This window comes from Lagopus leucura, unplaced genomic scaffold (genome assembly GCF_019238085.1).
Source record: "Lagopus leucura isolate 7727_CA_CO unplaced genomic scaffold, USGS_WTPT01 Super-Scaffold_100002, whole genome shotgun sequence".
Lineage (NCBI taxonomy): Eukaryota > Metazoa > Chordata > Aves > Galliformes > Phasianidae > Lagopus > Lagopus leucura.
Window position 1 is genome coordinate 79,704,499 of NW_024962263.1, and position 132,980 is coordinate 79,837,478.

Sequence of the window (132,980 nt, forward strand, 5' to 3'; positions counted from 1 at the left end):
GTGGGTCCTCTGGATCAAAGAACCTTCCTTACTGGCTCTAAAAAGGGAATATTTTCCTTGTAACGCGTAGGTAGATACTATATAGCTCAAGCTGTCAGCCAGGACCTGGTCATGGCAGCAATACCTATGCTCAGCACTTCCAGTGCTGTATCAGCACTGTCAAGATGAGAATGACGCTGGAAGAAATGTCTTCTTCAGTTACATGAACTCAGTGGCCACAGCTGATAATATACAATTATGAAAAAAATATTTGCTGTGCATTTTGATGCCCACACTTCCACCTCACCTGGAGGTACCCATTTTGTAACAGATCACTGCACTGTTAGGAACTCTAAAAACTTAGTGTGGGAACATCTTAAGCAACAGGCATTTTTGTACAACAACAAAAATCAGCACCAAAACACTGCAGCACTTACGTTTGGAGGTATTTGTATATAAGTGCTTTGAAAAAGGCAAGGGCAGGTTGATGCTCAGGCCTGAAAGGCCACTTTGTTATCAGCAGTAATGCAGCTTATCTACAGAGAAAGTTTGGAGGAGCCAGCAGATCTCAAGTCTGTAGCTGTTTACTTTCCCTCCTTCTCTGTGGACATCTTTACACTCTTCCCAAGCCTCCATCTCAACTCTCCTGCTTGGAAAGCATTTATTTGATGTGTATTTATGTGTATTTATTTGACTGTGACAATGATCAGACACCCTGAGCAATGGGTGGAGCTAAAGAGAACAAGGAGAGGGAGGGAAGGGAAAAAAGTTTGCCTGCCAATACTCAAGGCATTTTCCACGTGACAGATTGCTCATCTGTGTACTCTCAGAGGCCTGCAATTTGCAAAAGGACCCACATCTAGGCAGAGCTTTTCATGAGCAGATTGGGCACAAAAGGCATTTTATAAGCTACTGTCCACTACAGACTTGGCCAATGCAATCCCTCACTTGAGAAGTCAGTTTTACATTTGACCAATGGTACCAGCTTCAGTTTTTTTTTTTTTTTTTTTTTTTAATCAGCCAAACTACAAGTCAACATCAATTAGAAAGCTTCATACTTCTCAGTAGAGGTGCATCCTTAAAACCACTTAGTTTTAAAAGCTCGGAGAGGTAATTTGTAGAAACAAGAATAAATACTGACTTCCATATAGAACACTACTAGATTGGACACACAGCAGGTCTGGTATGCTTTTATGAAGGCATCCTCAAAGCAAAAATAAAGGTCAGCCTGAGTGTCCCATCAGACTGCAACTTCAGTGAAATTTGAGTTTAAAATATTTAATGGGCCTCCTGCCCAATGGTTGCAGGCTTGTGTGAAATCATTGTCATATTGGGCTACACAGTAGAACCCCAACCCAAAGCTGGACTTGGAAATATCAAAAGTTGAAAGGGATTCATAAGAATCACTGACTCCAATTCCTTAGTAGTGATTTCTGTGGAGTTTTTCATAGTCATGAGGTACAAAATCTGCCAAAGTGATCTTTGGAGTACCAAATACTTGCTAAAGAAAGGAACAATAAAACTTGTGGGTTATTGCCTTGGCACAAATTGTTTCTTCCAAATAACTGCCCTGAAGTTGACATGGTGGCATATTTATCCAATAGCAGAAAACAGAGGGCATCTGTTCTGGCAGGCACCTTCTCTGTGCAATCAGGAAAACAAGTTGTCCCAGGACAGCAGAACTAAGAAAGCCCAAATTTCTATGAACTTGTCTCCTGCTTTGCCTCTTCTATGATCCCCACCACCACCTCTATGACACTTTGCCCGAGCAATCACCCTTATCCTGCATGGTGGGGTGAGTAATTACTTCCCAATGCCAATGCTCCTCCCAGGGTGACCGGGCTTTTCAAGGGCTCCCAGTCACCTACACAACAGGTGAACCTGCTTCCTTACTGACTTCTTATGAGACTTGACTCAAAAGGAAAGCAATACCACTGATGCTTGCTTCATAACCTAAAACCTAGACAGCTGGTGTCTCACCAGTGATTAACGGCTGATGAAATGTGAAAAGGAGCTGTTTATAAACAGCCTCAGGCTAATAACAGCTTTTTTTTTTTTTTTAAGCTTATTGAATTCCAAGCCTTGACAAGCATTCAGAAATTTGAGATCAATTTGCAGATCACATGTGCATAAACAGTCTGCAGACCTTGGGATAGCAGATACCCCAGAACATCACCGCTTCTTGGTCACCTGAGGGAAATGAGAAGCCCTGATCCATTACACAAAGCCAGCACATAGGGAACCTGGGACCAATGACTTCTACCGACTGAAAACATAGGGGCAAATGAAATGCTTCACCCACTGAAACTGCCGCCAGTCACACAAGATTAAGGGCATCCACAATCCTTGGCAGACAAGTTCAGATCAAGGGCTCAAAGAGGTTCATCCCATTTTCTCATTCCCAAAACACTCAGCTCCCTAAAGTCTCTCCCTTATCACTTCACAGGAGGCAAACCCTCCAGCACTGATGCTTGCAGCTATTTTAGCCCCTTGCATAAAAAGATGCCCCCACTTCTTCATGGCTCATGCTGAGCCCATGTTCCTTCTGGGGTTATAGGAACATTTAGAAGTAGAGCTTAAAACTCAGGAATTAGAAGCAATTTTTCTGGCTGTCCAACATGATTTCCACACAACTGAAATTACGTATTAACCGAAATTCTCAACTCTTCATCACAACCTAACTAAAAATATAGTAGGAGTGCTAGGATAAGGACAGCCCATCAACACTATCATCACTATCCTTCTCCATCTTAAAAGATCTTACAGTAGGTTTTGGGGTTTATCCACACAGCGTCTTCTCAATCACTTCACACAGCAAAGCCCAACATCCCCTACTCACCCACCACCGAACTGGCACTCAGTTCAGAAGCCCCACCACCAACACGGAGATAAGCCCTGGCCTCGCACTCACCCTTACAACATAATTGAATCGCCGGGAGTCCAGGATAGCACTGGAGAAGTCAAGTCTGTTGAAGGCTTCTCCCAAGGTGCAGTAACCATGGCGCTAAGGGAAAAAAAAAAACAGTCTGGGTCATGTTTTGACAGACAAGAATCCAGACAGCACCAGGAAGACGTGACCCAGAGCAACTTGATTTAGCAAGATCATGGGTACAAACCATGGGACTTGCTCACAAGCAGAGGAGGCAGGCCCATCTCCTGTGGAGCTGCACTTACTGACGTCAAGAGTGGGCATGGTTCAACATAGGTTGTGGCATTTTCCCAAAACTGACTCAAGCTCTATTTGTGACCTTAGATAACTCAGTTCCATTTCTCCAGAATTGACAAGGGAGAACAATTCTGACATTCCTAGGGCTCAACATATAGCACAAGTTTACAGAGGGTGGTTGCATACAGCCACTTCCCTCCATGAGCCCAAAGCAAGCCATTGTGATGAATTCCAATGATTTTCCATATTAGGACTGAACTGGGTGAAAGCCAAGAACAGTATTATGGCTGGGTCTGCAAATGGCTTTTCTTTCAAACCAAGGGAAGCAAACAAGTCATATTTTAAACACCCGTACAGAGTCTTGCACAGCAAGCCCTGGCTCCCTGATTGGGGTTTAAAATCATTACTGAAATTCCAACCACAAGCCAGATCGTTCACTTATCTCTTAATAGTTTCTGCTGATTTATATCAGCACACTATCTTCCACTGTGTGGAAAAAACAGTATGAAAAGGGAACAAATATGAACTATAGAGGCACTCACCTCTTTTGTGCTCCCCTTGTGAACATAGATCCACTTTTCTTGATGAAAATCTGTTTAGACAAAGATATTTTGCTCAGTTAATCTTCCACTCTACAGCAGGCTGGATCTCTGTTCTGCTAACAACACTTGCTGCCCTTTTATCACAAATCAAGTTATTTTGTATTTATACCACTGAACTTGAAACCAAAACTTGCTGAGATGCTTTGTTTCCAAAGCCCTTCATTTGAGACAACATCCCTGATCCTTAAAAAGGGGTTATGTTTCAGTGACGCAGCTGAAGACTGTAAATGTTTAATCTGCCAGTCACAGATATACCATGGCACCTCCTCTTCTTTGGTACCAAACAGTAATCATGGCTGACAGCCAGGTTTTGTTATTGATTTTATTAACTATTTATTACCTTGGATACAGGCTTGGGATTGGATGTCAAATTTGAAGTTGAGCAAAAATGTCATGAGACACCAGGCATGTGGGAGAGAGCTTTTAGCAGTGAGGTCAGACTGAGAGGAACATACTTTGCTTGTGGCTAACTTGCTAAAAGAGAAAAACCTCTTTGGGTCCAAAATTTTCCTACTTCTAATTGTCCCTCCCTTCCTTCAAAAGGAGGAATTGCCCCCAAAATAACTTTCCTATATCCACCACAAGCTGTTACTTGTTTGCAGAGAAATTCTTACTGTGACAGCAGTTGCACCACTCAGTCCTTTCCCCACCCCATTCTTAAACAGGCTCTTAACCCTTTTTTTTTTTTTTTTTTTAAACCACACACTAGCAATTCATCAGCTGCATAAATCAGAAATCCTCTCCATCCTGCAAAACTTTCCCTTCAAGGATTCCAGGAGAACAACGTCTCATTCCCCACCTAAGGGCACAGGGATGTAAGTCTGTAGTACTAAGATTCCAGGTACAAAGCCAGCCTCAGCAACAGGCATGCAGATCCTGAATCAGGCCCTTCTTAAATGAGTAGGTCACAACAGAATTCAGCCAATGGTTACATTTGTTTATTCACAGAAAACTGAATGCACAGAGGGGCCAGATTTTGGCATGTTTCTGAAATCCTGGGGGATGCATAGTGAGCTAATACTAGTGTGGGAATGGTAACTCATTTCCTCTGTGTATGTTTACATTTGCAGCCTTTGCTAACTCTAGTACCTATCTTGCAATCAGACGAATGCAGACCTTGCTGTCCCCACAGCATCCCCACATCCTCCCTAAGGATGACATCTGAGACCTCTACTGCTCAATGCATGCACAAAAAGATTTCAAGCCTCTCATTGTTTTGAGCAAGCTGAAGTCTTATTTCATTTTTTTCATGCACTCCATGCAAAGAGATATATCAAAGCACACATTCAGGCTTATAGCCTCCAGTAACATAGATTAGTACTCAACATGCATATGGAAAGGAGAATAAATTCAGTCTGCTGTGCACAAGAAAGTCTGCAGGGGGAAAAAAGCTGGAACTGGTTCATTTGAATGTACCATAGGAAAAAATTACCCTCCTTCTGACAAATACAAGTGACAAAAACTTGAACACAACAAGCATAACTCCTCCAAGCAGGGATTACTAACAGAAGCATAAATCTTCACATTAAACTGAATCCAAGTTCTCTTCTTAGGTCAAACATGGGCGCAAAGCCCTTTAAGATAGTTTGGAAGACTTAAGCACTGCACAGAAAAAAATGGATCTGAAGCATTTTCCATTCTCTTCCTGAAAAAAAGTTTTATTAAAAAAATGCCCAGACATCTTACACTGAATCTTGGCTTTGTTATTCAGTAGGTCTTTTTTCCTCTTCTTGGCAGCAACATCATAGTTAAGGCTGTTGAAGAGATTCTCTTTGTTGTGATCTTCCTTCTTACAAAAGCTGTGAATGACACAAAGCAAGGATTCTGTTTATTTCTGCAGTGTGCTGAATGTTAGCTTTCCTTTAAGGCAAGAATACACAGGTTTTCATTACAAGCTCTAATGCTACTGCTTTATATGCTGTTCTACACATAGGTTTTTGCATTCAACAGTATTGTTGTTGACAATCTTCAGTGCCCCATCTAGTACTGGAGAAGATGAATCTAACAGACAGGAGTAGGGAGTGCACAGTAGTATTGGGATGCTGTTGGGCAGTATCCTTTTCACCCTTCAAGCTGTTTTATGCTTAATGGAGTCTTCTACTGTAGGTGGTAGATCCCTACAAGACAGACTTCTATACAAGCACATTTATTCATCTGGAATATACACATGAAATATTTACTAACAAAGTCTCATTTTCTTTTCAAGCTTGCACAACAGTTCAGCCAAAACCCAGACCTGACTGGTGGTTTCCCACGTAGCAGTGTCTGTACAAATGAACAGCTAGGATCTCACACCCAATACTGTCCATCTTCGGTATTTGCTGAAGCTCTGCTTTAACTATATGATTAATAAAGTAAGCTATAACCCCTTATTTTCTTCAGGCAATGAAAGACCAGAGACTGTCTGCATCGAGGTCATCGCATTCTGCAGACCTGCAAATCAGTAGATCCATGCAGCAGTGTGAAACTGAGAAGCCCTTGGGCAGCTGCAGTACTGAGCCAGAACTGAAAGAGCTGCCAACGCTGCTCTAGCAGCATGCAAAGGATGGGAGATGGCTGCCTGCAGGCCTAAACCCAAAAGAGAAGGGTCCCTGAGGCAGCACCAGCCTGAGACTTCCCTGGAGGTCTGGGGGATGCTGCAACCTGTGCTTCTGTGCTGCTCACAGCACAGTGTGAGCTTCCTGTGCAGCAGCTGCAGGGACCCAGTGCTGCTTCCTCTGCAGATGTCATTTACATTTTCAGCTCTGAAATTGTTGTGAGCACCACAGACTTGCTCACACCTGATAGCTACTCAGCACAGGCTCCTGCAAAGCAACAAAACCTGAAGACCAAAGCTCCTTGCTTCCCTTCACTGCTTGGTCTGATTGCCAAGCCAAGCCCACAGCCGCACCACCAGCACACACAGCAGAGAAGTGACCAAGGCTAATTGTTGGTTCCCAGAGTCAGAACAATCTAGATGTGAGAAGACCTGACTGCTCATTTCCCCAACATGTGCTGCTTCACATTTGGGGACCAAAAGCAGACAACACAACAGACAAAGAAGCTTTGAGATGTTCAAACTCCTATTTTACCTAAGTTGCACAAAATAAGCAGTGGGCCAGATGGACATCCCCAATGCAGCTGTAGAACTTTGCAGCCTAAAAGCACAAGAGGTGCTTTAAATTCTGCACATCAACAGCACACCCTTGACTGTTGACTTCCTACCGAATGACTGTAATCTGAAACCTTTGTAACAGCAGTGGATGAATTCCAGCACAGGAGAAAAATTATTCCCCTGTTTATGTATTGCCAGATTTTCAAATGCTTTTCTAAGACATCTTGACATGCTGAACAGTTGGGAATCAGGACCTGACGTTGCCAGGCCTGGTATGTCATCTCTGCGCTTCTTAATGCAAGAAAAAAAAAAAAAAGTATGAACCCACACCAAACCTCAATATTCCCAATTCAATAGCCACTGCCAGGCAGGCGTACTTCTACCACTTACAAAATAGAAGCTTTGAATACTAAGCTTGATTTAGAGTTTGTATAGAGGGGAGAAAGAGATAAAGAATCACCACATAAACTCCTTGCACAACAGGATGTCATCTGTCTCACAGCAATCCCTGTTTGCTCCAAGCCACACCACCATGCACATTCCTCTTCCACCTCCCAGACCTGTGCCAACAAACACAGATCTCACCAGGCTCTGCTGGCAGCAAGATGGAACTCTGCATGAGGAGTTTGGTTTTGACAGGACCAATCTGGCCAGACTGCTCCACAACCATAGTGCAAAGACTTCCCGCTGCAGCTTTACAGCGCTTCACCACCTCTGGATTTTCGGTTGTTTTGCAGTCAGATTAATTGTGGTTCTCATGAACCGGGGAAGATTTATGGCTTCAGACACATCGCACTTCCCCAGCTCGAGAACCAGGAAGCCTAGGGACATGTCTGCTTCTGGAGAAGGACAGAGGGATATCTCCAGAGCTTCTCAGCAAAGGTGGCAGCGAGCCCGGAGATTTTCAGGGACACTCCTTAAGGGCACATTCCCGAGGCCACAAGGCAGTGATTGTTTTGACATTTTCTTCACTACAAGCAGCATCAGGAATAAAAGGCTGCCACTGCCCAGCCTATTTCTAAATTACAGCATACCACTGAACAGCCACCCCCATCCTCACAGTGGCATTACAGAGAGCTTCACAGCTCTACTTCTGTAGGAGGCAAGCTCTGGGTGAAGGCACAGCACAGCTCATGCAGGTATAGCATCAGGGAACTGAGCCACTCTCCTACACAACAGGCCCTGCTAATCCCCTCGCCCCCAGCATCAGCGCAGGCCAAACTGTGCTTTATGGATTTATTTACCACAATATAGATGCTGGCTGATGACTCATAGGTGATTTGCAGCACAGCATCATGTGATGAGCTCAAAAGCTTTGTGCTTCCAGCAGGGTTTTAAGATATGTACACAAGGGGGAGGAAGCACTGGAAGCTTCAGGTGGGACTCAGCTGAGCCTCCACCCCAGGCTCAGCCCAACTCTATGGGATTAAATTCGGCCGCAGGTCATCAGCCTTAACCCTGACCACTGGAATCAGGGAAGGATCTGGGACTGTAACACCCTGACCTAACCTTCCCAGGCAAGGTTAGGAGCAGCACTGCCCACCACCCATCGGGAAAAAAAGATACCAAAAGAGAGGCAGGCAACCCCTCCAGCACTGTTTCACCATCCCACATCACTGCTGCTTTGCATGGGGCCATACCACCTCTAAGACAGGTCACGGCAGGCTGCGGGGGAGCCCGGAGAATTTTTAGAGGGGGTGAAGGAGTGCGGACAGGGGTCTTGTCAAGCAGAGGAGACGTTCCATATCACAAAGCTGGGTGCGCACTGCTTTATTTCATAGCCCGCACACCACGGGGTGCCGCTCCGAGTTCCGCGTGGGGTTCAGCGGGCTCCTTTCAGCCCGCCTGCGTTCAGAACGACCACAGCCCAACAGTGAGACAAAACCGCCCCCCCACGCCTCCTGTCCCTGATCCCAGACGGCTGCCTGTAGCCGCCTCAGAGCGCGGGGAGACTAAGAGGACATTTTTTCTCTCCCTAAACGCGACGCTTTAAGGACTCGCTCCCGTATATCTCCTGCTTTTTTGTCGCAGACACCGCTCCCCAGTAACCCCCCCATCCCAAAGCCGCCGTCCATCTTAGCGCCGTCGCCCCCCGCCCCGTCCCCCCAAGGGCCGTAACGGCAGCGCGGCACCCCGCACTACGGCGCCCCCTTGCGGCGCACAGCGCTCCACGAGCCGAGACACGGAGAAACCGCACCGGGACCGGGCCCTGCACCGGCACCGCGCCGCCGCCGCTACCTGCTGAGGTCGCCGACGAAACCGCCGCTCTTCTCATCGAGGAAGCGCGTCCAACCGTCGGCTGTCTTCACCCAGCTCTGCCCAGGGGAGCGCCAGTCCTGCCCGAGGAACGGCATGGCGGCGGCGGGCTGCGAGCGGTACTAAAACGGCAGAGCGGACCGGTGCGACGCGCGCCTCGGCGGCAGGGCTGTGGGCGCCGCGCCGCTCCGCGTTATTTATGGGCGGCGCGCGGAGTGTTGCCGGAAGCGCGATGCTGGCCCGGCCCCGCCGCCGCCGCACGTGGCGGTGTTTATCGGCACCGCCCCCGGAGCGCGGGGACGGCCCTCGGGGGGCGGGGCGGCAGCCGGGGCCCTGCAGGGTAAACAGCGACGGTGGGGGATGTGCGTGTGCGTGTGCGGCTGGGAGCTTTGCGGCTTACACGCTGTGCGGAGCAACAGATCTGTAAAATAGAGAATGGAAATGTGTTTAAAAGCAATGCTATGCGCGTGTGTTCCATAGCCAGCTCATCTCCTTGCTTTGTTACCAAAGAATATAAATGTTTACACGTGTATGCATGCTTATGTATTTCAACTACAAACGTTTTCACTGTTCATACATCAGCAAGGTATATTCTTACAGAAACTCAGGTAAGCAGGCAGGTTGTATACATAGAATATTATGTATAGTTCTACACAGATGGAGTTGTACCAAGAGATGTAGAAAATGTTTTGAAATGTTTCTGATATATTTTGCATTTGCGTACAATGTCTTATGTATGTTTATGCGTGTATGCTCTGTATGTGCTTTATGTTCCATATATAAAGCGGTGTCTATAATGCTATATAGGTGAATACACATAAAACACAAATATTGTGTATGAAAGTACATACAGATCTATACATGTTGCTCACTGGGTGCACGCTTGAGTGCTTGATAACCAATGTATTCTGTACTGGGCTTTAAAAGATGCAGCCTCGCATGCAGGCCCAGGTTGGTAGTGCATTCTTAGACAGCACAGCTCATTCTGTACATGTGGGATGTTCTGCTCACATATTACAGTGCACGTGCCCTGTGCGGTGGCATACCCATCTGCACACACAGATTTCCTTATGGTGTGACAATGGAAATGGCTTTGCAACCACGGGGTGAACTGAGAGTGGGCAAAAACTGAAATTAAAACGAGAGGACTGAGCACCCTCCCTGCTTCCCACCCTGCCTGTGCCCTCCCTTGTGGGAGATAAAACTGCTACCTTAGAGTGCTGGCTATTTTTTTTTATGTAGGGGGGGATATCATTAAGCAGCTGAGAGCTGCAAAATTATTTTGGGTGAGTGTCCTGTGATTGAGCAACCTCTGCCTCCAAGAAGCAAGGCGGTTGCGTTAGTGCACTACAGGTGATGCTGCCATCCGTCTGCAGGGGCTGATCCAGTGGGAGGTAATCCATGCAGGGTGAGCAGCTCGGTGTCAGTGCCCTCATCCTGTCCACTGCACCCGGATGGGTGAGTTCAGGCAGGCAGATCCATGCTACTGACAGCACCATCCTTTTCAGGGAGCACTGAAGGTTGGGTTCACTCTGCAGGAAGGGATGTGGAGAGCAACGGACGCTAGGGAAGACAGACACATGGACTGCTTTGTCCCATCTCATTTAAAAACCATTGTGGTGTGAGGGCAATAACGTGTAACAGGTGACTCAGGCGCTGCAACTCTGCCTTTGGTCCTCTGCAGGATGTTGGTGTGCATCCTCCCCGTGGCTGCAGTGCAGCATCTCTTGCAGGGGCCTCTTCGGTGTGTTCATAGCTGCTGGGGTTATTGGCTCTGCAGAAACACATCTGAATGCAGACAGTACAGTGACCACACGTGTCCATGTGCACCTTGCACAGACATCACAGAATCATGCAGAATCACAACATGGCTGAGGTTGGCAGGGAACTCAGGGCCCATCTGACCCGCCATCTGCTCAAGCAGTGCCATCCAGAGCAAGGGGCCGTGGTCACATCCAGGCAGCTTTTGGAGCTCTCCAGGGAGGAAAGCCCACAGCCTCTGGGTAACCTGTGCCAGTACTCCATCACCTGCTCCATCTTTGGAAGAACCTCCTGTGTTCCAGTTTGTGCCCAGTACTTCCTGTCTGGGCACAGAGCACCACTGCTAAGGGCCTGGCTCTGTACTGTGAGCACTCTCCCTTCAGGTATTCATGCACATTTATGAGATCTCTCTGAGTTTTCTTTTCTCCAGGCCAAACAGCCCTTGGTCCCTCAGCCTGTCCTCATAGGAGAGGCTCTCCAAAAGCAGCTTCTCCAAAAGCACCAAAGTGGTCTCTTATACCTCCTTCTAGAGATCATGTCCCCCCAGCCTTGAAGTCCCTCCCAGTTGTTGCTTATTATACTTTATATCAACAACATATGGCTGCACAGCCTGGGGGCACCTGGTGTGGGGCTCCCTGGGGTGGCACCTTGACTCGGCCCTGTGCATACACTGTATGTCAATGCCTGTAAACACCACAGGGCCAAGCCAACAGCAAGACATCAGCTCTGAGGGTGAAGGATGTTGCGTCAGGGCAGCGCGTGACAGAACCCAGCAGCAGTGTTTCACGGAAGTGCAGCAGGTGTCTCCCTGTTGGTTGTGACTCACTCGGGTTCATACAGGTGAGGGGGCTCAGGGTGAATCGTTGGTGTGGTTACCGTGTGGTGAAGGAAAGCCAGGAATTCTCCTTCAGAGCAAACACTGGGCAGCGATGTGAAGTGCTGGGTTAGGAAGAATGAGAATCTCATGGCTTACAGGTGAGAGCATGTGGTATCGATCCTGCCCATGTCACAGGCTGAGGCTTCTTCCACCAGTCGATGGGAAAGGTGAGGAATCCTGCCTAGATGGGCAGCATGCAGGCGCAGCAGTAACACCCATGTTGCCTGTCAGCACATGCACTTCTCATCTTTAAAGCATTACTCGGTGGGAAGTAATCCTCGTACCAGGCAGGCGAGTCTTACCACACCTCACTCCACAAAGAAAAAAGAGTAAACCACGTGATGAAGGCCCATCAAAGGGCGAGCGAGGTCACAGCTGCAATGAAGTCTCTGCAGTTCCTGCCTGCCTGTCCCGTGAGCATTGCACTGTGTGTACTCATCAGGTAGGCAGCTGGCAGCCCCGGCAGTGCCGGATCAGAGCTGGTTTTCCCTGGGCAGTCACTGGGTGCATCCTCTGAGGCTCACAAAGCCTAGTGATAGGAGACTGCCTAGCTGAAGGTGCTGAAAGGCTGAGGGAATAGGCTCCCAGCAGGATATACGTGCAAAATGTTTCCTTTGTCACTTTTGGGTTGAAGATTTCCTCTCTCTGAATGGAGGCTTGGTGGTGGTTTTTGGGGTGATAGGGCTGTTTGTGTGGATCCCTAGCAAGGACTAGGTTGGACATTAGGAAATATTTCTTCAAGGACAGAGTGGTGAGGCAGTGGCACAGGCTTACCAAGGAAGTGGAGTCACCGTCCCTGGAGGTGTTCAAGAACCATGTGGATGTGGCACTGAAGCACGTGGTTCAGTGGGCATGGTGGTGATGGGCTGATGGTTGGACTAGGTGATCGTAGTAGTCTTTTCTAACCATAATGATTCTATGATTCTAAAACTCAGGCTAAGGAACTGGCCCCAAGGACAGCTTTGTTCTGACCAGCTGTGGCCTAAACTGGGGCACTGTTCACCATCTCACACTTCTGTGCTTGATGGGAGCACAGAGAGTGGTGAACAGCACGGCGTCCTGGGCAAACACCTGCAAGCAGCTGTGAAAACTCCAAAGTAAGCAATATTCTGGAACAAAAAAATACAAAGCCCTTGACTTACATCTGTTGAAAGAAGCATACTCTGAAACACAGGGTGATGTGGCTAGGACAGATAACACAGAGCAGAAGGCCATGGCAGAACTGGCAGTTCCCTGTGCAGCAGGACAAGGAGCAGTGTGCTGCCTGCAGCCAGCCAGCAGCAGAACAGTGTCAGCACACTGGCTGCAGTGAGGTACAGCCCCAAGGGCACGTGCCTTGCAGGAGGAATTAGAAGGATATCCAGGAATTCTTTTTTGCTCGTAGTAAGTCAGGCACTGTTTAGTTGATGGCAATCATGGACATTTGATTACATAGAAAATATATGTTCTCCATGTCAAAGGGTGTCTCCACCTCCTGCCCACTGTGTCCAGCCCAGGAGTTTGTAGCCAGGAACTGTTAGCTCTCTGACATTTAGTTCCACAAGGGAGAAGAGCAGAAGCAGAGCACTGAGGTGGCAAATGGCCAGCAGTGCTTGCACAGTGCCTGGGTGATGGTCCTGCATGAAGCAGATTTCTCTGTGGGACAGCAACACACCAAAGCCTGTGATGTTTGGCTGCTGGGGCTGCACCACAGCCACTGCGGCAGCAAAGAGCACCCGAAGGCACTGAGCTCCTAGGGTGATGCACTCTGTGCACCTGCAAAAAGCAAGTCATCAGTGAGGTTGGTTTGGGCTAGCTTTGTAGTGTGGATCATGGCTGACTTCCTAGAATAACTAGTGATCTCCTATAATTACCCAGAGGACATCACACATGCCCTTCATCTCTTCTGTCCTTCTTATGGCACATCACAGCTGTGGCTCTGAAATGGGTGTGAGCATTGTTATTGGCACCGTGGTGTCTTCTGTGGCTTCTGGGGTTGATGTTTGGTGGCCCTCTGTGCATTGCTGCCTGATTGCCTGCAGACTCAGGGGATCTAGCTTTGTGCCCCTCCTTGATGCTCCTTCTTTTGCCCCCTGCTCTGATTCTTGGGATGCCTGTGAAGGGAGGTGGTTAACACTGGGTACTCAGTTCTGCAGCCTGCGAGCGTTTAATTTTCCTACCTCCTAAAACCTTCAGAAACAGCAGGATAGTACTGTTCAAGGATAAAGCCTGCTGCTGAGGATGGACAGACAGCCTCTTACAGTTTTACAGGGAAGGTGAGGACACAGATGAGCGAACAGAGTGTTAAATTTCAACTCTTGTTTCCTCGGCAGCCTGAAGAAAGCAGCTGTTTCCACTGCGTGAAGGCAGGGCAGTTTCCAAAGGTGGCCCCAGACAAGGTCTGGGAAGGTGCCAAGGGACTGCAGCCCTGCCCACCGGGGGAAGCAGCCTGGGAAGTTGCTCCTTGCATGATTTAAACATGCCCCTTTGCTGTTCCTCTTTCCTCTTACATGTTTCTAACATAAAGGTTAACACAGAACTACCTGCTTTAGAAGACAGCTCATTTTTGTCTATAGAAGACAGCTCTGTGCTGCATTAGCTGTTACTTTCCACAAAAGCCAAAGCCTGACCACTTGGTCCCCATGAAGAACCCACAAGAGTATCTCGGGATGTTCACCTCCAGGTCTGTGGTAGGCTCCAGTCTGGATTGCTCTGTATTTTGCTTACCTAAACATGATCTCAGCAGCATCAGCAAGATGCAGTAAGCATCACTGCCTGATGGGAAAGCTGTACCAAGCTTCACGGGGAAGACTGGCTCTGGTGGGTGGCCAGCAATCTGTGCAGCCACAGGAGCAAACTGCAATGGGCAGTGGGACAATTTGCCCTGTGAAAGCTCCCATGAGCAGAGGAGCATTGTTATTAGAGATTTCCGATTCTGGCTGTTGGTAGGTTACACAATTTTTCCTAAACACAGCCTGTCCAGCTGCATTCCTGAAGCACACATTCTTTGCCTGCATAGCTCACCCAGAGCATGGCCAGGAATAGCGCTGCAGCTCTGCATGGGACCTCTCCCAAATACATCTCTAATTGAATAGGGCTACTTGGCCCACGTGCTTGAACTCAGACCAGGAGAGGAAGAATTGTAATTACTGATATTTTTTTGCTGCTTTTTATCCATTGCCATCTATTCTTTATCCTTCTTCATCATCCTTTTAAGACTTATATTCTTCCACTGTTTCAGCCTCGTTTTCTGTTTCTTGAGCATCTGACAGATGCTGTGTAAGTACCACTGCCCTCTATTGGGCCGTGAGCAGGGACAGCAGAGCAGCCTTCTTGGGTTCATGCAGTTAAGGCCTGTTGTTGTGCAGCTGGAGGTACTGATTTCTTTCTCTAAAGCGGCACAGTTGAGATTCAGCTGGCGACTTGTAGCCGCAGAGAATTCTTGGCTGGAAAGGCCATTGCCAGCTTTCTGACTTTTATCGTAAATCTGGTGGTAGCTGGCTTACTTGTGGCAGCCCTACTTTCTGGAGCATAGTTTTGGGGTGAGACACTCAGCTTTCAGTTTAAACCCAGGATGCACGTTTGCAGCCCTGACAATTACAGGGAGATGCTGTGAGGTGTGTCCTGCACGTGCACCCATGGTTCAAAAGGCAAACATGTAATCTTTGGTTAAGAAGATGTTCAAATATATAAATATTAAGTTGTAAATATTAAGTAAATATTAAGTTGTAGTATTTGAGTAACTGGCACTGGCAATTCTATGGAAAGATGCTGTTGTGCCAGGCCTTTTTGTTATGGAGAAGCTGCCCATCATGTTGAGATCCAGGTCTGCAGAGATCTAAGAGTCCTGGGCCAGGTGGCAAGTTCTTCCCTTCGCTCCCAGGAGATGCTGAGATGTACCAACCACCTTTCCCTTGCCTTGCATATCACTGCTCACAGGCAACCTTAATGCCAGGGCTTTAAATCTAAATCCATACAAGTAAGACATTTTTATAACATTTTTCTGTTTCGATGATGAGTTGCATGAAAAAGAGATGTTGTTTTCTGATCAGCCCTACTGCTGGAAACCACTGTGCCTCTGAGCTTTTCCCTTCCAGTAGATAACATGAAGACATGTCTTAGAGGCTTTGGCTTCACCCCATCAGGCTTGGTGTAGCTCCAGCAGAGGCAAAGATTTTATGGCCCAGAAATCACAGTTTTTAATTCTGTTTTTGTGCTTCTCTGTGCTGTATGCAGACATAATCACAGTGGTCAGTTCTCCCTTTCAACTTCCCCCTTGCTGCCTTGTGATGTTTACATGGCGTGCAGCGTTCTGCAAGCTTCAGATAAACAAATAAAAGCCAGTGTTGGTTTGCTTTAGAAGAGTAACCTGTGGAGACAGCAGCCATCCACTGGTTTTAACCTTTAACTCTCTCACCAAGAAGTGACTTTATAGAGGAAACAAATAGAGTATCAACTTAAGGTTTCCATGTGTCACACTGTTTTCACATGAAAGCATTAACAAACTAAAGGCATCACAGGATGAAGCAATAAAGCATCTGGGCTTTCTTGGAGAGCAGTGGAGTAGAGCTTGCCTGATTTTTCCAGGAAGCAAGTGGATTTGCAGAGAAAGTGCCAAGGAGTCACAGCAGCATCCCTTGTTATTACAAGGAGAGGAATTTCAGCACACACTGTGCCGAAATGATGATGTGCAGCTACTACATCTGTAGGCTCTTTTGTCTGTTTCCAGGCAGTGGGAGCCCAGCCCTTGGAAGATTCTGTACAAAATGAAGAAGCCCAGAGGCAGCCCAAGAGTGATACTCTCTAAGGTGTTTTCCGTCAGTCCACAGGTGGTGGCTACATGGACAGGGGATAAAGCTGGAACCTGCAATGAATGCTGGAACCAGGATGAATGAAGTCAGAGGGAGTATAAGTACATTTTCATTTGATTGTAGTTTCCTCTTTTTTTCAACCTTAGTTGGCAAAGAGGCAGTCTTCTTGTAAAGCGGAAGGAGGATCTCAGCAATACAAGACCTATCTTTAAAAACGTATACCAAGTGTCTTGATGCTTGTTTTAAAGTATATTTAAACTTTGCAAGAAAAAAACCCCAAGTTTCTGCTTTGAGGGTCTTCCCATTCAAAAGACATGCCATCTATGAAGTCCTAACTGAAGCTAATACTGTAATTACACAACCACAGCTTTGTGCTGAGCTCATCTTAAATCTTGGCTAATGGGCAGAAGTATTTCTTGGACACTATCACTTTCCCAGAGGTGTACAACCAATTCCTCAAAGTCACAGAATCATAGAATCATAAAATTGTTTGAGTTGGGAAAGACAGTTAAAGTCCAGCTCCCCAGCAATGAACAGGGACACCTACAGCTAGATCAGCTGCTCAGAGTCCTGTCCAGCTTGACCTTGAATGTCTCCAGGGATGAAGCATCCACCACATGTCAGCAATCTGTGCCAGTGCTTCACTACCCTGATCATTAATTTTTTTTTCCTTTTATCCAATCTAAAATCTCCCTTCTTTTAGTATGAAACCATTTCTCCTTGTCCTGTCACAACAGACACTGCTATGGATTCTGTTCCCTTCTTTCTTAAACCAGACCTTTAGATATTGAAAGGCCGCTATCAGGTCTCCCTGGAGCTTTCTCCAGGCTGAACAGCCACAGCTCTCTCAGCTTGTCATCATAGAAGAAGGGTTCCATTCCTTGGATCATTTTTGTGGCCCTCCTCTGGGCATGCTCCAACAGGTCCATGTCTCTTCTGTACCGAGGACTCCAATCTGGACACTGTACTCCAGGTGAGGTCACTGGCACTACTCATCACTGATCTCCATCCAGACACTGGGTAACTGAGTCACAAAAAGGCCCCTTCATACTTTGGAAGGGATTCAGATGTTCAGAGTTGATGGAGAAATAATTTGTCCCTGCCATAGTATGATCAAGATATGGAGCTGCAGGACTCCACAACTCAGCAAACTCAGTGGGATCATAATTCAGAAAGAGCTCAGGCAGGCCACCTGAGTGGTTGGAACATGTTTTGGGTTTTTATTTTTTGGCAACGGCTTGCAAGATTAGTCTCTGAGCTCTGTAGAAGCAGTTAGGTGCTCTACTCAGCCACTGCAAATCAATCCTACAGGGGAAAAAAATGTATCTGTCATCCCACCTTGGCGCACAGTAAGATATGCGAGCTGCTGCACTAGGAGTACAGGCCTTCCAGGAGACAGTTCTGTCCCCTGATCCGAAACGGTTCAGCTGGCTCAAGACAGACTCATTCTTTGTTTTTGTTTTTCTGCCAGCTGATCTGAGTTTAACCAGTCTTTGTGCACAAGAAGAGCTGCAGTAATGCAGCCCTGCTCTTCATGCGCACCAGCTGTGGAGTGATGCAGTCTGCCTTCCTGCTCCTCAAACTAGGTCGGATTACCTTGCCTCTTATTGGAGTCAGAAGCGTGCTCAGGGAGGGTTACCCTGGATCAGCTTGCAGGCAGGCAGGAAATTGTTAAACTTCAGCCATTAACTGCAGGGAGTCTGTCAGTGAGTTGTCCCAGCCTGGTCTTTAGATTGCAAATCCTCAGTAGCAGAAGTTGTCTTTCTTTTCAGAGCTAAATTCTCCACTGTGGTTTCCTACTCATAACACACCAAGAAAGCGAGTCCTCCGAAGTCTACATTTAATTTTAAGGTTCTTCTATTCTAACTCATGGAGGTTTTCCCAGCCTAGGTGGGATACAGTAGCTGCATCCATCTGAATGAGCAAAATAGACTCCTCTGCTGCTACAAAAACAGCTAATTTGGCCTCTGCAGCTGCCGTTGGCAACTTTCCCACTGATATAGTAGAGCAGGTTTTGCTTTTAAATTTGCGTTCTGTGTCTCTAGGTAATACTCTACCTTGAAACACTGTGGTGCTTTGAAATAGACTTCTTGTGCAACACTCCCATTCCTGCAACCCTCTTGTTAAAGAGGCAGATCTGGTGGCCAAGCAAAAAGCGCTTCCAGTAGATAGCAGGCTATTTGTTGGAGGGTGTTAAGCATTGCAGAACATGCTGTCTTTTGAAGTGTGGCCACTGTCAGTGCACTAGCTGGAGCACCAGGGAGGAAAATGCTTCAAGATCCAAGCTGAGCCATCAGCTATTCCATTGAGCATGAAACTGGTATTCATAGCATTCATATTTCTGTTGAATGTCCAGCAAGTACTGCAGCAAAATTAGTTCCAGATAACACAATTGATGTTAGCTTAATGGAGAAAATCTTTTTTTGGAAGGAGATGTGTGTGTATGCCCATGTAGCTGTACCCACTGTGGGAAGGATGTTGGCTGTGGTGGGGGAGGATAATGACACATGGAGCCTAAGTGAGGTCTCATGGTGTCCATGGAAAATAATTATTGTCTAAGGCAGTGTGCAGAGCAAAGGAAAATGAGGAAACCTTGAACAGGTGACAGCTGACTGAACAGATGAATTTTTAGATCTCTAAGCTGTTAGAAACGCAAAGATACACAATAAGACAAGTACCTAGCTTAAACTACCTGAGCCTAGCCTTTTCCTCCTGATTCCAGTGCTGCAGCTTACCTTGTACAAAGCTGCTATTGCTCAGCCTCTTCAGATACTTTGTCATCATGCCTGAGTCTAACTTCTGGCAAATTGGGTCACTGTAATAGTGTACATGATATACAACCCTGGAAACCAGAAAGTAAATGCATTACTTTTTCCATAAAACTAATTTCACAATATTTTTGGAATAAGTTTTCCGATTGTCTTTTGAAGAAAGCACTTAAATTGGAGGGAGAAAGAGGAAAAAACATAAAATCATCAGCTCCAAAGCCTTTCTATCACTGAAGTTGGAAGCCTCCTTATCTCCTGGTGTGGTTTCACTGTAGCTGCGAGCTTGTGGGAGTGGATGATGCCACAAGAACAGTTGATCCCATTTATCCAATTTCCACCCTTCCTGACGCTGGAGTTTGTGTGGGATTACATTCAAACGTGTTTCTCAAGAAAAGTCAACTAGGGATACCGCTCAATTCCCTTATCTCTACTGATCTTCAAAGCCATCCCCATCCCTTATCTAGATGTGGACAGAGATGCTCAGTGCATGTCAGGGCCATCTTCCCTGTTTGATCAGGCTAAGTGATGATCAGCTGTTCCAGCAGCAGAAGTTGGTGTAAAAATGGAATTGCTGAAAGATTTGTAGGCTGTGTGGAGGAGACAAAATGGAAAGCACAGATGGAAGTGATTCCCAGAGAGGAGGGGTGGGGTGGGGGCTCAGCAGTGCTTCCTATCAATCTTCCTTTACTGGGGTGCATGGGGTCTGCGAGGGTGTGCTTTTTCTTAGGGACTTTGGGTAGAGGCTTCAGGCTTTAGGTGATGCCAGTTATAGCATGAATTTATGGACAATTGCATGCTGTCAGAAAGACCGCAGTTCTGTATAGATAGGGGAACCCATTTTCTCTCCCTCAGAGGCTGAAGTACTGAGAACAAAGCATTACTGATCTGATCTGACTAAGCTGACATAATAGGTTTCAAGTAAATAAGTCACAGCCAGGCAGTAATTGCAGTAACGTGGGCTTAATGGTGAAGCCAGGGATTGCTGCAGGTATGTTGCAGGTGCAGAGGGTGTTGTCCCTTCGTTTGCTCCTCACCATGTAGAAGTCCATTTCGTAGTTGACAGTTACAGCTTGACTGGCATTGCAGACCTGAACCAACAGATGAAATGAAACCTGATAGCTCCTCCCTGCTATTTAAAATAATATTCCAAAAATATTCCCCTGTTCCCCAGGCATGGATAGCACAAAGGGCAGAGGAGGACATGATCTCCCAAATGCAGTCACTTCATCCCTTTTTCCCCCAGCTGTAGCCTGGTCATCCTCTGACTGTCCATACAATGTAGAAATGTTTCTATCTTTAACTGAGGAAAGGAAAAAGGGACATTCTCTCATGGCTTGCAAAAGGGCTGGCTGCAATGTTTCCGGCAGGAAAAAGTTAAAATTAGCTTTATGGTGCATTTTATGGAGTGTCTGCTTTCTAGTGAAATTCTGGGGTTAGAAGTGTTAGTTTGCTGCTATGTTGATACCACCTCGGGGTGCCCAAAAAAGCAGTGTTTTTGTTGCTCTGCTTTTCTGGTGGGTCCTTTTTGGTGGGTTTTCTGAGGTGCACCAGCATTAGCTGCTCTCATAGCACAAAGTTCTCCTTTGTCAGGGAGGTTTAGTCTTTATCAGTGAAATGGCTCAACCAGTTGGCAACAAAATGGATTAACTACAGGTTCTATAAAGCTTAACGCATGCAAAAGTCAGCTTCTCCACATGTAAACCTAATTTTCTAACTAACTGTATGCATGGTTTAATTTACTTTATCCTCTACAGTCTAGCAGCAGTCAGTCTGGTAGCAAGCTGGTTTCTTAACCCTTAGAAAATGCAACACAGAGCTGATGCACAAGGTCACAGCTGAGAGAAACTAACCTGATGTAAAGGACGTTCAGAACAGCACAAAAATGAGCCCTCACATAAAAGCTTTAAGTGGTGCAGTGTTATTCCTGCAGTCAAACTGACGCAGTGTAATTCAGACCATTCATCTCGTTTGTAGACTGACAAAGAAGGATGAAAATGAAAACTGGCAGATACCAGAGTTTCAGCCCAGAATTTAGTTCTTGGAATAAATTCCAAAACGAAAGCCTGGTTCTGAATGTAGGAGCCCATCCAGTAAGTGGTTTATTCCCTCTGCTGGGAAATCATAAAAGAATCATTTTTACCAGCGATAAAAGCTGATATCTCTTCTCAGAAAAGTTTATTGTGAACTTCAGAGGCATCATGTTATGTACAGTGTTCATCTCCCTGGCATGTTGGACCAAAAAAGCCTCAATCCATAATATTCTGGTAATTCGCTGTAATTTGTGTGTTAAGCCATCTGGCCCCAAAAGTTGTTATACAATGCACAGGAGGACTTATTCCCTAGCATATGTAGTCACAGCATGTGTTAGTGCTGCATGTGGGACCAGAACTGCTCCCAGCTCGAGCAAACTACAGTGTTATCCCCAGCACACAAGTGTGTATCCACAGGGACAGCATTTGGAGCACAGAGGAATCCTGCTGTCTCCCATTAAATGCTTCAGTCAGCTTTCTTTTTCCCCCATCTAAAATGCCCTGCAGATCTAAGGGTAGAATTTGGATCTCAAAGCTAGAAAGCTTCCACTGTAGCACAAGCAATATCCTAAAATAGAAAAATGAAAAAACAGAAATGTTGTTTTCCTCTTGCAGAAGTTTTGCAGTGAGAGACCGCTGAAATGGCTCACTCCCAATTGCCTCTTGATCTCCATCGCTCAAAAGAGCTCTCGTCCTAAGGTCCAGAGGGACCTTGATATTGTGCCTATGGCTCTGGTATTACCAGAAACCACCTTAAGGTAATTGAGCTCAGGGTTTGGTCTTTGTGAATCAGTTTTAGGGAAGCTGACAGCTACAAATCCCCATGTTTTTGTTCTGCTGAAAACAGCCTGAAGGTCTAAATTTAACAGTTGATTTCACAATACTCATTTTTCACTCTAAATAAAATCACTCTTGAAAAATAGCACATAAGAGGAATATATTCTCCGGATGCCCAAAAAGCAAACCAAAAAAAGCAAACAGGACAAATGTATCCTCTTTCACAGTTTAGGTTGCTTCTGATGGAATAGATTTGTACTTGAGATCCTGGGGTGAATTCTGTGAATAAAGATGTCAGTTACAGAGCGCAATTCCTGACCCCATTTAGGAGGGAGATACAGCACGTATCTCCAGTGTTCTGGTCAAGGAAAACAATGCCTGCAGATCAAATCTGAGACGTGAATGTTTTCTTCGCATTAGTGAGACAGAAGATTTCTCCAGTATAAGAGAGACTTCTTCATGCACGCAGTTATTCTGATAAATTTCCCCATGTAGACAAGTTATCACTATCACTTACCCCACGCTCACATAACCACAGTGTAATGAGGCCATAAAGTGAATGTAAATATAATTTGTACTTCAGGAATGGCATAAATCACCCTCACATTATGAGGCAATTTACTGCAAATGAGAGTGAGGCCTCCCCAGGGAAAATCTGTTCCAAAGGGTGACAAATGGCATCTTCTACACATTGCTTCCAGATATTTGAAACAAGGTCTGCTTTCACACAAATCAGTGTGGATACAGAGGATGCCTCTTGCTCCTCCTCATGCCTTCTCAGCAGCCCACCAGGCACCACAGACACAGCCAAGCAAATATATTGGAGAGCATAAGATGTGCATGTGTCCTTGGAAGCACAATTTTTATTTGGGAACATCTAGGAAAGCACTGGAATTTAGCCTGGCCCTTGAATGCCAGCGGATTTTGTCAGTCTGGTATTTAGGAAAAAAGTCATTGCACTTAGAAACTGAACATAGCAGAGAAGAGACACCAAGAGGAATTGCACAGAGGCTTCAATAATACAGCGTGCCATGTCACAGCCTCCTAGAACAGGAGATGTGCACCCATTGTGGCTTAGGACTTGCCTTTTGCCATGTCCTGATGGTCCAGGGGATGACAGAGATGTCCCCTCTCTCTGTGCAGATGTATGACTCCATGGACACCTCTGAGGAGCAGGTTCAAAAATGGCTATTGGGGGCATAGGCACATCCCAGATCACCCTCCTGGGTCTGGTCTCAATCTCCCCCACCTGAGTCCTCCGGGTGCCATCCAGGCTGTAAAAGACCTTTCCCAAAATGGTAGGATGCTTGAACCTGCAGGGCACATCCGTGGAGGTGACACCTGTGGCCCACCACCTCTCTTGAGTATTCTCTCCTAGGGAAGCTTCTCATGTATTCACCAGAAGAGCTGCTGGCAGGAGGGCTGGCTCTGCAGTGGGCAGTGTGGATGTGGCAAGCAGCTGGGTGCAGCTGAACGAGCTGCAGTAATAGCAGAAGAATGCAACATGCCTCCTGGGCTGCAAGGCAGCCTGTGAGCAGGCTTGCCCTTGCATGGCTCCCCTGTCACGTGATGGATGAGCAGGTGGTGTGGCATGTTGCTGCTTTCAACTCGTTGCCAGGGCTTGTTTTGAGAAGTGGTGTGCTGCTGTTCAGCATGGTGTGTTTTCAGGTGTCCAGCTGGAAAATCAGTAGATCTCTGCCTGGGCTGTCAGCTCTTGTTCCCTGATCATAGCCATCTCCTTGGGAGAGGCAGGGATTGATAAACTTCACTGGGAAGAGCTGAAGCAGGGCTGAGCATTTGCTCTGTGGTCAGGTTTGTGCAACAGTCCCACCAGCAGTCCCACCCCATGTAGTTTTGCTCCATCTCATTTCCTCTCCTGCCTCAGGTAGGAGCCTTGTCTTCAGGATGTAAATAGTAATAAAAGCAACTCTTTTCATTTCAGTCCTGAGCCTCAGACTCACCAATCACCTGGACCTTTGGTTCAGAGCAGACTGCAGCTTCTCTAGTCTGCCTCGTGTCTGCCTTGATTCATGCCAACCTCCTAGTCCTTCCTAGGACTAGGACTTCCCACTCCTGGAAAACGTTGGGCTTGACTCTGCCTTGCCATATTCACATTTACTTAACATGGGAAGACCTTTCTGCCTTGGGTCGCAGCACTTTCCGGGTGACAAATATTCCCCATTACAACAGACTTTATGTCTGCCTTGGAAAACCTGTGGGCTCAGAGCTAAGCTCCAGCCACTTAGAGCCACAAGCTGTTTGTGTAGGACCTGTGAGTCTGGAGAAATTTGACGGTGAAGCTGTTATTTTGGGTGTTCTTCAGCTGGTGTTGCCTACTTGTTGCGCCCAAACTAGAGTTTAATTCATCTGTATGGTTTGAGGTGAGGCTGTTGATGAAAATTAAGAAAACACAGCATCTTGTGAGAGACCGTCATGGTACTGAAAGTGGTTTTGTTTACAAAGGCCTACTTGTCGGATGGAATTTGTTAGTTTAACATCAGTGAGGCTTTGTTGGCTTGCACACTCAGAGGATTTGGTTCCAGCCCCCAGTCTGTATGGTTTCATAGCAGATAATGAATGCAACATGTTGTGCTTGCTTTTCCTCCCCTTCTCTGAATCTGCAATGCTACTGACCTGAAAATGTTTTCCCACTATGAAACTTTCAATTAGGACACAAATCCTTTTTAAGATGCTGAATGCCACACACTGCCTTCTCTCTGTGTGGGAACAGCTCCACTGTACCAAGAGGAGGTGTCATCTTGACAGGATAGTGATTCCTTGTGGCACTGACTCATACATGGTACGTATGCGCTCATTTTCACATCTTCCTCCTGATCCTGTTTTAGGCTGCATCCTCCACGCTGGGGGAGGTATCCTCAGCCAGCACAGATCTAACCCGGAAACCACAAAGACTGAAAGGATCTTTCATAGCAGTAATGATACCGTGTTCCTCTCCTCTGCAGCTGCATTTTGAAAACAAAAGACCAAGAGGCAAAGTTGCCATCCACAAGCAGAACTTGCAGCTCTGCAGTCATCAGGGACTCGTGCAAATAGACTTAGCGCAGATGCCAGGGAATATGCTTCCTACTGACACCAGGGAACAACAACAAACAAAGCTATAACCTAATCTAGGGTGAGAACAATGTCTATTTTTGCATATTTAGCAAGGATAGGCTTAGACATGAGCTGAGAATTTAGCTTTGACCAAATTTTATTTGCAGTATTTGTAATACTCAGATTGGGTCAATCTATTAATAACTATATATATAGATATATAGTGTAGTAGACTATATATAGTATATGTCGTACTAATAGATAGTAATCTATCTATCACTTCTCTGAAAGAGTGGTCAGGCACTGGAATGGGCTGCCCAGGGAGGTGGTGGAGTCACCAACCCTGAGGTGTTCAAGGAATGTTTGGACGTTGTGTTGAGGTTTAGTGAGAGCTACTGGTGATCGGTGGATGGTTGGACTGGGTGATTCTGTGGGTTTTTTCCAACCTTGGTGATTCTATGATTCTATGATTCTGTTGTAGAAAAAAAAAAAACAACAACAGGAAATATCTGCAAAATAAGGTGGCTCTTGCATTTCCACTTGGTTGCAACTCTGTAGATACTCACATCTGTGCACATATTCCAGCTGCATGAAAGATTTCTTATCAAAAAGATCAGAAGACATGTTGAAGCACAACCATTAGTTAGATGAGTCCATTATTTCAAATGAAATGTAGATGAGTTGAAGTCTATGCACGGATGAATTCTTTTTACTACAATGTTTTGCTAGGCCAGGTTTATTTGTGTACTTCTGGGCTAAGTGCTAGTACAGATAGTACTTCTGAACTGGCAAACAGTAGGTGAGTGACATAAGACAGAAGGCCTGATTTCATCAAGGCTTTGGTATGCCACTTGCTGGAAAATCTATTCTGATAAGTGCCATCCAGTGTTATTAAATGTGGCACTGGAAGATAAACTAAGTCCCTGCCAAGGAACTGCCATTGTGAACTTGTTTGCTCTCGTTCATACAGACAGGCCTGATGTTAGTCGTTAATGGGAAAAGGTCAGTGGGACTAGGAAGGGCTTGGCTACATCTGGCTTTAGCTTCTGAAATCCCCAGCCACATAGCAGCAGTGTAATTCTGTAAGCTTAGTATGTAGAAGTTCAGCTCTTCCTTCTCTTGGACAAATTCAAGAGCATGAACTGGAAGTAAAAAACTGGACCTAAAACTGTGTGGTATTTCGTGTGCACTTGATGTCTCAGTACCCCGTGTGAGAAGAGGACGGTAGAGAATCAAGTTGATGAAGCATGATCTGCTTCTGAGCACCTGACACCCTTCCCCTCTACCCAAGGCTGTCTGAAATGCCTATGGAAAGCTCTTCCAAGAATTCCTCAATACTGTATTTCAGATGTCGTGCTATTTGTTTTCTTCTTCACCTGCTAGGAGTTCACCGCCTTAGCTGCCCAGGGCTTGATAATCTTCTCTGGATCAGTATGCACTGCTTGGATTTCTGACGCCGCCTCTGTGTGACCTGTCCTCTGCTTGCCAGATACTTGCAGGCTCACATGGGGCACCCACGCTCAGATGGAGATACTGGAATGGCTTATTTCTTCTGAGTTGGTCAGGATCACACCTGTACCACCCTAAAATAAGAGCATCATATCAAATAGCACTTGGTGCTCCTGAATGCATTTGTCTTCTCCAACCTATGAGGCAGGGAAGAGCTATTTTCTCTCTGCTGTGGAAAGGAAACAGAAGAACTGAGACGCCAGTGCCCACATCTACAAAGGTATTTAAGCTCTCTCTGGGATCTGAGCATCGTGGCCAAGTGATCTGTTGATAGTCACACACAGTCTGGGACAGCAGGTGCCTAAAGCCATGCTTCCAAAGCCCTAAGCTACAGCCCTTATTGCAAGGATTGGATTTCTCCAAAACTCCTTTCAGGATCAATTCTAAGAAAGGGCTGACATGCTGGTGCCAGTTCCTCTGGTTACTTTCCATGGTGCCCCATGTCCCCAGACGTGCTGTGCAGGGTCCTTTACAGGGGTTGCTCTCAGCACCTCGTGGCAACCAGCTCTGCTTGTTCCTGGTGGGTGCTGTGGAGGAAACCACCTGTTGCTGTAAATCTGTTGGCGTTTCCTCATCTCTTCTGCATCCCCTTTCAATTGCTGTAACTACATCTGTGTGACCTGTTCTCTCCTGCTATGTAGAAACTTGGGCAGTCACACGGGGACATGTAGGGTAACTTGTACTCCCCTGACCCTGTAATTATAGAAGGGTCAGTTTATTTCCAGAAAGTATAGCTTACATATGGTTTTCCTTTCATTATTTTGGATGGAGTGACTTGTCAGCTAGAAGGGCTCTGCTTGTTCCCTGCAGCAACAGCAAGTAAATACCTGACCTATTTAGAAAAACATAAAGGAAACAATAGAGACCTGGAGAAGTCTTTGGATGCAAGATGCTTGCTGAACTGTGTGTGACCCTCTGAAGAGCAACATTAGCTTAAAATATTAGTGCATGTTATTTAGTGAAGATAAAAGAATATTAGAGAAAATATACAAGTCTTGAGGTCAAAGGTTCCTGTGCAGTCCATTTCCCATTGAAATCAAATCACCAAAATGAGGAGGTCAGCAGAAGTTTGCTTGAATTTGGATTGAGAGAAAACAAGGAAAGCTTCTTGCTCGCTCCGGGGAGTGCTGTTATCAAGAAGATCTCATCATAACAGAACAATGTCAGGATTTTCAAAATTAATTAATTGGTTTGCTTGCCTCTCTCGAAATGGGCAGAGCAGAGCAACTTTTGGGAAGGTGTGAGAAGCCACTGAGCACCATGGAGACCCATGCTTATCCTAGAAGTGTTAGCCAATACCTTGAGTGTGCTTTGAAGTATTTTACCCATCTAATGTCAGGTCAGACTCCAGGGGATAAATTAGGGAATTTAGACATGGCTGAAGTCTTTCCTTCTGCCATCTTGGACATCTGTGCTCTGCATCACTTTTTGTGCTGAGGCAAGCACATAATGTCCAAAGAATGGAGATGCCTGATGTAAGTTTTAAGATTTCAGGATACACTGAACTCACCAATGCAGGTGGTGAATGCAGAGTCCTCAGGAGTGGTGTTTGGAAGACAAGGTTGAAGAACTCCTGTGGTTCACAAATTCTACTTTGGAACTGGATAGTTGAGTACTGCCAGTTCCTAGAATCAGCTTAAAGTTAACTGAGTGATGGCAGTTGCCCAAACATCCTCACAATCCTCTATTTGCAGGCAGTTTTCATCACAGTACAGACAAAATATGTTTTTTAAAAGCAACACAGCCTGCAGGTCTCTGTCCTCACCACCAACTCTATGAAATTTAAGCTACCAAAAAAGAAAGAGGGAGAGAGTGAATTCTTACAAATAATGTAACTGGATAACCTTGAAAGTGTCAAAAAAATGTGTGAGACTTTGATACATTTTTATCCTCTTAAAATAAAACAGATGCTGAGGGAAGGCTATCGTAAGGCATCTCAGGAAGGCTGGTGCAAAATACTGAAATAGCTAAAATATTTGTTTTTTTTCCAAGAGAAAAGCTAAGAATGGGCTCCCCAGGGCAGTGGGCATGGCCATGAACTGCTGGAGTTCGTGGAGTGTCTGGACAGTGCTCAGACAGTGGTTTGAATTTTGGGTGGTGCTAGGGTGGAGGCAGGTGTTGGACTCGATGATCCTTGTGAGCCCATTCCAATTCATGGTATTTTATGATTTTCAATTAATCTGAATTTTGAAATAAGGTTTCATGAACACTTTTCACATCCAGGAACATGACGAGAGACTTCTAGCTTATGTGAGAGACTGCCTCCAGGCAGAAGAGCCATTACTTAAGCAACAGCATTTCTGCTCCCCAGGTGTGACGCTGCTTGTATTCGGGTTCTTTTAATAAGGCCATTCTTCTCCTGAAGGGTCTGTAACTCCATATTTAATCCATTCTTGATTTCAATGGAAGGCAGCGTACAGAAACAAATTGTAACGACAGAAGGTGGGGGCTAACTTCAGCTCTATTATTTAGAAAAGGCTTTCCTAACATCGCTAGTCTTTAAAAGAGCATTTATTATTTTTTGGCAGCCTCGCTCAGAATCAGACCTCCATTCATTTTATGCCTCTCAGTATTTATCCAGCACATCATCTGTTCATGTAAGTTCATCGTTATGTTCATTTAAGAGCGCAGTGTTCTGTTACTGTAGGTGTGGTTGCTTTGTAAATAGCAGATAGCTGCAGTGGGACTGTACAGAAGCTGCCTTTGGCAGTTCATGAGAGACAGCATTTTTTCAGGCTTTAGAGGATTTGTTTGCAATACCTCTGTGGGGTGGGTAGCATCCTTATTGTAATGGTGTGGCAATGGAGACACAAAAGGAATGACATATTTTGCTTGCGATCACTCAGGAGCTCCCTTCTCATTTGACTGCCACCTAACTGCTGCTGGTGTACACCGAGAAACCAACTCTCACGTCCACTAGTAGTGATAATAGGAGTAAAGTATGAAATATGGGAAGAAATGGCTGCCAGGAGAGTCCCATCTGTTCACCAGGCACTGGGATCACAGTCCGTCTCCCTAGGGATGCTTTGCACTCTCCTGAAAACATAACCTAATCCCATGAGCGGATAAAAGGTCAGACAGAGAGGATAATGTGCTCCTGAGCTTCTGGCTCCTTTGACATTTTCCCTGTCTTGGACAAACCTCCTCTCTTTCTCAGCAGTTAACTGAGTACAAATCTCAGTATTCTCCTCCTTATGGTTTATTATGAATTTATTAGGAAAAAAACCCAATCCCTTCAGCTATGAAAATCACCCTCTTATGTCTATAAATAGGTTTAACCTCTTAAACTGTGTCAGATGCTGCTGATTCACCAATCTGATCCAGATCTTCAGATATTCTCTGCTCCTGCAGCTCCAGGGCAAGTGACTCATGCTGTCTACAAGTGCAGCATCCCGCTGAGCCTGGCAGAACCACGATTCTGCTGACAGTGCCTGCAGATTTCTACTGAAACCTGGGCAAGGGATTTTCTCCAGATCAAGGTGAGCTCACCAACATCCTGCAGCCCTGCAAGCTGTATTGTATTTACGTGAAAATCCATGCACTAGTCCAACCACAGATCAGCAGAGGAAAAATGTCTTATAGAATCAAAGAAATATGATAAAGGCAATACCCAACTGATACATGTAATCACCTCCCCAGCTGCATTTCCCTAGCAAGCCTAGCAAGGTTTGTCTGTCCTGCCTATCACCTTATTTTTGAAATTGCCTTGGAAATCTGAAAGAGAAATGCTGAAGTATTTTCAGTCAATCTAAGTGGTTTTTATAGTTTGTATCTGATAATCAGAGAGCCTTATCTGGCTGTGTGTTCCTTCCTTGCTCTGTAAAGCAGGAAAAAATCACATTCTCAGGCATTTTGTTTTGTTTTGTTTTGTTTTTGCCAGTTACCTTTACTGTGGAAGGGGAATATCTGGATGTTGAAAAGCAGCAGAAAAAGCTCTTTTCCTATATATGTTCTAGGGCGATAGTGTCCTTCCAGCTGTGGGGCACCTGGAGACAGAAGAGGATGGCATTAGCTGATGCCTTGCCACCACTTATTCCATGCTTCCTTGAGCCTTAGTACTTGTCTGGTCTAATTTGTGTGCTGATCAGTGTGATTGTGTGCTGGTCAGTGTGCCAGGAAGCCACTAGGAAGAGCTAAATTTTATCTCAGGTGTACTTCATTTATCCAGGTTAAGGTGTAAGGTGTTGCTCTTGCTTAATGAATGAGCTGAATGCTCTGAAACTCTGCTGATAACACTTTGAGGATCATCTGCATCCTCTGCTCTGCATCCCTCGTAAAATCTTTAGGGTAAAGACTACTGTGTTTTACATTGCAATCACAAGTAATGGACTCTTGGTTTGAAAGCTATGATTAATTGTGCATGTCATTTTTAAAAACAGAAGATTAAGCTTGGAAGGGCAAACACAGTTTTGACTTCTCTGTCATTTACATTTCAGTCTGCAGACCACTCTTCTTTCACTGAGTGTTATTCCGGTGAGGGTCCAGAACCTTCTCTGACTGGAGAAGAAACTGACTACTTGTACTGACATTTGTTTGAAGTTATCATGAGCAAAAAGACAACTCTAACAGAGTTAGACAGGCTCTATTTAGAGCCTAAATCTCTTATCTTGAAGACTTTGGAACTTCAGTCAGCACCTCTCAAGCCCAAGTACTGCTTTCATATAAAAAGGACTGAATTTTTCCTTTAATACCACAGTTTCTTGAAAGACATTCATAGGACTTCTCAGTTTTCACAGAATCATAGAATCATTTAGGCTGGAAAAGACCTTTAAGATCATCAGCTCCAACCATCAGCCTGAACTACTGAGTCCTACCACTAAACCATGTCCTTGTTCAAGGCTTGAGCTGGTGCCTGGTTAAGCTGCTGGGAGCCTTCTCCTTCGGATGCCCTGTCTATCTGTGTCTGTACTGCTTGCATGAGCATGAGTTTGTTCATGCTGTAGCTGGGGAAATTTGGGATCCTATTAATAGTTAATCCATGTGCAAACTCTCTTGAAAGGGGATCCAGGGCAGAAGCGTGGCCTAAAGCTCACAGCTGTGGGCAACATAGACACAACCTGGGTGACAAGACGTCCTTCCAGACCTTTGCACAGGACAAACCCTGGGAAAACACCTGGCAATGGCAGCAGGAAGATTTGTGCTCTGCCACTGGGAGCCTATCTGTGAACCGCAGTGCAGAGCAGTAGAGTCTCCTCCAGGACTCGGCCCTTTGCTTGCCCCCAAGGGATGCCATCCTGCCAGGTGGCAGCAGGCTATGGCCACTCATGCCCTGATGCCCTGCACTGGTTTCCTGTGTCACACTTGATAATGCTGTTTATGCCAAAGGCAGAATTTTCGTGACAGGGGCCATGCTCTGTAGTGCTCAGGCTGTCTGTAAGAGTAAGAGCCCTGCCCAGGGAACAGATAAACAGAACAATGTTTGAGCCTCTGGTACTCTTTAAAGTCATTTTCTGGGAAACGTATGTGTCATAACAACATAAAGCAGGCATATTTCCCTTGCTTTCGATCTGCCTGGTGCCAGGGTCTACGTCATTTCAGCACTGAAGCAGATCCAGCAAGTTCATGGTAACTTTGCTCTCCCCAGAGCTGCCTCTTTTGCCCCCTTGGTTTGTACTTGCATCTTGCCTTGCAGCAGCTTCCCTCACCCTTGTCAGGGTGAACATCACATCTGTTATGGTTAATATCTCATTTTCATGGGAAGCCCTTGGGAACTGGGCCCTTATCTCCACATACCATACACATCAAAACTGTTTAATCAACATTATTAATTCCAGGACTGGCTGCTGATCTGGATAAAACACTGTGCTTTCCCAGCACCAAAGGTTCATAGCCAAGCTGCACATTTCAGCAGCTCTCATACAGATTTCTCTCTGCTCCTCAGGGCTGGACACATTCACCCACTGTCCCCCTGCTCTTGTAGAAAGGTGTCTGGAATCTGCACTAAGGGTCTGGTCGATTTTGGTTGTTTTGCCAGACCAGGAGCATCCCACTACCTTGAAAACTGGGGTTTTAAAAGGAGTTAAGAGTCCCTGGTGTCATTTTCTACAGTCTTGGGGTGTCATTGCCACTTCAGGGCACCCACAGAGCACATGTGCTCAGAACTTTGGCCTAAGAATGTGCAAGAGGAAAGAGAAACTTCAACAAGGAGCCAAGTCCAGGGGAAATTTGTTCTTAAGGCCGTGGCATCAGTGTACCTGAGGATGGGGATGTGCCTCTGCTCTGATCCAGTGAGTCTGTCTTGTTTAGGGAGGTGTAATGGAACATGGCTCCTTCAACAAGACCCAGAAACAATTTTTGGGAAGACTGCATATGGGAGGACTGGATAAAAGAGGATGGGTTATAAATAGATATCTCCTGACCAGATGAAGAGGTGGACCGTTTTCTGCCACATTTCCCCACCTCCAGCAGTATTTCACCCTGAACCTAAAGCATCTCCAACGGTGGTGGGGATGGCTTGTGATTACAACACTTCAAGGTATGCAGCTAAAGGCTCGGGACTTCTCAAGACACGCTGCTCCTTGCTTTTCTCGGAAAGAGTTCTCACAGCAAGAAAGCAACGCAGGCAAACAAAGCCACACAGCAAAATGACAAGCAGCAGCTGGAACACGTGGGCAGCCCACAGAGTGACAGGGCAGTTGGGCTCCTTGCTTCTCTGCTGCTGTTTTGGAAACCTCAGTAAACAGAAGAGCCCAGATCAATCTCAGTGCTCCGGCACAAACTCGGTACAGCCCCATTGACTTTAGTGACAAAACCTGAGATACATGTTCCTTCCTATGCATCATGCACAAGCTAGTCTAAAAAAGCTGCTGAAAACACCATTAGCTGCCCACTAGTTAGCAGGTCTCAGCTTGTTGCAGGGAGGAATTTGTGCTCATTTGTGTCACGAAGAATACGAGCGTTTAATGTCTGTGGGGGAGCTTTAGCAGCTGGAAAAAAGAAAGTATGTATGTTTATATTTTGAAAAAAGGGATTGTTTTTGCCGCTCTCAATTATTAATGTCTCTCAGGTCAGGCTAAGGAACAACGCCAGGGATAAGTTACCCCGTGTACTATTCAGATATGCTCTCCCCAACTGTTTCCTTCTCAGCTAGAGGATTCACCTCGCAATGAACTCCTTAACGGTTGGAAAAAAGACCGACGGAGGCTGAACTCGCTGTGCCCGTTTATTTATGCAGAAACAGCTTTTCAACTTCGTCAGGTGTGTTTAATCAAAAAGAAGCAGGAAATGCGTTATGATTATAAACACATATTAGTGCACAAGCAAAAGGCCGCCCTTGGAAAGGATCGCACTGTTTGAGAAATGGTTACAGTGAAAAAGCACAGGCTTAACCTATGGAGCTCTTTGCTAAGATCAAAGCGGTGCTGCCTACTGCCATGAGCTGTCTGGGTGGTGGGGTTCAGCTGTGGGCTTCCAGTGAGGGAAATGGAAGAAGGTTAAAAAGAAAGTGTTATCATCTTTCTTTTTTCTTTTGCCTAAAACATTTTCCCTAGTCTAAAAAAATGACTCAAACGTTAAATATTTGCTGTTAAAATTAATAGAATTAGTGAAGATTCCAGCTGAGAACACAGTAATTAGGGCCTGGTCCAAAGCCCATGGAGAAACTCATTGTTTTCAACAGGGTCTGGCTCAGGGCCCTGGTGAGACAAAGCGAAGATGGAGTTAAGGCACAGCCCTGGGACAGCTTGGATTCCCCACAGACTTTCCATGTGACTGTGCCCAAACTTGCACACGTTCCTTAGTCCTGAGCACAACCAACCTCAAGCTGCTGCAAAAAGCAAATATCCTGCTGGGCTGCGTGGCTGGGTGTACTGTGGGTAAGATGCAGGAGGGATTCAATGCACTTCTTTGGCACCATAATGCTGTGCTTAAAATAAAAAATAAAAAAAAAATAATACAGACAAATTGGAAATTGCCCAAGGGAGAGGAACAGAAATGATAGGAGGTCCAGAAACATTACTTATGAGGCAAGATTGAAGGGGCTGGGTTTGTTTAGTCTACAGAATTCAAAGTGCTAAAAAACTTCAAAAATGTAAAGAATGATGTGACACCACAGAGGGTAATCAATTGCCCCTTAACTATGTGGGGATAGCTGAATGTACAGCAAAAAAGTTTTAGGTTGTTGAACGCTGAGAGGTTACTAAAGCACTCTAGTGTGTACGCTGGGGAGGGAGCAAAGTGTCTCTCATGGGAGATTTTCAATGTGCTGGACATGTACGTGTGATGAGGGATTGGGTAACTTGCGAGCAGCCTGCTTTCAGACTCAGTCCTACAGTTTCCGTGATTTAGTGACTGTTATGGGACACTCAGATATGAGACTTTGGAAGTGATGAGTCTTCACAGCCCTCCTTGATTCGGGAAAATCCAGCAGCTGCTCTGCCCTCAAAATCAAGTATCCTTTCTGCAAACCCTCATTTCTTTGGTCTCCACAGTTATGAAATAAAGAGCAATACCCACATCTGCATGGAGCCACAAACATATTTGTGAAGTATCTTGCTTCCCTCCAATAAGGGATTCCCATTGAATCGAACACTTGAATGCTCACACATCAGGATGATGAGGCCTCTGGAAAAGCACATGATGATTCAGAAAGTGTAGGGGGTAGTGGTGGCCCTGCAGACCAGGTTCAGAGAAGTCTCCTCCTGACATTGGAGGAGGGGTTGCCTTGCTAACTCCTGCTAGAAGAGCTTTCACACGTATCACCACTAAGCACAGCTGCAAAGCACTTGGGAGGGTAAATAGATATTGCTCTGAGTGGATCAGGTGGTGGCCAGAGTCTGAGCAGACAAGCAGCATCCCTTCTCCTTTTAGCTCCGGCCCTGAGGCAATAGAGCCCTGCCCTGAAAGAACGGAGGGTGATGTGAGCCTCCTTAAAGGCCAGGGGAAGAATGCTGTGCTCAGCACTGCTGTGACTGTTCCTTTTCTTTGCACTCCGTTTCCTGCCCAGTGTCAGTTATGAGAGGTACTATTTGGTCCTTGTGTGAATACTGAGAAAATTGTTAGTTATATGATATGGGAATTAAGAAAATCTGTCTGCTTCCAAGCATAAACCAATGACTGTGACAACGATTTGCAAATACAGGGTTATGACCCCAAGTTGGCTTTTTTTCCCCCTCAGTTCTGGGTACAGTCACGAGCCTGGCAGGAATCCGTGTGAGCTACAATGTGTGGCAATGACTGGCGTCTCCCAGAGTCTTTGAGCTGAGTGGGATCACAACAGGAAAAAGTTTGGGAAAGTGCCACTGAGAGTTTAGGAATAAACAACTCCCATGGGCAGGCTGTCCATAATTGGCCATGACAAGGCTTCTTTCTCCAGAGAGCCAGAGCTGGCCTGTGAGGAAACAGAATGAATCACTGCTCTGGTCCAATTTGGCAAGTGCTGTGATTTAGCCCTGCTTTGCACGGGAGGAGATGATGATATAGACTGAAAGGCAGGAGAACTGTAGCCAGCGGCTTCCGAGCGGGGGGATGAGTTTGGGTTTCCACTTATTTCTTGTTGGTTTACTCAGCTCCTTAGAAGGAAACCCAGGCAAAAACCACTGATACAAAAACAGTTCCCTTTATCAACAATGTAGAGGAGACAATGGGGACTCCTCAACACAAAGCTCATACAAACAAAAATAAACATTTTATTTTGCATTGTTAAAATAGCATTCAATATGCAAGTCCTCCTTCCAACCTCCAGCTTTGTTAACTATTTCTGTTGACTTTCTGCTTCTGGTTACAGATTTACAAGAGGATATCATAGAGGTTGGAACTAGTGTCCTGCAACATGGTGATGACCACGTGGCTGTGCAGCCTTCTGTGAAGAGGATGGTTGAGTGTGGTTTCCTCAAGCCACCCTGTGCCCTTGGAAAAGTCCCACTTTCTTCTGAATATGAGGAAAATGGTGTGTATTTTATGCTATTCTTTTTCTAGATGGTGGTCACCAGAGCAATCTTAAATGCTCCTTGTTATCTCAACAATCTTACCAAGCCTAATAATCAGTTCACAGCCTGCTCAGTATCTGATGATTAATCCCCTCCCATAAAAATACTGGCAGAACCCCATAAAAATATTGGTGGAGCCAGAGCTGCTCTGCCAAGTGGCAGACTTAGATTTGCTCTTCTTGGAAAGCTGGTTTCCTGTCACTGGCATTGTCTCATCACTGCTTTCCAGTGGTTTGGAAAGAGGAGAAAGGGAAAAAGATGTTTCACCCAAATACATCATCTCTTTTACATCTCCTTTCCTCCATCTGCTCTTTTGTTATTTCTAATTTCAGGAATACCATCAGCTGAAGATCTTCCTAACCAACCCTACTTCTATCCTCAGTGCAAAGGAAAAAGGAAGCTTCCTTCAAAGCAAAATCCTTCCAAAAAGAAGCCACAGATAATCTTTATTTCCATTACCCTTCTGCTCCTTCGAAGAGCAGGCAATTGAAACAAAAATCTTCACTGCAACATGAAAGAGAGGTATCTCAAGAAAATCAAATCTGCATCTTGTAATGTAAGCATTTAGATCAAAGCATCAGCCTTTTAATATTTTTTATATCAGTTTTCTATTGATATTAGAAACATTAAAAGTGTCAGTCTCATAAGATGTTTACTGCTCATGCAGACAGATGCTTCCAGGCTGGCTACACATTCAGAGCTTGGGGCTTCCTATTCCAAATGTTGCTGCAACTGGAAATAGAAAACTTGGTCGACTTGAAGCAGTATGGGCCATGACATGCAGCTGAATAGTTCTGCTTCTTTGCATGCTAACATAAATGAGGTTACCCAGATTTTACTTCCTCTGGAAGTACCAGCACTCCTGTCTGCCTTTCACTTCAAAGTCTTCACAAGGCTAAATCCTGCACCAGGTTCCTACCCAGTAATTTTTCCTGCTTTCTCTTGAGATTATGGATAATGCCTGAAGGCAGGACTTCAGCAGTGCCACATGCAGTATTGGTCAGATGAATATGGCATGAGCATGAAGATCATGATCTTTCTGGCAGAGTAATTGGGGAATGACCAACCCCACTAGGACCTTCAAGAACAAGAGTTGTTGGGACTACAGGATGATTCTCTGTGCTCTATGCAGAGCAAGGAGGAGGAAAACAACAAACACCTGGGAAGTACCAAATGTAATTCAGAGAAGGTTAGAACAGGGTACACACTGGAGTGTAAGGCATCCATGGTCAAAGAGTTTGTGTGGCAGTTTTCCCTTTGGTGTCCATGTGTCAGTCTCTGGGTCATAGCAGTCCAAAGAATCTGAATCTTCAATGACATTGTCCACAGTGAGACATCGTCCTCCTGTAACATACAGCTTGTTCTTGATGACAGTGGCCCCATGATGCATTCGCCTGTCCCTCATGTCTGCACATTTGACAAACTTGTTGCCTTTTGTATCATAAGCAATTATTCTCCGAGTGTATCCTAATGCAAAGATGGAGATAGAAGAGACAGATGCGAATTAGGGTTAGTGGCTCAGTTCATACTGGTACATAATTTGGCAGAACTAAGATATCTAAGATGGGAAATAATGATCTGTCACAGAACTGCTTGCCTGTATACCTTCCTGTTTGTCTTCATCCTGTCTCCTATCACCTTGACAGCTAAGGCTCAATGAGCACTGGTGGCAGTCAACCTACTGAACACACTTGGAGCTTGCAGTTTTCCATATGCACTTTCAGACGTCCTTAAGTATTTCCCTTTACCCAAAAGGCTTCTAGAGCTTCACTCAGAAATATGGAAACCAATGGTATGTAGGAAGCCAGAAGGGACAGGGGGAGCAACAATGCCTTTCTGGGTTGGAGTTGCAGCTGTAAACCAAACGGTGCTGTGTACATGATAGTGTGCTCCCTCTGCTGCTTATTCCATTCCTGTACCCTCCGTGTCACTTCTGTGTTGTCCACCGTGCTGGCAGCCCAGCGGTTGGCTCTACCACCGAGGGGTAGTTCAACCTCACAGCACTGAGAGGCAGGGGCTGGTATGGGTCATGAGCAATGGAGGTAAGAAGTTTGTTCCCCAGCAGTAGCTTGTCTGTGTATCTCTTGTCTATGTAGATAATCAAGAAAGCTCATGGCAAGCAAACTGCTTTGGGCCTTGTTGTGCAGGCCTTGAATCCACTTTCCCTAACCTGATACCATCAGCATCTGGGGTCAACACAGGCTCTTCAGATAAAAGGTGCATTGCAAAAGGTAGCAGTGGCCTCTTGTAGGGAAACACAGTGCTTTTGAGTCCTATGTTATACAGGTTCACTCCTCTGTTAATGCTTCTCTATGTCTCATTCTTTCTTAAATAATCTAACGTGCTTTCTCTTGCCAGATTCTAGTCAGGGAAGCTGCATTAAGGACTGTGGAGTGCTGAGCTTGGTCACTACCAATGTGATCTGTCAAAGTGCCATGGACAGAGACGGATTCTTGTGTTGAACAGGTTGGAGAAGTTTCTCCTCTCCAGATGGCTCATGCCCCTCTCAGAGCATTTCTCCATTGCCTCCAGGAGGCAGCTGCAGGAACAGTGGACCTCTCAACTCCAGCAATGAGCCCCTTAACCCACCCATCCCAACAAACTGCCCATGGCCATGTGGAAACCGTGCTCTTTACCTTTCCAAGGAAAGCCTTCAGAGAGGAACAAGCTATGAGTAAGAGGAGGGGCAGAGCCCCATGCCTTTTTTCTTCCTTGCTTCCTCTACAGAGAAGTAACTCACAGGCTTTACCCCATTTTTCCCCACTTAAGTCCTGTTAACAGAGTGAGAAGATGCCTGTAAATAATTTGTCCCCACCACCTTCATGGCCCTGAAACCCCATGCGAGATGTGTATGGAGACTGGGCATAATCCACTTCTCCCTCACAAGTGCCACATGCTGTTGCAGCTCGTACGTGACTTTTGCTCCTGCAGCATGATAGCCATGCTCAGCATCAATGATTCTCATTGCTGACATAGCTGGCTGCCACTCTGATGATCCCTGGCCAGAGCAGTGTCATCCTGAGCAGGAAGCATGCAAAATCTTGCAGGATCTGTATATGTGCAGGCAGGAGGGTGGGTGAAAAAGAGTCCTTACCTCCCACGATAACAATCTGGTCTCCAATCACAACAGCTGGAGCACAGACGTTCTTCACCACTCTAGTCTCCATCCGAAACCACATATTCCTGGAGACATGGTAAACCTGACAAATAAATAAAGATGCACACACAGCTGTTTATGCTGCTTTTTGACTGGCAGTTGTAATTACAGAGAAATTTAAGGTTTTTATTTTGTCTTAATGAATACAATCCACGGGCTTGAACTGCTGGGAATTTTTTACCCACTCCTTTTTTCCTAGTAAGTCCCCTTGGAAAGCATTTGTGTTCCCCTGGATGGGCTGCTCAGCACGTACAATAAGGCAGAGAGTTTCTGTCCTGTGCAAGCTTCTTCACTGTAAATTATCCTATGGCCACTAAGTTGCTGTAACTCCTGGCTAACATTCTCCCAAAACCCAGGTCACATCCCTTCATTTTCCAATTTTCTGTGTAGTTCTGCCTTCCTTCCCCATTTCCTGGGCAAGCCAACTGCAATTTCACCTAGCTCTGCTGGCAGTCTGTGTTTGCCCTGCTGCTATATTTGTGCTGGTGGCTGGTATGCACTCAGGTTGGCAAAGAGACTTGTTGATGGGACCTAGAGTGATATCTAAGTCATCAATTTATGTGAGAAAAAGAACTGCTGCCAGATGACGATCACTCAGTCATCTGTGTGTGGGTGACATAAACTTTTATGTCACGTCATCCACTTCTCAGTATAGCAAATATCTTCAGGACATCTCCCCACGTTGATAATCATGTTTCCTTTGCCTTGATAATTAAGTAACATTATCATTATAAGTAAGTATTGCTCAAGTGCTGGCTGCTGTTTTGGCTTTTAGTGGTGCTTTTTAATTAAACTACCTAAACCAGTGAAAAACACTCAAGTGGAAAGTAACATTGCATCACTAAAGCATCAAATCAGATAAGGAAGGATTTAATATCTTTCACCTTCCTAATATAGCTTAACTACCAAAAGCAGGCAGAGAGCCAGCAACATGTGGCAGACTTTTAACACAACTGTTTATGTGAAATAACTGTCAGTTTAAGCTCTGGTCTTTTGATGAGTGTGAGTCTAATTGCTCTAATGATCTCAAACTGGCATCTTTGCTGTCACTGCAAAGGAGCAGATGTGCAGCTGAGGCTCCAGCTTAGCTGCAGGCTGGCCAAGCAACAAGCACTGATTTGGGTGAATGGTTACAAACGTGGAGGTGGCCATGGGGTCAGTTATTGCCTGCCATAGCAGCATCCCCCAGGAGCTCCCAAGACTTCCGTAGGAAATTCTCCTGTGACAGAGTCAGAACCAGAGGAAGGGCCTCAGGCCTTATGTCTGAAAAATATTCCATGGGGAAAATGAAAGAACAACAATGCTCCTTAGACTCAAGACTTCCTTGAAGCAATGGTCAACTCGTCCTGCCTGCTGTTGCAACTCACAAGAAAGTTTTGTTTTGGAATTGACTTCTTCATCAACGTGATGATGAACCACAGACAAATTGAGGCAAAACTGCCTATGTCAAGGAGGACTGACTGTTACCTGGATAAGCCGGACAGGGTTTTGCATAATGTCTTCTCCCCCAAAAAGGTACACCCTCTGGTCTTTGGCAGCAACAGCAGGATGAAGGACAGCAACAGGCATGTTTGCCATGCTCTCACAGGTGTTGTAGATGCTGTCATATCTTTCCACAGAATTCAGGATTTCTTGGTTTTCACCAATTCCACCGAATGATAAAATATAATTTTTATATGCCAAGCTTCTGTGGGAATAACGTGGAACTAGCATAGGCTCAACCAACCTCCACTGATTGAGTTTGAGGGAGTAAATGTAAATATTATCGCTGACTGGACTTTTCTTGTTGCTAACAGGCATCCCTCCAAGCACATAAATATTACTGTGTAAGCTCACTGCAGATGCTTTGTACAGGCGCACAGGAAGTTTGGCCAGGCTTAGCCATTGATTAGTCTTGTCATCATAGAGCAGGACATCCCTTGTGGTCTGCTGGTTGTCCTTCCTGCCACCAATGATGATGAGGAACTCTTGGTTGGAGTATCTGCGAGGAACGTGTACCATTGGCTTGATGTCAGGTGCGTTGGTGCTGTACAAGGAGAACATCTGTCTCCGAGCTGACTCGAGAATGCTCCTGCAAGTGGGTGAAGACTGAACAAGGGAGTCATTGGCAATGAAATGGAAGAGGAAAGTTGGATGGACGTACTGAAGCCGGACCTTCTTGAACAAGTCTTGGATGTAGCGCTGTCTTGCCTGCAGGTCATGCCGGATCCAGACCATGAGTGTCTCGAAGACCTGCTCCTCCTCCCCACAGAGCTCATCATCCCCAAGGTAATCGAGGAGCTCCAAAGGACAGAGATCCTTGAGGTCCTCAGAAGAGGCCACTTCAGGAAAACATTTCAAAGCCATAGTCTTGGCCTTCTTATTCAGGCTTTGGCAGTTCAAGATTTTTGCCAGTCTGATCATGCTTAGACAGTTGTCAGGAGTCAGCTTATCTTGGAGGTAGGCAGAGCAGGCCTCAAACAGCTTAGCGTACTGCAGCATGGATGCTGTCTCCAAGAGGTACAAGACATTCTCAGCAGATATGAGAATCTCCCCTGTGTAAATGTAAAGGATAATCTGGTCCAAAATTTCAGCATCAATACCCTTCAGGGTGACTTTAGCTTGGTGACTCTCTTTGAAGTTGTTACAGAACATCGCCTTGAAGTATGGGCTGCTGGCAGCCAGAACGTTTCTGTGGCAGGGGACTTCAAAGCCCCCAGAGCAGAGGGTAACATCAGTCAGCATCCTGCTCTGCCGCAGCGCATTCAGCTGCCTCAGCAGTTCGGAGGAGAAGTCTTGGTCTTTGAAGAGAAACTCCTCAGCAGATCTCTCCTCCATAGCAAAGAGAGAGATGAAGTCTGGGCTTGGCAGAAAAAAACAAATTCTTAGCAGCTTTTATAGAAATATCCAGCTCCAAGGGAACAAATCAGGACTTTGATGTTGCTCTAAATATTCATTCGCTGTTAAGCATAAAAATGGAACATGGGTTAAGCACAGTGGGAAAGTAATAAAGAAGCTAAAAGGTCACAAAAACCCTTTAAAATTTTTATAAATTTATCAGATAGATTGCAGCTCCGGGGTCAGCATTGCCTGTGTCTCTGGCAAGAAGCAAAAGCACTGAAGTTATCTCACTGATTTGGGATGAAAGCTGAACGGCCGAAGCAGTGGGGAGGTTCGTTTTAATCATGTCGAATAAATGCGCTTGGACATTTATTCACTATTTTAAAGTATTAGCAGTTTAGTAACTTGCGTCTCTTTCCCCTAGAGTTAGTCATTCCCAAAGAATGTAAATCTGGCAGAGCTGAACTCTGCAGCAGGGCTAACTAAACCCTAGAGACTGGGAATCTGCATTAAAACAGTTATTTATTCACTCTGCTTAGCTGTGGTTTTTTTATGTTAATCAGACACACAATGACTAAATTAAGTGCCAGGCAGAACAATCTGATGAGTATTTATTTCATGCCTAACCGCTTAATCTGCAGTGAAATCGTACGGTAGAAATGTTTACCTTCTGATGTCCTTCCCTGCATGCACTTACTCTCTGTCGCTTATTCTCTGCTGAGATTTTCCATAGCTAGAGCCTGGATAAAAACTATAAACCCACAGGACGTTTCTTTCAGTAGGTAAGTGATTCATAGAAGGTGATTTCTGGACGTGTTTATTCTGAAGTCACTTTTGCCGCTTTCAGGAGCTTTGTGCAGGAGCGCGAGGCGGTGGGGCATTGTATACATTCCAGCACTAAGAATAGGCGCATATGGACTTCTCACAGTTATCACATGTGATACCGCCGTTGCCTTTTGCAATGACCTGGCTGGTACTGAGCATGCCCAAGTGGTGTTTTTCTGGCAAATGTTTACATATAATAAATAGACACAGAGAGGAAAGTTCACTTATAAAAGTCCTGGCTGTCCGTTTGGAAACAGCAACAGGACCCTGTCCTAAATTGCCTGGGAACTTGAGAAGCCTGTAAACAGTCTGCAGCCCCTTGCGCTAGGCGATGCACTGTCACGTATTTTTGTGGAGCAAGGAAAAAGCAGAGCCTGCAGGGAGCCCAGAGGGATGGACCATGTCTCCACCTGATGGAGAGGTTTTGGGAGCACCTGCTGTTGTGGTCTGCAGTGGTGGGTAGGAGATCCTGATGTGCTGGGACTCCCATGACCATGGCACCTAGAGTGGATAAGGAGAAATACAGGAATGTATTTTAGAATCTTAGAATCATTGAATCACCAAAGTTGGAAAAGACCTCCAAGATCATCCAGTCCAACCGTGCACCTACCACCAATATTTCCCCACTAAACCAGGTCCCTCGGTACAATATCTAAATGTTTCTTGAACACCTCCAGGGATGGAGACTCCACCACCTCCGTTGGCAGCCTGTTCCAGCACCTGACCACTCTTTTGGAGAAATTTCTTTTAATATCCAATCTGAACTTTGCCTGCTGTAACTTGAGGCCATTCTCTCTAGTCCTATCACTATTACCTGTGAGAAGAGTCTGACTCCCACCACAACATCCTTTCAGGGAGTTACAACTCCTCCAGACTGAACAATCCCAGTTATCTCAGCCACTCCTCATATGACTTGCGCTTCAGACTCTTCACCCCTTGATGTATCAAGGGGCATCATAAGGATTAAGTTCAACAAGACCAAGTGCCAAGTCCTGCATTTTGGTCACAACAAGCCAGTCAAAAATACCGGCTTGGGGCAGAGTGGCTGGAAGACTGTGTGGAGGAAATGGACCTGGTGCTGTTGATCAAAGTTCAGCTTAACATGAGCCAGCAATGTGCCCAGGGTGTCAAGAAGGCCAGTGGCATCCTGGCTTGTAGCAGGAATAAGTGCAGCCAGCAGGAGTAGGAAGGTGATCATCCCCCTGAACTCAGATCTGGCAAGGCCACATCTTGAGTACTGTGTTCAGTTTTGGGCACCTCACTGTAAGAAAAACATTGAGGCATCATCTCAGCCAGCGGTGAGGTACTGACTGGAACAGTCTGCCCAGGGAGGTGGTGGAGTCTCAGTGCCTAGAGGTTTTCAATAAATGTGTAAATGTGGCACTGAGGGAGATGGTTCAGTGGGCATGGTAGTGATATGAGGTGATGGTTGGACCAGATGATCTTAGTTGTCTTTCCAGCCTTAATGATTCTATGATTCATACAAGTAAATGCAGGTTATGGCTTTTTCTGCAAGAATTCAATCTCTCTGAAATCCCTAACAAAGAAACACAACAAGTGCTTTGAGTAAGGTGAGTGGAAACTGGAACAGCTTGCTGAAGTGAGGGTGGCAGGCTGGTGGCAGGTGAACAGGGTGTCCGAGGTCCCCTAGCAGCTGGTGAACTCTGGTCAGTACAACCATAGAGTTATCCTGGTCACCAGGATATCTGTTTTGGGGTAGGTGAATGGTCCTCCAGGCACATCTGACTCAATCTTCATGGGCTGTGGTTGTTCACGTGTCCTGGTGATGTGTAGGTGTCTCGTTGTACACTCTTCTGTACTCACTGTATCACTCCCAGATATTTGAGATGCTCATCCTAAATTCATCCCCTGGGCTTGGATTAGTTGAGCATCACGTGCCCCAGAGGATCCTCTACAACCCCAGATGCCTACACAGAAGGGCTGGGACTCCAGCAGGTGTGATGTGTCCCAGACCTGTGCCAATATCATGGACATTTCAGGAAATACAGCTCCGGCTGCCCCAGGGTGATTGACCTGGGGTCCCTGGTCTGTGCTGAAGTTCTTGCCTTTGTTCTGATACGGGACTAAATCCAAAATGTTATTTCTAAGTGCTGCTACTACAGGGAATAACAAGGTTAAAGCAGAACTCCTTCTTCATGTTCTCGAAGTCAAGGCTTGCTAGTGGGTCATGGCTGTGTCTGAACACAGTGGATCAGATAGGTGAAAATGCTGGGAGCTGCAGTGCCCTTGTATCAACCACCATGCACAGTTTGCCTCCTCAGACCTCCATGCACTGCTGTCCCAGCAAGCTGCAGGGACAGAGGGGCTGGTCCTCTAAAAACAGCGGCTTTCATCTCAGGCTGTGCTATACACATCCTTTCCCAGAGGGTTCATCAAGGAGCCTACTGATGGCCCAGTGAGGCCAAAGGCCTGTTGAGCCCCAAAGGCTGTTGAGCCCAGAAGACTCTGTGTCCGCATCAGGTTGGAGTAGAGGCTGCGGCATCTCTCTCAGTGTGATCCATCTGGTGAGGTGAGGGAGGAGAAGAGAAGGAGCATGGGGTTGCCTTGATGGGTCACTGTCAGGCACCGTGCATCCTCTTCCTTCTCCTTGAGCAGAGGCTGAGCTGGAGACAGTGCTGGGCAGAACACGCCCTCCCATCCTTGCTTGCTGTCATTGCTGCCTCCCCAGCTGGCCAGGATCACGCTGTAAATATTTAGAGTGGCATTAAGAAAGAAAAAGGAGAATTTCTCCTTCCTCATCCAGAGAACATTAGCTACCCAAACAAAACACCCTCTCTCTTTCTTTCTCTCTCTGTATGCATACACTCTCGATGCAGCCCGTTTCGACGATGGATGCAGCTTTTGCTTCTGGCTCAGGCTCTTTGCTGCCTGCTTAGTTCTGCCTTTTCTTGGCAGAGACTGTGGATTATTTTTTTTAACCCTTAAAGAAACAAACAATGCTCTCTGACTTCACTGCTGACACTGCTTTATGGGGTTGAGGAAGGGTAGGTGGCATGTTCATGTATTTTAGACACAGATAAATGTGGCATTTATTTAGAAGATCCCAGGCTTGAGAGTTTTGCTGGGTTATGCAAACTCCTGCTAGCGTGAAGTACATCATGTGCTGTTTAACAAGCTTACTGCTCTCGGGGGGGTGCTGCTCCCTGCTCAGTCCCCATGCAGGTCCCTGCCAACTTGGGGCCGAGGCTCCCCAGCTGCCTGCTGCACAGCTCTCCTCTTTCCTTCCCAGAACTTATGGTTTCCTTCAATCAAATGGAGATACTTAGCTAAGATTTCCTTTATAAATAAACTAAATGTTATTTTTCATGGCATATCCTATAATGGCTGGCCCTGTATGGATCCTGCTGCTGCAGCATACCTCAGAATTTAGTGTATTTTTCCTCATTACCTCTGGCAAGAGAGAGAAGAGCCTTTTCTTCTGTGAGTCTGTGTAACTTGTCTAAGAACGCCTGCTTCTGAGTGAATCTTTGAGGCGGGTTCCTTGAGTGAGCATGCCGGTCACTGAGCCAGGTCCACAAAGCTTCAGTGGTCCTTGTTTTGGGTGATGGGATATTGCGTTAACCACAGAGCAAGATATTGCATGGATAATGGATAGCAGGCTGAACACCATGTGCAAATGGAGAAGTGGGCTTGTTTGCAGGTTGTTTCACTTATTGGCATTGTGAAGCGCAGTGCTGCATGTCCCCCATGCCCCTGATGGAGGTTGGAGCCACTGGGAGATGATAAAAACACGAAACCTCAGCAGCCTCTGGCTTATGAGTGGGCAATTTCCAGAACATGGAAATGTCTAGCAAGGAATGAGCACTCTACTGCTTTTGAGCATTCACCCTGTTTCTTCTGCTCTCTCTCAAGTGTTTAGAATTGCTCTATTTTGGGATTAGGACGGCTGAATCTTTGATCTGACCCAGAGCACATCTTCTTATGTTTTAGTGTAATGGGATGATGAAATGCCTATTATCATGCACTAAGCAGCAGAGTGGAAAAAAGCTGTAATCTAATCAGCCAGCAGGCAGGTGCACAGAGAGGACTGGTGATGTCAGACAACTTCTAAAACCCATATGCTGATCCTATTACCATTCAGGTGAAAATGAACAAATCTGGATACAGAGAAAGGACAGCTCAAAACAGAGAGTCCACTGAGCTTATACAGCACTACATGCTGCCCTGATGACTACCAGCCCCGGGTACCACTCCTCGCCCAAAATTTATAGTTTAAATAGGCAGAAGGACAAGAAAAATAATATTTCTTATTATGGTCTTATTAAAACTGGGAGACATAACTAAACCAATGCTTATCATTTCTCATTATAAAAAGAGATAATAAGAGGGATCACAATTAATCAGATGCTGTAGTTGGAGAGCACAAGGAGATGCCCCAGGCAGCAATGCCAGCCAGCTGTATTTTCAGCATCCAGTCCCGTTTGGGAAAGCAGCTGGCACTGCCCAGATACTGCCTGCACTGGCAGTGTGGAGTTTGGTTGGTGGGCACCTGACGTCATTTTGCTTCTTACAAGCTGGAGGGGAGAAAAATATGTGAACAGAAAGGAAGACTAGTTATATGGGGAATTATTATATTTATGTGTTGCATGGAAATAAATATAATTTATATGCATAGTGAAATAAAGAACAAAGACGTATCTACAGAAGCAAATTAGAATCAAGAGGTAGCAAGGACCCTTCTGCTCAACACGTATGTCTGAAACTAATCAGCTGATAGCACAAGGATACCTAATTCCACGTGTGATGTCTGGGCCAGACCCGTCAAGGAAAAGTTTCCTTATATCCAAAGCATCCTCCCCATGTCTTGTCCATGTTCAGCCTGAGCCGAGTATAGATTCACTATTTGGCTCGCTAAATCGAGAAAATAGGCCTTTGATCCTGTCCTCCTCTAGCTTGCTGGTTTACAGCTTAGGTTCACTGAAAGCAGCAAAATACACCAAGCCAGCAAATAGCAGAGAAGATATTGAAAAGAAAACAGAATCCAGTGTGAATATAGGGAATTTGTGGACAATTGCCTGTGACAATAAGATGTGTTACTTCAGGCAAGAGAAATACAACAGCTATTTCACATGGTACTGCCAGGTGTGGTCTCTGGCTCACAAAATACTGAATTCTCCTGGAGTCATTGGAAAATCTAGGTTGGAGGGACCCTGGGAGACCAGCTAGCAGGTCTACCCTCTATATTAGATCAAGTTGCTCAGAGAATCTTGTTGGATTTTGGAGATCTTGAAAGATAGGCACACAACGTCTCTGAGAAATCTGTTCCAATGCTGAACCACTCTCCTGGAGAAGTTCTATTTAATGTCCTTCAGACAAGAAATTATTTTGTTGTGATTTGTGACAGCTGCCTCTTTGTCGCAGAGAAATCTGCTAACTTTCTTTTGCCAGCACTAGCTTTCAACTGTCTGGTCTTTTTCCACCTTTGTGACTCTTCTCTCATTTCTCTATTAACTATTGCATTACTCATTTTCTGTTTATCTTTTCAGTAAGCGTGGTTCCACCAAGTGCCCAACCACCTCTGCTGTCACTCCCATTGGTATGATACTTAGTCCTGAACTAGGGCTTAGTTTAAGACTTGATGGGGTCTGAATTTAGTTCTGATTTAGAGGCTGAGTAATGGACGCATCTGTAGATACTGGTCTTGGAATCTGAACTCATATTTTGAACCTGTGACCTGAACTTCTGGTAGAGAGGCATGGGAACAAGTTTTGCAGCTTTGAAGACACAGAGCAACTTCACAGATGTCACCGCCATCACTGTATGCATTGTGTACAGACAGATAGATAAATATAGCATATAATTCAGTAATGACTTTGCCCCAGTATGTGTGGGTGTGAAGATGTGTGGGCTTCTGGCTTGGTTTCAGGCCAATCTCTAATTAAAGAGAGAAAGATTAAGATGAAAGTGATTGTACTCTTCCTTCTGTAGTTAGAATGACTTGTTAGCATTAATTAAAACAGTCTTCAGGCAAAAATAAATTTGGCTGCCAAAGTTATGCGCTTCACATTAAATAAGTACATAGCTGGGTTTAAAGGATGCTGAAGGGTGCTAGAGGTTTCACAGAAATCAATCCTATGGCTTCGGGCACTCCTCCTTGAATATTTTAAAACAAATCCTTTGCCTAAACCAGCTCCTTCATGCACATTTCAGACAACTGCTGGCTTTTTCTTCCAAGTACATCATTTGAGAACTGGTACCTGCCAGCTTATCTTGGACAGAACATACAGTGTGACCTCTGAGGTATAAAATATCACCAGGAACATTGGACACCTAAGTAGATTATTCATGTATCCTATCTATGGTTTCTGGTTACAAGAGACTCGTGGCAACAATATCAAGGAGGTACCCACATCCCACACTGCCCCACTTTCTGGGTCTGAAAATTAAAGACATAAAGTCAAATCCAGAATCATATGGCTCATTTCAGATTCAGTATTTTCCTCTGATATTTTTATGTTGCTAGAAATGTAGTCAAAGGTGGATCAGACCTCTAAAATGCCGGGATATCCTGTTACACCTGTGAGGTACACAGATCCTAAAGCCTCCTGTCTTTCTCACTGTCCATTTATTTTGCCCACCACCTTTACAGACTGTAACTGGATGTCTGAATACTACCATTGTGACATACAGAGAGAAACAAATCCAAGTCTTCAGAAATACTATTTTCAATGGGAAATAGTTGACAAAATTCCTCAGAAGAAGTGAGTCTGAAAGATCCTTTCATAGTGTGCTGCACTCAGAAGCGGGAAGTTACCAAATGCAGAGAAAAGCTCATAAGCCCATCTTCTTGACCCAGACTATTTCTTCTTGTTTGTCAGACTCTCTCATGTTATTTTATATCTCTATCTTCTGTCCCAATTATAGAATTTCAGGATAATTCAGGATGGAAGGGACCTTAGGTGGTTTCTTGTCCGACCAAAAGCAAGGTTAGCCATGAGATCAAACCACATTGCTCAAGGGTTTTATCCAGGTGGGTCTCTGAAACCTCCAAGGATGGAGATTGTGAACTGCCCTGAGATCCATGTCTACCGTTGTAGGACAAGTATGTCCATGATGGATAGATCCACCTTATGAAATCCCATCTCTTCCACAGACGTTTTTCTGTGCCGTATCTCAGGTGATAGTGCCAATGTAGGCTGCAATTTCTTATCTCCCTTATGGGATAACTTAGGAGATGAATAGACTTGAGAGGGAAACTCACAGACAGGGAAATCATTCCAACCTCCCCTGCTGACAGGAGGATTTTACTCAGGGCCTCACTTAAATCATTAATTCACAGCCTACGTGTTGTTTAAAGTGCTGTAATAATGGGCTGAGAAGCAATTACCACCTATTTTCTCTGGGCAGGACTGCATGGCATGACATTGCACCCCTCACACTGGCGAAAAACACAGGGAAAGAACAAGGAAAATCTTAAGAACAGCAGTAAATCTTAAGAAAGGCAGGAAGTCTACACAGAAGAAATGACAGAAAATAAAAATTCTTCCACATACGCAGACATAAAGAGGACAATTTAGACTTAGTTTTTTAACACGTCTTTATTGCTTAAGGACATTTGATGAGATAGCCATAACATAAACCTCACGTCCAGCTTTACTTGGCAGCATCTTTCCCAGCTGGAAAGAAAATAAATTGGATTTTTTTCTTTGTGCAAATGCCACATTTTTTGGATGCTGTTTTGGAAGCTGATCAAGAGGTGGCTGCTCAGCATGCCTCTTCATTCTTGATGGCCGTTTAGTGCAAAATAGCCAGAAGCAACTTTCTGAAGTCCCCAGAGGTATCGGATCGGACAGCTTCAGTTAATGACTTCTTGTACATTTCCTGGAACTTCCCCTTTATTGCTGGAAGGTCACTCTGAGAAGACACCAAGAGCCTCTTTAGAAGAGTGGGTCATGCTTTGTACCATGCGCCCTGCTCCTACCAGGACCCCTGAGGTCTGATTCAAGGTCCACTGCAGCCAGTGGAAGAAGAGGAGAAAACAGGAGGCTCAAACATCTTGGAGGACCTTGGAGTTCTTATTAGGACTTGAGGTAAGCCCATGTGAGGTGGTGTGGTGAGGGGACACTAGCTGTGAAAAGGGGAATGGGCATGCTGGGGTGGCAAGGGGCATCTCTACCTGGTGCTCAGTGGTGCTGTGTGGACACACTATGTGGTGGCAAGAAGGAAAAGGAGCATTTCCAGGGGTATGTACAAAAGATGGAGTATAACAGACAGTTTGGTTTTGTTCCACTCACAGAGGTAATTTTCTGGTTACTATAAGGGGGAGAATGAAATGCCTTGTCTCAAGCTTTCTGGTGAAAAGGAACCCACTGCACAGTTCTGATCTTTATTGGGGTCTTTAAGTGTTTTCTTGATTGAACTGTATCTCAATGAAGAGACTACATTGGAGACTGATTTTTCACAGTTGATTATTGAGAAATATGCTCTCCATGCCCATGTGAACAATTCCTCTTCTGCATCAAGACTGAAACAGCCCCGAGGTTATAATCTCAACAGTTTATAAAGTAGGAAGAATTAAATACTATGTTCAGAATCTCAAATGTCTTTTTCAATTTTGTTCTTTTTAAAATTACAGTTATCTCCTTTGGCTCTTTATTTTTCTTTCCTCCTTCCCATCTGCTTTTCCTAGCTGGAATCAGAAAGAATTGGCAACATATATTTATAAGCAATTATTAATGTGAGAACTGCTGCTTTATAATTACTTAACTAGGAATTTACTTTTACACATCTTATTGGGCCAGGAACTCCCCACAGGCCTTTTTATCCAGGTACAATTGACTCTACTATAGGCTTTCTGTATGCTTGCTCGTCCTTTCAAAACCAGAAATAGATGCCATACCAAAATTAGCATTGCCTCGGTACAAAAGCAGAGTGTGACCACTGATGTCATTGGGCTGTATGGGGTTGGCTCAGCACACGATCCACCAGATCTCACTCTGAACTCTCTAAATTTGTATTTCTCGCAGAACTGGTGGTACTATAGTATTGCAGATTGCAGGATAACCTACCTCAGCCCTGGTCACAAGGATGCGAATCAAGGTATCTTCATCGGTCCCAGCTCCTTTCATTGACTTGTGCAGAAGTGTTGCAAAGTAACCCGGACAGTCTTTGGCACAGCTGACTGAAGAACAGTAAGAGACTTCATTACACTTGCATATTTACACTTTGTATTACATCTTCAATCAGAAGGAAATAAGTAAGGAAGAAATACAGAAAACTCTCTAGAGTTATGATCATGTAGACATATGAGCTGGGAGAATTTTTATTTTATAACTAGTTCCCTGTCCACATACAAGGAGCAAGTTTGGAATCTGAATGGAGTCATACATTTCTCCAGAGGGAAAGTTTATTACACAGTGAAATGGTAAACATTGACTCCACTGCTATTCCACAGTGAAAGTGAAATGAATGGGGATGAGCATTTGCCCATCTGGAGGTCTCCTTGATGATACGTTTAGTATGTCCAGGCCTGGGACACCCAACTCAAGAAAAATATGGAGCTATTGGTGTGGGTCCAGAGGAGGCCATGAAGAAGATGAAAGAGCTGGAGCACCTTTCTTATGAAGAATGGTAGAGAGAGATGGACTTGTTTAGCTTGGAGAAGAGAAGGCTCCTGGGAGACCTCACCGCAGACTTCTAGTATGTGGAGGGAGCTCATGAACAGGAGGCAGACCAACATTTACACGGTCTGATAGTGACAGGCCAACAGGAGATGGCTTTAAACTAAAAGAGTTGAGATTTAAGTTAGATCTTAGTAAGAAATTTTGTACTCAGAGGGTGGTGATGGCCTGGCACAGGCTGCCCACAGAAGCTGTGGGTACCTGGAGGTGTTCAAGGCCAGGTTGGATGGAGCCCTGGGCAGCCTGAGCTGGTGGGGGAAGCCCTTCCCACCACAGGGAGTTGGGAGGGGATGTTCTTTAAAATCCTTTAAAACACAAGCCATTCTTTGATTTTATGACTCTATGACATATTCTTACAGTACTTGCTCACCTGCAGCTTAGAGGGGCAAGGTTTGGGAGCACCAAGATCCACACAGATAAAATCAATACCAGTAAGCTAACTAGATCCAGGGTACAGGTGTAAATACTGGTCACAGTCATCCCCAGTGCTAAATGGCCAATATGGACCCTGTACGTTTTTGCAGTAGTGTTGTAGCACACTGCTGATGATGCCCAGGCTGGAAGTTATTCACAACCATGGCCTCAGGGGCAGTTTAGAGAGGAAATAACCCAGCCTTGAGGAGGAGCTGTATCTGGAAAAATTTATTTTTAGTATCAGGGGCTCCACATCACTACTGAAACCTGTTTCTCCTTTTACTAGCAGATACGTCAGTTTCAGTTTAGGGTTACCTCAATAACTGTCACCAAACTGTACAAAGATCCCCCAAGAACCAGTGTCAGAGGGCAAGAACTAGAAAAGAAAGGTCTCCATGCTTTTTTTTTTTGTTGTTGTTTTGTTTTGTTTTGTTACCGAGAGTAAGATAAGCTTTCTCCAGATCTCCTGATGTTTCACTTTTAATGGATTCTTCTATGTCTTTCCCATACACCTATAAGGACAACAAATGTAGCTGTAAGAGTTGCTCTTTGCACACATCACCGCACTGCCATAAAACCTGCCTTATGTTTAGGATCCAATGGCAAAAGACCAATTCAGATCCTTTTAGCTCTTTACAAGGGAGTAATTCAAGGACAAGTGAAGTCTTTCTCTGGTTTAAGTGCTCACAGATCCACTGGCACCAAGAAAACAGGGCGTACAAGGCCTGTTAGGACACAGCAGCTAGGAGATGGATAACATCAGTCAAGCAGTTGTACTCATATCAGAAGGCTTCTAGAACAAAGAAGCTTCAGCTTCTTCTTGAGTGACCTCGAGTCTAGGAAAAAGTCTCTGAGTTCCCTCTAATGCTTTTATCAAGGCCCTGGACAGTTTCCACACAAAGAAGATAAATTTTGGAGCTCTACCAGCTCTATGAAGTTTTGTTACTTATTGTCTTTGGCTTCCCAGGGAAAGTTTACAAGCACTTCAGTTGTTCCCAAGTTTTTGTATTATTCTGTAGAAAAAGGGAAAAAGAGACTGCCACTTCAAAACATTGTTCATTTTGATCTTTGTAAATGTTGTGAACCTCAAAGCCTTTTACTTTGCTGTTTTACTATCTGGCTGGCTCTGTGTGTCTCCAATGGACTTTAGCGCCGTTCCAGCAGAACACAGATACAAGGCAGCAATGGGTACCTTGTGAGGTTCTACAAATCCAATTTCATATTGATCTGTCTCTATTTATCTTTCCAAAAGTGAAGAAGGACTTATGTTTGCACGGCTCTAATCTGGGCCCCCTTTCTCAAATACAGCCGGACAGGATGCGGTAGATTCGTTTGGGCAACCTTCTTGGTTTTTGGAATCAAAAAGTGAAGGTAGCTTGGAACCCCCAGGGTATGGGCAACTCCAAGGGAGTATCAATTAGTGACTGTTTTTGTCCTCCTGCCAGCACCAAACCAAAAGCTGGATTAAGCTTCAAACATTTTTCCAACTAAGGGCTCCTTATTATGGTGACATTGAAAGAAGACTGTGACTGAAGGTTTTCCATCTTCAATGCTTAGGGTCACAGTTTTCTGATGAACTCAGAGTCATCCTAGGGAAGTTCAGATTTCTGAGCCAGAGGCTGGAGAGGAGCCTTCTCCAAAGAAAAAATATCACTGCTGAGCTTCCACCCAGCTGCTGGGAGAAGAACTTTGCATCTTCCACTGCTTGAACTTTCACAAGTCAAATAAACAGCCAAGATTTTGCTGCTTACTTTGTCTTTTGCTTGGGGGTAGAGGAGAGCACAGCAGTCCATGCACCTGCTGTCTGCTCAGAAGAGGAGATGTGCTTCTGCCTTAACAGAAGAGCTATGGATGAGTGCTTGGAGAGGATGGGAATAGGCACCCCCAGACACTCCAAGGTCTCATGAGTAAGCCAGGGACAGGCCCAGCATGCATTCACCCAGCTGTGTGCCACCTCACTACCCCAGAACAGTCAGCCCTCCTTCTGCAGGAAGGGCACACACATCATCATGCAGTTGTGGGACATCACAACTTTTGTTTGGTTGGATGCTGGTGGGTTATGAAAGGGAACACGCTCTGCTTAACTGGCTGATGGTACAGCTTTTTCCCTCCGTAAGATCAGCATCTGGTCATACAGAAATAATTTCCAAATTCCTTTTAAAATGGCAAATAAAGGATCACCTTCTCTACATTTTGCTGCAGGGTCTGCAAGCTACACATTACATTCTGCACAACTCACATCACAGAAGGGAATAACTCACCTTTTCGTAGGCCTGAAAAGTTGCTCTCAGCTGACTGTAGCTTCTCTTTGCTAAGACAACATTGAAAGCCAGCTCCTCTGTTCCCCAGCGGCCTTCTCCTGCCTTAGATATTGCATGTTAATTTTTGATGCATTTATTTATTGCCACATGCTCAGGGAACTTTGTCATCATCTCTCTGCTGAGCAGCACAACATAATTGTTTTTTTTCTTTCTGTAGTTTCACTTACTTTATATAGATCTGAGGCATCCTGCTCAGCAAGCTCTATGTTGACCTGTTGGTTCTCATCTCGGGTTGCCTATGGAAAAGGACATTACAGTGGAAAAAGAGACTCAAGTTCTGGTTAGTTTGTAGTGAAGGGAAAAGTGGTCACTTAGTGGCCTTCGCAAACATTTTGGTTTAGTTTTGCTGCCACCTGCTGACATCTGCTTAGTAATGGGCCACTGTACAGCACCGGATAGAACTGTCCAAGCTCAGCACAGACTTGAGGTGAAGCTTGCACATCAATCTGCTGCGTACTCCCTGAGAGCTGTGAAATGTTCCTCAGTAAATGGATATAATGCATGCTCTGAGCATTCACTAGCACTGTTTTTTTTTTCCTGATTGAAATTAGAAACAAATTATCTATTAAAAAATATATGGATAATACACATTTGCATCTCCTGAAAATACAGACCAAGAGGTTGAAGCAGTGCTTTCCAGACTGGTGTACTTAGCAGTGGGACTGTTAGGGCTTTGAAATGTGTCAAATCTTTTCATTTTCATGGGCTGTCTGGTCAGACTGTTGCATTTCTACTTGTGATCCTACTCTATTTAGCTATACTATGCCCTTACAGAAATGTTATTCATTTTTTATTTCACGTAGCTGGTTTAAAATAAAGCATGTTGTAATGCAAAATACGCTTTCCTTTTGCTAAGCTAACGTAACAGCAATCTCTTTCTTACTTCTTCTGTATCTACATGTATTGTAAATTCTTCAGTTGAGATTGAAATCAGATGCCACAGGTTTTAGAATTTAGTGTAATGTAGTCATGATCTTTCATGGGTACCATTCTATCCTGTGGGTTTTCAAAAAATGTGTAGATATGCCATTAAGGGGCATGGTTTACTGCATCAGGAATGGTGTTGCCAGCAGCAACAGGGCAGTGATTGTCCCCTGTACTCAGCTCTGGTGAGGCCGCACCTCAAGTTCTGTGTCCAGTTTTGGGCCCCTCACTGCAAGAAAGACATTGAGGCCCTGGAGCGGGTTCAGAGAAAGGCAACAAAGCTGGTGAGGGGTCTGGAGCACAGGGCTTATGAGGAGCAGCTGAAGGAGCTGGGATTGTTCAGTCTGGAGAAGAGGAGGCTCAGGGCAGACCTTATTGCTCTCTGTAACTACCTGAAGGGAGGCTGTAGTGAGCTGGGGGTCAGCCTCTTCTGTTGTGTAACTGGTGATAGGACTAAAGGGAATGGCTTCAAGCTGCACCAGGGGAGATTTAGGCTGGACGTTAGGAAATACTACTTCTCTGAAAGAGTGGTTGGGCACTGGAATGGGCTGCCCAGGGAGGTGGTGGAGTCACCAACCCTGGAGGTGTTCAAGGAACATTTGGATGTTGTGTTGAGGGACGTGGTTTAGTGAGAGCTATTGGTGATAGGTGGATGGTTGGACTGGGTGATCCTGTGGGTCTTTTCTAACCTTGGTGGTTCTGTGATTCCGTGAAATTATCAGAATTTTTAAAATTGCTACTGAATTGTCCTGAAGAATACCTTTAAGAATGTCTTTTGCTTGTGATAATTACTTTGTTATTAAATTACTTATTACAGTAATCTTATTCTAAATAGCAGCTAATACTTATTACGGTAGAGAAAAGAAAATCTCTCTTCCAGGTCGATGCATAGTAGCAAAGTTCACAGCCTCACCTCCAACACAGTGACCAATATCTTCCTCAGAGAACCACTTGTGTCACCTTTCACATCAGACTCCAGATCTTTATCAAAGACTGTGCAGGAAAAAAAGCAAATCTGTCAGGGTTCACTCAGTGATGAAGGCCTCAAATGAAGGTATATGAAATGCAACACTACTTACGCCGCTTGTATGCCTCCTTTATGTCTGTGATTTCCTAGGGAAATAAGAACATAAATCAACCAGCAAACAAGCAGACAAAGCAAGTCAGCTGCTGCACTGCTACCTAAGATACATCACATGCAAAATCTACCAGAATGTCCCAACCTTATTGTTTTGTGTGCAGAGGATCTCAATCAGCAGCGACTCATCAGTCCCGGCGCCCTTCATGGCCTTATGAAGCTCCCGGGCGTTATACTCGCAGGGAAGGTCCAGCAGAGCCAGCACAGCCTTTTCAAAATTGCCACTCAGGTCTCCCTTCAGGACCTTTTCCAAATCCTGCGAAGGCAGTTGGAAGGGTTAGTGCAAAAGTCCAAGTGGAATTAAAGAATTTTGTGATTTCAAAGCTTTTTCTGTACCAAAAAGGGAAAAAAATATGAAAAAAAAAAAAAAAAGGGATGCGGGGATCTTTTTGCATATTAAATTCTCCCCAAAATACTGAATGATCTTTTTCTCCTGTCTTCAACAATCAGCTGCTCACAGTCCAGTTTGGACTCTTCCTTGTTTAAATACATGTACACTACCATTTAAAAAACCTTACCAGAAGAATTTGCTCCAAAACACAGTGCAGAAACCTGCTTTGAAAGAGGTGCAACAGAACGGATCAAACTTCTCCCAGATTCTCTTCCACTTCTGGTTATAATTGACTTACTAGAAAAAGCAACATGTTTCTATAAAGTGCTTTGCATTTTTTTTCCACCAAAGGAAAAAAAAAAAAAAAAGAAAAAAGAAAGAAAAAGAAAAAAAAACCATAAAGATCCTTTCTGATTTTTTTTAATTCAAAAATTAATAAGACCCTGGAGAAGAGCTGGTTAGTGTTTATGTGTCAGCTGAGCACTCATGTTGAGAATAACATCTACCAATGATTTATTTCAAGCTCTTTCTTCAGCTAACATTTCCTGAAGTCCAGGAAGTATTTGACAGCTTCAGAACAACAGTGAAGAAGGCCAGTTCTACATCTACTGTTCTGAACTGTGCTCTTGCCCAACCACAGATGAGCTCCATCCCTTGAGCAAACAGCTGCCACCAGTCCCAGGGCGCTGGCATATCGCACTTCCTCTAGCAGTGTGCAGCTCTGCTCTTCCAAAGATCCAGGGTAGGAAGGGTTATGATGTGCCCACGTCACCAGGATGACCCCTGGACTTCGCCCATTTCCAATATCTGCTTTTATTAATCCTCATTAAAGAATGAACTCAGTGGTGTGTATGCACTCAAAGTCATGCTTGCTGCCTGGTCTCCAAGGGCTGCTTCGAGCACCTTTGGAGATTTCTCATTTTTTCAATGTGTGGTCTGACTCATCATGAGCATAAATCAATATTAAATCTATTTGACTCACAAAAATATAATGATAATGAAAATATAAAGACCAAAAAGTTCCTCTGAATTTGTACCTGGTCTGAGAGGGATTTAAATCTGAAGTTTCCCTTTTACTTTAATTGCATTTGTCTTGCAACTAATTGCAATTGCCTTGGTTTCAGGTTTCTTTTTTCTTTTCTAAATGCTCTGAACATGAGCACAAGCTGAGATACAGAGTCATTGAATTATCAAGGTTGGAAAGACCACTGAAAGATCACAGAATTATACAATTGGGTTGGAATGGACCTTGAGGATCATGAAGCTCCAACCTCATTGCAGCAGGCGGGGCCGCCAACCTCCACATTTAATACTAGACCAGGCTGCCCCAGGCCCCATCCAACCTGGCTTGGAACACCTCCAGGGACAGGGGCATCCATAACCTCTCTGGGAAGCCTGTTCCAGCAGGCTTTAGTATTTCAGAAGCAGAGGTGTATGAACTCCTTTATCAGCATGCATACTGTTCAAAAGAGAGAGGCCATTTATTCTGAAATACCTTGCCATAGAGAGCTTTGTACTTCTGTTTAATTTGTTGTCTCTCCTCTGATGTTCGACTTGACAAGACTTCAATAATTTTTTTTTCATCAGTTCCTGAAAAAGAAGGTTGAACATAGACAGGGTTTAATCAAGAATCCAATGCAGAGGAAAGAAAAGAGTACTGAGTGCTTTCCTCTTTAAAGAGAAACAAATCAATATACATACATCTACTCGGGCACACTTTGGGATTTGTAGCATCTGAGATTCTTCTGAGAATATATCAGTAGTCAGCTACAATGTTCAGAACATAAAAGATCACCTTCTTATGCTGCTTATATATTATCAGAGGACCTGAATCTTCTGTTTCTGATCAAGGTTCTGACACGCCAATGCCCATGGACTGACGTCCATGTTTAGAGTGGCACTTGCTGTTGGAGCAGTCCCTGCCACTATTTTCCACCCCTGCAATGCTTTTCAGCTGTGGCAACAGCATGGGGCAAGTGGCTGGGGAGGTGAGGATGTGTTCAAATCAGTCTCGTTTACTCACTGCCTTAATGGTGGTCAGTGCAAAACAGGTTGTCGTCTGTGCTAGATGATGGAGTCAGAAAGAGGAGAGGGAATTAGTCTTCATGGTCTGAATTTCTCTGCTGATGCTGTTTTGTTTGGCAAAAATAAGTGGGAGAATGCAGCCGCTGGGAAGTCCCAATGATGGGCACTGCAGGGGCTGTTTCTCTGGAAAGCCCACAGGGGAACTGACCACACAACGTCCTGCCATGGGAAAGTCCTGAAGAAGATTTGACCTGTAACTTATGCAACAGATAGATGCTTACTGAAGGCAATGACCTTGTCCTTGCACTTTTTTTGCCCTAAGCCAATATAAACAGATGTTTGCTCTAAACAAGGCAGCTGGAAGGCATCAGTTGATGTTTGTTGCTAATGGGACAGGACTACAGCAGTGCTATTTGGGTGCCTGAGTGACACAACAGAGCAGCAGCTACTGCATTAGCTTGTGTTCTGGTGCACTTCCATCTGTGGGGCCAATGACTTGCCTCAGGCATTTACTCAAGACAGGTATTGAATGTCTGGCTGGAGACATCTCTGGCCCTGACTGAGATGGGCATTGCCACAATGTCCATAGCATATAAAGGGTTTAAATGGCAGATGATATGCATCAAGCCTCAGGCCAGTGCTGCTGATGCACGTGTGTCATGCTGCTGGATGCTTTCTCATGGTCTTCTTTTCTATTTGTTGCTTTCATCTACTGGGCTTTGTTTTGTGCCTCATTGCAGGCTCTCAGGAGCAGAGACCAGCAAGTGTTTCAGAGAAACTATCAGTATGGATGATAAAAATAAAAATGTTATTGGCATTCAGCAGGAGCTGATGTATTTTCATCCTTGAAGATCACCAGTGGGTACATCCAGGCCAAGTTCAGGGCATCTTGTCCAGCTCTTCATGCTTGGAACCAAGATGATAGTCAGGGTCCAATTTTGAACGAACAGCATCTCTATTTGACAATGTGGAGTTAAACACTTAGTGGAGAGTCCTCTGGGACTGTCTTGATAGGGGTAACTTGACAGGACAAGAAGATTTCCTAAAATTCAAGTACTTTACTATTCAATCCTGAGTGTCAGTGCTATACCAGGAAGAAAGGTTTAAATATTTACTGGGCAAAAACCTGGTGGTAGAATAACTTAACATCTTCATCTGCTGCTCAGCTGTCCTTCCTCTGCTGGACATTGGCACCTCCATGGATCTGAGGATCCCATGGACACAGTGCATTCCTCATTCACACTGGTGCACAGTCAACCATCTTAAAACTGCCAGAGGAGATGGTGGGAGCCAATACATTTGGTTAAAAATCACTGAAGCAGGCTGACTGCTGACCATATTCCTTTCAGCTGGACTAGGCTCTACTATATGGAGGTGGCCATGTTTTTGGCTGGTCCCTGGGAAAGGATATACTGCCATGCCCTTAGCCTGGCCTTACTGGCTGGACTCCATGAATTCATATCAGCACGACAGCTTTGCGGTCCTGTCACATCAGCAAATAGCAAGTTTAGCCTGATCCTCTGTAGTCAAGCAGTTAACAAAACCAGTCTTTGAGGAACAAACTGGCTGCCTTTCCCAATTACCTTAACTCCATGTGTGTGCATGCTCTTTGAGTCAGTGACAGAAAGCATAAAGATTAAATGAAAATGGCTTAAACATTGTTCTTGAATATGGATATGCTCTTTATAATCTTGCAAATTGCCCTTTGCACAAAAAACAAAGAGCTTTCTTACCTGCTCCTTTGCAGGCACTGTGTAATTTCTTGGCATCTCGGTCTGCATCAAACCCATGATGACGGCGTTTGTCTGTTGACTGAGAAAACAGAGACACAATGGACACAAGGGAAATGACTTTGCATTATTCCTTTTGAATCACAGAAGTCTGGGCCGGGTTCTTGCCTGATCTTTAGTCACATCTTCTAAACTGTGAAGTTCAGATTGGGCTTTGCTGAAACACTGTCTATCACAAGGTCTCCTGGAATTGGAGCAAAAATAGCTGTTTCCACGTGGCATGTGATGCTGATCCTATGTAACTTTGCTCTGACAGTTCAGGCTTGTTCAAATAATCTGAATGTAATAACTTTATATTGGACAACTTCATGTCAGATCAAACACTGTTTGTTTGTACCACATTAAGAACAGGCCAATATAAATGACTTACCAGATGCGTGCAGAACCCTGTGTGTATTTAACTGCTAGAAGCTGACAGTCTCTATAGATTGAATAAAAATGGGCCCTGCATATCTTTCTTGAATGGATGTCCTTACACAAAGTAAATAAAGATATATAATGTCATAAAGATGGTGGTTGTATGTGTATGTGTTTGTGTGTGTGTACTGAACGTATGGTTACTTTGAGCCAGATCTATCAGGATCAAAGTCCACTACTACAGCAGCGGTTTATAGCCTGACACATAAATGTAAACAGAAAATCACTAATTTGTACTAATTTGACAGGGTATGAACCAAAGGGGCTGCAGTTCTGGTAGTCCCCTGTCCTGCTATTTCTCAGACAAGGGCAGAAGTATCTGGGAGCAGGCCAGCAACATATTCAGCCCTTGTAGCATCATGAATCAGATAATTTAAATGCCCAAGAGCTTAAATAATACTGGAAAATAGCTCCTAGGCTCCTAAATCAATTTGAACTATATGCACACCATCTGCTCTGAAGGTCTAAGTGTGCACTATAAGTGCTTTGGTATTTCCATTCAAATAGCAGCAGGTTGATTTGGCCATTTGTTTTGCAGGGCTGCCAGGCACTGCTGTTACTGAAGGGTGATGGCACCCAAAGGCAAAGCACTCTGCTCTCCATTAGGGACAGTTAAGGGTGAGGACATCCCAGGACATGGCATTCTGCTCCTAAGCCCTTCCAAAAATGCCACTCAGCAGAAAAGCTACATGGCTATGTTGTCTCCTTGCCCTAGAGGAGAGCACAGGGCAGAGATTACACCTGAAAAATGTCACAGACAAGGTCACTCTGTTGGGGTGAGGACAATTTACTATATGGACTTTGAACACGCTCTGCATTACCAGTTCTGATGAAAGAGATACAGCTCTGCATTAAGTCACCCTCTATCAAGAGACAAAGGGCCTTATCTCAAGGATAACCTCTAAATACAGTCCCTGTGTTACTTTCCCTTTGTAATAGACTAAACACCATTTAAGCACCTCGGCTTTTCTAATGCAGTCAGTGGCTAGGATTTCTCACTCAAATTATCTTAACTGAAAGTTATTATTTCAACAGCAATTATTAAGGTACAGGATCAACACAAAAGGTTCTCAGACTTATGGCACTGCAGTCTCACAAGGTAACACCTTCACCAGCCTGTTGTTGTCGCTTGTGAATGTGCACCCTGCACTGTGCTCTCAGTGGTTGCCAAAGCACATACACATTTTCCCAAACCTTTCCAGTGAGGAGCAGAATAAAGATATCCCACAAAAAACAGAAATCCATTCTGGACATACAGTCCGTCAGTTGAGTGTGCCTTGCAGAGAGGTGTCCTCCCTCCCTAACACCAACCTGATAACGCAAAGCATTTCAGCACTTCAGTCCATACTTTGACATAGGCTTGTTAGAGTTGTCAGAGTTCCTCCTATGCTTGGTAATGCACTGATAATTTCTTCCATTCATATCATGCACTTTGGAGCAATCCCAATGGGCACTGCAAGCTGGTTTGTTACTGTATGCCTCAATGGCTTTTCTGCTGTAGTGAGACTATAGCTAGTCCCTAGCCCCTGTATGTCACTTGTTGATGTAGCTGTTGGGTGTGTATAGCACAGACAGTAGGAGAACGGTAGCACCATCAACTGAAATAACATTGTGGGTTTATGAGAATTCATAAAGGCATAAAGTATTTATTTGCAAGGGTGAAGTATGGTGATGAGAAGGAAGGCCAGTTTCTCAACTACGTTCAGGATATGTTTGTTTTAAGGCACTACAAGAATGAGCTGTGTTGAAGCCACATCTTCAAATAAACCACTGTCAAATGTTAACTGATGACTCTGATGATATCACCTGTGTAGTACTGTGAGTAACACTAGCATTAAGGCTTTGTAGATTGGAAAGCTGATACTTTGGGTAGGAAACTGTCAAGGGCAATTCCTGAGTAACTCAGAACACCTTGGATAAATCTTGCTGTCTGCTGGGTCTCACCCAGTGGCATGGCCCACCCAGGCAGAGTGAGAATAGCTCCAGACCTGGGCTTCCTCCTGCCCTGCAGAACTATGGGTGCATTCTCCTGAAGAGTTAAATGGCAAAATAAACTGATGCTTCATGCAATTTGTGACACTGTATGCATTTTTCTTTGAAAAATACATGCACAGTCACTTTAATATATGTCTTGTTTTAGAATTTAAGCTCTCAGATTAGATTTGATTGGCAATGTCTTGCAAGTGTTGGTGCTGCAACTATTCTAAAACAACTAATTCTAACATGTAAAGCATACCAAGTTGTTTTTCCTGCTGTAAATAACATTTTACTTCAAGGAGATCATAGAAATACAGAATGGCCAGGGTTGAAAAGGACCACAGTGGCCATCTAGTTTCAACCCCCCTGCTGTGTGCAGGGTCACCAATCATCAGACCAGGCTGCCCAGAGCCACATCCAGCCTGGCTTTGAATGCCTCCAGGGATGGGGCATCCACAGCCTCCTTGGGCAACCTGTTCCAGTGCATCACCACCCTCTGTGTGAAGAACTTCCTCCTAATATCTAACCTAAACCTCCCCTGTCTCAGTTTAAAACCATTCCCCCTTGTCCTATCACTATTTATCACTATTCACCCTCGTAAACAGCCGTTCCCCCTCCTGTTTATACGCTCCCTTCAAGTACTGGAAGGCCACAATGAGGTCTCCCCGGAGTCTTCTCTTCCCTAAGCTAAACAAGCCCAGTTCCCTCAACCTTTCCTCATAGGAGAGGTGCTCCAGCCCTCTGATCATCTTAGTGGCCCGCCTCCAGTCTCGCTCTAAGGACTCCACGTTCTTCCTGCACTGGGGGCCCCAGGCCTGGTCGCAGTACTGCAGATGGTGCCTCACAAGAGCTGAGTAGAAGGGACAAGTTTATAGCTGAAGATGGTCCACAATGCTTAGAGAAGCATATGGAGACTTTTTTTGGTGTCAGCATGTGGAGGAATCCTTATGGTACACATAAATAGTACAATTGGAGGGATGTTGTAGTATACTGTGTAGATTTCTGAAGACAACAGCTAATAGCTTTCTGGAGGTAAAGACAATACATATACAAAAACTGCTAAGTTGTCAGAAGACAAGAACAGAAGGAATGCTGTCACGAGCATGCACACAGGTAGCTTCCTGTACTGCAAAAGAGAGACAAAGTACTCCAACTGAAAACAGCTGATAATATATCTGAGCAACCACCCCCAACCACTTAAGCAGATGCACAACCATGCTTGGGAGCAGAGGTTTATGGAAGAGTAATGTCAAAACAATACAAAGGGTGGCTGCAAGGGATGCTGCTGACCACGCTCTTCTCCCGCAGCTCCAACATCGATCAATGCAAAGTTGGGTACGGATAAATGCAGACACAGACCCCAAAGGCAAATCACTAGGAAGAGCCAGCAGGAATGCAGCTGCTGCTCAGTGTAATTGAGATACAGATGGAATTGCTGCGGGTAGAGCTCTAACATGGGCTGGATCAACTCAGAGATGTTGAGATATTTTCCAGCTCCATTGAAGTGAATTATTCAGCAGATGTCTTATTTCAAGATTGTCTTTGGTTGCTGTACTCCATTGCTCTTTGGCTTAACAAAAATAAAAATTAAAACTAAAATGAGAGGCTGCAAAAAGGTCAGACTGACCTAGCCAGGATCTTTGCAGCATTGACTACTGCACATGAACGTGGTCTGGAATAAAATCTAGGGCAGTATTCAGTTGTTGGTGTCTGGTGCCATTAGAGATACCTCGGGGTAAGCTCAATGCCAGCTGGAAATGCGCAGGCTGCTGTGTGACCTGCACCTGCAACTTGTTACAGATGGGTCTGAGGGCATCTGCAGTGTTTACTGGAAATTGGTACAGAATCAAGCCCCAGTTAATTTACTGGCTTTGTTATTCTTTCTGTGTATTTAATTACGATTATAAAAATGCATTGGAAAGAACCAAGATTTAAACAAGAATTACACAAACCAGTTCCACATGGAACTATACAAGCTTCCCTTGCCATCCAAGTCTTGCTTCCCACAAATTACCATCTGGTTTCAGACTGGTTTGAAAACTGGTGCTTGCAATTTCTGGATCAGCACAGGAACATCATGAGGATTCTCTGATGTCTGCCACGGGTTGAGGTCACACATCAGTCTTTTACTAAAGGAATTTCTAATACAGTTTCTCTCCTCTTTTAATTTTCATGAAACAAAACAGGCACGAAATAGCTTTGAGATTAAAACCTTGCTGGTAAATTTAGCTAAAAAAATTCCAATAGGTACAAATGTTTTTAGCTAGGTGTCCTGGTTCTGGCTGGAATAGAGTTGACTTTATTCCCAGTAGTCTGGATAGAGCCATGGTATGAATTTGTAACCAGCATAGTGCTGGTAACACTGATACATTAGCTGAGCAGTACTAGCATACACTCAAGGACTCTTCTGCTTCTCATGCAGCCTTCCCGGTGAGGAGGCTGGGATGGAACACAGCCAGCACAGCTGACTCCAACCATATTTCACACCATCTGACATGAATCTGTCAGGGGTTGCCATCTGAGGAGTGGCTGGGCATAGGTCAGCTGGTGGTGAACTGCCTTTTGTATCACTTGTTTCTTGTTTTGTTTGTTCCCAACCCCCTCTTTTTATTTTTAAACCTAAACCCATGAAAATTCTAACTTTTGTCTTTCTCATTCTCTCCTCCCTTCTTGTGGAGGGTGAGCAGGTGGGGCTGAGCCGGGGCCAATCCCAGCACTGAGGAATGCACACAGATTCAGAAACTGCGGTATCCTGCACCCCTGCTCCTTTAGGAAGCCAGGCCCCTAAGGGGAATTACAGGATTAATTAATTACAAACAGCTAAGCCCTAACAATGCTAAACCCAACACAAATTGGAAACTGTGGTACTTGTTGATTTCTCAGTTCTCACAACACACAATCCCTGATCTATCAGCTCCACTAGCTTTGCAGACTCCCATCTCCAATCAAATAGCAGCTCTCCTCCAGCTCTGCACTGTGAGATATCTCAGAGAGGAATAGCTTGCTGCACTAGGTAAGTTAGCTGGCACCTCAAGGTCTCTTCCAATCTCATGCTCCGTTAATTTGTTTTCATCTTTTCTGTGTCTACCAAGATGCGTCCCAAACCATTTAGTCACCTTGTTAGCATGGTGAGCAACAGGACTGGGGTGTTTATTAGTTAAATTATATCTAATATCTTATGACCATGAATGTCGCTTTTAGCAAATCACCACTTACATGATAAATGTTTTATCAGCACACATATACTTAATATGAATTATTCATCTTGACACAAGCTTTTAATAAGCTGTAACGCAATTGGAATCTGAGATTAACTAGATTAACACACTGAGGGAAAAAATGATATCTTGTCTTAGATCTTATGGTTGTGGTCCTCCACTATACCCCCATTACCAGCAACGCCTCCTGTGAATCTGAAAGGGCAGTTTTAGAGACAAATGGCCCAATTCTCATCATTCATTTCCAACCCTTTCCTTGTGTTATGAGTAAAACACAAGAATAAATATGGGAGTAGGCTGTGGTGTTTGGTTCTGATCTACTTGAAGAGAGACTGAAAACATGGTGCCATGTTTCTGATCAGAAATATTTTTTCAACATAGCATAGTGCTACCTCATGCTGCATGGAACTGGATGAATTTCTGAATCACAGCAGAAGCAACGAGTGTAATAGGAATGGTCACAGCTTCTGCTCAGAAAGCTCCAGACTGTTGTTCAGAAAGGGCAGAAATCCCATGTCACCTCAATGCATAGGTACTTCTGTTAGAAAAACCTGCAAACACTAGGACCACTCAATATGGTGGGGAAAAAAAAACACCCACAAACAAACAAAGATGAGTTACTAGGAGTCAAGACTGTGCCTTATCTAACTGGGAAACGCTGTTCATGCGTGAAGATATTTAGTCATTACTGCATGGTTGTTTCCCCATCTCTTACTATCCTATCAGTGTAAGATGGTCTTCTGCAAGGTCTTCAGTAAAATTCAAATAATTGGGCTCCATTACTCAGGTAGGAACCCATGCAAACAGCAACAGTTTTAACACGAAAGTCAGATTGGATGGGAGCTAGTATTTAAAAACAAACACAAGTCAGCAGCTGTGGCATGCTGGCAACAGGGCAGTATCAACAAGCACCGGGGTTTGTGCTGTGGTAATAAATAGGTAGGGCTGATAACATCTGTAATAATAGGAAAGGCTCCTGCTGGTGCAGGACTGCTGCTCTGGGACCCCATTTTGGCTATTTCTGTGTGGCAGTATTGGCCAAAGGGATCTATCTGCTTTTAGAGAATGTAAAGAGATCAAGCACAGGGAAGGACAGGCTTAGACAAACTGGATACATGGCAACTTCAGAACTATGTGTGTCCTTCTGCCCATCACCTTTCTTCCTGTGCTGTTCCACAGTGCACACCTGTCATTTTTGTTTATTTGAGCAATTTTCTCTGCCAACCACAATATATAACTGGAAAATTGCCATCTGCCTTCCTTACTGCTTAGAGAAAAACACCTTTGCCATTTGCCACCTGCCAGGCAGGCTGTCCCTCTCCAAAATCTTTATGACTGTTTTAGGTTTAACAGCTGTATGACAGTGACATGCACCCAACCTAACTTTCTGCTGAAGTTTGCTGCTATCAGCAACCAAACAGTTCCAATATGAAGTGTAAGCTGGACAACATAATACATGTAAATCATGTAGACAGGGCTTCCTTACTCAACAGCCTTTGTAATGATTCAGTTACTCCCTTTCAAATCAACTTTATTTTCTACATCTGAGACTAAAGATGCAGTGATAACCAGATCATAATAGAATTAGTTGCATCTGCTTTTTCCTGCTATAAACAATTGGCAATGGGGATGCTAACTGGACAGCTAATTAAATGGCAAAGTAAAACAATTCACCTCCAACAATGTTTCTCCTGTTTCTAAGTAGTTTTTAATGCATCACCTCAAAAATGCTTATGGCTATTTTTTTAATCAACTTAATATAATCATCCTCATGACCATGACAAATGAATCCATAATTAAAAGAAAACTGTTTTGGTGAGTTTCTCTTATAGCTAAATTTTGCACCTCTGGTTTTAATGTGCCCAAACCCACTTGGGTCTATCTGGTGGAACTCCTTAAAGCAGATTACTTTTAATATCAGGGATAGTTTCCCAACTGCCACATAGAGAGAATGTGAAAGTCACAAAACTGCAGCTTTTCTTCTTAGAGACTTCAATTTATCTGCTTCAGTGCATAAATTTGTATGTAAGATGTGTCAGAGCGTGAATTGGTCTCCACATTACTTTCTTTGAAGACTTACCTTCAAAACAGAAACCACAAAAGTGGCTAACAAGTGGCTTTAATTGCCTAGAGGAAATCTGGTATTCCAAGTGTAGGATAATTTTCCAGTGTGCTAAGGATAGAGTTGTCTGCTTTTATATCACTGACCATAATGCCTTGCTGGAAAACACTTTGTATGCTGGGCCATTATACAGCTAATGATAACTAAAACGACTGGAACTGCCAAATTCTGCCTGTTTTTCAGCTGAGATCCCAAACCTCTGACTTGCATACTCCTAGATATAGCTGAAGTGTTCTTATGTCTCATGAAAAATTTTTCACTCTTCTCATTACCTCAGTTGAAACTTGTGATGAGTTCTCATCATTGAGAGACCTGAAGTTAACTATTTGGCATGACTGCTGCATCACTTAAGTGCATATTTAAGTACTGGTATACTTAAGCATACCAACACAGGGCTGCAATACATGGATGTAATATTTGGGAATGTCACACTGACCCATATGCACAGTCAAAATCTGAAATTTTTGAAGAAAAGAACTGGAGGGAGGTAGCATCCCAAAAGGGAAACCCCAAGACTGTATGCATCTGGCTTTGGCCCTCTGCAAGATGCATTATCTGAACACAATCTACATATTCATAGATACATACAAAGAAAATTAATATGCAGACATTGCACGTTGAGTGTCTGACAAGCCAACTGCATCTACCAAACTTGGAGGCTTCTTTGTCTATCTGCCTTCCACTTCGCAGGGTGGAGGAAGTCTCAGGGTGCTCTCAAGTTGGCCATGGTTCTCCAACACTGTTGTATGAAGGTATTTCTGTCTTCTGCTGACTGTGGGCTTATAGCCAGAGAATGAACAAGACTCTACTGACATTGAATGCCAGTCTGCCAGGGGAAGCAACAAATAGCTTTTGTTGAGCTTTGCAATGAGATGATAAAACTACAGTGCAGTTAGTAATGCTTGTACTAATGAGGTACTTCCATCCTTATAAGTGACACAAAGGCCCTTGTGATGTTTGTGAGCTTGTTCCCAAAGGATCCATCAGGTGGAGGTGCTCTCAAGGTTATACTTACATTTTTACCTTCAAGTTCTCAAACCATCTGGCCCACCTCCTTATGTTAATAGTGTCCTGCTTGGCAGGAGGTTTGGGCTGCTTTACAATGGGAAGATGAAACTCAAGGGACTTTCAGAGAATTGCAAAAAATGGCTTAAATTAGTAACAAAGCATTAGTCCATCCCCCAGATTAGTTTGAGAACAACAGAGTAATGCATACAGGGCCTTGGATTATTTAGTGAGAGAAGTTTAAAAAAACAGTTAAACAATTAACAAATGTTGAAATCGATCAAAGTTTTCAAGCCATCATAACATGAAAACAATTGCTGCTATTCCCCAAATGCTCCCCAAAGCACTTTGCTCACAGCAGAACAGCCACTCAAATTTTCACATGGATTGATTCCCCTTGCAGTGATCTTGAAGAAGAGCAGAAGTACAGATAAGCTCAAAGATTCAAGAATGCAAATGGAGAAAATAAAAGTAAATGACTTTAAATCTCTGGGATGAGCAGTCAAGAACTTTGGTTGATTGTAGGAAGAGTCTGGATGGAGCTTAGTGAAGAGCATGTGGAAGCGTGCAGATTTGGAGCTCTAACATTGCGTCAGGTGCAGCTCAATCAGAAGCTCATATTCTAAAAGAAAGCTACTTCTTAGAATTGGTTGGATTTTTTTGGTTGAAAGTATATTTTCCAGTAATGTTTGTTACTTTTGTTCAAATTAGCATGCTTAGGAAGATACTAATTTTGATGAAAGCTTCATTTTAAATATCATACATTCTGATATAGCTGAAAAGTCCAATTTTAACTTCCAAGCAATGACATCTTTGCTTTCCTACAGACATTGCTTCGTTGAACAATGCTTAGTTTTCAGTAAAAATTTCATTTGACAGTAATATTTTCCTTTTTTTAAGTTCTAAGCTATAAATCCATCCCATTGGTACAAAATACCTCAGCTGACAGTGATGATTCAATTACTACTTCTCCTTCCAAAATTTGGGTTAGCCAAAGAAATTTCACTTTTTGAATTTCAAGGGGACAAAATTTTGGAATGATGCAGTATTCAACAGAATGAAACAATCCAGCTTTACTAGTGCTGATCTTGATCACAGAAGAGGAGCTGCCTTTGTGCACTGCAGTACCTCCCAAAGCCACCATAAACCCCTGCAATGTGTGCTGTAACACCACAGTGCCCCTTTCATCCTTTGTGAAAAGAGTGCTTACTGGCTCATCTGTTGACAAACTTGTTGTCCCTATGGTTGGTTCCCGTTTATCCTCTGGGAGGTTGTAAGACTTGCTCTGGAGGTTTAAAAAACACAATATATAAGACACTCATGAACCTATGATTGCAAAATACGAGCTGAAAACCTCTATTAAGAACTGAATGTTTTCAGGCTGTGCCAGAAGTGGTTCTTTGATATAGCTGCAGGTACTTCTCCAAGACAACCTGAAATTTCATGGGGACAAATGATGAGGAGGGAAGAAACAGAATGTTTTCTATTGATACATACTGTTAAATTGCAGATTTAGGGCAATCAAAGAGATTGACACACAGCTGAATGAATTGTAGTTCATTCATGAAATTTTAAGTGAAGCTGAAACCCCCCCAATTTCATCAGTACAAGCTACTTCATTTTCAGAAGGTCCCATCATTCACTGCTTGCCCCCAAACACACAGCTATCACTCAGGCTATTTTGAGGTTAAATGTCATTATTAGATATTTACTATTAAGCACCAAAACATTGGCCAAAATTGTCTCAGCCTCATATGATATGATTCAGTGTAGTAACCTGGATTTTCATCAGACCTGTCTGCAAGCATCATGCTTTGAGATTACTCCTGTCTCTACTGTTCAGTGATAAAACTGGCTGAATTTGGCCTCTGGAATGGAAAGCTTTTCATAGACCTTTAGGGAATTGTTTAGTGTTTAGAAGGTTCCAACACAAATTTGCTAATCTAACTCAATTTAGATGTCTCATGACATTCAATGCATCGCTTCTTTTTCTCAAGGTGCTTGCTTCCCTTTTTAACTATGCCATTAACAGTGCTAAAACAAGCAGAAGCTGTGTTACTGCAATCATTTTATAATTCACATATTGCGAAGAAGTGGATGTTACCAGCTACATACATACAATTTTTCTGCCCACACTTTAAATAAACTTTGAATTTAAATCTTCATTTGCAGCTGTATTAATGCAATTTAAAGTGAAAGGGGACAAAAAAACCAACTAAACAAACAAACAAACAAACAAAAAACACAGGAAATTATTGTCCAAATTAAACTATCCAAATTAAAAAAGTACTTACATGTGAACTACCCATTTTTGCTTAGCCTGAGTGTGGAAGACACAATTCTTCTTCTCTTCAATAACACAAGCATTCAAATGAAATAGCCAACTCTTCATAGAGCTGCTATGTTCTACCCAGCCCTGGGTTAATCAATAACTTTGGACTTATTTAAATTCTAGTCATTTCAAGGTGGGGTGTATTCATCATTACACGGTAGCTTTATTATCCCTGCAATCTAATAGCACATCCTGTTGGATCATGGAGTTGGCTGGTTTTGCCAGAGAAAATAAGGATTTCATAATATGAACCCTAAGGTTATACATACAACCTTTTATCTAATTGTTATTACAGTAATTTAAAACACTTAACTACAGTAGTGCCTAACATAAAGTTTCCAATCATCTTAGAAGGAAGGATGCTGTTTCAAAAAGTTAATATTTGATTGTATGGGACTGTGTTGTATTTATTACGTCATTGAAGATTCACAGCTCCCACAGAATACATCAAACAGAATCTCACAGCACTAGGTTTATGTAGCAAGGTTTTGGCAGTGGGGAGAAGGGGCTGTGGGGATGGCCTCCGGAGAAGAGTCTAAGGATTGTCCTTGTAGGCAGTGCCAGTTCCAATTTGCCCTGGCCAAAGCTGAGCCAGTCCATGAAGCTGACAGCATCTCTGTGGCATGTATTTAAGGAAGTATAAAAAAACACAGCAGCAGCTGTGTGAGAGAAAACTGTGAGAGAAACAACCCTGCAGCCAAAAGGTCAGTGCAGACAGAGGGCAGGAGGTGTTCCAGGTTTGGAGAAGTCCCCTGGTGCCCAGAAGAGCCCCATGATGGGGCAGGCTGTCCCCCTGCAGCCCATGGGCACATCTCCACATGCAGCCATGGAGGAGCCCGCAGTGAGGCAGTGGATGTGACCGGAAGGAGGCTGCCTGTGGGGCCTCTGCTGGAGCAGTGCAGTCCTGAGGGATAGACCTGTGGTATGGACCCATGCTGCAGCAGAGCATGAGGAGCTGCAGAATGGGAAAGTTCACTCATCACACTGCCTTAGAGACCAGGAAGGATAGCCAGAGAGAAAACTAAGAGAAGAAAACAAGCACACGTGAATTTGGGAAAAGAGTCTGATTGATTAGCTAGACAGTAAGCAGAAGGAAATCAGTGGGTTACAAAAATGCAGTAATAATTCTAGCTTTGAGAATATTCAACATCTATTTAACATGTCCATTTATTCTGAAGACACCAGTGTGTGTTTGGCATGCAGTTCCTGCAGAGACCTTGGTAAGTTTCAAACACTTAAAAATGAATGATCGGGTTTGATTGTGGTGTTCTAACACAAGATGTAAAAATCAAATGTGAGAATGAGGAGTTTTCTCCAGAATTCAGTGCCTTGTGGTGGTCATCCTGTCTTAGACATCTTTAATACTATTACTGAACTAGGAACCATCCACTTCTTCCATGATTTTTTAGGGAATAAAGATGATCCAACAGACATTAAAGGAAATTGAAGTTGGAGAAAAAACAACCGTAGGGTTTCTCTGGAATCTGCTAGGTTGGTGGGCACCCATAGATTCCAATACAAGCTGATAATCCTAATGCTCTTACTGACTGTGAGAGAAATATAGCATCCCAGCAGGTAAAATAGAGGGCAGCTCATTAAGGATTTAAACCTAACAGTAGATTAATACATACTATGCCATGCTGTGCATGCACATGGTCTATCTGAATACATAAATCAGGGCATCAGTAATGAAATGTGGAACTAACTTACTGCAAGGAATCACAGAATTCACAAGGGTTGGAAGGGACTTCAAGAGATCACTGAGTCCAACCCCCCTGCTAAAGCAGGTTCCCTACAATAGGTTGCACAGGTAGGCGCCCAGACAAGAAAAAGCATAGACAGAAAAAGCAAAAAAGATCTGTAATAAGGAAAATAAGCAGATAACTTTTGAAAAAACAGTGAACTGAGAAGGTAAATCTCAAGATTTACTGTGTATAACTACTGTGTAAAACTAAAAGAGACTAAATTAAAAGAAGTACAGTAGGAAAACATATGTGTACCAGTAATGCTGTGACAGGTACTTTTAACCAAATCAAACTTCAAAAAACACTAAGCCATAACTGAGGCTTCATGCAGATGCAGAGAACAAGAAGACAGGAATCAATTTAGAAAGCAAACTGATAGAATGAATTATGAACAGTTAGATACATCAAAGGCAAAAAGATGGTCTAAACAAACCTAAGAAATAGGAGTCAAATAAAGGTAAGTATAGATTACACAACATGGAAGAAGAAACAAAAGGATGATGCACTGCAGGCTTAAGTGTTAGATTTCTGCTTGTTCTCACAAAGGAAGACTGTACCTACCAAATGTTTCTTCCTAATTTTCTTGGTTTTGCTTCCCTTTTGCCAGTGCTATCATTGAAAAGTCTGAGTTAGCTGATAGGAATATAATGGAAACTACCACGCTATCAAATATGTTCTTTTTAATTTTTTTATTGCATACATTAATGTTATACTGACTACCAGAATTTTTAGCTTGTGAATTTTTGTACCTGATTTAATAAAATAGTTACTATGTCCTGGTGCCACTAACAAGAGAATTCACTTCAGAACCATCCATGAAAAAATCATCCTGCCCTTTTGTGGGCTGTGTCCAATTACCAATATCAAAAACAAACAGACAGTACCAGCCAAAGTCCTGCACCACCTGGTTTATGTAGCAGTGAGCAAGAAAAAGTGGCTTTGTGTTAGTATCTCTTCATAGTTCATTTATAAACCAGCGTTGGGTGTGACAGAGGGTGAAACCTGAGAACTGTGATTTGAAGGATGAGGTCAGTTCCACAGGCTATGACTGCTCTCCTGGACTAAATTACTGAAGAGCTCATCTCACCACCTCCCCAGCTGCTGAGATCTCTGTGGGCAGCACACAGCACGTGTGTTGCCTGCGGCAATGTGTCTCTGCACTCACACACAAGTCAGATCCCCGAGACACTAGTGACATCAAAGATGCAGAAATGGGTCTGTAGTTCATTGACACTGACTCAAAGGTAACAGAGCACTGAGTTGCTCTCCGTTTTGGTCCCCTTTCACCTGTCACCATGGCCTGAAGGTTCCTACCAAGCTTTCCATTGTTTTTACTTATTTATCAAATAATCTACTAAAACATTGCATAGCGTTCTTGAAACAGTTCTTCCCCATTTGTAATTTGCTGACAGTAAGAAAATGCTTTTGCACAGGAAGTTGCCACTGATTTTGACTGATAACATTCAGCATGACTGATAAAAACTTAACTGCTAAGAGAAGGCACTCCCTGACCACACCAACCCGCTGGCTCAATGCCCAGCAGGATGTTGCAGCAGGCACTCAGGTCCGCAGGTTTTCATGCCCAGGCTTTGCAGACCCTACAAAATCAGCTGAAATAACCCAGGGCAAGAAGAAGCATTCCTGCTTGTTCCACATCACGAAACGCTTCTTTCTGCTCCAGATTCTGCCCTGACGTTAAGCAGTCACCAGCATTGGCGCAGAGGGACGGCAGGCGGTTGCCAGGGGAAGGAGGGAGGGAAGGAGGGACGGAAAGAAGAAAAGAAAGGAACCCGTGCAGGAGCCCGCACAACTCCGCACCTCTTCTCAAACACCGCACATGCGCAGCTCCTTCGTGTCCACCGGAAGTGACGCGTGATCACTTCCGGGGCCGTGACGCGGAAGCGGCAGCGGGCGAGCAAGAAGAGGCAGTGGCGGTGGCGGCGAGGGTTAAGAGCAGAGGGGCCCCGGGGCTGGAGCGCCCCCCCGGTGGTGGGGCTGTGCGGTGCGCTCGGCTCCCCTCGCCATGAACATCGACGTGGAATTCCACATCCGCCACAACTACCTCTGGGCCCGGTTGCCAGCCAGCGTGAAGCAGGTAGCGCCGGGCGGGCAGCCTCGGCTCCTGGGCGCGGGCAGCGATGCGCGGGGAGAGGTGGCGGCTCGGCACTGCCCTGCTCTGCCAACCACGGGTGGGCGGGCGACCTGGGCTCTCCTGTGGAGAAGGGAATGTGGGGTTCTGCTGGAGGGTTGGGGTGTTTATGTGGGGAGAACAGCGTGCAGGGGTTGTTTGGGGGTTATGTGTGGAGGGGGGTGCATAGGAGTGTTGTGGTACCTACCGGGTGGGGCGGCTGTTGGGCAGATTGGGATCTCTGTGTGCAGACAGAAAGATGTGAGCATCTGTATATCCTTTCTTGGGGGCAAGCTGATCCAGCCCGGTGCCATCAGAGAGCGGTGCTGCTCTGTGCTCAGAGAGCTGTGCACTGTGTGGCCCGGGGAAAAAAAAACAGGTCATGAAAGTTTGATGTGCTGGGTTTCGCAGGGCCCTCACAGCAGCGCGCAGGTAGTGTGTCAGGCCAAGAGGAAGGTGTCCATCTCTGCTCCAAAGCCAAATTCTGTTTGAAGTGGGTGGGATGGAAAGCAACTCCTGCTCTTGCACAAAGGATGGAGAGGAAGAGTAGTGACTGCAGGCCCTGAATAGTTAACTCCATTGAGTGTCAGGTAGTTCCTCTTACAGAGGAATGTGAATGTTGCATTACATTTACTTGCCCAGCAAAGTGCCATGCTATGTGATTAAGGTGGAAAATACATCATTGTATAATGTGTTATTTTATTTAAAGTAGCTTCTGGGATTCTGTTGTATTTAGTTTTAGAGTAGCCCTTAATATTTTTGTACCAGGAGAAAATACTTCAAAGTTAAGTCAGTTATGGATCCTGTGTGTGAGTGTATTTCTCTTCTCTGATGCTTAGTTCTGCAGTGCATGGGTACTGTGCTTGTTTGTCGTGTATATTCACAGAATTGCAGAGTTTGGAAGGTAGCTCTGGAGGTCTTCTTGTCCAACCCCCCTGCTACAGCACATTCTGTACAGTAGGTTACACAGGAAAGCATCCAGATGGGTCTTGAATTTCTCCAAAGAAGGAGACTCCACAGCCTCTCTCAGCAGTTTGTTCCAGTGCTCTGTACCCTTACAATAAAGAAGTTCTTCCTCATATTTATATGGAACTTCCTGTGTTGCAGTTTTTGACTGTTGCCCTTTATTCTGTCACTGCGCACCGCTGAAAAGAGCCTGGTTCCACCTACTTGATTCCCACACTTGAGATATTTATTAGCAGTGATAGGATTCCTTCTCAGTCTTCTCTTCTTTGAGCTGAACAGATTCAGGTCTCAGCCTCTCTTTAAATGGGAGATGCTCCCAGCCTCTAATAATCTTTGTGGCCCTCCACTGGACTCTCTTCAGCAGTTCCCTATCTTGAACAGGGGAGCACAGGACACAATATTCCAGATGTAGCCTCATCAGGGCAGAGTAGAAGGGATCCCCTATATTCAGTAAAGTACTTTTCAATCTAAGTGTATTTTGTAACATGGGCATCAAGTGAGGGAACCAGGCGAAGAAAACCTGCTCACTTTCTAGTTGAGCAGAAGAATAATGTGAAGGATTTTGCAGGACTGGTTTTGAAATAAGGCATTTAAAACATTAACTGAAAGTTCTCTTTTCATCTTGTTTTGGGATAGTGAAGCACTGCATGCCTTAATCTTGTGACCAAAGATCACTTGATTGCCTGCTTGTGGGAAATTACAGCTGAACTTTTTCATTTTATTATAAGCTTCTCAGGTGCCATAGGTGAAACTTTGTGTCATTCACAGTTACTGATTCATGCTGCACTAATTCTAGGTGCTTTTTCAAGGCTGCAAGATGCTGAATGCTTGGTGTAATGCTCAGTGCTTCATGTAACCTAAAAGAATGTTTATAACCTTTGATATGAAGATGACAGGCTCCCTTTTTGGTCACAATGGCTCTAGAAAAAGAAATAATATCTAGAAATCACTATTTAATTTGCCATCTTCTGTGGAGGGACCCATTTAACTCAAGATACTTTTGACCTCATAGAGGAACTGAAGATACTATCACTATAATGATGTGAGGGACTCATTAAATAACATATGCCTGCATGTGCTTCCTTATGAGACACCTTGTGCTGGTTTAACTAAAACAGGTTTTGTGCATGTCAGCTAAAAAGCTTTTCTATTTTTAAGGCTCTGGGAAACTCTCAGAGGGAATATGAAAGGCAGGTTGTGCTCTACAGCATCCGCAATCAGTTACGGTACCGGAATAACTTAGGTGAGTAAAGCAGCTAACTTTTAATTGCTGCCCGAATCTTCTCTGTGGAAGATTGTTTTTACTCTAAAACTGTAATAATTAGTCCTGTTTAAAGGTCCCTCTGTCCCTGAAATACTTCTGAATGATAAAACATCATGAGAAGTCTTCACATCTGAGTCCAGGCTTGTTTGCAGGCTCCCATTTTATTTTGCGCTAACTGCATTCAGTCCTCTTTTACAGTAGATAATAATTTGACTAATTAACAGATCATTTTCCAGAGAGCCTGCATGAGTTGTCTCAATGGGCCACTTCCTGGTAACCTGCAAAGTAAATCTGTTCTGTTCTGATGTGTAATGGCTCTGAAAGTAATTATATTGTATATAGAAATCTCTGGATGCTACATGCCATATAGCCTTCCTTTATCTTGTTTTTAGCTTTCTGTCAATCTCTGTTATAGTCTTTCTTAGTCTTCTGTTGAGACATTTTTTGACTGAACTTGATCTAACAATGCAACTTTTTCTCTTCTTTTCTTGTAGTTAAGCATGTCAAGAAAGATGAACGTAAATATTACGAGGATCTGTTAAAATACAGCCGTGACCACCTGATGTTGTACCCCTACCATTTGTCTGACATAATGGTGAAAGGGCTGAGGGTAACACCGTTTTCGTATTACACAGGCATAATGGAGGTGAGTGCAAAACTATGGTGAGAAATGGTGTATTATGTCCTAGAGATGTCAGTGTATGCAAGACAATGTCAGGTGGTTTGTTTGTTTTTGGGTAGGAACTGCTAACAAATTGCAGCTTTTAGATAACTACTTGTATCTGCTGTTTTTTCACCCTTGTACCCCCATAAACCTTTCAAGAACTGGACTTTGTCATGTGGAGTTGGGTGGGACTTGTTTTTAAGCCCATCTTTCTTTTGATCCTTGAGATTTGTGATTCTTCATTTCAAACTGCTTGTGAAAGATATACCCCATTCTGTTTGGTAAATAAAAATTTTGATTGAATGCAAAGGGAATTTTGCTTAAAAAAGAAAAAACAAAAAAACAACACACCCAACTAAACAAGAAAAGAGCAACACGTTTGTATGGTTGTTTTCTTCTTCAGAAATAGCATTTGACCATATCAAAAGCTATTTCTGTGAGTACTAAAATGGTTCTGTTTTCTGTCAGCTCTCTGGCAACCTTTTTGTTTTCTTTGGATGTCAGAGAGATGAGGGAGAGAAATGTCAAGGGTAAAGGTGAGAAAACTTGTGGGTTGAGATGAAGACAGTTCAGTAGGTTAAGCAGAAGCTGCACACGCAAGCAAAGCTAAGTAAGGAACTTGTTGGCAGCTTCCCATCAGCAGGCAGATGTTCAGCCATTTCCTGGGGCTCATCACGTGTAATGGTTACTTGGGAAGACAAATGCTGTAGCTTGGTGCATTCTCTCTCCTCTCTTCCTCCTTTCCTGCAGCTTGTGTTGTTGAATACCATGTATGATATCTTCATATGATATCGTCATACAATATGGAACATCTCTTTGGACAGTTTGGGTCAGCTGTCCTGATTCTGTTCCCTCTCAGCCTCTTGTGCACCCCTGCCCCTTCTCTGGGGCAGGCTAAGAAGCTGAGATATCCTTGAGTCTGTGTAAGCACAGTATTCCACGGTAGCTAAGACACTCATGTATTATCAACATTGTTTTGATCACAAATCCAAAACATCTTCTACCATGAATAAAATTAACATTATCCTAGCCAGAATTACTGTACTGACTTTAATAGATTTCTGATTTAATTTCATGGTTTTTTTTTTTTTTTTTTTAAAGGATGAATTTTACATTTGCTTCTCTGAAGCAATGACATTCTTATTGCAATTGAATTTTCTTGTCTTTTTCAGGATATAATGAACAGTGAAAAAAGCTATGATTCATTACCCAACTTTACTGCTGCTGACTGTAAGTATTATCTATCTGCAGTACTGCTTCTGGAAATGAATTAATGGGGCATCTATTTGCTTGAGCACAAATGTTAATGAAGGTATAGAAGCATTTATATAGTGGTATTCAAGGTGTGCTCTCCATGCAATGTACTGTCTGTATGATAAGCACAGGAATTGGGCTGATTTAAGTAATACTAGGCATGGTAAAAAACAGCTTCTGTCCTTGCATGTAGTGCCTTCCTGTTTGTTTGAGCTTCTGGGTGGAAAGTCTTACTGGCTGTTGTGTCATCCAGCTGAGCAGCTGATACTTTCCCACTGTGTGTTTTGGTGTGTGTTGGGCAGAAAGCTTTGGAAAAACTCTGAAAGGCTGTTGGCTCTGCTATGAATTAGCACCAGTGGACAAAGATTTACAAGAAAAGAGATTGTCACTTTGTGATACCCCTAAATGTGCCAGATAGACTGTCTTGCTTTCTGTTAGACTGTTGTGGGCACAAGAAGGGCAGGTTATGCATAAGCTCATATTAAACTTGGAGGAGGGCAGAATGATCACCCGTTGACAACTGAGACAGGATGTGGGTTAAAGCTCCTGGGTAGTTTTCCAGTACCTTTTCATAATTTGTTAATGGTTGAAGGCTGGCAGTTATAGAATTAAATTCTGATTTACTTGAGCAGAGCTAGATCTTAGTCATCTTCCTTAAAGGCTTACATGGTCTTTTGTGCTCTAATTCTTAGTTTCTAATCAAGTTCTAAGAGTTCTAAGAGTTCTAAGTTCTAAGAGTTCTAATCAAGTGCATGGTGTGGCAGTAGGGTAGAAAAACACCCTGTTGATCGAAACAGGTACAGCTTTAGTTCTCTTGCTTTGAAGCATTGTAATTACCTGTTGGAGTGAAGGCAGAAGAGAAAAAAGTTGGATTATTCCCTGCTACTCTTTGACTTGAGAGAAACTGGATACTTAAAAATATATATATAGAATGTAAAGTAAATGAATAGGAATAGATTGTGCTTTTTAGATGGACATGGTTTTGGCCAAATTCATAAATTCATTTGGGACTGAGTTTAGTTCCTCCAGGTATCCTTTTATTTTGGGAAGGAGGAGTAAATGAAAGTATTAGTTACAAGTAGGTTTGATTCTTTCAAGAAGATTTTATGTGTCTTCAGCTTAAACCCTTCCAAGAGAAATAAAACTTTGATTATTTTCCAGGTCTAAGACTTCTTGGTATAGGAAGAAACCAATATATAGACCTAATGAACCAATGTAGATCTTCTAAGGTAAGTTTGTCTTCCGTTTCTTCTTTCTTCCCTCACCTCTAGAGCATGATTTGAAAGGAAGGAGTGGAAAAAATTTGTGGGCCTTGTTCGTTTGCTATTATGTGCACTTGATTGAGCACTGCGTAACATACTGCTAATTATTTTCTGTTTCTTAACAACAAAAAAAAGTACTAAAACCAAAATAGACTAAAGAACGGATATTCAGCATTACTTTAAAAAAAGCCAAAACATAACAACAATCAACAAATACAAGGGTGTCCACCAAAATATGAAGTAGATAGAGTGGATCTAAAAGTAACAACTATACAGTGGAAGAGAATGGAGAATGAGCTATTTAACTGGTAAATGAACAGTACATTTTAGTTTCTCTTTCTTGTATCGAAATTCACTGTGCTTTCATAGCATCTTTCTTACTGAGAATATGGAATCTTGCTCTTTTAAAGTAAATAAACTGTGTTATTAAAACGGATTTTAAGACTGCTGCATTTATTTAAAGTAGACCAATTGTATACTTGTTTGCTGTTCTTGGACTTGATCTTAATGTCTTTAGATAGACTTAGTGACATACAGAATATGGATGTATGTGGCGATTACATCTGACAGTATCAGGTGTAAATAATTTTTTTACAACCTGATCTCATATAATTTGAGAGAGGAGGAAGCACATTCTGTTTCTGATCAAGTGTGGGCCTTTACTAAAAGGCAAGGTTAATAGTATTTGTGTGCCCAGTCTAAATATGATGTACTTAAAAATCAGATTATATAAAGGTAGATGGTTGCCTGCATGTGTGAAGTGCTATTTATTTCTATCTCAAATGGACTGTACCACTGCAGAAATTTTTCAGAAGGAAAACTGCGCGTGATCTGTTACCTGTGAAACCTGTGGAAATTACCATAGAAGCTTGGTGGGTTGTGCAGTCTGGCTACATCACTGAGGATGACATCAAGGTACTTCAGTGCAGCTGGCAGCTCTAATTTTGGTTGAATACACTCATGGTTCCTGAAAACAGACTTCCCTTTGTGTATTCTACACAAAGACTGACTGAAGATTGGAGCTTTTATAACAACTGACATGGAAATAGAGATTGGAACTGGTAGAAGTGGTATCATTCTTTGTTGGTATATTCTGCCCTCTTCCTCCTTTGTGCTTTGTGTCACATTCAGTGCTGAGGTTGCTTTGTGTCAGCAGAACTGGGAACTGAAGTGTGTGCTGCTGTGCTTTATAGGGAACAGGCAGCAAAATGTGCCTTCTCAAATTTCATGTTTTAGCTCACATATTGGTTTTGACTAAATCTTCACCTTCAGTGCTAGTGGACCTTATTTGTTACTTCATTTCTGCTCCTTATATCCCTATTTGTTTCATTTGAAACTTGAAAAACTTGTGAGCTGGCTTAATGTTTTGTCATCATTCTGTTTTCACAGTATCCTATTTCATTCTCACAGTTTTTCTACAGTCAGCTAGTCTCCTGATCTTACAGAATCATAGAATCACTCAGATTGGAAAAGACCTTAAAGATCATTGAGTCCAACCACAACCTAATCAAACTACCCTAACTAACAACCCTCCACTAAATCATGTCCATGAGCACCACATCCAAATGGTTTTCAAACACATCCAGGGATGGTGACTCAACCACCTCCCTGGGGAATCTATTCCAGTGCTTAACAACCCTTTATGTAAAGCAGTTTTTCCTGATATCCAACCTAAACTTACCCTGGCACAACTTGAGGCCATTTCCCCTCATCCTGTCACCAGTGAGAAGAGACCAACCCTGCTCTTGCTGTAAGCACCTTTCAGATATTGGAAGAGAGCAATAAGGTCTCCCCTCAGCCTTCTTTTCCCCAGACTGAACAGCCCCAGTTCCTTCAGTCTCTCCTCACAGGCCATATTCTCCAAGCCCTTCACAAGCCTTGTTGCCATTCTTTGGACCTGCTCCAGCACCTCAATGTCCTTTCTGTACTGAGGTGCCCAAAACTGAACACAGTACTCAAAGTGAGGCCTCACCAGTGCCGAATACAGGGGCAGGATGATTTCCCTAGTCCTGCTCACCACACCATTCCTGCTACAAGCCAGGATGCCATTGGCCTTCTTGGCCACCTGGGCACACTGCTGGCTCATATTCAGCCAACTGCCCATCAGTACACCAAATCTGTGTTTAATTCCTTCTGTGTTGGTTTACCTTTTACCTTTGATTGGAGCATAGTCAATGCAGTGATGGAAACTTCCTTTGACTGTTATTGGGAGTATCTTGGACAGTGGTTGTGTACATTCTGACATTCCAAAGTAGTTAACCTGAAGGAAATTGCTTGATATTGAAATTGCCCTCTTTCTAGAATGGTTCTAGTTGCGTGTTTGAACACTTAATTTAGAAGTTTTAAAAAGCAAAGCTAATATACACTACTGTAAAATACCTATGCAATTAAATACTGTTCCTAGAGCACATGTAACTTTATTTAGGGACAAGAGTAAAAACTTCAGTAAGAAGTGCGGTGAATTCTTCAGTGCAAGCATTTTAATGAAGAACATGGTTACTTTCTGTGTTTTTGTATTACCTGTGACTTATCTGAATGTGAAATGTTCATGGTTCTTTTTTTTATTATTATTTTTAGCAGTATTATTCAAGTTGCATAGACTCATTTCTGCAACAGACTAACGCAGATTTATTTACTTAGATTTGTACTACATCGGAAAAGTCTGCTATTGATAAGATAATTGATTCAGGTCCTCAGCTTGCTGGTTCACTGGACTTCAATGTAGTTCACAGTAAGTGTTTAATTGGCATTCCTTTTCTGTGTGTAGATATTGCTCAGTAAATTCAGAGAGCATTGTCTGAAAACTTAGATATAAAAGAATTGAGGATAGCTAAAGTTTGGGAGGATGTGGAGGGAAATACTCAAGAGCTTGTACAGGCTGCAGTCTTAAGTTTTGTGAATAATTTAACAGTGAGATGTTAGGAGGTGTTGCTCTGATATTATTCCATGTAATTTAACACATTCCTTTTTTAGAAACTGATAGTAGGAGCTCAAGAGGGAACAGAGGGTATATGAGAATGAGAGAAACTAAAAATAAAAATGACAATAAATAAAAATTGCTGGGAGCTAGAACTTAACTATTTGTTTTTCAAAGAAAAGGTTTTGAAATTTCCTACTATTTGAAAACTATAAAAAAATTAAACTTGAGTCTAAGAGGTTGTCTACCTCAAATGTCTGCAAATGTTAATGAAAACTGTGTGCTTCTCCCTATTCCAGTGTTACAGGCAAATTGTATTAATCAAGGGAGCATGAATTCATTGACAAATCATCTTTGAGAACTCTGTAAATCATAGCATTGAAGAGTGATTTGGTTTGAAAGGGACTTTTAAGATCATCTAGTTCCAACCCCCTTCTTTAGACAGGGACATCTACCTCTAGACCAAGTTGCTCACAGCCCCATCCAGCCTGGCCTTGGATGCTTCCAGGGAGGGGGCATCCACAGCCTTGCTGTGAACACAACCTGTTCCAGTGTCTCACCACCCTCAGTAGAGACTTTCTTCCTGATATCTAGTCTAAATCTACCTGCTTCCAGTTTAAAACCATTTCTCCTCATCCTGTTGTTCCCTGCCTTTATAAAAAGTCCCTCTCCAGCTTTCCTGTAGGTCCCTTTCCAGGTAGTGGAAGGCTGCCATCAGGTCTCCTCTGTGCTTTCTCTTCTCCAGGCTGAAGAGCCACAGCTCTTTCTACTGAAAGCAATTGGTAGGGTGATGAGACCTCTGGAAAAGCGCATGATGACTCAGAAAGTGTTGAGGGAAGTAGTTGTAAAGCTCCAGGTATATTGCATCAAACTTCAAGAGCTCTGTTATCGGATAACACCTGCTGAATGTTGGATGTGGTTTATTGATTGTGTACTGCAAAATAATGTTGTATAAGCTAATAGGAAATACTGCTTTACATTCTGAACTGAACTGATGGGAAAGTCTACTTGTATCATTAGGACTCTGCAAAATGCTTTTTCTCCAATGATTTGCTTTACTTTATACAGGCTTGTATAACAAGGGATTTATTTACCTCGATGTACCAATATCTGATGACAGCTGTATAGCAGGCAAGTAAATATTTTTGTAGTATAAACCTGCATTTTCTTGGATTTATTTCAGTTGTTATAAAGACATTGGTTTTAAATTGTACGTAGGACTTTCTTCAATTTGAATTCATATCTTTTGATATAAATATCTAGGTAAGTTGATGGTTTTAAAGATCCACAGTACGACATAGGTACCTTCCTGTACGTCTGTAATGGAAAGGAATCACAATGTAAAGAAATGTAGCTGCTGTGCTAAAAAGGCTTGAGTTTTTCATTCCTATACAGCTTTTTCTTTTTACTTGACTCAACTTTTTAAAAATTGTATTTAATAGATATCGGTTCCATCATCCTTTGTTTTGTCACCTCAATTACAGCAGCACACTGTGTCTGGGCACTAGGTAGGAGCTTAAACTAGTGCAGCACATGGCTGCCTTTGAACAGCTCGTGCTGTGCTAAGGCTCAAGGGTTTCTGAGTTGTGTAAAGACACACACTGTTGAAACCTGCCCATGCAGAACTCCATGTTGTTACTGTAGTAGAGATCAATTAAGCAAATGCCCTCTAAATTCAAGAAATACTAGCTTTGGCTGCTCCCAAAGGGTGGAGAGGTGGAAGAAGGGTGACTTTTTCTTTTTGTTGTTGTCATGCCTCAACCCCCACTCGCTTTTTTCTTTCACAATTTACTCTCTGTTGGCGTTAGAAAACCATTTTATGGGCTGAGTGGCTAGAAATTATCTGTAGTGGATGAGCAGGAGTCTGAAAGACAGTGATGCAAAGCAGAGTGGGTTTTTTTAATACTAAAAAAATTTTGGCAACCGTTATTTTCTTAAGTGCTAGGAGAAATTTTAGTACCATATAAACTCTCTTTAGGTTTTTATTCTTTGAAACGTGAGTAATACAGATACCCATTGTAAAATGGTAATACAGGCACCACTGTGTTACTTTAGTTTCTGTTTTATGCAGTTTCAGTTTAAAAAAGAAAATTACCAAGTTGTAATCATGCAAGTAATTCTTTTCAGTGCCACCACTTGAAGGTTTTGTGATGAACAGAGTGCAAGGTGATTACTTTGAAACACTCCTGTACAAGATTTTTGTTTCAATAGATGAACACACTAATGTGGCAGAGGTAAGTAAAACTCACCTTGTGTCTTGGTGATGGGAAAACCATGAAAGGGCCCAAAGCACGCAGGTGAAATACTTAAGGCAGAAGTATGGATAGGTATCAGGGAGTTTTATAAGTATTGTCTGACTTGCAGAGTTTGAGATAAATAGGTTTCCCTAGTATTGAATACAACTTCATTAGTTCTGCAGTAAGATGCACATTCAGTGAAGCAACTCCATCAGCTGGAGTGAATTACATGGGAATAATTTATGCAGTTTATTCTGTACTGGTTAGAATGGGAGTCTGTTTTCCTTCTGTCCCAACTATATTGGTTCTGTTTTGCTAGTGTTAATTAAGAAAAAACAAAAATAAAAATTTCTGATTGTGAAAACATGCAGGGTGTTGGCTTAAAGTAGGAACCTAACTTTTGCATAAATAGTTATGGTTCTAATTCTTTTTTCATAAGGTCTCATTCTCAAACGTGTGGGGAAAAATTACCTGAAAAAATACCTTATGAATACACATAGGTTTTATTTTCTTCTGTCTTACAATATACATGATTAACCTAAAAATTATACAGTAGAAGATAACCTCATATTTCTTTTGCATGCATTAAAGTGGAACAATCATGAGACTTCATCCCATTTTTTCCCCTGTTGCTTTTGGTCAAGACAAAATTGCTTCTACCATTACAGTCTGTATTAAGAAATAAAGAGACAAAACCAGGAAAAAATGCCAAAGCCCAAAAATTGTGGATTACTCTGCATTATTAATTTTGCATTGTTGACTTTTCTTTTTTTTCTTTTTAGCTTGCAAATGTCTTGGAGATTGACTTATCTTTAGTAAAGGTATGTGTGTTGCACTTTGTTATTTGATGTGAAAATCTCAGTCTTGCAGGTTGGCTTGGTGGAGAGGTTTCATGTTGCAATTCCTTATTATGTTTGTGTAATTTTTGTGTGTTTCTGCAGAATGCTGTGTCCATGTATTGTCGATTAGGCTTTGCTCATAAAAAAGGCCAAGTCATAAACTTGGATAACCTTCATCCATCGTGGAAGAATGTTCCTTCAGTGAACAGACTGAAGTAAGTGTTCTTTTACGAAGTGTATTTCTCTTTGAAGAGAAAGCTAGATTTGATTCCTTTTTTATTTTGATTCCTTTTTAGATTTGGTTCCTTTTTTTGACTTCTAATTTCACTTGGCTTTCTAATGTGTGTGTGTGTGTGTGTGTGTGTGTGTGTGTGTGTGTGTGTGTGTAGTGACATGAATACTTGATTATCTCTCTAATCTGAGGATTAGGGGTGGTAATGTGCCCTTTAAATACTACTTCTGTTGCCATTACTCAGTGGTGGCTTTTTAACTTTTAAGTGCTTCATTACTTACTTTTGAAGCAGACAAGTGTGAGTTTGTTCTGAAGCACTGGGGAGCAAACAACAGCTCTTACTGTGCTGGTACAGAGATGATGCCTGTTGGTACTGCTTCATGTGATTATGTAGTAAAGCTTGCTTACTTGCTGTGAGGTTGTCTAGTAGTACAGTCGTAGACACTCTTAATCTACATTTATCCGTATAAAATCCTGATAATAGAAAGCAAAGGGTTCTCCAAGTTGGAGTGCCAGTTTACATGATCTAAGCATTGTCAGGTATTTCATTGAATTCAGTTTCTCTTAAGCCACTTAAAGGAGAAGAAAAAAAAAACCAACAAACTAAAAAACCAGTTATCATTAATGCTAATTCAGAATGTGAGAACAAAATGAAGAAGACTCTTCATTGGATTTTTCTTGAACAGTGGTGATTTGATCACTTTTTTTTTCAGTTCTGTTATTCAAAACCTGGTATTTTTCAGCCCACCGAGTAAACTTTTCTGCTGAAGCAAAAGCAGGACTCTGAGAGCCATCAAGCTGGACTGATTTAGGGCTCAGAAACATTGAAAGGAATGTGTTGGACTTGCCTGTGCATGGAATACTAGCACTGGAAGGCAAAAATAGTTCTCTGGTGCTGCAGTGACTGATAGTTGTGGATTTTAATTCACGTTAATAGGAGTACTTTGGATCCTCAGAAGATGCTGCTTTCGTGGGACAGTGGGGAAAACAGAAGTCCTGTACAGGAAGCTGGGTCTTCAGCCACAGATACAGACACCAACAGTCAAGATGATCCAGGTTAGCACGACCAATGAATCTAATACATAGGAACAATTACTTTATAGCACTGTAGGCTGTAAAGGGGTTTATAAACAAATGAAATGTAAAATCTGTGAGGATTTTTTTTTTTTTTTTTTTGGTATAAATTATACAGGGGGGGAGGTGATGTCTAAGTCTTGGTTTATTCAGCCTCATTGTTAGAAAGTAAGGTATTTTGCTCATCTATGTTATCAATATTAGCTGATGCCAAGATACCAATACATGAATGATCAACGTTGATTATTCAGCACTGATCAGGGAATTCTGTTGCACTCAGCATGACATTAACTAAGGCTTTTTGATTATTTTAAATACTTGTATGATTTGATGTTTTCGTTTTTAAATTAAATGTAATCTTGTTTGTTTTTTTTCCTTGTTCTTTATTAGCTGAAACAGCCAGTGTGAGCAGCCTGAATCTGTCCAGCGGGCACACAAAGCGTATTGCCTTCCTGTTTGATTCTACCCTCACTGCCTTTCTAATGATGGGAAATCTTTCACCAGTATGTCCAAATTGTTCAGTGTATTACACTAAGACTCAACATGTAGAGTTTGAAGATGTTTTACTTCCATATAACACAGCTATAATTATTTTTAAAACTTACATTGTTGTGGCTAAGAAACACTTGCTTAATAACATTTTTGCTTGCCTGTTCTCTTTTCAAAGAACTAAAACAGTTTTGTTTTATTATTCCAGAACTTGAAAAGTCATGCGGTCACTATGTTTGAAGTAGGGAAACTGTCAGATGAGTCCCTTGACAGTTTCTTGGTGGAGCTGGAGAAGGTAATCTGTTGCATGCGTGGCCGAATGTTTTCTCAGCACTAGTGTAAAGGGACAAAAAGCCTTCAGTATTTTCATTTTGTAAGTCTGCTCTAAGAGCCTTGTTTAACAATAGAGTGATATGAATGCTCCTCATCATACCAAACCTAAGTGCTTCAGTTAATTGTTGATTATTAACAGTATCCATGCTGCAAGGGACTTTGTGGAACATACTATGCATGTATGTGAATGTGTAGAATGTCTGGTAAGCAGATTGAATGAAAGAACTACGTTTACCCAGGTCTGTGTGTACATGCATCTGTGTTATGGCTTGTTTGTTAAATGCAAATCACTTTTTAGTAAGATGTTAATATTTTTGAAAATCTGTATATCGTTTTTTTAGAAAAACTTGGCTGTTATATTCTAGTATGTTTAACTAATCCACCTTTAAAGATAATTCTAGAAGGACAACTTCAGAATTACATCAGAGGGCTGTGCTGTTAATTGCAGTATTCTTTTACACCAGTCAGGAGTACTGGAAATTTAAATCTTTTTGCTTGAAAACTGAGGCATGATTCAGATTTATAGATGTCCTTATGTATTTTTTGACAATTTGACTAACGTGACAAAGGCTCACTTTTCATTTAACAGCTGCTGTGTATAACCTTTGGGGTTGTTATGCCATAAAAACCTTTCAAATGATAACTTGTTGATTTTTTTCTTATTGCATTATTAATGCTTGTGCAAACAATATGTCATCTATGTGCCTTTATTTTGCTTCTTGTTTAGGTTCAAAGCACAGGTGAAGGGGAGGCACAGCGATACTTTGATCACGCACTTACACTGAGAAACACAATACTGTTTTTACGGCATAATAAAGACTTAGGGGCACAAGCTGTACAGCCTGACCAACCAACTAACGGTACTGTGAACTCTTCTGAGGAAATATTTTGTGTGTTTTTACTTATCTGCCATGTACTCAGCTGTATCAGAAGGCAATCAGTGCCTTGTTTGATTGAAAGTATTCTGGACCCAAAAAAACATTGCTTCATCCTTTGAGTTTGTGGTACTGAGTTTTGTTGAATGACAGATTTGGTGCACAGGCTTGGGCTTAATGTCCAAAGATTATGCTTAATGGTAATGGTGGCAAGACGAGCTGAAATTGAGGAAGGGTTTGGTTTTATATTGTGTGCTTCTGAAGGCTGTAATAAAGGAAGTAATCCTTTTATTCAAGTGGAATTTTCTATTTAAAAACAAAACAAAACATTTTCTGTACTAGGAAAATGAGTGTATTCTTTCTAATGAAGATAAATATTTGTAAAATCTTGCTTAACTTTTCTTTTAGTAATTGTGTGTAATAGTAATAATGTGCTTTGCTTTTCTGGGATCGGTTAGTCAGGACAAAGTTGTAACTCTGCCAGGGAATCCTGTATTACTTGAACTGCTGAAATTACTGGGATTAACTTGAATAAGTCTGTACGTAACTTAAAACTTTGTTTTGGAAAATACTGTGTTAATGGCTTAGAGGGTGGAATGGAAAATCTGAAATCATGCTTTAGGTTTTATGTTCCATTCCAAATAATCAAGAATCTTACATTCTTATCACAGGATTTCCCTTGGATCTCTTACGATGTGAGAGTTTGCTTGGCTTGGATCCAGCTACCTGCAGTAGAGTTCTCAACAAAAATTATACCCTACTGGTTTCCATGGCACCACTCACCAATGAAATTCGACCTATTAGTAGCTGTACACCCCAGGTGAAAAAATACTAGGGGAAAAAACAGTATGTAGTAATAGAAATAGTTTCGTAGCTTTGTTTTTGTGCATGTCTGCTATGTGTCTCTTCTGAAAAGCCATAATTATTACATTCTAATATAAATACATAAATACTATAAATACATTATATAGTGTTACAATTACTCTTAAAAATATTTATTGAGTAAAATGTGAATACTTACTACACTTTAATTTATGAGCAATGTACCTTTCAAGTAGGGTTAACCACAGATTTTTTTCTTCTTGAACTTGTGCTGATATAAATTACTATCAAGAGAGAAAGTACCTAGAATATCATGTGATAATAAAATAGTTGGGGTTAGAAGGTACCTTTAAGATCATGTAGTTCCAGCCCCACTACAAATATCATCTCTCCTTAGTAAATTAACACATTTTTGTACTCCTTCCTATGCTGCAGAACTAGCTTTATGTTTCTTTAAAACTATCAATTATTAAATTATATCCGTACATGTAAGAATTGCAATAACAGGCTCTGTTTTTTTTTTCTGAATAATCTCTTCAGCATATTGGACCTGCAATACCAGAAGTCAGTTCAGTTTGGTTCAAACTGTATATTTACCACATAACTGGACAAGGACCACCCTCTCTATTGCTCTCTAAAGGAACACGTCTTCGAAAACTTCCAGATATTTTTCAGGTAGTATAAGTACAGATTGATTTTTTTTCTCTCCCTTCTCTTAATGTTTCAAAGATGTGCTGTATACTAAAGAATTCACACACAGTTGTAATCTGAGGTATAATCATGTAGCTATTGTAGCTTTCTTAGGAGCAAGTTTTATGTAGTATAAAATCATAGTCGTTTGAGTTGGAAGGAACTCTTGGAGGTCATCTAATCCAACTCCCCTGCTATGAACAGGGACACCTACAGCTAGAGCAGGTTGCTCAAAGCCCTGTCCTGCCTGACCTCGAATGTTTCCAGGAGCGTCCACCACTTCTCTGAACAGCCTATTCCTATACTCTTAATGTAAAAAAAAAAAAAAACTTCTTCCTTATATTCAGTCTTTATCTCCACTCTTTTAGTTTGAACTCACTTCCCATTGTCCTAGCACAACAGGCCCTGCTAAAGAGTCTGTGTCCTTTCTTATAAACTTCCCTTTAGATATTGAAAGCCTGCTATCAGGTCTCCTTGGAGCCTTCTTTGCTCCAAGTTGAACATTCCCAGCTCTTGGTATGTCCAATTCAAGCTTGAAAGACTTCAGATGCTGCTTTTTCCCGTTCTGGCCCTCAGAGGGACTTGTGTCCCATGAAGGAGTATTGTTAGGTATTTGGTAGCCTTGGCAAACCTAGCTGGGAGTGACATGGCAACTTTTAAACTTGGCAGAACCAAAAAATTGTGGTTTCTATTAACTTTAATTGACACACAGCAGACACGTAGCAGTGTCTGTGTCTCACTGATTACAGCAAGGTTCACAAAGTAGTCTTGTTCATATTTATAATCGGAGGGTGATCTCTACAATTTGCACCTCTTAATTCAGATAGACACTTGAGCTGAGCATACTGCCGTAGTATGGAGGTGTTCAGAGAGCAATGCGTATTCTTAGTATCCACATAAGCAGTTATCTCTGGCTCTTGGATTTGTAGATGTAGATTCTGTTCCTCCAGCCTCTTTCATGTATCTTCTCTTCCTCTTCATGTCCTTTCCAATTTGAAAAATGTTGTACTTCTATTTCTAAGACTTGTTTTAAAATAACGGGATTGAATGAACCAAGACATACACAGCAGAAAGCATTCCATAAGGCTTCTAAGAGCTTGACTGAAACTTTGTCAGTAACTTAAACTGATGGTAAATAGATGATGTATTTTCATTAATAAAAAACATTCAGTGTAGTTGCCTTGGAACATTTCCAAAGTGACCTGTGTTTTCAGAGAGCTGATGGGTCTGTTTTTCCTCTACTGTTTCATTTCATGTCCTACATTATCACAAACTTGTTGGAGCCCTTCTCTGTACTGATGCAAATGCTTCTCTCCTGCTTTTATTTTGCCATGTCATCTTGAGAAACTGTTGAGACGTTTCTGAAACTCCTACAGACATTTTCAGTCTCGAAATCGGGGAAGTTTGTCAGTGTTTTTGCCTTCCTGTCCCTTCCCTTTGGATGGCTACTCTGGGATTGATATATATCGTTGCTTTCTTTTGACAGTGTTAGCTTAGCATTTAGATTTATTTGGAATTATTTTCATCTCATATTTGTTAGGAGACTGCTGCGAGGCCCACCTAGTCCTGTAGGGACGGTTGACAGATACATTCTACTCAAACTACCATCTTAACTTTGAGATTGGCAAACTTCTGTCCTTACCAGAAATGTGAGCATGAGTGATCCTTGGTAGGAAGTATAATGCTATAGAGTTGTAATCTGCAGTAATTTCAGAATTGTAGCAGCATGCTATTAGCCTAACTGCAGCATTTCACTTTGTGCTTGGATAGTCCATTACTGCTGTGCATAACCTTCTGTCTTCTAGGGTTATGATCGCTTACTTATAACATCTTGGGGTCACGACCCAGGAGTAGTTCCTACTTCAAATGTGCTCACAATGTTGAATGATGCTTTAACGCATTCAGCTGTTCTAATTCAGGTATGGAATACCTTCTGTAAATGATGAAAACATATAATTTTGGGTAAAACTGTTGCATCAAAGAGTAGATTAAAAATGTAGGAGACCTATGCTTTTGTTGGGAGCTGAAAAATGTTTAACTTTAGCCATTGCTGGTGTGGTTTAGAGGGGATAAAGACTGTCGATGCATATGTAATGTGCATTATTGCATTATGAGCAAATATTAAGAGTTTTGCTCAATGAAAATGAGATGAGGGTTTATAGAAGCTTTGAGGGTATAGTAAACTGAAATGAAAATGAATAATCCACAAGTCTTTTGGATGGTAGTGATGTATAAGGTAACTGACAGTATGAATTATTCAAGAAACTGTGCCTCTTCAGTGAAGCTTAACTAATTATCTTCATTCACGTGCATTTTAGGGGGAAGAGGATGGGTATCTTATTCAATCTATTTATTTTGAGAGTGTTAATACAGAAATATTTCTATGTTTGTTTCACCAACGTGACTGGTGGCCTTTAAAAGAGAGCATGATTAGGACTAAGCTAAGCTGATGAGTACATTTTTTTTTGGTGCCTAATGTGATTTTCTTGATGTTCAGGGGCACGGTATGCATGGAATGGGAGAAACTGTGCATGTACCTTTTCCATTTGATGAAGCTGAGCAGCAGGGAGGTAACTTTATTTAATGTAATCTTTGTGCCACCATATTGAATGCTACCTCGTGCAGCAAGGTTGCAATAATACTTCTTCCTAGTACAACAGAGTTTAAAAAGCAGAAATTAACTTTCTGATGTACTCCTTGGTGATAGGAGGCTTTGGATTGGCCATAAGCTTTCTAGCTTAGAATTTGAGAAAAACTGCAGATTTGCAGATATGAAATCTAATGTTACTTAGGCTACTAGAAATAAAGCTAATTTCATAGTCTAATTTTTATTATGCTCAAAATAGATTGCCTTTTATGTATGTCCCCTCTGGTATGTCTGCTTGTAAACTTAGAAAATTCTAGGATTAAGAAGTCAGTGTTGAAACTCCTTGTTGCCCTCTAGTCTGTACTATAATTCTTCAGAATATCAGATCTGTGGAAGTTCTGGTATTGGATTTTTCTTACAAGACTGTGACACTGAGAGAGTTGGATGTTGTTTTTTCTTAGCTGAACCTAGCCATCTGCGCTGTCTGTGCGCACGACAGCTGTCTTCTTCAGTGTTACCCCACGTCCTCCCATATTATCGCTAATCTGTAGCATTAAAGGAGACAAAAAAAATCTAGATAAAAGCCAGTTTGACTAGACATGAACTATATGGCTTTGGAGGAGGTTTTCGCTAAAGTAAACTGGGATGTGTGTTTCCTTTCTTCTAGACTTCTCTCGTGTGAACATGGGCATTCATTCAGCTTTAAAGATACTGAGAAACAAAGTAGACTTGCAGCATTTTTGTGGCTATGTCACTATGCTGAATCCTACAAGTCGGCAAGCTAACAGGAAGCTGAGTGATGCTTCTGATGGAAGAGGTTAGCTATCAGTATTTGTGTGTGCGTGTGTGTGTGTTCTGTTAATTTACAGTTACTTCAGCAAAGTTGCGCAAAGGATTAAACTCAAAGGATTTGGATTTCTGCATGATATGGAATCACAGAATGGTTTGGGTTGAAAGGGACCATTATGATCACCTAGTTCCAACCCCCTGCTATAGGCAGGGACACCTCCCTCTAGACCAGGTTGCTCACAGCCCCATCCAGCCTGCCCTTGAATGCTTCCAGGGAGGAGGCATCCACAGCCTCACTGGGCAAACTGTTCCAGTATTTGAGCATCCACACAGTGAAGACTTTCTTCCTAATATCTAGTCTAAATCTACCCTCTGCCAGCTTAAAAACATTTCCCCTCGTTTTGCTGCTACCTGCCCTTCTAAAAAGTTCCTCCTCAGCTTTCTTGTAAGATCTCTTCCAGGTACTGGAAGGCTGCTACAGGGTCCCCTTGGAGCCTTCTCTTCTCCAGGCTGAAGAGCCCCAGCTCTCCCAGTCTGTGTTGGATATCATCCAACATAGAGAGAAACCCCATTTAAATCTGCTGTCAGTAGGCTTACTTCCTAATTGCCCGTTGAGCCTAAATTAGCAAATACAAACTGAAAATCATTGGACTAAAACAACTGGCAGGAAGGGGAATAAATCATTTCAAAACATTAAAATGTAAGTTGTGTTGTTTTCGTATGCCAGAACTTAATCTTTTGTAAGTGTGCTGAAGATCCCTAAGTAGCTCTAAAGTCCTAAGATCAGTAAGACTTTATATTTCTCTGTAATATTTCTTCCAGTTTAGTAGTTATGTAGGTTGCTCCAAAAGTAGTACCTCCTATTTATTTCCATGGAAACAAAGACCACTATAGCACTATGTGATAGAGAACATTTTTAGCTATAAAACACTGGTGGTTTTTGTTTGTTTGTTTTTTGTTTTTTGTTTTTTCAACATAGTCACCACCATTAGCTGTGTATTTTTGCCAGTGATGAACAAGAGCCTGCATGCTGCCCTTGTAAAAATCTGCAGCAGAGGATGTAATGCATTGTTGTCACTGCTGTAATGCACCACTCACCACCTCACTGTGCTCACATCCACTGTTTGGCCTCCGTAAACATTCAGAAGGAATCTATAAACATCAATGGGTGTCATTTTTTACTCATATAGTGGTTCAATCCCACACCATTGCTTCACATGTACTTTCTTGTCAGACATTGCTTTGTCAGACTGTTCCTCTGCTGCCATCTGCTGTAATGCTACAAAATTAACAGAATGTGGGCGTGAAGAGTCAACTCTGCTGTATCACCAACATCTGCCTCTGATGATGTGGGCCAACATAATAAAATAGGAGGCATTATTTTCAGAGCAGCTTTCCTGTATAGCTTTTGGGCAAAACTTGCGTGAAGTTCCTTACATCAGTTGGTAATTAAACATATACTCATCTAAATGTTTATGTAAGGATTATTTTACCTCCAGGGGATGCTGATCTAGCATCAGGATCTGATGTAAACGGGAGTACAGAGTCATTTGAGATGGTAATAGAAGAAACATCAATGGATTCTGCAATCAAGCAAAGCCTTGAAGGTAAAACTATGACAAATGTTTTGTACTAATCATTCCCTATCTAATAAGAATTCAGATTCTCTTAGGTCTTTGAGCAGTTGAGTAAATGAGCTGCCTCAAAAAAGCATGAATTGTCCTTTAGATCTGAGAGAATGGATTTGACCTGACAGAATTGGGTCTGGGATCAATATTTGCTGTCTCTTTTTTTTTTTTTTTTGTCTTTAGTACCCACATCAGAACTGGATTGGGTTCCTCTGGAATTATGCTTTGGCATTCCTCTCTTCAGCTCTGAGTTGAATCAGAAAGTCTGCAGAAAAATTGCCACTCATGGATTATGTAGAAAAGAAAGGTGAGCTTTATTTTACCAGCTGCATGTTTAATAGTTGTGTTATGTCCAGAGTTCCTGCAAAACGATTTGGGTATCTACAGCTTGATGACAACTGGACCAGAACCAGTTTTAAGTTTCGTAGTGATCCTAATTGAAGTGTGTAAGGTGGTGGTGTCAAGCTTTTTTGACTCAAGGGTACCAACTGTAATGTTAATGCCTAGTGAACCTTAGGCCACTGAAAAAAAAAAAAAGTAGGCTTGCTTTTCAGTGTGTTTTTGCAAGGTAGAAAATAAATTCTTTTTGGAAGCTATGTGAACATCAGGAAAGTTCAGAATGCCTTCCTGGCCTACCACAGACTTCTTTTCTTCACCACCTGACCTCCCCCCCCAAAAAAAAACAAAAACAAAAACCTCTCTTAATAGTGATTGGATGTAAAATGCATTTGGTTTTGGTAGAAATTTTCTTTGATTTTGGCATTTTATTTCCTAAGCTTAGTGCTGCCTTATGATCAAGATAACTTCTGCTTTTGACAGTAGCTTTTCTTTATGAAAGATTATTCACCCAGCAATGTATTTTGGTTTTCTTTGTTTGTTTGTTTTTCTCCAGGATATGGTTCTGGAAGCTAAATAAAAGGCTGCTTGAAAACACAGCTTACGGATTTTATTGTAGCAGCTTTTAACAGTGTATCACTTACCTGCTTCTGAAATCCACAATAATGTTCTTTACAAGAAGAAAACATGTTACAGTCTAATTTATTAATGTATTTTATGTGAAATAATATTTTTTTTCAACTGTAGTATTTCCATTTTAACACAATAAATCAGGAAAACAGCATTTAGCTGGTTGGGACTCACAAGCACATGAGATGATTTGAGTACCTCATCGGTGCTAATGTTATTGTCAGGCTTCCTGTCTGAAAGCTTTTTATTTTGTCATGTAATGCCTGGTACTACAAAAGAAATTTTTGAGCAGTTTACCATGATAATTCTTTACTAGATTAAATTGGGGCACCTTGGAAGGTTGGGAATTTCTGGCATGTATTTTGATTTTCTGTATTTGTACATAAATTCTTCTCTTTCACTTTTTACAGCCTACAAAAACTGTTACATTCCAGTAGAAAGCTGTCCTTGCAGGTCCTTAATTTTGTTCATTCATTCCAGGTAAGGAGGAATAATCAACAAGTAAATAATTCTGCTATGTGATGTTCTTTGCTCTCCTTTGTTATTCCTTGCTGAATAGGAACGTGTGTGGTGTTTGTTTTTTGTTTGTTTGGGGTTTTTTTGTTCTTTTCTTGCCCTCCTGTAAGTGGCCACTGTATTAAGTGCTGTAAAATTCAAAATCTACCCTTCCCTGATGATGAATGAGTATAAATATGTAAAAGTACAGATGCTGGGGGAAGGGCAAGGGCAGAAAGGGGGACCTTGTGTAGCAAGAGAGGGGAAATGCTTTCTCCACAGCCTCCTATGGTTCTGCATGGAAATACATGCTAGCAAGATGTGTCCACATATGACATGGAATCTACTTAGTTGCTTATGCTTTGATACATTTGTCTAAAATTCTATCCTTTCAGTACAGCAAGAAACTTGCAGGTTACTTTCCCTAGGTAGTGTTGCAGATGGTGTGATCCTGAAACCATTTCTTCTTGAGAATGTTGGAGGTTTCCAGAAGTTTGAAGCCATTGGAACCATCCAAGTCTCAAGTGCCTTCTTCCTAACTTTTTAGATTCTGTCTCTGGGGTGCACTTTTTATACCAATGATTATCTATACAGGGAGGGGAAAAATACTGAAGTTACTTTTTTAAGCTGAGAAACCAAACTTATGGGAAATATGTCTACTCATACTATGATCAAGTCAGTGCTTCTGAATATATCTATATACACCTCCTAGCACCGTATGAGATTGTGGCAGTGCTTAACACACTCAGACTGATGTGAGAGCTGTCTTGAAGATTTCACAGCTGCATATTCACTTCACTAGATCTTCCCTTAATTTTTAAGTCTCAGCCCTCCGTGAAGGCTTCTTGGAACATAAATATGTGCACACAGATGTAACCGAGGCAACTGTGTGCCTATTTCATGCCTTCCTTTGTTCTACTTTTACTTTCATAGTGATTTGGATTAAGCACACTTCAGGAATACTAAATTTGCTGATTGGAATAGCTTGTTATAGTCTACCTATTAAATCCTTCATTATTTCTCTTGCTTTTAAGACACTTTTCTAATTTTTGTTTTTAGGAAAGTACTTCAACGCTGGATCAGCTCCATGATGCTGGTTGTTCAAGTTCAATTTTGCAGCCAACTTCTGCAGATATGGGTGTTCCACTTCCTGCCAAGAATCTCATGTTCAAAGAAGGTGTATTATCTGAATGGAACGGACGGTCCCCTTCCTCGGTTTTTATTTCAACCACTCCTAAGGAACAGGTCAAATAGAGATTCTCACACATTGATCACTCTATGCCTTTCTTCTATTATGGTTATTTTATAGTGCCAACCACTAAGAAGTGTACTGTTGCTGCAGCATAACCCATGTAAAAGTAGTGTTACAAAAACGTGCTGTGTTGCAGTATTGGGGAACTGCTTAAACTGTCCAGAACTTGTTACTCATTACTGCGTATCTTGCTGCAACAGAGGGCTTTTTAGCTGTCAGCACTATTTTTATCTTGAGACAATCTTTCTTTTGTAACTAACCATGCTGTTTGTAGGCTTTCTGATGATTGTTAAATTTCTATGCCGTCACCACAGAATTGCAATAGTAGTTTTCTATGTTCGTTACTCAGACATAAATTCTGTTTAGTTTTGTACTGTAATACTGAAAGCCTTTCTGTATAAAGGTAGGAGATTTGGCTCTTCCTCTAAAAGCTCAGTGATACCAACTGTTTAAAAAATGTATCATGGTGATACGGAGCATTAAGAATTGTTGAATTATGAAGTTCACCCTAATACTGTGGCCTTGACAGATCAGCACAGTAGGAAATTTGATGCTTTCAGGGTCTATGTTAGAGCCGGCTTTAAGCCTTATTGATGACTAAGGCCATTTTGAAGATGGATGGTGTGCTTTCATCTCTGGTAAAATTCAGTGAAGATGTGGAATTGTGGGAAGGCTGAAGTGGTTGGCCCTCTCTGTAGAGTTCTTTATAATAATGGATTTGTCTTACTCTGTATGAAAAGGGGAGATGGAGATTTGGGACACGCTGTGAGTTGGTTCCACCTTGTTATTTGACATATTGCTGATGATTGCTGTGAGAAATCTCTTGATGTTGTAAGTTGACTTCAAGGTAGATAACTAGATATATTCTGTTGGTTAATGTTTGAAAGAGAAGATCTCTTATTTTTTTTCATGACTGTCCTTAGCAAAGGAAGATAGCAGCAGAAGTTGTGTAGGCAGAGACTTCTCTGAATCTGTTTTCTTTTCAACCATTAGCTGTTCGTTCTGACAAACGTTAACAGCGCACTGTTTCATCTAAAATAATGTTCTGGCTCTATTTGTAGGGGATGATGTTGATTTCATTTTGTTTATATGGGGCATTAACAACTTCTTTCCGGCTTAAATAAAAGTCTGTTCCTTTTAGCACACAAGGAGATGAGATGTGGAATACTAAAGAATCCAGGTGACTAAGAACTCTGCCAGCTCTCTTCTTTGCTGGAACTGCCTTGCTATAAATAATGTAAAAATAGGACGACCATCCTGTCTTTACTAGCATTACGTAACGGACCAAGAATCTGCGGCATTGATGATGCTGGAAAATAACAAGGAGAAAAATGACAACGTTTGGGTTTGTATCCTGTTCTTTGTAGCTGTAAGAAAACATATAACAAGTTTGAAAAGGGAAAATGTACCACAATAGAATAATGCAGCGACTGCGGCTGACACTGTGAAAGTCCCTTTATTTTCTCCTTGGCATTATATACATTCCTGATGTGTAAGTGTGGGATGTGTGCTTTAAGAACTGGAAGTCTGTAGTACTACAGTTTGCTCATTGCTGCTCTTTTCTTTTTATGTATATTTTTACATCTGTTGTGTTATGTATTTTACCAACATCAACTGAATTTAGTATTCTGCGTGAATTACAGAGCTAGATTACAGAAAATTATTTACACTACAGTTACTTTTGTACTGGAAGTGCTTATTTTTTCGTAGTCTTTTTTTAAGTTGTTGTATTTCCCTCAAAGGAATTGAAGAGGAACTGAATGTCAGTCTGCTAGAAATTGCAGGGAATATAGGTTTACTGTGAGTTGTTATGTGAAGATTAATTCAAAATCGAGCTGTAGGGGAACTAAGCAGTAGATGATGATTTACACTTTCAGTACCATAGACAATACTTTCAGTGCTACAGTGAACTGTAATAGATGAGCTAGTTTGGCATACTGTATTAAATTTTGCCATGCACAATGTCTATACAAGCACAGAATTGATGACAGTACAAGTTAACTTGCTGTGTGAAAGTCTAAGAATGGATTAAATTTTCTGTTCTCCTCACTGCCTACTCTTCAGTGTTACTGAGTGAAGGATGTTACTAGGTTCTAAATAAAAACAGTCTGCTCTTCAGAGTTGTTTAATACCCACAAATCTTGCTGTTAATGGTGAAAATTCCAGATATGTTGGCAATTCTTAGAAATCAAACTACTATAATTTAGGAGCTTCAACACTAGTTTAGAGCTTGAATGTTCAAGTCTTCATATTTGAAGTTTACTGAATAGATTGCAACCAAAGAAGTCCACAAAATACCTGAAACTCTACTACGGCTCCAGTGCTTGGGATGGTCCAGAGACCCAAAGTATGTGATTTTCGTTTTAAATGTGGTGTAAAAAATAAGGTCTCCAAGATCTTCATACCAAAAGAATCTATTTTATATTGTATCGCAAATAAAGTCTAATGAAATCAGTTTCTTTTCTTCAGGCAGTTTTATTGAAAGTCGATGAAAAATCTCACGCATTGTAACATTGCAAGTTGTTTGAAGTTTGTCTTCACAACATCTATTTTTAACTTGAGAAGTTGGCTTTGTGCTCTGGCACAACCCAAGTAGTGGTTATTCCAGATGAGTGTACTTGGAGGGCTTCGAGAGCCAACTAGAAAGTGTGTGTTATTTGTTCTCAGATTTCTGATCATGATATATTATTTCTTGTTTTTCTTTTTTTCTTTTCCACCATTGTTCTCAGATCTTCCTTTTGCTTGTACAATATTCTTGATGGTTTGTATTTCGAAGGTTTTTAAAGTATGGCTGTAACTGAATACAGTTGAATTCTTCTGGTGTGACATTCTTAACATTATGCATTGAAATGTACAGTCTGTGTTCAATTAAATTATTGGCACGTGTAACAATTGTTTACAAATAAACTGCCGTAGGTAAAACCATGTGCAGAATCTTTCATGTGCAGTAGTTTGTGCACAGCAGTAAAATGTCACTCTGTCATTGTAGTATTCAAGACCACCTGATGTTATAAAAATATCTTTCTCATATACATGCATTCTTGCAGAAATGCAGTTTTATCAAGGGAAAACCATTTTTCTTGTAGTCTCTCCTGTACCCTGTACTTAGCCTCAAGAAGGGAAAGCATAACTCTTTATGTGGGTAGATAATGGCAGGACAAGAGAAAAATGTTTTAAGTTGAGGGAGGGAAGATTTAGGTTGGATGTCAGGGGGAAGTTCTTTACTATGAGAGTGGTGAGGTGCTGGAATAGGCTGCCCAGAGAGGCTGTGGATGCCCCATCCCTGGAGGTGTTCAAGGCCAGGTTGGATGGGGCCCTGGGCAGCCTGGTCTAGTATTAGATATGAGGGTTGGAGCTTGATGATCCTTGAGGTCCCTTCCAACTCAAGCCGTTCTATGATAAGAAGTTATGTATGCTGGCTCCACCTTCAGCCATAGCCTGCAGCGTTTAGATATTTTGAAACACAGTCATAGGTATTGTCTTACCCATTTTCCTTGACTGAAGACAGTTTTCAGCTTAAAGCAATTTCCTTTACTGTGCAACCTGACTTACACCCAGGTGATATCAGAGGCAAGTGATGTTGCACTGGAAGCTCTTTTTGATTTGTGTATATCTCTTGGGAGATATATATAACAAATATCCCAGAGGCGTTATACAGCTTCCACTTGTGGAGGTTTCCAAGAACAGGCAGGTTGAAGCCCTGACATACTTTACCTGAGCTCGTGGCTGACCCTGTTCTGAGCAGGAGGGTGGACTGCAGCCCTCCTGAGGCCTTTTTCAATCTCCTTTATTCTGTGTTCTCAATTACAAAATACAGGAAGCCATCTCATACACTGGCTTTTAAGTAGGGCCGAGTTGAGTACCTGAGGAGAAATGAGAGGTGCTGAGGGTGCAAGCCGACTGGGGAATAGGCAAGAGCAGAACTGTGACAGTACCCTGTGGCTTATCTTCCAGCTCATTGAACTCATCTAAGCCAGTGGCTGTACTGCTTTTATAACCAATGTATAAAAATGTAGAAAAAATGAATGATGGAGTTTCACTCCAGTAATTTTTAAAATTAGATCAAGTAGCTGTAAATACTCTGAAACGCATATGCACATTTACCTTTATATTCTAGTGTGAGTGATCATAGAATCACAGGATAGCCCGAGTTGGAAGGGACCCCCAAGGATCACTGTGTCCAACTCCCAGCTCTACGCAGCACCGCTAAAAGTTCAAACCAATATCTGAGAGCATTGTCCAAATCCTCCTTGAACTCAGCCATGCCCACCGCCCCCTGGTGCAGACCTGTCCCTGACCCCCACCCACCCCTTGGGCCCTGTTGGTGTCACACAGAGCAGAGCTCAGCGCTGCCCTCCGCTCCCTGTGAGGAGCTGCAGCCACCATCAGGCCTCCCCTCAGCTCTGCTCTGCACTGAGCAACCCATGGACCTCAGCTGCTCCTCACTCACCTTGCCCTCCATCTTCATACCCTTATGGCAGTGATAGAACAGGACTCAGCTAGTTGAGGTTTCCACACCCCATGTAGGTGCCACTATTTCTGCTATTGTCCTGACTTCAAGGACAGGCAGAGCCAGTGAAAAACAATGGATTTATTTTTCTTTCTTTTTTTTTTTTTAGAACATTTCTAAGCTAAGGCAATTTTACGTAATTGTCAGAGCTCTTCTTACCAGATTAAGAGATTCAAGAAAACAGACTTGGTTAAAATGTTACTTGCGGAATATCGTCTCACTGCTTATAAAACCAGCTGAATAATAGGACCAAGCCTTTGTCAAATATTGATTTGATGAATGACACTCGTCAGTTGTCATGCAGCTTGTTGGTACACAAAGTATCTCCACAAGCATTGTCACATATGAGAGTGTGTCTTAGTTTAAGCATTAGCTCGAGGTTGACTGAGACAAAAATGAGGTTGATTAATTATTTTGACTTATTTTGTCACTTCTGCATCTACTGCTAGAAAATACTATAAGCACGATCAGACTTCTCTGGGTCAGCCAGCTCATGTAAGATGGATACAACCACAGCAGTGCTGGTTGCCAGTGTGCTAGAGCTTGTGCTCTGGTGAGGCTGAACTACCCTGTGAGTGTCTGAACTTTGCTCAGCTTCATGCCACTACCTGCCAGCTCAGCTCAGATCTTGGGGAATTGCAACTCCCAAACCACCACTAGCTGCAGTTTGCTTTCCTTTCCTTTTTTTTTTTTTTTTAGAGTTTATAAGTTTGCCTTATCAGTTAGTGGGCAATATTAACAGTTTTAACTTAATTTCCATATGAAAGTTCTTAAAACATCATTTTCTCTGGCTAACAATCTGGTAATGTGGGCAAATGTTCTTTGTTTGTCCAATACTTCTCACTTTCTTCCTTGAGAGCTGATTTTACAGCTGTGCAGAATATGGCCTGAGGAGACTGAATAGATGTAGGTGATGAGCATGAAGGTTTATCCACAGTGACACACACATGGTAATGTTTCAGAAGAGGGGAGGAGATGCAGTGTTTTCGTGGCTATTCTTCAGAATGGATACATGTCAAATCCATTATCAAGCAGATGGCGTCATCTAAAATTGGAGTGCTCTGTATATTCATCTTCAGGCTGGCTGTATGGGGGTGAGGATGCTGTGTGGTATGAGTGAAGCAAGATGAAATGAAATGGAGCTACTTCTTCTGGACAGGATGATTTGGACACTCTCTTCTGACTCAGCTTACGAGTCACAGATTGAGAGGGAATGGCCTCAGGTTGTGGCCATAGGTTGGATATTAGGAAAAATTTCTCCGAAAGAGTGATTGAGCACTGGAATGGGCTGCCCGGGGAGGTGGTGGAGTCACTGCCCCTGGAAGTGTACAAGAAACATGGTGATGTGGTACTGAGGAATGGGGTTTAGTGGGCCATATTGGTGACCAGGTGGATAGTTGGGCTAAATGATCTTAGAAGTCTTTTCCAACCTTACTGATAGTACGATTTTATAATTCTATGATGAAAGCACTGTGTCAAAGCCTCTGGAATCAGCTGATGGAGCCTGCTGCTCCTGGGGCAGTTTGTTTTAAGCAAGGTATTGTAAATCCCTGTACAAAGCCAGCAGCCTCAAAGAGCTTGGCTTTGGCTACAAAGCCACTCCTGAGGGTGCACGAGTCAGCTTCTGGTTATGGAAAACAGTGGATCTGGATTCCAGTGATCTTGAATAGAAAGTGCTGTTTTACTGCACTGGGAATTTCATGGCCCCTGTGTATATGTGTAATGGACCACGTTTTTTTCCTGGAGCATAGAGATGTGTCTGCAGGACATGCACTCATCTGAACTATTACTTCATAAATGTATGCTCCTCTTTGCTGGAACTAATATAGATTATGTAAAGTGATGTGTGCTAAAGAAAGCAGCTCCGTGAGTATGGAAGCCTTGCAACTGGAGAAGAAAAATTAGCATCACATATAGAAAGTTATTTCTAGTCCTTGCTTGAGCTGGGCAGAACAGCTGCTTTGCTTATCAGGATACTGCCCTTCTCATGGTGCAAAACAAACTATTATTTTTATCATAAACCAATTTTTAACTCCTTGCCAGTGGCACCACTCTCTTGTTGCTACTGGAAAAGTACTGAGTGCTGCCTGGCAAGGTTTTAATAGGATGCAAACAGCAGGCAAGGCATATCCAAACCAACAGAGTGCACTCTTACATCAAAAAATGAAATGCTAATCTATTGTAGAGAAGCTCTTTCTGTCTGCGCTTCCCTGGCTAAGAGTGAGAGCAGCAACACAGAAACTCTTGTTTCTAGAAAAAAAAAAACATACTCTTGTTTTTTAAATTCATCCCTCTCCTCTCCTTCTCCTGGCAGAATCACCTGATGCAGGGGATGAAGGAGCTTGTTGGGAAGTTGTTCAGTTCCTGGTCTGCCTTGTTGCTTGGTCTTTGCAAGGACTACAGAGTAGAAGTGACTGCTCCTTTTCCTTGGCATGGTGCCTGGTCCCTTTGCATTGAAAGTTCTCCAAAAGTGGAGTCTCATCCCATGTCCAACCCCTTTGGACCATCCCAGGTGAGCAAAATGAGGCAGGGCTTCCTGCTGCTCTCATTGTGGCATTGGTCACATCACACAGCTGGCGGCACGGCGTGATGAGTTATCCCATGTCATTTGTGGACTGGTATCCCCCTGGGCTATAGGTTATACTTTGGCCTTTTTGTTTCTATTTTTCTGGGCTATTTCATTGGTGAGATGTAGGTAATATTTTGTGGGAGGGGGAGAGGGGAGAGATGGGGAAATGATTCATGCTGTGTAGGTATTACTAGACCCAAAGAAAAAGAAGTTGGGAGTAAATGCTCTCAGTAGATTTCCATTTGCTTGAGAAGAGCTCAGACAGATAGATTTCTTAAAATACATGAAGGATTACTTGGTTTGGTTAAACACTACATACTCTGCTGCTGAAGAAAGTTAGCATGATGAAGAAACTCGGCCTTTTGAAGACAGGTTATTCTGTACTGACTTCTGTGCAGGAGAGGTGAGTTTCGAGGGAAGAAGTGAGGGAAGAAGTCTGGCTGAAGTAGAATGGAAAGAATAGGTGGGACTGTGCAGCTATTTTTCTATCCAGGAGTTAAATGGCATCTCTGAAAGAGGATAATTCCTTCTCAAAGCTGAGTCATGTTTCTGGAACAGGGTTGCTTTCCATTTGGGATTAGGTGCCCACTTGGGGTCCTATACTGGTATATCAGAGCTGCCTGTCCCTCTGTCCTCATGTGGTCTCAGCTTTCATCTGCCTGAAGTGGGCTCTGTACTCAGTTATGGCTCCCAAGGTCTAAAAATAGCAGCTAATTTAATAGAACGCTTCAAACTGCCTGTCAAGTCTTACACTGGAAGCTAAAATGGCAGAAAATCTTCAAATGCTTCAACAAAGTTGTCAGTTGTGATCAAGTGTTTGGTTTATTTTATTTTGTGTGTGTTTAAATGTGCTTATATCACCATGTGTATATGGTAAAGACTGCAGCCGTTCTCTAGGGTCAGGATTAATTTGGAAAAAAATATATATATATATTTTTTTTTTTTTTGTAGAACTGGGTTCTTATCTACAAACAAATTCCAATTTTGGGGATGAATGCATTGACAGGTTGGCTGCCGTTGTCCATCCCTGCCTCCCACCCCTGCTCCACAGCAGACTTCTGTCCTGGGAAGCTTTGCAGAATTTTCATACTGCATAGACCTGCTCTGTGCAGACCCATTTCTATGCAGGGGCTGATAGAGCTGATTTCAAACCAATTTAATGGACTATTAAGAAAATGGCTCCTGATCTTATATTTGCCAAATACATCTCCATGGTTCAGTCACATCTGTGCTTGAAGCAGAGGCCATCGGAGGCTTACTGGTGGTACCTTTGGGGATGATGAAACTGTGGGTACTGATCCTGTAGTCAGGCCCCTGCTCATCTCCAGCCTCGGTGGCTGATGCTTTCTTGACTTACTGGGCCCTATGGAGCAGTTACAGCCTCAGTTCATTTTACACCAGGGCAGACATAGAATCATAGATCATCTCAAGTTGGAAGGGATTCATATAGTCATTGAGTCCTGCTCCTGGCTCTAGCTGCAGGCGGAAGACAGGCTTTGCCCCATGCCTCTGAAAATGTCCTACCTTGCAAATGTCCTCATGCCAGATTGGTTTGAAAATGCCAGCACCAAAAAGTAGAGTGAATTTGTTTATCTTGACCTTTCTGAGGAAAATCTGATGAGGTGGGATGAGCTGTAAGCAGCCTGGGACAGCTCATCCTGGTGTGGAGATGTTCCCTGGTTGCGATTCCCTGGTTGAGCTTCATCTCGGTGGGCTGAGAACAAGCCATAATGCCCACATAATTCCCATATAATGCCATAATTTCCACATAATGACGAAACTTTCATGCTAATTGCAGCTGTGTAGAAAGATTTGCCTTGTCTGACAGGAACTCATCCAAATTGCTGAGGCACAGGTCAGAATTTACATCTGCTGTAGATCTGTATTTAATCACAGCAGCAGTTCTAGAGTTCATCATTATAACATAATGAGCATTCTCAGTTAATTCATATTTTGTTACTGTGTGTGTCCCTTATAGACTTGAGATTTCAGTGCTGCATGAGACAGTTTATGGGTAGGTGATGGGGGAAGGAGATCACTTTTTTGGCGAAGAAAGAATGCCTGAACTGAATAAAGATGAAAGTGAACAAAGTTCTTCTGAGTTTTGGCACATCCTCTTAATACTTAAAAATAAAGTCCCTATCTCTGAAAATTACTGAATCGTGCTGTATGCTAAGTTATTTTGCTGCAGGCTTATCTTTGCTCTAACTGGGATGGAAGAAAACAACTGACTGCTTTGTGCATTTTATTTGTTGAAGTGAAAACAGAAACCTTACTTCTGGTCTATCTATAAGAAGCACAAGTACCCTCTTTAAAAACAAGATGTTTCGCCCCTGAAGAATCACAGAATCACAAGGTTGGAAACGACCTGAAGATCATCTAATCCAACCACCCTCCCATTCCTATCAGTACCACAAGCACTAAACCATCTCTCGTAGCTCCTCATCCAGACGCCTCTTGAACACTGCCAGGGACAGCAACTCCCCCACCTCCCTGGGCAGCCATTCCAGTGCCTGACCACCCTTTGAGAGAAAAAGTTTCTCCTAATGTCCAACCTAAACCTCCTCTGGTACAACTTCTGTCCGTTTCCTCGGGTCCTACTATTTGCCTGGGAGAAGAGGCCAGACCCTTTTGCACCACAACCTCCCTTCAGGAAGCTGTACAGTGCAATGAGGTCTCCCCTGAACCTCCTCTTGAGGCATTCATTTGAGCCTCCAAATGAATGCATTACAACAGCCCTGGCAGCAGTCCAGGGAAGGGGGAAGCAGTAGGTGAGAGGTCTCTGTCTCTTGTAGAGCATCAACATTGTATTCTGTAGGCTCATATGTTGAAACTCCTGTTAGGGCTCAAGACAGCAGAAGGTCAAATGTGGGTGAACAAAAGCGAAATGTCTCAGGAGATGCTCCAGCTCTGTGCTGCCTCTACTGTGCTCTGTTGGGAAAGCATAGAGCCCTGAAGGGATGAATTTGTCATGGTATTTGCAAGCTTGACTGGACTTAGAATTTTAATTGCCGAGACAGTTACTGAAAAGTTATTTTATATCCTTGTTGTGGAGAGTGCTGCACAGGATTGCTAATGAAACCCAGGGGTCTAACAGCTTTTTTTTGAATGAAGCTGGTAGGAAATATCTATATTGGTCTACATACATTCATATTTAATGTTGTCTATGTGTTCCTTTCTTCCATGCCTTCTTTCCCTGCTCTGCAATAGATGTCCCTGGAAGAGATGCTCTCAGACTGTTGAGTTCTGTACAGGTGAAATGTAAGAAAGCCTCCAACCCTCTAACCCTGCCAGCCTGGAACTGTCAGAGATCCTCCATGAGGATTCTTTTAGGAGCTTTTAAGAGACAAATCTTACATATAGTAATTCATAGAAACATAACCAATACAATTGTCAACAAATTCTCATCAAGTGACGAAAATTAGCCAAAGTGATGGTTGTTCCATGTGCAATACATGCAATATTTGAGTGTTCAGCCAGCATGAGTCTTCTCAACCTAAAAGAAGACTTATAAAATATAACAATACTTTGAGGGATTTTTGCCTTTGATTGTAGAAGCAGCAGTTTATGCTCAGATTATAGGCCAAAGTAGTTTTTAACAAAATGAATGTGATAAACAAATGCAGTCACACAGCTCCAGGAAGAAACCCAAAGCTGTTGTTATATGTGGCACCAGATATGCAGTAAGAAAACTATACAAATGTGTGTTCCCTTCAGCAATAAAAAATTGGTATTTGTATCGCAAATACAAACACCTCCAGGGATGGTAACTCCAACACCTCCCTGAGCAGCCTGTTTCAATGCCTCACCACTTCTTTCTGGGAAGAAATTTTTTCTAATATCCAACTGTCTGCCTACAGACTGTTTACTGTGTAAACCTTGTGAGGAGAATGCTGCTTCTCTGATTTATGCTTTATTTGGCATCTTCCTCTTTTACCAAAAGGCAAAGAGCTCAAGGCTGATGGAGAGGAAGAGTGCTACTGGGCTTGGAAATGTGGATGCCTGTGCCCTGGAATGTGTGCTTTGATGTTGTCTCTGGAACAGTTTGCAATTTTATCCTCATCTGGTAAAGAAAGGATGACAAGTAATATTTATTATAGACAGAGATAAGGTGGCTGAATTTCAAGAGCAGAGAGGAGGAAATGAGTGAAAAGGTGCAGAGAAGACTGGATTACATTCTTAAACTGTGAGGGAGACAAAGTTGAAGCTTTTAAATAGATTTGCCTTGAAAGTTCTCAAGAAGGCAGGCTGGAGGTTTCAAAATGGAGCTGATGTTCTCCAGGCTGAGCAGCAGTTGGGGATGCTCAAACCATAGCATCATAGAATCATTAAGGTTGGAAAAGACCACTCACTAAGATCATCTAATCCAACCATCAACCCATCAGCACCATGCAACTCTGTGGGTCTGAAACATTCATTAGAACATGGGATTAAGGATGCCAGAAAGATTTGTGAATGATATTTTGCCACGGTGATTTCACATTTTATCACAGCCTCCACAGACTTTGCTTGAAGACTATGGCATTTTGATGTGTTTTTTAATATTTACTTTTTTACTGTCAATATTTAACTTCCCAGTGCAATTTTGCATACCAGCCACCATAGACTCAAGTTGACATTTTCATCAGACCATTCTGATGGCAAACCAAGGGGCACAAAATCTCCAATCAAATACATGATGTATAGTCATACTGTAACAATTTATAGCTTCAAAACCTATTAAAATGTTGTAAGTAGAGAGATTTAACATGGTTTGAATGTTGATTTTATGAGACTGATAATATCTGTGTTAGTAGCTTCTAGATGGTGTTGTGCTTTCAAAGTTGGAAGAGTAATGCAGAAATGGTTGGAGGGTTTAGCATATGCCTGCAAAACTAGTGATATTTAGGTGACTGTCTTCCCTGTGGTTTTTAATCCCTGTCTTACACCTGCTGCTACAAAGCTTTTGCTTTGGCACTGTAGTTGTTCACTGCAAACTGTTCTGAAGCTTTATAGGGTGCTGACATTTCTGTAAATGGATTTTAGCTATCTGCTTTAAAGAGGTTGAAAAGTCACCAAATTAGACTCTGGAGAGATTGTTGCTAGCGTTGCAGATCACTTGAGCATGGCATTAACTTCTTCTGAAGAGAGAACTACATCAGATGAAAATTTTAAGAGAAAACATTTTAAGAATAATACATGAAAACAAAGCAAAAAAAAAAAATACAAATGATATTTCTGATATTTCTGATATAGGCCAACTATATCCTTGGCCAGCAGGGAGAGGGAGGTGATCGTCCCCCTCTACTCGGCTCTTGTGAGGCCCCATCTGCAGTACTGCGACCAGACCTGGGGCCCTCAGTGCAGGAAGGATGTGGAGCCCTTAGAGCGGGTCCAGAGGAGGGCACTGAGATGATCTGAGGGCTGGAGCACCTCTCCTATGAGGAAAGGTTGAGGGAACTGTACAGTAAGATACCTCCTAAGTCACATCTTGAAAAATGGCATGGGTAGGAAGAGCTAGGAATAAAAGCTCTGTCACACCCCATTGAGAGCTTGAGCTGAGCTACAGCAACAGCAAGCACCTGTGCCAGGGACATCAGCTTTGGGAAGTGGTAACTGAAATATCCCCATGCAGGGCCACCTACCTGACATCACAAATCTCACTCCTACTGCTGTCACAGCCAAGAGGAAAGTCCTCAGCCTTGTTTGTTTTCAGAACTCCAGATCTAACATGGCTAAAGCGGATCATCAATCAATATGATTTTGGTGTGCAGGACCACATCGAGGAGAAAATAGAGACACAGTGATCTTCAGCATGGGCTCCTAAGAGTACTAAGAACCTGAGGTCACTGATTCATCACAGCCAAGAGAGCAAGAGCATCAAAAAGATCTAAATATCATGGTGCCAGCAACAGGGGCAGTCTTTTTTGAATGTAATGGCTGCATTGTGGATGCAAGTACTGAGAGATTATTGTCCCTTCTGTCTTCATCAGTATGCAGTGGATGTGGAGTGAGATGTGTGATGTTGTGTTTCCTTTTTCCTATAATGTCAGAAGGTGAGGAGCTTCAAAAACCTGGCTTTAAGCCTCGGTTGTTGCAGATGAGTGAAGGTAGCCGGTGGGAAGGCAGGCCGGGACTGAGGCTGCACTGCTGTTGGTGTACACTCTATTCTTGCTGTTCCTCCCAAAGGAATGCCACACAGTGGTTCTTGACTTTTGCTTTGGACTTGATTCTAGCCTGCATTGAGCAAAAAACATGAACTTGGGCTACTCTCTTTGCTGGGGTAAAGCCAAGGAGAAACTATGTTCTCCAGTGGTTTTTTTTTGGGTGGTTTTAGGTTTTTCTGGTAGCTTATTGACCAAGACATGCATGTGGCCTTTTCCAAGTGTTATGTTAAATGCCCTTTGGAGGTTCTTGTGTCCTTATGTAGGAAACAAGCTGTGGTTGATGGGGCACTGAGTGTGTTCTGTAGTCTGTGTTTTGTTTCCTTCCTCCATGTTGTTTTGCTCTGGGAATTATGGATGAAAAGGTTGTGTAAGAGAAATATAGTCTGGACAATTTGTGACACCAGATGTTTCAGGATATCAGCAGCCTTTCTTATATTGGAAATGTGTATGCCTGTGCCCCAGGATCGTGTGCTTTGATGTTGTATAAAAATAACTTGAAGGACTTCTGATCTTTTGTTTATTCCAGAAGTGGTTGAATTTCACATCCATTGCCTGTCATTCCAAATTCTGAAAACTGAAATGTTTTATGTATCCAGAATGCCAGTCACAAAGGAAAGCATTCAGCTCCTTTCTGTGCTCCTCTTGCTGTGTGTGTAATCTGTGTTCTGCTGCTTGAATGTACCCAAAGATTTCACTCTTGCATGTTTAAGTTTGCAAACCAACCAGCAGTCCTGTGCAGTGAGCGCCATGGCATTAAGATTCATGCCTGCATCAAGCTCCTCTTTGCTCTTTCCCACTCAGTTTGAAGAGCACAGTACTCACATTTCTGGAGAAAAGGTGTTAATCTGTTTCACAACTAATAAAATGAAACAGCGAATCGTTTAGGCAATTTCATCTGCAGAAGAGGATAAGATGTTCACACTAATAGCAAAATGCTTATGTATGAGGTTATGTTGTTGTCTCTGATCATCCCTGAAAGAATCATCATCATATTTTTAAAAAATTCAGTCTGAAGTGCCATCCCATTTCCTTCCCAATGCAAACGAGCCATTTACATCTGAAGGCTGGAGCTGTGGCACTCCATTTGAATGACATTTTTTAGACAAATAGTTTGTATGTTGAAAAAACGTAAATGAAATAGCTCTTTTTATTTATTTTTCTTCCTGAACTATTTGCTCATTTCATCTAAGTGTATTCTGTTATCAAGCATTTTGCTTACACTCTTCAGAGCAACCCAAATAATGTGACATGTAACAATAGGATGAAGGTATTGTCTTCCAATGCACCAGACCAATTCCTAACATAACCTGCAAACTCATTGGTTAGTGCTTTCAAAAGTACTGGGTTTACTGCTAACAGTTACAGCTGTGTTTGCATTGTAGAATTGAAAATGGCTCTATTTCTAAGCACACACACTTTCTGGCAGACCTTTGGTTAAATAGCTGCTGTGAATGTGCCCTGATGGTGCTGACACTAAAGATCTGGCATAGCAAGTAAATGGTCAAAACAGACAGATGTTTCCAAAGACTGGGGAAAAGCATGTACCTGTCCCTGAATGCTGGCTGTGGGAGGGTTTTATATCCCACAGCTGAACTGGGAACTTTACTTACCCATGCAGTTATTGGTTCGTGGGAAAACGTGGGAAAACGACAGGACTGTTGTTAACCTTGATGCTGCAGTCATTGCAGTGTGGTGGGACAGATGTGTAAATACAAAGGCAGTTTCAGGTGTGCTAACCTGGACCAACAGTGGCCTTGGTAGGCCTGAGTTATTCAGACAACTGCTGGCAAGATTCAAGGCTGAATCTGTCTGAGTGTCATAAATCCACTGGAGCTTTTAACAGCATGGGAGTGCGGGTAACACTGGTCTCCATCCTGACATCTCAGCTCTGCCAAGGAGATCACCATAGGTTTTTCTGTTTCCGAGGTAGAGAGACTGCAGTCACTCTGGGCAGAGGTAGAGAGACTGCAGTCACTCTGGGCAGGCAGTGGTTGAAGTTTTCCCAAGCCATAGATTTGCTTCATACTCTGCATCTAAATCAACCTGTGTTAACCTGAGCTCTTGAACACTCTTACAGTTAGGTCAGATGTCTTCAAGAACCAGTCAGAGAGGGAATAAAAGTCAATGTTTTGATATTCTGGAAATTACCATGAGAAAAAATTAAATATAGCCGGGTCTTTCCTGCAGAACAATTGGTTTTGGAGGTAGCTGACCAAGAAATGAAATAGAAAACATTAACATCATTCTTCAAAGTCTCCCAAGGTGCATTTACAGAGAGTAGAGACCTTCTTATTTTGTGTTTTATTCTATTTGGACATGTTTGACATGTTTGCCTCCCAGCTCCAGGACTCAACCCAGGTTCATGTGGCTGTGGCAGTGGTGAGTGGGGGCTGTGGGCTGCCAGGTGTGTGCACAGGACCAGGGTGCTTCTGATGCACAGAGATTTGGCTCCTGAGGATGTACATCTTAAATCTCTCATCAAACACTCCAGCAGTGAGGAAGGCCAGGAGGTAAAAGAGAATCTAATGCTTTCCCTACAGACTTTCTTGCAGAGGCCGCTACTGGTACTGAGGTATTCAAATCTGTGGTTTCTGCATGAAGTTTCCTGTAAGTGGCTGTTTTGACAGTAATCACTAATCCTGAATTTTCTTTTATTCCATTTAGTTTCGTTTTTTCTCTCATTCTCAAGTGGGAGAAAAAAATGGAGTAAATGGGACAGTTTGCAAATCAACTATTTTTTCCATGGAAGACCAGCTTATTATTTTAGAAGGAGAGGTGAGGGGAGGGAAGGGGAGGGAAGGGGAGGGGAGGGAAGGGGAGGGAAGGGGAGGGAAGGGAAGGGAAGGGAAGGGAAGGGAAGGGAAGGGAAGGGAAGGGAGGTGGTTTTGGGGGGACAGTTGCAAAATTCTTGGACCATCCCAGTTCCTCGATATCAGATGTCTGATAAGCTATCCCTGGACATAAAAAACCCACTCTGAGAACAATGAAGGTCTGCATTTGACAGAGATTTTGGAAAATGTAAAAGCTGTAAGTACTAAGATACTGAGGTGATGTGAGTTATATCACAGCTGACTAACAGCTGCATTTCCAACATCAATGATTTTTGCAGTACTACTTGGGATTCAATCTCTTATTCTTTAAGTTCAGAGTAGCAAATATTATTGCTAACTTCATTTTGCCATAGGTCACATACTGAAATGTAACCTAACTTTGCTCAGGTTTTTAAGCTTTCTGAGGTAGGAATTCTCTCCTCTGCACAGGGCTGAGATTGTGGGACCCAAATTTTGGGTGATGTCCCTAAGGGCAGGTCATTCTTGGTTAAAACAGATACTCACAAGCACTCAGCAGTTTATGAGGCCATTCAGAGAGATATAGAACGTTAATCTTTGGGCAACAGCACCATCACCTTTCTTAGGACGTCTGGAGTGACCAGAGAAAGATGCGAAGTGCAGACATGATGCCAAGAGGCCAGGTCTAATGGCACTCACAAGAAGCATCATAGAATGGCCTGGGTTGAAAAGGACCACAATGATCATCTAGTTTCAGCCCCCCTGCTATGTGCAGGGTCACCAACCACCAGACCAGGCTGCCCAGAGCCACATCCAGCCTGGCCTTGGATGCCTCCAAGGATGGGGCATCCACAGCCTCCTTGGGCAACCTGTTCCAGTGCCTCACCACCCTCTGAGTGAAAAACTTCCTCCTAATATCTAACCTAAACCTCTCCTGTCTTAGTTTAAAAACATTCTCCATTGTCCTATCACTATCCACCTTGTAAACAGCTGGTCCCCTTCCTGTTCATACGCTCCCTTCAATTACTGGAAGGCCACAATGAGGCCTCCCTGGAACCTTCTTTTCCCTAAACTAAACAAGCCCAGTTCCCTCAACCTTTCTTCATAGGAGAGGTGCTCCATCTTTCTGACCATCATAGTGGAACAACCCATCCAGGCGTGTGCACCAGCTTTGCCCTCTCCTCCCTGCCCTGATGTGGGAAGCAAGGAACCACAGCCCTGGCCTTGCATGTCCTGGAGCTTCACATGAAAATACAACCACGCAAACAAACCTTTGTCAAAGGCATGTTGAGCATTCTCATCCTGTGGCATTGAAATAATGAGAGGATTCTTCAAATTTAGCTGCATGTTTGTTAAGCTGGTCTGAATGCATGATGATCAGGGCTATTTACACAGCAGCCTGTGTCAACAGAAACTTTATATCATAGTCCAGTTCCATATTTGTACCCTGCCTGCCATGTGATACTTGCTGTTAAGAGCTACATCACTTATAGAGCTTTGTGGGCTGCCAATAAGAAGAAAGCTAAGAACTGAAAAATAGCCATAAAAAGATGAAAATCTGGTTCCTACTGGCAGAAGAAGGGTGGGAGCTTGCATTATGTACTATGCTTGAATTATTTGCAATAATTGCACCAAATTTTCTGATCTCTTAGGAACAATTTGCACAGTTGTGGCAACATTAACATCTGCAAACCACTCAAGAGTAGAGGGCTTTAGCTGATAAGACCCTGGAGTTATTCCCTGACTTCTAAGCCTGTAGGTGCTTTTGTTACAGACGTAGATGAGCTTCTCTGCAACCAAAGTGTGCTGGAGATGGAGAGGAGTATTTAAAGAACAGCTGAGGTTCTCAGGTAGTGGTGTTCCTATAGGCTAGGTTATTAAAAAATAAAATAAAATGGTGAAAATATTATCTTGCAAAAATTCTAATGGTAAAATCAAGATGAACCTGGTCACAGGAATCCTTGTGAAAAAACTCAAGCATCAGTCCCATCAAAGTACTGGCCTTGTGCTTTATCTCTTCTATGACAAGTCCCTTCCAATTTGCTGCTGCTATTAGCAAATGTGACATTCACCTGTCATTCTCTTTAAGTGATTTGAACTTCTGCTCATGGAGAACTGATGAGAGCTGAGCAATGTCTGGGATGCTGAGATGGAGGCCACATTATCACAAGTTTCTAAGTGCTGTAGTGTCAACTTGTGAAGATGTCCTCCATGCCTGAGTTGCAACACATTACTTTGGAAGACTTGTTTGTTTAAAAACGCAATCCTGTGTCAGCTGAATCAAAAGATGCCAGTTCTGAGGCAGAGCTGGTGTTTTCTGGCCCTGGTCAGCAGCACATGGAACAGAGAGCTGACTTGGCTTGAGAAAGCCAAGGAAGGGGCAGGGTGACATCTCCTGTTGGGAAGTGGGACCTGGGAAGGCTTTATCACATTTATGGAATTATCTTAGTGGCTCTTATTTACAGTGTTTGTGGGACTGTACATTTTAGGGACTGTAATACCTATACTAGAAGCTGAAGACAGACTGTCTGGTTCTGGCTGTCTACTGATATTTCAGTTTCTGGAGCTGGTCTGTAGTGATTTAGGGCAGCAGGAAGAGAGACTGTGACCCACTACTCCTGCAACACCTTATTTAAGACCTACATGCAGCTTTGAAGCAAAGCCGTATGAAGACATCATCATTCTGGTCTCATTCTGGTTTGAAACATCATGAAAGAAAATTAAATAAAGAGATGATACAAAAACTGCCTTACAAATTATCCCACAGGAGAAGTGCTGCAAATAAAATACATGGAGCAATTTCAAATCCATTAGCGCTGGATGTGCTTTGAAGCCCCGTGTCTGTTACAGAAATTCATGGGCAGCTGTCCACAAATTGATAAAGCACTCCGAGCAGTGCTAGTGAAGCTGAGACTGGAACAGCAACAGGGGAGCTGTGTGAGACTCTGATGCTAAGTATTCTCCATAATGACACAGAAACAAAGATGAGGCTGGGAAATTAATGGCAATCCAAGATAACAAGTAGCAGTTGTTTCACGTGTGCTTATAGAAGGAATTAATCTGTGAAATGCAGAATTTAGGAGAAAGAATTAAAAACATTATGTTTTGCCAAGGGCTCCATCTGATTCATCCCAAAAGTATAATTGTCTTTCCTTTATAAAGCATGTGCTGTGGGACAGAGACCAACATGAGAAGTATGTGATATTATAGATGCAATTACCACCCAGTTCTACGGGCAATGTTAAATTTAATATAACCTGTTTGTAAGAAAAGGGGGTTTGAGAGCATCAGAGGAGGGTGATAAGATGAATTTCAGAAAGGAGAACGAAGGATTAGTGCGAGCAATGCTGAGTGAGGTTTTAAAGCTCCAAACATTCCCTCATTCATATGACCAGGCGGCCTGAGGCTTGGAAGCTTGCCTGGAGGTGGGATGCTATTATGGACACTGCTGAGAAAATTCTGTACAAATTCGTCTCAGCTGTAGTAAAAAAAGCAAAATAGCCATCTGCTGACATACGAGCATAAAAACATCACCCACAGGATTTTAGATTCAATTTAAATGAATAAACTTGTCGTGGATTAAAGAAACCAACAGAGCATATCTATACAGAATACTAAGATGTGCAGTTGCCAGATATTTTCTTTCTAACGCAACACAGCTGAGGAAGAAGCATACCGGCTTTGTCATGCTTCTATCTGCAATTGTGTAGACAGGAGTGCTTAACTTATACAGAATTTTATCACAGAGAGGAAACAAAGCATTTATGCCAGAGCTGCATAGAAAGTTGTAAGGATGCAAATGAGTTGAAGAAATTTATTTGATTTAACAGAAGAATATGGCCATGAAAAATTCAGTTTCACCACACTGTAAGTGAAAAAAGGATGCATGTGAAGCAGGCACATCTGTTGGTATGATACCTTCAAACCTCTGATAAAATCCTTTATAAGCTATCATTGATTTTGTTAAGTAAAAGCAGATTAAAGATATGGTTGAAACCTGTGGATAAGATTGTCACATGGAAGGGCAGATCAGCGTGACATATGCTTACATGATGTCTTTTCCACTTGCCACATCAAACACTGTAGAGCTCTTGGTAGTATCAGATGGTTGTTATGGGGACCTTGCACTTTTAGCAGAAATATCATGTTCTAAGATTTGAAGCTTGAGAGGAGAGCAAACAGATGCCTTTCATGGTGTTAGTTATTAGATACATCTGCTTTCTATGCCAGCCAGTGTAGTATGGAATCACATTTATTCCACTCTCTCTTCTGGGCCATGGCACTAACGTTAACTTGACCCTGCCCAGGTTGCTCAGGACGTTCCTCCGTGTTCACCCCCACACCAGTTCTCTACAAGTGCATTGGGCCAGCCAAGTTCTCAAAATGTTTCAATCTCCATTGACCAAGAGGCTCCAAGTAACTGATTCACACGTGGACATCTGGTCTGCAGACATCTGGAGTTAGAAGAGATGAAAGCCGTCACTCTCAGCCACACTGGATGGATGATGACCTAGCACCTTGTGTGAGTTACAAAGCAGCTGCCCTCTCAGCAGAAAGAGGAGAGAAAAGAGCAGAAGAAGGGGAATCTGACTGCAAGTTCAAGTCCTTCCTCTTATTTGAGCACTGGGTGTCATGCAGCTGTCTTCATTTTGCACTTTTTTTTTTAATGTTAGATTTGTAGGTTTAGCAGGGAAATGGATTTTGTTAATGTGGAAGTAATCTGATGAGATATGTGAGGGAAAAGGAAAGAGTGCCTTTGTTTCAACAAAAATTGCATTATTTTGGAAACCAATATTGTGCATGCTTTCAGCAGAATTGCTAACGTTCCTGTTGTAAAGACAATCATGTAATGGGTGGGTCTGTATGAGAGAAAATGCCAGCATTGTAGGAGTTACTGTAGGGGTTACAGAGATAACAGATCTTTGGTTAATTAGTTTCATGGTGCTTAATCACAGCAAGTGAGGGGGGAGAAACAAAACAGAGTACTTCAGGCAGTCATGTCAGGAAGTTCAAAATTAGCTAGAGAAACAGCAGCACGACTGCTGCTCTCTCTGCTTCTTCCTTCAGGGACCAGGTAGCTTTCTCCAGAAGGCTTGGATCTCTGGGAGACCTGAGTGCAAGATGGTACCTGTCTGCCTCACGGCCCTTGGTTTAGAAAGCAGAGGGAAAAGAGCCATCAGTATTTATGGCAGATTGTAGTTCTGAGATCTCTTCTTCCATGTCAGTACATGGAAAAAGTTTATACAGTAGTTGTGTACGCAGTGTTTTCCAATCCTTTTATATCAACAACTCCCTTTTCAGGACTGAATTTATGCATTGGAAATGTGGTGACCTTGCTCTGAGAAGTCTGAATTGCTGGAGAAAACTGATCAGTCATAAATTAAAAAGTCTTGCTTTAGAAAACTTCTCATTTAAGAATCTTGTCCTCTGTGCTCTGAATTGGAGTAGTTTTAGCCAGAGTCTGTTCTGGTGTATCAAGATTATGCAGTCCTGTGCTAGCATTGACAGCTGAAGCAGTTCATCTGCTCAACATGGTAGCTATGAATTTTTTGCAAAATACTTCTAAAGAGAGAAAAGGTGAACAGGTGTTTCTTTTTCATCCTTGCTGCCCCACTAATAATTTTACAAGCTCATAATGTGTCCCAGTCATTTGTCTTTTCCAAGCATCACTGTCCTAACTTTTGTAGGTATCACTTGTCTGGAAACTTGGTCACCTTGGTCACCCTCGTCTGCACTCTGGCAGTTTCTGCCATTCTCTTTTGGGAGGACTGTACAGAAAATGAAAACACACAGAATACTAAAAATGTGCCTTCAGAGAGGCACATTACTTCCTTCTTGTCACAGAACAAACACATGATGGATGCTTGGTCCGCAAAAGGGACTCTCAGGCATTACTGCAGCATGAATAAAATATCCACATGATAAAATCACCACATGAATTTTTCAATAAGCCACTCCTTTTGTTGCACTTCATCCTTCCTTTCTGGAGGTATGACAACCTCTGCCAACTTTACATTTGAGCAGATCCCTCGCTATCTGTTTTCTCATTTCTGTCCACCAACAGGCTTTACCCAAACTGTGCTTCTCATCGTTTCAACAAATGACACATTACCCAAGCTCTCCCTTGCAGGATGATGACACTGTTCAAACTAATTCTGATACCAATATAATGAAAACTAACCGCACCTTTTGGCTACTCTCAACTACACTCTTCCAATGGCTCACCTTGCAGTCAGGGGATGAGCAAACAGATGTGTGTAAACATGGGTGAGTCACAGCTGCTTCTATAAGTCACCTGTCCAGGAACCAGGAAAGTGCTCAGCTTATGTAACCCTCAGCTAGGAGCTCTCCCAGATCTGCATCTTATCATTTTCATTTATTTCACTTCCAAACATAAGCAAGCCAAACCAAATTGCTGTCACACAGCACATGTCTCTTCACTGAGATTAATACAGCTGAAATTGCCCACAGTCAAAATTAATTCACATCAGCTCCTCTGGGCCCCCCTTACAGTAAGACCTTCAGTAGCCTCCCACAGAGCCAGGAGACTTGCTTTCAGAGAATTAGGGAAATAAAAATACCTAAAGCAAGATCTCTTGCTGTAGGTGGCTTAATCTCATAAATTTTTGGGAGCAGAAGGCACTGCTCTGCTGGCCTTCTCTGGATGGGTACATCGAGTGCCCCGCAGAAGTGAACCAAGGGCAGCTGGACCCAGTGGATGTCAGGCACCATGTGGGATGATTCTTCTCCTGAAGCTGGATCAATGAACTAAATGTGAAACAAACTGCACCAGTGGTGGTTAAAATATCAGAGTTTTCAGAACCCATCACTGAAGCTCTGCCTACTGAAAATTAGTGGTCACATTCAAGTCCCGTACTCTTCTAAACAATGTGCAAGTTGGGTTGCATAAACACTGGCACCCAGTGCCATCACAGCTGCCATGATCTAAGCCACACACAAGGGCTGGCAGGTAGAGCACAGGATCCATAGGAAATGCACACATCTCTGGAGAAGAGAAGGGAGACCAAGTGGGATGTCCTGAAGAATCACAGATGGCACTGGCTGCCCCTGTTGAGGCAGTTTCCAGTCAAGGGAAGGGACTGTCCTATTCTGCTCTGCTATAGCCTCACATGGAGCACTGGGCACAGGTTTTGGAGCCACAATATAAGAAGGATATAAAACTAGTAGAGTCCAAAGAACGGACTATTCTATAGTTCTGTGATTGTAGTTGAATTGCTCTGTTTGAATTCTTATTTCTGAATCTGGATCCTCTCCTGTCACCAGTTGTTTAATTGGAGAGCACCTACTTGGACATACCTAGAACCTTCTTCATCTACCAAAACTACTATGTCAGGATCTTGTCTTGGCCCAACCTTATGTTTGGACTGAGGAAGGAGGAAGCAGTTCTCCACAGTGACTTCATAGGCAGTAGTGGGAGCAAGTGGAGCTAAAACATGTTTTTGACTGAGTTTCCATAAGCATCTGAGCCCACTCTGTCTTCCCTCTCATGCTCCCTCCTGCTCTTCACTGGGTAATGGCTCTTCCTCCTTTCCTCCTGCTCCAGTTCCAGACTCGTTTGTTACTCCAGCAAACCATTTCCAAATTGTCCATTTTTTTTTCCTGACGGTTTGGTGAGGTAAGGTATTGCTATAGTTGCCATAACATAAGCAGCAGAGACATGTCTGAGAGCAGAAAAGGGGGCTGGCAAATGGTAATGATGCCTCCACCCAGTCAGTGGGCTGTTGATGGCTGTGTGAAACCTCATGAATGAAAAATATCTGAACAAGATATTATGAACATGTCCTTCTATGTTTTCTTAAGCACACAGAACGTCAGTGCTGGCAGGCCACATGCTGTAAGAGCCACACAGCTTAAAAAGTCCCAAAACATTAAAAATGAATGTTGATATTCTTCACTGTGTCTTTCTGATAACCTTTTTAGCCAGTGTAGGGAGCACTTTCTGTTTGGAAAGACCCAAATTAACATTCATGAAGGTGTAAGTCATTCCTCTTACCAGGTGATCAGGCTTTTCTTCTCTTCCCCATGTGCTCCTCAACAGGACTCTTTGGCAACACTTGAATATAAGTTGCAAAGTTACTGAACTGAGCAATAAAATGACTTCACAGGCAACATATTCTTTTTCGTGCTAATTATATTAACTGTTCTCATTTGTTTATACTGTTGTATGAATGGCATTTTTTGATATGTGAAATAGGTTTACTTTCACAGAGCTTTGCAGTGTAGTGAAGCATGTGTGTATTTCTGATATGAGAGATAAAAAGATCAGCTAGTCACCCCCTCTGTATTTGCTCAGCAGGTTGATGTTCAGTTGGCTTAATTAGACTGACCAAGGCATTGCCTAAAACATGACTGTGCTTTTTTCCAAAGTTTACATTCAGATTTCTCCAAGGGCTAATGGAAATGCTGTATTTGTTGCATTTCTCTGACATTATTCAGCATCATTTTCTATATGGATCATCTGAAAATTTCATATTATGCTTGCAAATGCCCTGGGGAAATAAGGAACTGGATACATCTCCACATTGCAGATGAATAACTTGTAGTTCAGAGAGAATATATGACTGGTATATTCACAATAACATCAACATCACTACAGGGAGCAGATTTCATTCTGAACCCAAGCTATGAATCTACACCTGCATACACCATTACCAGTATCAGAATATAGGATAGGATCCTAGTATAGGATCACAGGAGAACTGAGTTAGGAAGGGACCTCAGGTGATCTCAAGTGCAACCCCCCTGCTTTGAGTAGCGGTGGCCATGAGCTCAGACCAGGTTGCCCAGGACTTTGACTAGGCTTTGAAAACCTGCAAGGACAGAGACTGTGCAATCTCACTGAGCAGCATGTGCTAACACTTGTCTTCAACTGTCTTCATCATGGAAATTATTTTTAATGCACTCAGGACTTATAGGGAGTGATGCCTCTGAACCCCTAGGGAACTGACCTCTGAGCTTTCTCTTGTGCCTACCCAGTTCACCAGTCTCTAACAGCCTAGCCAAACTTCCATTGCTTTCACTGAGGTATAGATACACTGGGGAGAGTAATCTGTACCGGCAAGGATGGAGACAATATATGCTTGTGGAGGAGCAGAAACTTTATCAGTTCAGCAAACGCTTGAACTACCTAAAAATCTGCAAATGGAAATGTATACTCTATTTTGGCATGGTAACCCTCCAGAACATCAGACTGTTGTATTTCTGGAGCTGTTTTATGAGCCAAAATGTCATCCATAATGTGAGCTGGTCCTGCCTGGCCCAGGGTAGCAGGGAGAACCTTCTCATGGCAGGAGAAGGAAAAATGTCCCTGTAAAGAAGCTCCATGAAACAAAACCACCAAGTTTTGAAATGATTCACTGAGCAGTTAACTATACGTGCACATTCCAGTGCTTTGGAAAACCTTATCTAGAATAAGAAGAGAGTCGCACATATAATTGTTTAAACAGCCTCACCCTCGTATTGCAGATATCTGGGTGAGTTAATCATAAACACAGGCAGAATCCCTATGGCAGCCAAGAGAAGAGTGTTGTCTTGCATACACTGGATGAGCTGCTGAAGGCCAACTTGACACTGGACTGAAGAAAAGCAAAGGAGATGGAGGGAAAAAAGCCAAGGTGATGTCTCTTCTATTTTTTCTTTATCTTTGATAGTGAAAATGCAAGACATCCTACAGGGAGACAAAATGATGCTCAGAAATACTTAAATACTCGTAATTCTAATGTTGGCAGCTTGTGTGAGTGCTTCATTTATGCCAACAAGTCTTGAACTCTTACAGGCTTATCCTTTAAAAGTCTATAAAGAAAGAACATTAATTCCACTGAGCTGAAAGAGCATTAATTCCACTGAGCTGAAAGAGGGAGGAGATAAATTCCTCTTGTAAGCCTATTTTGCTGTGTCTTTAGTTTTCTGTTTTATTTTCTTTCTCCTGTTCACTGTGTTTTGGAAGTGTGGCATCTTTGGGATCACCCTGGCTCACAGTTGGTGTGCATCAGCCCTACAATACCAGTTAGAGAACACAAATTATTTGTACTGCTCTGGTTTGGGGCTTTGGGGCTTGAATGAGAGCTCTCTATAGCCACATCAATAGGTCTGATACTAATATCTCTCCCTGCAGTTTTGTAATTCTGCCTTGAACAAGTTAATTGTATGTAAAAGCAGTGTGCCATGTTCCCTAGGTGTGTGCATACTTGATTTTACCCACTGAAAACTTTTTTGTTTTCGATAGGATGCATCTCACTGCAAAATTTGTCACCTTAATCTTTCAGTACTTAGGTCAGCTTTTGGAAATAACCTTGGCTTCCTGAATTCAATCAAATTCCCTAAGCTGTGAAGTGCTTATTTGTCCCAAGGAAAGAATACTGGCTTTTTTTCTGAAAGAGAAGAGGGAAATACATGGGTGCTTGCACCTCTGAGTGTCTATTTTCTTGTTTCTACATTCTTTTGCAGTAGAGCTGAATGTAACGCTAGCAAACAATTTTGTGCCCTTGCTGTAGCAGACTGAATGGAGAACACTTCTACGGATTTTCTGGTCACAATGAACTCAGAGATATGGAACTGAGATCAAAGATTGGCCAAAGTGCTTAGAGATGTTGCCCGAGAACTTAATATAAATTAAATTGTAAATGAATAATTAATGTTAAATAAATTTTGCTTATTGACAGATTTGAATTTGTGCTTACCATAAGCTTTAGGACAACCACGCAAGATTGTGAGTTTGAAGAGAAAAACATGTTTATTTCACTTGCTGGCTTCCTTCATTGAAACAGACCAAGAAAACATACATAAAACAATTCTAGCATTAGCTCTGATAACATTTGTATCAACTTTTTTATTCCTTCTGCTGAAACACATTTGTTCTTCACCGGGTGCCTGGGGTGTTGCATTAGGCTGTGTACCAGAAAATTTCCAGGATCAGATTTTTTCAAGCTGGCTGTAAACAATTTATAATGGATAATGCATTGTTTTTCAAGGATTCAATATATTTCATTGCTGTGGATGTGGTTGTATTTTTTTTTTTTTTTTTTTTAAGAAACCACAGTTGCAACAATGATAAGGGCTGTAAACAAGCAGTACTAACACCCTTGGGAATTAGAACAGTCCACAGGAAAATGTGAAACAGCACAATGAAGTGAATACAATAAAAAAAAATTAATATCAATTTCTTATTTGCTGCAAGACAAGATGTTCATTTCTTAAATTGCTCTATCTGACATCACAAGATTTTTAGTTTGAGGATACTGACGTATTTGCCATTTCATTCAGTTCATGCACTGTTATTATAACTATGGAAGTGATCCCAGTTTTGATGGATGATAGGAAAATGTGGGTAATATTAGAGCTGACATTCTGTATATTGATCCTGATTTTATCTCAAATGCAGTTCTGGGACAGCTCTAGAGAAATAAGTAATTGGTTCAGAGATTACACTGCATACTGCACGGCAGAAATTGGCCCACTGAGAATAAACATTGCAAATTATGAAGGTGCAAATGACCACTTTTTTTTTTTCTTTTTAATGCACAACTGTTATTAATGGGACCCCGAATCCTTTGACAGTGGAAAGAAAAGCACATTAATTTAAACTTGAATTTATCTCTTTGCCACCCCATGGTCTATACACTATGGATTATCAGCTGCACAGATGCTAAGGATGAGGAACGAGAGAATACCCGGGGAAGATTTTGTTCTTGTCGACCCATACATCAACAGCACAATCTAATCCTTGTGTGTGGCATGAAATGAAAACCTGTTGGGGCTGAGAAGTGCTATTTATTTACCAGGATTGTGACGATGTTTTTAGCACTCAGGGCTCTGATTCTCAGTGTTGTAGGTTGACCTCTCCTGACTTGGTGAGTTGTGTCCAACTATGGGCTCTGAATAGTCTCAGTGCTTGCAGGTAGGCTCAGGTCAGCATGATTTCAGCCCCTATGTGTAAAAGTCTGTGACATGTGAAAACCCTGAGGATTCAGATACAGAGCTCTGAGCGTCAGGCTGTTGCTCAAAATACTCTTAATTCAGGGTGAGCCATAAGATATGGACAAAAGTTTTGCTTACTGGGAAGGGTGAAGCCAGCTTGAGAGTTGTATGACACATCTCTGGTGTTAAGCCTACAAAAAGAGCAGAAAACCACTTGCTAGGTTTTTTTTTACCTACCTAAAGCGTGGTGGCTTATGAGGTCCAGAGAATGTTTTCTGCCAAGAAACATAAAATTAAATCAAATTTCTATAGAACATTCTTTTTGCTTAAAGTATGCAAAAAATATAGCCTTCCTTCTCTTCCTTCCACATGCTTTGCATCATTTTTCCTGAAATCTTCATGGATCAGGGTGCTGTGCAGCCACTGAAGCTGGCACCTCCAACCAGTGCCCTGTTAAGGCTGGGGCAGTAAGAACTAGGTTTCAGCCTCTTTTCATGTGAAAGTCACCCTGGAAGTCTTGTTTCCTGGGGCCTGAGGTGTTGTTCATCTTTTTTTTTAAGCTTCACTTTTACAAATGTCAGGCTCTTGCTGCTTTCAGAGGAGATGAGGTTGATTTTTTGGGCATTTTACTACAGTTTCTAAACTACACAATCTCTCTGGTTACAGTGGGTATCTTAAGAACTGATGTTTCTGGTTGTGCAGATGGGAGCCATGAAAAAGCTTGAAAAAAGCAATCAAAATAGCCTTTTATCCAATCGGCACATGCAGCCTGAGGCTGAATACACACACTGTGCCTCTGGCTGTACTTGTATACTCTTAGAAAATAGGAGGTAAATTGATTTAATTTAGCCTGCAATGGCAGACTTTTAGGTTAAATTAAATTACTTGGTTTTTCTTGCAGTTAATGGTCTGTTCTCACACAAATTCATTTGCATTTGAAACCTGTCCTCATCAACTGTGTCTCTTGCACTGTAACTCAAGGCTTTTCCAAGCACTTATATAATACCACTGGCTTGCAGGTGAACTATTTCAGCCAGCACCATCAGAAATGTTGTCCTTCTATAAATGGGTGGAAAAAGGTGCATCTTTCTGAAAAAGATTCTTCTCTACATTCTTCTCTACAACTCCCTGAAAGGAGGTTGTAGTGAGGTGGGGATCTGTCTTTTCTCCTACATAACAGTGGGTGAATGAGAGGTAATGGTTTCAAATCGCCCCAGGGGAGGTTCAGGCTGGATATTTGGAAAAATTTATTCTCAGAAAGAGTGATGAGGCATTGGAACAGGGTGCCCAGGGGGGTGGTAGTCACCATCTCTGGAAGTGTTGAAGAAAAGGGTGGATAGACATAGTCTAGACTTGTCACAGGCATGGGTTGATGGTTGAACTAGATGTTGTCAGTGTTGTTCCAGCCTTGATGACTCTGTGATTTTGTGAGAAGCCACAGAACTCTGGTCTGTCCCTGCTGAAGGCAAAGGGGTCAAAAATTCTCTGTGCCTAGCAGCTTGCTGCAGGTCAGAGATGTTGGAGGATGGCCTCAGCACCAAAAGCAGATTATTGTGTTTTCTCTTTGCCTCTTCCATCACACCAGCTGATGGTTGTTTGCACTGGGGATTTGTCAGTGGCAGAATATTAAAGGAGATAAAAAAGAGACTTGCTATAATGCATTGATTGTGACAAAAAGCAGTAATCCTTTCTAAAGACAAAATTAGCTTTCACATCTCACTGTTTTTTTTTAACATGCTTTAACTATGCCCCAGATAAGCCCGCCTTCTGGGCCAGCAGATAGGAACTATAGCTATAACTTACAGTGTGGCCTGTGTAGGAGCATTAATTTTTCAGTTCCTTGATCTTGCTGTCTTTATAAAAGAATTCATGCTTGCCCTTGCGAAGCCCTCTGAAATCCTTAGAAGAACATACTGCTAGTTATTATCAGATAGATATTTCTGCCCTATTACAGTGGAGTACATTTTGAACAAACAAGAGGAAATGTATCCTGAAAATAGCTTATCACAGCAGAAAGGCACTAGGAAGCTGAGTGAGACTACTCACCCTGTTTAATTTCAGGTATTACATAGGATCCAAGCTTCTTGCACTGTTACTGCTGGGGGGGATTCCTCCTGAGAGCAGTTCTCATCATGCTGTGTAGTGGCCCAATCCAGCAAGCAGTTCAGCACCACGTGGGCATTCGCTCACTCTTTCCAGGTGGGACTGGGGAGAGAATTGGAAAAGATGGATGTCATGTGTGCAAGCAGAGCAAAACAAGGAATTCATTCACTGTTTCCCACTGGCAGGCAGTTTTTAAGCCCCTTCCAGGAGTGCAGGCCTAATGATGTGTAGCAGTTTATTAGGAAGACAAACACCCTTGCTATGAACATCTCCCCTTCCTCCTTCTTTACCCCGGCATTTATTGCTGAGCACGATGCCATGCGGCGAAAGATATCCCTCTGGTCAGCTGCCCTGGTTCTGTCCCCTTCCACCTTCTCATCTCCTCACTGGCAGAGCAGCACAAGGGAAGTTCTGCCTGCTGGTGGGCAGTGGGACATTCCTGTTCCAGCAATTATGAACCTGGTGAGTGACTTGGTTCAAGTCTGGGGCCACAGATCTATTTGTTACAGCTCAGAGTCTCTATCCCTTGCACTGTAAGAAACAATGAATTTGGGTCTTGTGAAAGCGAATATGAAAAAAAGATTTCAGTGATGTTTGCTTATGTTTGCTTTCCTCCTTCAGTAATGTGAATAGGAGATTTAATTATTAATTATGCTTATGATGAAGAGGGCATTTAGTCATTTCTCCAACAAACTTTCTTCATGTAATAATATATATTTTATTCCATGTTTGTTTGCTTTTCTTCTTTATTAAATAACCTCTAGAATGAATGGATTTTGAAGCATAAGAGCTGCACACCTGATCCTTTTCATAGAGCTTAATTCCAGGGTTGTTGGTTTTTTTTTTTTTTTTTGAAACAGGCATGTCACCAGACTATGTAGGTAGCTATTTTTGAGCAGCCATTTCCACCTTTGATATAAACAATGCTAGTGGCAACTGCTGGAGTTTGATTGCTTTAAACACCTAGAGAAATGCCAAAGGAACTAAACGTACTTGATTCAAACAAATGTGCTCATTGATGAGGGTGACTCATAGCCCAGAAGTGCAATCTCCTTTGAGTTGCACCTTGTGAAGGCAGGGTGCCTTCAGGGATGGTGATGGGAAAAAAATACTGAGACATAAAGATGTTTATTTGAGGCACTGGCACTTTAGTCATCTTATATAGCCTTTGTTTGAACAGTTTTTCTCGAACTCCAGTGAAATAAAGGAGAAATATTGATGAATCATAATAGAATCATTAAAGTTGGAAAAAAACACTAAGATCGTCTAGTCCAGCCATGAATGATGTTATGTTGCTGGCTGTAGTAGATGTAAAGAGAGGATATGTTTGCCTGGAAGACCTTCAAGCCCTCTTTTCTGCAAGATACAGGAGATGGACAGGCAGTTTTTTGGAAGGCGGACTGGCTGCATACTTTCTATTTACAAGCAAATGGAAGCTAAGTTGCTGCAATACCAATGGAAACTGACTTTCATTCTGGTTTAAAAAGGCTTGGTATCATTATCATGAAGCACAACTACATGGGCTGATCATCACTACCACCTTCGGTAGCACCTTCAGTGGGTCCCTGCAACTGACCAAGGAGCCCCATGGCCTACAAGGAGCCTTTGGAAGATCCCGGGGCTTTGGCTTTTACAGTGCTTTAAAAATAACTGCTCAGGATGATATTAGATTTTTCTCTCTTCTGATTAGTTCCAAATCAGAAGAGGAAGGAGTTTTTTTTCAGACTAGCAGAGCACAAACTATCCAGGGTGGATCTCACCTCACCCATAGTGACTGCTGTCTGAACCTGGACAGAATTACTGTATGGTCATTTCTTAAAATGCTCCATTTAAACTTGGTATCTCTAGCATGGCTGAAGGCAGCAGCTACTCTCTGACCTTCAATATATATAAATCTGTTGTAAGGATAACCCCCTAAAATCATACTGAAGATTAATCTAAAGTAGTGCAGAACTAGAGATTATTCTGGAATACCTGGATCTAGCACTGTACAGTTCCACCAAGCCAGAAAGAAATGAATTTTTAGCACTTTAAGAGATATGGCATATTTATCCTGCTTCAAAAAATGCAAGCAATACCATCTACTAACATCTTTATCTGGGAGTGGATTTTCCTCTGTTTTGTTACTTATTCATTCTAGGGCTAAAGTAGGCACCACAAGACAGATGAAAAGACAGAATTAAAAAAATCCTCCACATCTGCTCATGAGCGTCCTTGGGTGTGCATGACAGCTCTCTTTGTGCTGAACCTCAGTACTGGAGATTGGACTGGATGAGGTGGACAACTTTTCTGCAACCTTTTAAGTGGCTTATGAGCTGTTTGTGCTCAAGGACTTTTTTTTTTTTTTTTTTTTTTTTTTTTGTAAACTCGCC

The 132,980-nt window shown here is 42.7% G+C and overlaps 4 protein-coding genes and 2 long non-coding RNA genes across 7 annotated transcripts in view; 3 read left to right on the forward strand and 3 right to left on the reverse strand.

Moving 5' to 3' along the window:
- The window catches only part of FBXO32 (F-box protein 32), a 24,662-nt gene extending 15,408 nt beyond the window's left edge, over window positions 1-9,254 (reverse strand). Inside the window, exons 1-4 of the mRNA XM_042869179.1 lie at window positions 9,080-9,254; window positions 5,434-5,546; window positions 3,688-3,737; window positions 2,891-2,983 (exon numbers count right to left, since the gene is read on the reverse strand). Of these exons, the coding sequence (XP_042725113.1) occupies window positions 2,891-2,983; window positions 3,688-3,737; window positions 5,434-5,546; window positions 9,080-9,195 (372 nt within the window). The 5' untranslated portion in view covers window positions 9,196-9,254. The remainder of the gene's footprint in view (window positions 1-2,890; window positions 2,984-3,687; window positions 3,738-5,433; window positions 5,547-9,079) is intronic.
- Window positions 9,255-26,848: 17,594 nt separating this feature from the next.
- On the forward strand, window positions 26,849-30,071 carry LOC122179342. Its single transcript, XR_006178657.1, has 3 exons — window positions 26,849-26,883; window positions 29,192-29,260; window positions 29,936-30,071. It is a non-coding gene; the product is annotated as an uncharacterized LOC122179342 (long non-coding RNA).
- A 2-nt stretch (window positions 30,072-30,073) lies between these two features.
- LOC122179341 lies at window positions 30,074-37,144 on the forward strand. Its single transcript, XR_006178656.1, has 3 exons — window positions 30,074-30,142; window positions 36,388-36,549; window positions 36,922-37,144. It is a non-coding gene; the product is annotated as an uncharacterized LOC122179341 (long non-coding RNA).
- KLHL38 (kelch like family member 38) lies at window positions 37,007-43,449 on the reverse strand. Of its 2 annotated transcripts, none has more exons than XM_042870155.1 (4): window positions 43,234-43,449; window positions 41,214-42,583; window positions 39,684-39,789; window positions 37,007-38,056 (listed from the first exon to the last, which is right to left on the reverse strand). In XM_042870155.1, the coding sequence occupies exons 1-4, from the start codon at window positions 43,253-43,255 to the stop codon at window positions 37,770-37,772; spliced, it is 1,785 nt and encodes a 594-aa protein (XP_042726089.1). In that variant the 5' UTR covers window positions 43,256-43,449; the 3' UTR covers window positions 37,007-37,769. The 2 variants fall into 2 exon arrangements, with proteins under 2 accessions (XP_042726089.1, XP_042726090.1); XM_042870156.1 differs by having other exon boundaries at window positions 41,214-42,685.
- Window positions 43,450-50,931: 7,482 nt separating this feature from the next.
- ANXA13 (annexin A13) lies at window positions 50,932-73,096 on the reverse strand. Its single transcript, XM_042869426.1, has 11 exons — window positions 73,009-73,096; window positions 61,919-61,997; window positions 59,656-59,750; window positions 57,915-58,085; window positions 57,771-57,804; window positions 57,605-57,684; window positions 55,935-56,003; window positions 55,708-55,809; window positions 53,883-53,958; window positions 52,421-52,533; window positions 50,932-51,266 (listed from the first exon to the last, which is right to left on the reverse strand). Exons 1-11 carry the CDS (start codon window positions 73,021-73,023, stop codon window positions 51,147-51,149), a joined length of 954 nt encoding a protein of 317 aa, XP_042725360.1. The 5' UTR covers window positions 73,024-73,096; the 3' UTR covers window positions 50,932-51,146.
- A 3,599-nt stretch (window positions 73,097-76,695) lies between these two features.
- FAM91A1 (family with sequence similarity 91 member A1) lies at window positions 76,696-103,479 on the forward strand. Its single transcript, XM_042869853.1, has 25 exons — window positions 76,696-76,886; window positions 79,044-79,128; window positions 79,644-79,795; window positions 80,986-81,043; window positions 82,229-82,296; window positions 83,131-83,244; window positions 84,970-85,060; window positions 86,315-86,377; window positions 87,374-87,480; window positions 88,266-88,304; window positions 88,425-88,537; window positions 89,492-89,610; window positions 90,019-90,131; window positions 90,326-90,412; window positions 91,178-91,310; window positions 91,997-92,145; window positions 92,688-92,822; window positions 94,643-94,756; window positions 95,335-95,407; window positions 96,092-96,241; window positions 97,713-97,820; window positions 98,025-98,148; window positions 99,218-99,287; window positions 100,362-100,547; window positions 101,696-103,479. The coding sequence occupies exons 1-25, from the start codon at window positions 76,815-76,817 to the stop codon at window positions 101,708-101,710; spliced, it is 2,538 nt and encodes an 845-aa protein (XP_042725787.1). The 5' UTR covers window positions 76,696-76,814; the 3' UTR covers window positions 101,711-103,479.
- The last annotated feature ends 29,501 nt before the right edge of the window (window positions 103,480-132,980 follow it).

Coding starts and splice junctions, on each gene's coding strand:
- FAM91A1 (XM_042869853.1), top strand. CDS start 76,815: ATGAACATCGACGTGGAATTCCACATCCGCCACAACTACCTCTGGGCC. Junction 95,408..96,091: donor TGAAGCTGAGCAGCAGGGAG/GTAACTTTATTT, acceptor CCTTTCTTCTAG/ACTTCTCTCGTGTGAACATG. Junction 97,821..98,024: donor AATCAAGCAAAGCCTTGAAG/GTAAAACTATGA, acceptor TTTTGTCTTTAG/TACCCACATCAGAACTGGAT.
- ANXA13 (XM_042869426.1), bottom strand. Junction 55,810..55,934: donor ATGCCTCAGATCTATATAAA/GTAAGTGAAACT, acceptor GCAATATCTAAG/GCAGGAGAAGGCCGCTGGGG. Junction 53,959..55,707: donor CTTTTCAGGCCTACGAAAAG/GTGAGTTATTCC, acceptor TTGTCCTTATAG/GTGTATGGGAAAGACATAGA.
- KLHL38 (XM_042870155.1), bottom strand. CDS start 43,255: ATGCAGGGAAGGACATCAGAAG. Junction 42,584..43,233: donor GCAGGGAAGGACATCAGAAG/GTAAACATTTCT, acceptor TGCCAAGCCCAG/ACTTCATCTCTCTCTTTGCT. Junction 38,057..39,683: donor CCAGATTGTTATCGTGGGAG/GTAAGGACTCTT, acceptor TCTTTGCATTAG/GATACACTCGGAGAATAATT.